Genomic DNA, 144,179 nt, shown 5'->3' with positions numbered 1-144,179 from the left:
AGCTTCGGCCGCCCACGTAAACACAACACTGTACGTTACCCGCTCATCCAAAGACACGTTTGGAGTAGAGACATTACCAGTGTCTGATGAGGTGTCCAGACCACTAACATCCCCCAGTCCACCTGTCCTGTCGTCTTGGGACTGACACTCACATGTCAGTGGGTCTTCTGAACCCTCCCAATACTCCTTATCACCCATTCCCTGATAATCAGGGTTGTCATGAGCTGTGCCCGGCTCGTTGAAGTTTACCTCCCCATGCAGCATCAAAAGCGGTGTCTGCCACACAGTTCCCACACCAGAGCCGTATAGTGTGTGGTATCGGGGACAGCACCACCCGAGGACGGCGCCAAGGGTGACACCTGGGGGACTGTTGCCGGTGAGGTTGTGAGGTGAACCAGCGAGGACCAGGATCACCAATTGGATCCTGTCTGTCCCAGCGGGGCCGGGACGAAGGCGCCGCCAGCGTCAGAGCCAAAGCGAGTGACGGCGTCGGGGGCAAAGCACCAGACCCGCTAGTGCCCCCAGACGGGTCTGCTGGGCCCTAAGCCGCGGCGTAGGCCATCGGGGGAGTGAGGGACATCATGGCCATGAGGAAGCGCACTTAGTCCTCCTGCGTCGCATGCTGGCCAGGGACCGGAGGTCGTGGTGCAGGCTACAACGGCAGAAAATCTGACGGAGCCGCGTGGGCGGTGTCACCCAAATCCCATGCAGCATTGCACGTGCATTGTGGTGAGTTTGAATTGCGATGACGTCTCTTTGACTTCTTGTGGTTACCGGACGACTTTGCCCTGGAGGACTGATGTCAAATCCCGGGGCTCTGACGTCTCAACACCCACGCCCAGGCACTTGACCTCCGTCCAGACCATGAGCTATTGCGGTGCAGGGCTAACTGCTGGAGTCCGAGCGGCTTGTGGGACCACTCACACCTAGCTTCATATGTCTGGTCCCGGCAGTCGGAGCAGCTCTTGTTGTCGTGCTTGACGTCAAAACATTGGAGACACCGACGGTGAGGGTCAGTCACTGACATGAGTCGGTCGCAATCCTCACAGGCTTGGAAATGGCCATCCCTATTGGCACCGTCCTGAGTCGGACAATCCAAGTTAAATGGTCAGAAGTGATCGTACTATGATTTGAAAAAGAAAAATAAGTACGGTTACACTTATACGGGAACAGAGCTGGTGGTGTGAAAAAAGAGGACCTGACGTGAGCACGCAGAGGCGACGTATGAGTACTCAGACAACGTCATCACGGTGCACACAACGCCAACGACACACGAAGAGCCGCAGGAGATGCCTACCGACGCACAAGTGTACTGCTAAGCGGAAATTGCCATATCCAGGATGACACTTGGGGATATTCTAAGGTGAGGAATATAAAACTGACCTGTTTATTTCATATGCAAACAGCATGCACAATGTCGCACAGGGCACACACATGACGTGGTCACACAGGGTCATGCTGTGCGGCAATTCGACCTCTGTGACAGTGGGCATGTTGCTGTCATCATGTGACAGTTCCCTGTACTGAATGGTGTGCCATTCCAGTGTTGATGTGCATCACGATATGTTGCAGACGTTACTCAGGTGCGAAGTGTTGAATGTATGTAATACACATGCGCAAAATGATTACTGACATGTCTCAACAGCTCTTCACACATCAACGGAGCCACAAGGTCACAGTCCCTGTGCTTCTTCAATGTCTGCCACACCTGGGGCATGCTGAAGTAAGGATGCCATGCTGATGTATGCATCCACATTGTCAACATGAGTGTAGACTACATCCCTGCAATGTGATTTACTGGAGTCACTCTCCCAATGGTGACATGAAGGAGGCCAGGAACACAGCCTACACAAGCGTTCACTTGAGCATGTCTGACGCACTGTACCCCAATGGTATGTGCGTGTGTACGCCTCGTTTCGCTATTGAATTTTAGCCATACGCGAGCACAGCGTACCCCAATGGTACTTGCGTGTGTACGCCTCGTTTCACTATTGCATTTTAGCCATACGCGAGTACAGCATACCCCAATGGTACGTTCGTGTGTACGCCTCGTTTCCCTATTGAATTTTAGTCATACGCGAGCACAGCGTACCCCAATGGTACGTGCGTGTGTACGCCTCATTTCGCTATTGCATTTTAGCCATACGCGAGCACAGCATACCCCAATGGTACATGTGTGTGTGTACGCCTCGTTTCGCTATTGCATTTTAGCCATACGCGAGCACAGCGTACCCCAATGGTACTTGCGTGTGTACGCCTCGTTTCGCTATTGAATTTTAGCCATACGCGAGCACAGCGTACCCCAATGGTACGTGCGTGTGTACGCCTCGTTACAGCATTGGATGCGTTGCATTTGCAATGGCAATGGCACAGTACTTGTGTGGGTATTCAAATAAATACATAGGGAACATCTAGGGGAACAGTGGAATTATCAGAATGCAACCAGGTTGTCATGGATACAGAGAGTTTTGAGCCTCCTACAGGTGTCCTAGAAAATTCAGTTGGGGAAAAGTATACAATGTTGCAAAAGTTGTTGTTCATCTCTGGCTCAGTTTTCAAACCATGCATATGTGTGTCATGGCCTTATATGTGATGTGATTGGATGAAACATAGGATGCAGACTATGGTGGCCTATCACGCACTACTCCTTGGACTCACAGACCCTCTGCAGCACAAATATAAGGCAGCATGTGGCTGTGGGAGGGCACTTGCCTGCACAACATTGTAGTAGTAACAACAGCTGCTGTCTCTGTATCCTCTGGATCCTGATTAGCTGAGAATGGAGAGGGCACCGGCATTCACTGATGGTGAGAACAAGGCCCTGCTGGATGCCCTCCTGCCAAACTACAGCAAGCTGTATGGGAGACCAGAGGAGCAGGTGAGTGATGTGTGCAATACCTTGGAGTGTGCACCTGTTGTGTGTGTGTGTCATTATAGCCACTGTGTATGTATAGTGGATAGATGCTATGTTGTTGGGAGTGAGTGCCAGGGTGTACAGTGTTGTTTCAAGAGAGTTCTTTGTTGTAGTGGGGTGTGTGACAGCATGTCACGTGCTGCAGTGCACCCAGATGTAACATATATTGCTCAGTGAGTGCCATGCTCAAAGAGTGGTTTGCCCCCCTCATGTCATCTGTAGCCTTTAAATGACATGTAATGCAGTTGTGTTTTCTCACAGGCCACATACTCCTGGACAATGATGCAAATGTGTGGACCTTCCAATGCCCTGTTGTCCTAAAGTATTTTGTGCTCATATCTGTGTCATTGAAACATGGACCAGGTGTACTGATGTTCTTTTACTTTACATTTGTGACAGGTATCTGCCTATGAGAAGGGTGAAATCTGGGTGGCCATCGCCAGGGCTGTCAGGAGTGAGGGGGGGCCTCGCAGGAGGCTCAGAAACATCAAGAAGAGGTGGCAGGACATCCGGTGCTGGACCCGCCGCATCGCCAGAGTACAGCTGAAGCTGGAAGCTCCACGCCGGCATGACGGCACCCGCCACCTCACCCCCCACATGCTCCGGGTCCTGGAAGTGGTGTTCCCTGACCTCCATAGGCAGTTGCAGCAGGGACAGCAGCAAGAAGGGGGTAGGTACATGTCTGTTTGTTGTCATGTGTGTCACATGCTATCTGCAGTGCTCCGAGGCATGGTAACACTCCCATAGTTTGAGTGGTGTGGTCAGACAGGCACTCAATGCATTGGCATGAGAATGTCCCAGTTTCATCAGCTGCTTCTTTACATGCCTTGCCCTATTCCACATTTGACCAGCGCTTTGGCTAATGATTGTTTTTCACATGTACTCCTATCGTGCAATGTCTTAGTATGCATCTTCCTTTGCACATCATCATGTTGGAGGGGGGTCTGTGACACCTGTTGGTACCTTACACGTAGCTCCACATGTGCACTGTGTCAGCCCTTCTTCATATTTTGGCACTGATCTTGAGTCTCAACATGTGTTTTCAGCACGAGTCAGCCTCAGTGGCCTTTCTCCATGATACATTTTCTAACTGTCATGTGTTAGCTACAGGTGCCCACTGTACAAGTGCACTAAATTTGGCTTGTGCATACTCACACTGGGCAGTGCGTGTGTGCATATTCTCTAAATATGTTGCTTGTAGTTTGTAAATAATATTGATGGTCAGCCACACAATGTGGCTTTGGGTGTAGACAGCTGTGATGCCAGTGTGAGGTGTTGGGACACTTGGTTCAGGTCCCAGGATGGCATCACATGGCAGTTCAGGCAGGACTTTTCCCATGTGGCACAAGGTCAAAGCAAAACAAACATGACCAGGTCTGGCTTTGGGTGGCAGGGTGGGCAAATGAACTGTGATGCATCATCAGCTATCCTGTTGTCAGGCAGTGGCTCATCATTGTGTCTCTCATACAAGTTTTTGCCTTGCCTGTTGCTTGTATCCTACTATACATTGAGCGTTGTCTCTCTTACAATTGGCCAAAACTAGACTTAGCATTGTGCAGAGTTCTGTGGCATGAGACTCATGATGCATGCCATGTTTATAATTGTGCCCAAAGCTGACATGTCTGATGTGTACAGGTGACTGATATGTTTTTCTTTTTCCCCTTGCCAACAGCATCATCATCTGAATCTGGAGGAGACACAGGCGCGGACCAGGCAGAGGGACCCACCGACAGTGCCACCTGCTTTGAGGAGTCAGAGGGAGGCAGTGGCACGGAGGGTGAGGAGAGTCTGCAGGCCGGACGACATGTGACTGACACATCCTACCATGCGGACGGCTCCGAATCAGACTCTCCGGAGGAGGGGGAATATGCAGCAATGGTCACTTCTTCATCTTTGTCTGGCCTCCCCTCCTCCAGTACCATCTCCACCCTCCCAGTTGTTAGTGTCCCTAGGGTCCGTGCTAGCCTCCGTGTCTCCTTTGTTCCCGGCACCGCAGCCCCTGCCCCTGTGTCCCCTGCTGCCCTCAGTGCTGAGTCTGTGGACCTACTCCGGCAGCTTGTAGTAGGTCAGACATCAATGTTGACTGTCCTCCATGGACATACACGACTCATTACACAGTTGGTGTCGTTCATGGAGGGCATGTCATCTGCCATGTCTGATCTACGTCGGAGTGTGGCTGCCATGGAGTCAACACTGACGGCAGCTCTGTACACCCAGCAGCATCTGTCCCCCCCCATCCTTCAGACCCATCCACCTCTGCCTCTCCCATACCTACCCAACATACACGCAGACGCCACAGGTCAGACACAACACCAGACACACCCAGCACACCCACACGGCAGAAGAAGATCAAAGCTCCACGCACCCAATCTCAAGGGGATGTAGGCACACCCACAGGGAGAGGGGACACAGCTCACACACACATCCACAGACCCAGAAGAACAGACTCACAGCCCTCTACCTCCACCCCCAATGTGTCCCCGGGTTCAGGTGGTAGTTTTTCCGAACTGGCTGAAGTGTGCAGCCAAGTTTTTCTTGCTACTTTCAGCGATGCACCGTCCAGTGTGGATAAATCCACAACACCTGAACCCACTCCACCTGTCCTTCCCTCTCCTGTCCATGCGGTGCCAGATGATTCCACAGATGATGCCCCCAGAGTTACCACAGCAGATTGAACTACATGTGCTGGCAAGTTTGGGTGTGAGCACATCTATGAAGGCACAAACTGTTATTCTGACTTGTTTGGACTGGCCATTGGCCTTTTATGAGCAAGGACTCTTATTTGCGTTTTCAATTTTGAACAAGCTGAATAAACCTATTTATTTCAGTTTCTGAACTTTAGTTTGTCTGATGATGTCTGTGACTGCTATGTGCCTGGGAGCTGGTGTGATGTTCAAATTTGGGTATGTTAACATGTGTCTATCTCCTGATGGTAATGAGGTTAACAATGGTATGTTTTTGATTTAACGGCTGGGCACTGCTGGGCACTGGTGGGGGTCTTAGCCACACACACACTCTGATGCTGGGCACTGGTGGGCACTGGTGGGGGTCTTAGCCAAACACACACTCTGATGCTGGGCACTGGTGGGGGTCTTAGCCACACACACACTCTGAGGCTGGACACTGGTGGGTACTGGTGGGGGTCTTAGCCACACACACACTCTGATGCTGGGCACTGGTGGGGGTCTTAGCCACACACACACTCTGATGCTGGGCACTGATGGGCACTGGTGGGGGTCTTAGCCACACACACACTCTGATGCTGGGCACTGGTGGGGGTCTTAGCCACACACACACTCTGAAGCTGGGCACTGGTGGGCACTGGTGGGGGTCTTAGCCACACACACACTCTGAGGCTGGGCACTGGTGGGCACTGTTGGGGGTCTTAGCCACACACACACTCTGAGGCTGGGCACTGGTGGGGGTCTTAGCCACACACACACTCTGATGCTGGGCACTGGTGGGGGTCTTAGCCACACACACACTCTGAAGCTGGGCACTGGTGGGGGTCTTAGCCACACACACACTCTGAGGCTGGGCACTGGTGGGCACTGGTGGGGGTCTTAGCCACACACACACTCTGATGCTGGGCACTGGTGGGCACTGTTGGGGGTCTTAGCCACACACACACTCTGAGGCTGGGCACTGGTGGGGGTCTTAGCCACACACACACTCTGATGCTGGGCACTGGTGGGCACTGGTGGGGGTCTTAGCCACACACACACTCTGATGCTGGGCACTGGTGGGCACTGGTGGGGGTCTTAGCCACACACACACTCTGATGCTGGGCACTGGTGGGGGTCTTAGCCACACACACACACTCTGAAGCTGGGCACTGGTGGGCACTGGTGGGGGTCTTAGCCACACACACACTCTGATGCTGGGCACTGGTGGGGGTCTTAGCCACACACACACTCTGATGCTGGGCACTGGTGGGCACTGGTGGGGGTCTTAGCCACACACACACTCTGATGCTGGGCACTGGTGGGCACTGGTGGGGGTCTTAGCCACACACACACTCTGATGCTGGGCACTGGTGGGCACTGGTGGGGGTCTTAGCCACACACACATTCTAATGCTGGGCACTGCTGGGTGTGTTTTCTACACACCTCTTACACTTACACTGACATGGCAGACGTATGTCCCACACGTCTCCGTATTACACTGGTGATGTGCGGTGACGTGCCGTACCCCGAGGTCGATGACGTAGGTGCGGCACGTCTCCATATTACACTGGTCATGTGCGGTGATGTACCGTACCCCGAGGTCGATGACGTAGGTGCGGCACGTCTCCGTATTACACTGGTGATGTGCGGTGACGTACCGTACCCCGCGGTCGATGACGTAGGTGCGGCACGTCTCCGTATTACACTGGTGATGTGCGGTGACGTACCGTACCCCGAGGTCGATGACGTAGGTGCGGCACGTCTCCGTATTACACTGGTGATGCGCGGTGGCGTACCGTACCCCAAGGTCGATGACGTAGGTGCGGCACGTCTCCGTATTACACTGGTGATGTGCGGTGACGTACCTTACCCCGAGGTCGATGACGTAGGTGCGGCACGTCTCCGTATTACACTGGTGATGTGTGGTGGCATACCGTACCCCGCGGTCGATGACGTAGGTGCGGCACGTCTCCGTATTACACTGGTGATGTGCGGTGGCGTATCGTACCCCGCGGTCGATGAGGTAGGTGCGGCACGTCTCCATATTACACTGGTGATATGCGGTGACGTACCGTACCCCGAGGTCGATGACGTAGGTGCGGCACGTCTCTGTATTACACTGGTGATGTGCGGTGGGGTACCGTACCCCGAGGTCTATGACGTAGGTGCGGCACGTCTCCGTATTACACTGGTGATGTGCGGGAGTGTGTGGCGCAACTTACCCAGACATTACAGTCGTGCAATGGAGATGTGCGCGTGTGGCACCACGTACAGGTATGTTGGACTTCGTTGTACTCATCGTCTGCGCCGTCGTCGGTTTCTATGTACGAGGTGGTGGCCGTACAGGATTGGGATGAGACGGACGATGGCGTTCATGTCTTGTTTGTCGCGTACCGTGGTGCGGTTGTGCCGGAGTCTGGTTTTACGGTAGTTTTCAGCTCTCATAGAAAAAGAGCCGTACGGAGTGTGTTCTACACGGATCGTACTTCCTGGTTCAGGAGATGCGGTCTATTTACGTTCGGACGTAGCGTGGAGCATCATCTGACTTCAATTCGTATGGACTTTTGATTTGTGCGGAGTTTTTTACGAGGCGTACGGAGTGACGCTTTTGGTTGGGATCGTACTTGCTGGTTCGTACGGGGACGCATACGGGTACGATTCGAACGGGGAAAAACGTTCCGAACGGCAATTTGGAGCGCTTTTTACCGGATCGGAATCGACGCCCATATGTTGAGGGCAAAGTGCATTATCTGCAATTCTTTCATTCTGTGGCAGCTAACCAGCGTGCTGGTACCGCACATGTTTATTAAGAATGTTGCCTGTATTTTTTTGGGATAATGCATTGCTTACATCATGTACATGCCTGCTAGTGGGAGTGGTTTGACTTCGTCATGTGCATATTTTATAGTGTTTGCCTTCTTGATTTTGGGGCAAGGTTTCAAAGCTTTGACCTGTACCTAGCCCCTTACATTCACTGAAGTTCCTATGTCTAGAAGTGCAATTACATCGGCTGTAGAGGTTTATTGTGCATTTTCGTTGAGATCTCTTCAATGGTGGCTGTCTCTTAACAAACGAAATCAGAGAGATTCCCTCATCTTCACTGCTTCCTAGATCAAGCAGAACAGTATGATTGAATGCTTTGCTCCAGTCACTTTCTGCGTTTGCCATCATCATATTTTACTTGCTGGTGGGCAGTATTTCTCATTTACTTGACTATCTGCCATGTGTGGCACGGCAAGCATGTGCAAAGTGATTTTCATGTTTATGGGACATGCACTTCTTCCCTTGCATGGGGTGTGTTCCATTGGAGTGTGCTTCGTCCCACAGTTATTACATATTCCTCATCTTTGCAGCACCCGTATTTGGACTGCCCACAGCATGTGCATTTTCAAGCCACTTCACCATGTCCTAGTCATCATCAGTTGGCCCTTGTTTATTTGCCATGTGTGCCAATGAAAATTCCGGTAAAGTAGCTCAAGGGACAGGTTTTGAGCCAGAATCTGCCAGGCTTACCCAGTGACCCTGTAAAATGACAATACAACAAAATAATAAATATAAATAATAAAAACAAATAATTTGCAACCGTGTATATTCTGAGCTTTAACTTCTTAACCATCATCTGTGAAGGTGCTGAGAAGACCTTGCAGTTGCAGGTGAAATATGTCCAGGCTCATCCCTTTGTTACACTTTGCAGTACTATAATCTATTTATAGTTGGGTTTAATTTGCGAATTAAATGAACATCCAATACAGTCCCTGCTTTTTAATAGTCGTTGCCATCTCTTGTGTCTAGGGTGCGCTGAAAGACACACTAGGTTTCTACTCCTGCATAGTGGAGGAGTATGAATATTTTCACTGCCACATCAGTCTCACTTAATGTTTTGCATTAATTATTATGTCTTACTTTCAACATTTTCTATCTTTGGGCCACATGTAGAAAACAATTTTGCATTGGTAAATTGTGCAAATTGGTAATTTTGCCCGTTTATGAATGGAAAATAGCCTTCCAAGATGTATGAAAGGCTTTGTAGTCACAAAAATTGCGCTTCCCTAAAATTGCGACAACAAATAGGGAATTGCAATCTGCAATTCCCTTAGCACATTAACCAAGCATTTTCTAAATGCAAACTGTGCATTTAGGAAATGCTATTATCATCAACTCCAAGTCGATGGTAACCATTTGCAAATTTTGAAAACTGCACAAAGATGCATTTTTTAAAGTGTTGTGTAGTGCACACATACCCTAAAATGTGCACATTTATTTCGGGGTGATTCAGGAGGCCTTAGGAACCTTGGCACCCTTGGTATTGAATTACCTAATTTGTGATTATCAATTAGGTAATCACAAATTAGGTAATGCAAAACCATTTGCACCTTTGGGCCTTCAGCCCCACAATAACAAATGGATTACTATTACCTAATAGTGATTATCTAATTGTGATTGCGAATTTTTAGGTATTGCTATTAGGTAATCGCTATTTTCTTACATAACATTTTGCATTCCTTAAATAGTGATTACGTAAAATTCGCAATTTAAGGAATGCAATTTTTTTTATACATGTGGCTCTATGTGTAGCTGAGGAGGTTAGGCCTCTCTGGTTTCTTAGGTCCATGCGTAATGCAGCTCATTCAGTTAATGGTTTCGTTTTGCATTCTGGGGGTTATACTCCTAATGGTATGATGAGATCAACAAGATAACATATCCCACCGAGCAAAGGAAACCAAGTGGACTGAATGAGCTACTCACATGTAGGTAGGAAATAGAGGTAATTGATTATCCTATTTTTAACTATATACTTCTTTTAAACAAATATGGGTCTGTATTCCTTTTTTAAATGAAGTGTGTAATGTTTTTATTTAAATTTTTGTCAAGATTCCCCCCCACCCCCAGTCTTTCATTATTATAATTTTGCACAAAGGGGTTATTTCGATAAAAAAATAAACAGTTATTATTAAAGAGAACTCCCAATCACGGAGTAAGATGTTGAATTCTGAGTTTGTTGCTTCTCCAGATCAAGTACTCATAAGCCATACTGTCTATCAGTATGGATGACCTGTCACTCACTACACCTTGTAGTTCTCTGTCTTAAGTAACATTCCTATACACTGATTTACACATTTTGAATGAGTGTATGTGTGTGATGTAAAGGGCTCTAATACCCTACACTGGTATAAGTGGCGCTATAAACCTAGTTAAATGCATCCGAGCTAGAGTGGTTATCGAGAATTGAGGGGACTGTTAAAGGGGTGGTAGTAAGGGAATCCGCAGCAAAGGTGGTCCTTGGGGGTCCAGTAAAGAAACAAGCCGGCCCTGGTTATAATAATATACGTACAGCTGACAACAAGGTGAGTGCTCTTCTGCAATGGCCAAAGTCATACAACTGAATTGAATTACCACCTATCTTAGTGACTCCAATGTTGATTGAGCGTTCGTCCATTATTAACAGGCTGGAGAGCAGCAATGAGCCTGGCTAACTGTAACTTATGTGTGCCTCAGTCTCACTCTCCTGAGGCTTGCCTTATGCGGAGAGTCTTTGACCGCTGACCGAACAGGTTACAAGGGCACTAGGTTTTGCCCTTCAATTTCTGGTGCTTTGCAGATATATTTTAAGATCGTTTTAGGAGTTTCTCGTTGCTCAAATGGGTGTCATTTCTGATAATTGTTGTTTAAATGTCACTCACAATTACACTGAAATTATGAAAATGTCACACATAGCAACCTGAAACCTTGGCAGCTATGGAGATGCAGCCTGCTCATAGTCACGTCACACTTTCTCTCGACCAAAAATCATGCAATGAAGACGAGAGAAACTTCTTAACATCAGAAATTACAGCCATTTGAGCAACAAGAAACTCCAAGAAGTTCTTGAAACTGCTGCAGAGCACCAGAAATGGAAGGGCGCTAACCCTAGTGCTCCCTTCTGACAGATGAGAGAGAGCCCTCCTGGCAAAAGAAAACACCACCATGACCACGGGCACCGGCGCACCGTAAGTCACACCAGATCAAATGTGTGAGTCACTCAGTGACTCACACATTTTGGATCTGGTGGGACAGTGCGTGAACCTCTGTGTGACAGACAAGAGACACCACCACGCAGCCACACATAGTCGCTGAAATGTCACTCATAATTTAACTGAAATTATTAAAATGTCACACATGCCAATCTGAAACCTTGGCAGCTATGTTTATGGTATTTTACCGAAATAAAGAGTTTTCGTATTGGAATCGGCTAGGGAACTTGAGAGCTCTGAGAAAGAGCCACTAGTTAGCTCAATATTGCGGTGTGCTTTTGAAAAGAGATCCGTCTTGGAGACATCTTGTCCCCGTTCATGTTGTTTCTCTGTCAGCCATGCTTGGCTGATGCATATTGCGTTGTGCTTCTGGTGGGTGACCTCGGGCATGGGATCCATCTCTCATTACTAGTTTTCAGTCACGTTTTGGTGCCCGAAGAGGTGTCGGCCTTTCCACGGGGCAGCAGACCTCGCAAACAGAAACACATAAAGTTGGTGGAGAACTAGAACTGGCAATCGGGTCCTTTGATCGCCTCGTGCAGGCTGAGCCCAGCTGCAATGGTGGTGCATGCATGTGACAGACTCTGGCACATGTTGGCAGACATCTGGGATGCGTTCTTGTACAGAAGCTGCGTTCTTGTACAGAAGACGAGGAGCCTCCTAGCAGCTCAGCGTTTTTGATTTTCAGGTGTAGATAATGCTCATTCTGGTACTGTAGTATCATGGGGGCTGATGATAACTGTGGGGGTAAATCTTTTTGAATTTGGCCTTCTCATTTCACATATCCTTCCTGTCATAACATCATTCTTGGATACAGTGTTTGGAGCAGGTAAGGGAGGGCATCATTTGTTGGAAATGCACATTTGAAGTTATTTTGCAGCAGAAACGTTTCAACTGGGAGTAAACTAAAAGCCATATAAATAAGAGCAGCAGGCTGAGGAGACCAAACCTGCAAGTGGCAGCAACTGGTTAAACCATTGTGAGTTTCACAAACGCCCTGGTAAATCAGCAAACAGAGAGCACACTACAAGCACAATGGGGATCATCCTAAATCTTATATTTTTGAGTAACTGCAACTTCCATTGCACTGCATTTTCCATCAATGGCAAATAAAGTGGACTAAGAAGCATACTATAATTTATTAGGAACCGTTCAGAAATATCTGCAGGCTTGTCCGGCAATTAAAGCGTTTGTTCTACATCTTATAAGGAGCAACGCAAGACACATCCCATTTTTGCTTCTCTTCTGTGTGGAGAAGAATGCAGACTTAGAGACTTGTAAAACCCAATAAAGACACCTCACGGGGGAAGGTGAGGCAGATTGGAAGCTCAAGCAGCTCAACATGTCCCAGAGCTGCGCTCAGGAGCATGTGGTGGGCCAGCATTTGTTTACATACAGTAGTAACTGCTTAGGAGGAGCTATAACTAAAGCTAAAGTAACACATTTACCCGTTTACTTTTACATATGCTAATATACAGAAATGCAAGCACCTACAGTGAAGCAGCCATGAACCCGAAGGGAAGGAGCCCCGAATGAGTAGGCAACTGTCCTAATCTAATGCCTTTACATTACCCAGATTGTGTTAACTGGGAGCAACACCCGCAGACTAAATTTCACAAGACCTCCCTCCTCACTTTAGAACAGACGAATATGTTTGACAAATTTTACAGTCTAAAAAAGGAAAATATAACTCAGTCTCTTTACAAATGTGAATAATGTATTTTCTACTGCACTGGGATGTTTTGATGCTTATTGTAGCTACACAGCTTTATTGTGACATAACATAAGAATACAAAAAGCGCTTTAGAACAAATAGCCTGATGTGTTTTATTAATTAGGGACATTAGCAGGCAAGATGGTCATTGTTTTCATGTATCCCCAAATTTACTATGAGTATTTCATGAAATCACAACTGTGTCTGAATGAACACCACTCCAACTGTCATAACCAATCCTGTTTTGAAGTTCTCACTTAAAAGCAAATATAATGACAAAGTCACAAAAGAGGGCATTTGGACAAGATCAAAGAATTTGGTCAAGTATGAGAATCAAGATTGCAATGCTGTACTGCTGGTTTGAGGAACATAACTTTCCCAGTATTCCACATATCAGTGAATAGCATGAGACTGGGAGCAATATCACCCAGATAATATTCATTATGTATTGAGTTGCAGACCAGCTCTCTTATCAAGCAAATACTATCAGCATTTAGCCTGATTTCAAGTGTTTCCAATGTTGGCAAAAAACTAGACTAGGGGAATATAGTTTAAAAATGTTGCACGGGAGTGCACAATATGGTTGCCAGGGGAACCGGGATTAACAGCCATATCTTCAGTTTACGTTATTTTATTGCCCCCAAACCACAAATAGGGTGAGGATGATTCTGCACACCTGATAACCCTTGACTCTAAACTGCAGGTGAAACCAGATGTTTTAGAGGTTGATCCTATTATGGTGAATTAAGAATAAACTGCTTTGGGGGGCGTGGCCAGGCGCCGACGACAATAGCCGCCTAAAACCCGGGCTCCGCCGGGGCTGACACTGTCCCTGTGATATCCGGCGAAAATCCTCACCGGGGCGCTTTCCCATCTGTGCCACGGCACCCTTTTGCGGAGTGCTCCCGATCGATACTGGCGGCGGAGCCGGAGGTCGCACGGTGCCAGAGTCGCGGCCCTTTCTGTCTCCGCGGCTGCGGGGGTGGTGCTGCCGGGAGCCCTTGGGCCGGGTGCCGACAGACCTGAGGCCCCGGCTTGAGGCCTAGTCGCTTGGCTCACGCACTGAAGCGTCTGGCCTGGGGGCCAGTTTCCTGAGAGACGCCTGGGCTGAGGCTCACTAGACCACCAAGGGGGCCCTGAATCCGGCGGAGAGGGGTTGCAATCGGATCTCCCGGGAGTGTAGAGGACCGGGTCCAGTGAGGCAGCGGCGCCATTTTAGCCGCTATTCCTCGGAGCCCGGGTCTACAGAGCGGAGCTGTGGAACACGCACCGGGGGCCCAAAGGTCAGCGCGGGGCCCCTGATGTGGGAGTGGGCCCACGTCACTGGTGAAGGGCCGAATTACAACCTCAACAGATAAGTGGCCCCCCGCAGTGGAACCCCGGGGGGCCTGGGCCCCCGCACAGCAGAATCCTGGGCTGCAGGCCCCGGGCATTCACGTCTTTGGCAGGAAGAGAGGAGGGGTGAGCCTGGTGGGGTGCTGGAGATCACCGGGTTAGGAACTCGGAGCCAGAGAGTCGCGAGAGGCCTGAGAAGTGCGACTTGATCTACCCACACTGGTGGCCTTGTTGCTGGGCCCTGAGGGCCGAAACGTGCGGTGCGAGGCTGCTGCTGTGGTGGACTGAGCTGGTGGCAGATGCGTTGAGGTGACCCAGAGCGTAGCGGATGGCGATTGGATAGGCTGGGCCTGGCAGAGGTGACCACACAGCCACAGGTCCGAGTGGGTGCGGCTGAGGGAGAGGGCAGGCTCGGCGGGGTGAGGACGATCACGCCGGTGCCCCACACGGCCCTCGAGCGGTCCTTCATCTGCGTGCGGTCAGCCGGGTGGAACACAAGAGAGACAACTCTTTTACCATGAGGCCTAAAGGGGTAGCCAACACCCAGACCAATAAGCTGGACAAATATGCTGTGCCGCTGAGCCAAGGTCACCCAGGTGTGGCGGCTGAGGACCAGGTGGGCCAAAAGGAGCCATCCCTCACTTCCATAATGGCCGCCATCCAGACTCTGGGCACCAACCTAGAGACAAAAATGGATAAGATCTCCATTGAAGTCAATCTACTAAGAACAGATCTGGGTAAAACCACGGAGAGATCTAAAGCTAATCCGACGGACGTCAAAGCACTGCAAGCTGCGGAGAAGCGACTCAAAGGTCGGATCAACGACCTTGTGCACCAGCACCGCCAAATGGCCCTCCGGCTCGAGGATCAGGAAGGGAGGGCCCGGCGAAGCAACATTCCCGTGGTGGGTGTGCCGGAGGAAACGGAGGGGCACAGCGTGGAACTTTTCCTAGAGGACCTGATCCTTCAGCACCTGCAGCCAAAAAGGCTGTCCAAGATCTTCACAATCGAGAGAGCTCATCGTGCTCCAGTCCCCAGGCCCAAGCCGGGGGCGCCAACCAGGACAATCATTGCGAAAATATTGAACTATAGAGACCGCGATGCCATCCTCCAGGCGGCAAGGCAGCGGCGAGATCTACAGTATGAAGGAGCCACAATCCGTTTTTTCCCTGACTTCACATTGCATGTCCAGCAGGAAAGACATTCCTTTCTGGGAGTCAAGGCGGCGCTCGGAGAGAGAGGTATAAAATATATGATGTCCTTCCCTGCCAAGCTGAAGGTCATCGCGGGGGGCAAGTCCCTGTTCTTCACATCGCCAGCGGAGGTCCAAACTTGGCTTGATACATCAGCCCCGGCCGAACGGGCACAGCAAGAACACGGCTCATGGAGGGAGAACCGGGCGGCGTCCCCTGGGTCCTCGGCGGACAGATCGAAGGGAGACACGCGGAGCCAGCGTTCATGGCGTTCAAGATCGGCCAGTCCCCGGGGGGACCCTCCCCGCGAGTCGGCCGTACGCTGAGGACTTGATCTATGAGACCAGACCCTGCTGAACTGTAATGTATAATATTCATGTGTTGTTTTCAAACCTTGTTTGATACAGGGGCGGTCTGTACCTTTGCCCGGTGGCTCTGCGGCTTCGTTGCCATGCTGGGGGTGCTCCGAGACTAAGGGGAATATACTGCTGTGGGGCAGTGCCGGTGTGACGGCTGGAGTTTGGGCCGGTACAAGTTTCCCTGAAGGAGTTCCTCGGGAGGGGGCGGTTTCCTCACTCCTGGGCCGGGGTTGGGCGAAAGGCGCTCTGCTAATTGGGGCAGTGGGTAGTTTGAAACCTATAGAGCAGGGAGCAGGGTGGGGGTGCTGTTGTGGGGGGGGGAGATGAGTCCAGCTGGGCTAGGTTGGGGAGATGAGGGTTGGTACAAGGGTCTGACGGGGTGGGGGATGGGGCTGGAGGGGGGAGGACGGGGTGGGGAGTTATGGGGAGTTATGGGGAGTTGGGGAGGAATTGGAGTTGGTCTTTTGGTCGCACCTGGAAGGATTAGAGGGGGTTGTGTGGCGTGCAGAGGTCCCATGGTCGGAATTGAAAATGACATTTGAAAATGGATAAGAAATGGGACAAAAGCCTCAAACTGCTAAGCTGGAATGTTAACGGGCTGGGGGACAAACTAAAACGCACCATGGTACTTCAATTCATCAAGCAACACACACCCGATGTTGTGATGCTACAAGAAACCCACTTGCTACGAAACACGTGCCACGCCCTAAACAGGTGTGGGTATTCTTTGACAGTCCACTCAGGCTTCACCACGGGGTCCAGGGGGTGGGCATCCTTCTCCGCCATGGCTTTCCCTTCCTACATGACCACACTGATACTGATCCACAGGGTCGATTTGCCACAATCTCGGGGAAGTGGGAGGGGCGCAGGCTTACACTGGTCTCCGCATACATCCCACCGGGTCTCCAAACACAGGCTTACAAAGACCTTGGTACACTCTTCCTTTCTCTCCCTGACGGACAGTTGTTCATAGGGGGCGACTTTAACGCAGTAGTCTCCGGTACATTGGACAGGCATCCGCCACGGGACATGCCTCCGGGGCAAAGTTGGCTTGGGGACGACACAGTACACTTTCTTTTCAGGGCCACACCACACTTTTTTACGCCAGGACTATATCCTTACTCCTTTACATCGTGACACAGAAGTCCGTACCGCAACACACCTGGCCCGGGGTATCTCCGACCACTCACTGGTTATGGCCCATCGTAGCGTCGGAAATAGACGGGAGGGATGCGTAGCACCCATCAATGCCTGGCACCTCCGCAGTGAGGACCTCCATAAGATACTCACCCTCTCAATAGTGAATTATTTCAATAGTAACGACGGCTCCGTGGACTCGGCGGTTACACTATGGGAGGCCTTTAAGGCGGTCCTACGAGGGGAGGCCTTCTCGGCGATTGCTGGCTGCCGTAAGGAAAGAGAGGCACAGCTTGCTGTGGTCGAGGCTGACCTCGGGTCTCTGGAGGAGATAGCGCGAAGGGAGGACGCGCCAGGGGCGTGCCATCGGCTGTCCCTGAAAACCGCTGAGTACCAGGCACTGGTCACAGAGGCAGCAAAGAAGTTGGCTGCCACAAGGGAGGGCAGAATCTATGACCAAGGAGATAAGGCGGGCAAGCTCCTGGCCTGGCTCGATAAGAAGCACCAAGCTAGTAAAGTGGTAGCTGAGATTCACACAGCGGATGGCACCATACTTATGGACATAGCCGCTGAATTTGCCCGTCATTACAAGACAGTATACAAACGGGGGTCTGATCGTCCGGAGGAGGACTCGGTGGCACTCTTGATGGACATCAGGATGCCGACCCTCTCCGACGCAGAACATGACCTCCTGGAGGTGCCACTCACCACGACAGAGGTTGAGCGCGCTATAGGGGATCTCCGTCCCGGCAAGGCGCTTGGGCGTAACGGTCTTCCGATTGAGCTCTACAAGCTCAAACCCGACGGGGTCAGCCTCTATCTTAAAAGAATGTTTGATGAAAGTAAGTCCAAAGGGATACTGCTTCGCGACCAAAGATTGGCTACGATCGTAGCAATTCCTAAAGAGGGTAAGCCCAGGGAGTTTTTTGCGTCGTATAGGCCCATCTCCCTGCTAAATGCTGAACCAAAGATATTAGCAAAAATCCTGGGAAATAGACTCAAGCCGGTCCTCGCCACACTGGTCCACCCGGATCAATCTGGATTCATGCCCCACCGCAACACGGCACTGAATCTCCGTCGACTCAACGGTGTGTTGGGGAGGGTCCATACGTTACGCGAGGACGCGGCTGTTGTATCTCTCGATGCAGCGATGGCCTTCGACACCCTCGAATGGCCGTACTTGATGGCAGTTCTCCACAAACTGGGGTTCGGACCCAGTTTCATTTCTTGGGTGCGGCTCCTTTATGCGCACCCACTTGCCCAGGTAGTCGTGAATAACAAGGTCTCGGAGGCTTTCTCGCTCGAGAGAGAGGGACACGCCAAGGGTGCCCTCTCTCACCGCTCCTATTTGCTCTTGCCCTTGAGCCATTGGCCGCCTGGATCAGAGAGGATGTATTCCTAAAGGGGCTTCGATGGGCGGACGGTTGGGAGGACAAGATCTCATTGTACGCTGACGATATCCTCCTTTACCTCACCCGGCCCCAGAGGTCTTTGATCGGAGCACTTGACATTTTTACTAATTTCGGGAAGAACTCCAGATATAGCATCAACTGGAGTGAGTCCCTCCTTTACGTACTGCATGGTAGCCCCCCTCTGCTTACATGCGGCTGTCCCATTAAGGTGGTCACCGAGGGCTTCACATACATGGGCCTCTTTATATCCGGGGACAAGGCAGTGATGTACGATAGGAATTTACTCCCGCCCCTTCAATTACTTAAACGTGACGCCAGCACCTGGAAGAAGCTCCCGGTCTCCCTGTTGGGCCGGCCGGCTCTGTTTAAAATGATGGCGCTACCCCGGTTCCTTTACGCCTTGCAGAACTACCCGAATCTTGTGCCGTCTTCCTACTTCGCGGCTATTGAGGCGGCGCAGAGGGACCTTCTCTGGTCTGGTGCTCCACGCATTGCACTGCAGAAATTGACGCTGGGATGGTACGACGGGGGGATAGCCTTACCAGATATCCGTAGATACTACTGGGCCGCGCATCTCTCGGCTATCAACCAAGGTACCTACTGTGATGGTAATGATCCGGGGTATGGTATGGACAGGTGGCTCTTGCCGGGGGGAAATTACGAAGCAGCACTGTATTCCAGGCCTGCCAGACGTGCACTTACAGGGCCGACCCTTCACTTGGTACAAATATGGCACGCTGTCCAACGCAACATGGGCTGGCACAACACCCTCACCATGGCCACCCCGCTCTGGGTCTCTGAACGTCTAGGCTTTTTAGGCCGCACCAAGGGGTTCCGAAACTGGGACCTCATTGGTATCTCTCAGGCAAAGGACCTCTGGGACGCTAAAGGGGTAGAATCCTTCGCATACTTACAAAACACATTTGAACTCGCGACCACGGAGTACTTTAGGTATCTGCAAGTCCGGCACTCACTGCAAAAGAACATTCCACATGGCACAGTGCCCCCTCGGGTCTCCCCCCTGGAGGACAGGCTACTAGACGGTCATATACAGGAACACGCAATCTCACTCACATACAAGAAGCTCATCAATAACCTACCTGACTTACTTCTGGGCTTGAAAGGGAGGTGGGAGGCCGATGGTCTGGAGATTGACGAGGAGGAGTGGAGGTGTGCGCTAGCCTCCCCAAAAGAGGTAGCAATCTCGTCCAGACTGAGGCTGATCCAACTTAAAATACTACACAGGGCATACATTTCCATCACCAGGCTAAAGAGGATGGGTAGGAGCGAGGACGACGGGTGTCGGAGGGGATGCGGAATGGCTGGCTCCTTCTTCCACATGATATGGGAATGTCCGATACTACAGTCATAATGGGTAAAAGTGGTCCGGTGTATGCAGGGTGTTTGGGAAGTGGAACTGCGTCCAGAGGCGAAACGATGCATATTGAACATATGGGAGCCAACGGATCTATCGGCAAGAGGGAAGCTTTGGGTGACACTTGGTCAGATGGTGGCTAAGCGCAACATTGCAAGACACTGGGGAGCAGTTGCGCCTCCAAGACTTACCGAGTGGAAACGGGACATGGACTGGTGCATGCTCCAAGAGAGGACTGTGTACATTGCCCGGGGATGCCCTAAAAAATAGGGGGCGGTATGGAATAAATGGAACGAATACAGAGGTGACATCTGTGAACCGCCCCAGCCCTGCAGCTCGCAACTAGAGGCAGGAACCTGAGAGAGATATAAACTGTGATGTAAATGTCATGTATTGATTCAATGTTATATTCCCTGTGCGACCCACTGTGCGCCATGTAAATCCAGGTGCGAATCTGTAAGACCACTGTTTTTGGTTTCTTGCTTCAATAAAAAGAATTAAAAAAATTAAAAAAGAAATATAGGAAGAATAAACTGCTTTTGGAAGGGATGTATGCTTGCAAACAGGGCGACCCTACTAAAGACTTTGGAAGGTTTTTGTTTGTCAGAAGGGTGAATATTATGAATATTACCGAAAAGGGTGGGTATGTGGCACAGCACTACAGGAACTCTGCACATACCCACACAAGTTACCCATGTGTTACAATTTAATTTATTGATTACAAAACAGAAAGAGTGGTGCACCTATCATAGGTTTCTCTTGATGTGCTTCGAAAGGATCTTTCTTCTATATTTAGTTTTAGTCATTAACAGAGAATAACAACTTTAATAGTGCTATAAAATGTCCTACCATTTGGCCATATATTTGAAACAATATAAATTAACTAAACAAAAAGAATTAAAATTAACACTCAAGCGATAGAATCAAAACATTTTATTTAAGGTCTAGCTGTCATCTTACATGAAAACATAAAGTTCACAGATTTTCCAAATGGCTGCCAACTTCTTTTGTCTAGCTCAAACCAACAGTTGAGCTTCATTAATGAATGGTTTTCATACTTTGAAACCCTTTATTCTTCAAAACGATTACAGAGTTCTGTGTCAGAATCGCATCAACTATCAGCCAACATGTTTCGAGAACAAGTCACTTTCTCTGGTTTAATAATCTTCCTACACCATGTTCTAATTTGAAATATAGTTTAAAATAGTTTTGGCTGCACATTATGAATTTCTTTTCACAATGGAAGTATTAGTCTGTTGTGTACGCATTTGAGTAGTGTCATACAAAATCAAAATATCCAACATTCAAGGGGGTGATTATGAAAAGGAAGACCATAATACTGCTCTAATCTTAAAGCGAATAACATGCTGTAGCACACATCTGTGGATACATATCAACATTTTAGAAAAGGAAACTGGAAGATTTTTTTTTTAAGTAATCGGGAGAATGTATTTCACCCACTGACTTCTATTGAAGCAGAAGCAATTTCAGGTGGAAGACAGTAAAAATGAAGCCCTTTTTGTCCATACAAATCTGGAGTCTTCCACCTGAATCCAGTCTATTGGCATGTATAATTAAAAATTTGCTAACATTCGTGCCAAGAATTTTCAATTCTATTAAGGACAGGAGGCGAGGATTATGCTTTCTCATTTCTTTACTGGCAAAATACAGCAGCCAATAATAACACAGTAAAGAAACAAAAAACTACATTTCCCATGAGTACCACTGATGACCATAGAGGCTACACACTATAAAAGGTACCATAGAGGACAACACTTCCTCTTTCTTTGTCCATAAACAGTTCAACAATGAGAGTAAAGTCCCAATTGAAACAAAAGGATCCATGAAGGAGATCACGAAGAACAGACCACCTGCAGAACGAAGAAACTGAAGCCGAAGATCTTCTGTGCAAAGCACGAGCCTCAGGCAATGGGGAACACGAAGGCAGAACCTCATTTAGGGTTTGAACCTGAAAGGTAAAACAGAGCCGTAATACACTACACCCACAAAGGTATAAATGCATAGAAAACGAAAATTAGGGAGGGAAAAAGACAATGCATAGAACAATATGAAACATAGCATAATACAGTTGCATACAAAGCAAATGGCAATGAATAATAGAAATGCAGATATAAAACAAGGGTGGGATAATCCTCTCCTCCTGTCCTTAATAGAATTGAAAATTCTTGGCACGAATGTTAGCAAATTTTTAATTCTATGGCAGGACGGAGGCTCCGATTATGCTTGTTCAAAGCTTAGCCACCACAACTGAAGCAACATCCATAATAGCTTTGAAATAAAAGGTTTTAAACACAGACTCCGAAGACCAATCAGCGGCCTTCATGATATCATGGAGACTGACACCCAAAGAAAAAGCTTTAGAGGCTATAGCCCCCGTGCAGAATGTGCACCAAAGAGGGAAACGTCAATGCCAGCCTCCAGCATGAGCCAACGCACCCATCTCGCCAACGTAGCAGGAGTCACAGGCTTGAAAGGTTTTTGCAAAGCAATTAACAGTTGATCATGTAAATCATGTCGAAAAGGTGCAGTACTCACCTCGTAATCTTTGATGCATTGAACCACACATAGTTGTGAATTATGTGGAAAAGAAGGGTAAGTCACAGAAGACGTGTTACATTTAGTACGCCGAGAAATAACAAAAGACACACCTTCAGGCGAGAACGTTCGACCAGCAAGGTCCAAAGCTCGGGCATCTGAAACACGTTTGCAGGAAAGCAGGCACAACAACATAGTCAGTTTAGCAGATAGTTGTTTGTGTGTCAATAAGGAATTGGAAGGCCAGGATTCCAAGAAACGCAGAACAATGGACACATCCCATAAAGCTACATACTTAGGACAAGGAGGCCTTACCATCCGAATGCCTCTGAGTAATTTGGAAATCAAAGGATGTTCCCCAACCGGCATACCATCGACAGAAACATGCCCCGCTGAAATGGCAGAACGAAAATTATTAACAGTTCTATACGCCAAACCAGACGAAGCCAAGGACGCAAGAAAATTCAGAACCAAAGTTACATCCGCAGAAGCGGGATCCACTTTCCGTTGTGAACACCAATCACACTATCGTTTCCAAGCTGACGCATAACGTTTGTGTGTGTTGGGGGCCCAAGCCTCACCGATAAATCTGGCAGAGTCGCTAGATAGGCCTGGGATTTGCCAGCGACCCCCGAAATCCTCCACGCCACCAGACGGAGATGACCCAATAGAACGAGGGGGTGAGGTTCTAGAAGAGGGTCCAGCAACAGGTTCCATCTGTGGGGAAGAAGGAGCGGCGTCGAGCAGCTCATCTCCAGAAGAACTGGAAACCATGCCTGGGCTCTCCATAGAGGAGTGATGAGAATGAGCTCCAATAGAAAGTGCCTCGTGCGGGCCAGGACCCTGGGAATCATCACAAAAGGTGGAAATGCATAACACAGGAGAGGAGGCCAAGACTGGAGAAATGCATCCGTGGCCAAGGCCTCCGGATCCGGACACCAACTGTAAAACCGGGGAAGCTGTTTGCTGAGGCGAGAGGCAAACAGGTTGAGGTGACAACGTCTCCAAATCCGGGACAATGTCCGAAATACCCGAGGGTGAAGCCTCCAATCGCTGTAATCCCGCAGTTGGCGAGAGTTCCATTCTGCTATTTGATTGTCGCGACCGGGAAGGTACTCTGCAATAACAGTGATCTGTCATTGCAGACAAAGATGCCAAAAGTCTTTCGCAATCTCCGCCAGGAGCCTGGACCTGGTTCCCCCCAGTTTCTTGACATACTGCACCTCTGAGATATTGTCCATGCGGAGGAGTATGCAACAATTCGACGCCTGAGGGGTTAGACAACGAATTGCAAAGGAGCCCGCTAGAAGCTCCAAGCAATTGATGTGAAGGGTCAATTCCTCCTGAGACCAACGGACCCCCGTCGCAGCGGGCTCCCCAACCCCAAAGACTCGCATCCGATTCTATTACCACATCTGGGGTCTTCCCGAACAGTGCACGGCCGTTCCAAGACTCCATGTGTTCTAGCCACCATATCATCTCCCAACGTGCATCCTCTGACAGAGGAATGAGATCTTAATAACGAAGACCCTTCTGAAGATGCTTGATCTTGAGACGCTGAAGAGCACGATAGTGCAACGGACCTGGGAAGATCGCTTGGATCAAAGAGGACAACAGACCTACAATTCGAGCCACCGATCTCAACGAGACCATCTGTTTGGACAGAACCATCCTCAATTCCCTCTTGATGGCTCTGATTTTCTGACCGGGCAAGAGGAGGTGACATGAAACCGAGTCGATCCGAAAACCGAGGAAGTCCATTGACTGAGAGGGAAGGAAGTTGGACTTCTGAGGATTCACAAGAAAACCGAGTGATTGTAAGAGTTCTATGGACCATTGTAAATGAGTCATCAACAGAAGAGGGCATTGTGCCATGATTAGAATATCGTCGAGATATACTATCAGGCGAACCCCACGGGCTCGCAAAGACTCCACTACTGGGCGCAGATGCTTTATGAAACACCACGGAGCTGATGAGAGACCGAATGGGAGGACAGTGTACTCGAACCACTTCCAGAGCCACTGGAATTGAAGGAAGCGTTGATGAGGACCGTAAATTGGAACCGACAGATAGGCGTCTTTCAGGTCGAGGCGGACCATCCAGTCCCCTTCCTGAAGAAGGTCCCTTAGAAGATGAATGCCCTCCATCTTGAAATGACGGTATACCACTCCACCGTTGAAGTCCTTTAGATTGAGGACCAAGCGCGCACCGCCTCCCTTTTTCTCCACCAGAAAAACATTGCTGACTAAGCCGTTGGGATGCAGAGAAGTGGGAACAATGGCCCCTTTGGCCAGAAGAGACACAATTTCCTCGGAGATGAACTCCTGATCTTGTTGGGAAAAAACAAGGGGCAGAGGAGGGAGGTGTTGGTGAGGATGTTCGTAGAACTCTATTCTGTATCCCTGCACCGTCTCCAACACCCAAGCATCGTTTGAGATTAATTGCCAATTGTGGAGGAAAAACCTCAACCTGCCCCCCAAAACAACCTCTGAAGCCAGAATCAAGCTCACCTGAGTTAGAGGAATCGTGACGTCCACCTTGGGTCCTGCCGTAACCTCCTTTCTTAAACTGCCCTCTCCCTTTGCGGGAGGGGTAGAAGTTTGATTTGTTCGAACCGTTGGAGTCTTGTCCTCCACCTCTCTGGGACTGGGCACCGCGTTGATTTTGCTGGTTGTAACCTCGGCACGAGCGTCCCCGTCATACGGCCCTTTCAAAAACCGGGCGGAATGCCCGACGTAGATTAGATTGAGCCTTGTCCAGGCCCCTGAATGTAGCCACAAATTTTGTGAGTTCCTATAGGAAAGGATGTCCAAAAAGCAAACATTGGGCCAGTGAACCAGACTCAGAAGGAGCCAAATCCGTGAGTTTTGGGTCCAGCTTAAGGAGGATAGAGCGAAGGCGCTCACATGAAATGGCGCATTTTGCGTTGCCTAACATACAGATAGCCCTCTGTGACCAACCCACCAGCTCATCCGGATCGATGAGAGCATCAGACTGCTTGGCCCTGAAGGCCAAATCAAGAATTTTTGTCAGAGGACCGAGAAGGTCCAACATCTTGTCCTGACAGGACCTCCAAGACCTGTCCAAACCCTTCTTGAGATCCTTAGAGTACTTCTTCATGTAGGTTACCATGGTTGGGTCTACGTCAGGCGTATCTGCCAACTTATCCGAGAGATCGGGACGCGGACACTCCGATCGCAATCGGGCCCGAACATCTTTGTCAAAGGGACGGCGAATATGTGTTTGTACATAATCTGCCACTTCAGGAGAGGGAAGCCAGGAAGTGGAGTTCGGATGGACAATATCCGACGGATCAAAGGTGAGAACTTGGGGATTAGAAGGGGCGTCAACAAAATGATCCTTACGAGCCTTCTTTTTAGGTGGAGGAACCACAGGGCCAGAGGACGATGAATCAGAAGAGGAAGAGCCAGCATCAGAAGTGCAGACTTCGAGGATTTTTTGGAAGGCTGTGCAGATGACAGTGTCTTTGCCAATTTAGCAAAATCCGAATGATGCGGATTTTTTGGAGTCTTTTTAGAATGGCCAGAAGACGGAGGCAACCAACCCTGCTGCGCGGCATATTCCGATAAATGCCGCTTCAATGGGGCAATGGCGTGGAACAATGCTTTTGACCCATCAAGTCGCTGTCCACAGAGCCCGAGGGCTCCTCTTCATCATCGTAATACTCCTCATCCTCATAGTAGTCTCCCATTTTGACAACTGCAAGTTGGTAATATGCCCACGCGAGGAGAAACAACAATATCAACAGCCCAAAGGCCAATTCAGTGGGAGGGGAACCCCAAAGCAAGCCAAAAGAAATGACAGGTAAACCTGACAGCACAAACAGAATTTAAGTGTGTAGGGAGGGCCTGATTTTAAACCAAAGCCACTCTAGGCAAAGCCTATGCTCAATTTTACAACCCCCAAACTATACTGAAAAGGGGCGTAGGGGGAGGCAAGTCGAACAGGCTAATGGGCACACGCTGAGGAAGCAGCTCTGAATATCGTCTCCTGAGGAGAAACGCCGGCAAAGAATGCTTGCTGATGGCAACAGGATCAAAAGGTAAAACAAACGCTCTTGCGCATGCGCGAGAAAAAGCTGCCCGCCGATGGAGAGACGCGTGAGCTATGAGCGCGTCTCTCAGCCTCCAAACTCCACAAAGAGAAAACAGGCACGGACAACGCGCGCCTGCAACGGGGAGGTGACACACGCTCCCGGTAATTAACGCCGAGACACAGCAAGCGGGAGAAACGCAAACTTGAAAAAACGGCAAAAAACAAGCCGACAAGCGGTGAAACAGCAATTATAAATAGCGCACAGGCAATATTAACATGCACAAGAGAACAGTAACAATAAGAGATAAAGTGCACTTAACTGGCTGCGAAGCAGCAAAGAAAGAGGAAGTGTTGTCCTCTTTGGTACCTTTTATAGTGTGTAGCCTCTATGGTCATCAGTGGTACTCATGGGAAATGTATTTTTTTGTTTCTTTACTGTGTTCTTATTGGCTGCTGTATTTTGCCAGTAAAGAAATGAGAAAGCATAATCGGAGCCTCCGTCCTGCCATAGAATAAGGGTGCCATATGACAAGTTTTTAAAGGCCTGCCTATTATTAACATGTCACACAAGAGGTAAAAAAAATCTGTAAAATCATTCAAATACAGTATTTTTCACCCTTGAAATATAAACTTAAAGCAGCGAGCATAATATTATTTTTAAACAGTAATATTTGTATTTGCTTTAGAAATATTTTAGACAGCATTAATTTTCTTATGGAGTGTTTTCATCTAGAAGATTTCACACAATCAAGCGACAGCTGCAGTCTTGTCCTTCAGGCACCCTAAACAAGCAGTCTATAGTTTTCTCTGAGAAACATGACAATCCTATAAGTGATACTGTTACCACCTGGCCTTTTTTACTGACATGGCCTATATTGTTAATTCAAAGCAGGTCAAAATTTGTGAATATATGCGAAATAAGGTATTTTTTCCTTGTGAAACATAAACGTAAAATAACAAACACATAAAGAAATCAGTTTAAAAGTATCTGAGTGCTCTAAACGTTTTAGAATGATTAATCGATCGAACAAATGTGGAAATGCAAGATTACAAAATATTTCTGACAATTAAAAAAATACACTTTCTTGGGTATTCCACAACAACAAAAAATAAACAAATGTCCGGTATGGTTTTTTAGGTCTCGTGACCTACAATGCGCGCAAGCGCATTGAGGGAGCGAGAATTCAAGTGCTCGAAATCCTCGTCAAACCAAGGGCTTCTTGCGCTGCGGTTTTCTTAGAGTTCACATGAATCACGTGAACAAACAAGCACGCACATTCACGGCCGCACAGCACATCAAAGGGCTTCGCCCAGCGTGCGCTCTGCGGCTTCTCCTCCCCTAATTGAATCATGGCTGGCCGGCCGTACTTTCAGTTTCCCGGCCGGCCGCTCTTAACGCTTATTTTATTAAGCGGAAGTAAAAGCGAACGCTTTCTCTGCCGCTGACTTCTTGTTAAAACTTGAGGCATGCTTCAGGATAGAGTATGGCGGCTGCGCATTTCTTTTGTAATGCCTGGTTCACCGAAATCTATCAAAGCATGTGAACAATGGAGCCCGTTGGTTGCAGCCCCTCATCCCTATCCCACCCCCGAGCGCCACGCTTTACACTTGAGCACGGTGCCCGCTTTCAGATTAACAACAGCGGTGCCGCTTTCAGATTAAGAACACGGGCGCCCGCTTTCAAAATTAACAACACCCCCAGGCCGTGTTCCCTCCCACCTTTCCTCCTCCGCAAACTTGATTAACAGGAGGCCATGCTAATCACTGCCTTCTCCCAATGACCTGCAGTTTCCACCCCCTCCCCAATCACCCACAGCAATGCCTATATGCTCGGCTAGTTGGTGACTCTGCTTTCATGTTTAGCGAGCGTCATGTGAAGATCCTGACTACGCAGTTGCCGAAGATTTCCAGTTCTTCTAAACAGCGTTAGACTGCGGTTAGACAACAGAGCCGCTTCAGAGTCCATCCTTGTTTAGGTTTAGCAGAGTGATGCGTGTTACATTTCGGTTACGCCACTGGCACATAACGCATCTCATTCAGCATAGCGCCGATCGCGGTTTGGACACCACTTCGATGCGCTAGAACTAATACAACAGGAAGAAGCACTGTATACTGAAGAGCAGATACTATTAAGATTATTCAGTTGTTTGAAAGGCAGTGAGTGAGGCAGGGTCGAGTCGATTCGCCGTAGATGAACCACCTGCTGTTACAATTAGCGTTTTGCAACAGGCGCTGAACCTAAGGAGCTATACTAAGTAACTGACTTGGTGCGTGCTGATTGTTGGAGATCCAGAGGGGGCTCGGCACCTTTGCTGCCTCAGCTCCTGCCCCGACCCTGGACCAGAAGTGCCCCCTGCACCCTCGCTACGAGGATGAGGGTCCCCAGGCACTCGGCCAGCGTCTGCCTCATCAGCCGCCCTGGGCCAGAGGCGCCCCCTCACTCACCCCGAGGATGAGGGTCCCCAGGCACTCGGCCAGCGCCTGCCTCATCAGCCGCCCTGGGCCAGAGGCGCCCCCTGCACCACCACCACTGCATTCACCACCACCACCACATCCACCATCACCACATCCACCGCATCCACCACCACCACATCCACCGCATCCACCACCACATCCACCACCACATCCACCAACACCACCACATCCACCACCACCTCCAAATTCACCTCCACATGCACCACCACATCCACCACCACATCCACCGCCACATCCACCGCCACAGCCACATCCACAGCCACATCCACCACCACATCCACCACACCCACCACCACCACATCCACCACACCAACCACCACCACATTCACCACACCCACCACCACTACATCCATCACCCCATCCACCACCACCACCACCCCATCCACCACCACCACTGCATCCACCACCACCACCGCATCCACCACCACCACCGCATCCACCACCACATCCACCATCACCACCACATCCACCACCACATCCACCATCACCTCCACATCCACCATGACATCCACCGCATCCACCACCACCACATCCACCACCACATCCACCACCACACCCACCACATCCACCACCACATCCACCACCACATCCAACACATCCACCACCACTTCCACCACCACCGCATCCACCACCACCACATCCACCACCGCATCCACCACCACCACATCCACCACCACCACCGCATCCACCACTACCACATCAACCACCACCACCACATCCACCACCGCATCCACCACCACTTTCACCACATCCACCACCACCACATCCACCACCACCACATCCACCACCTCCACAACATCCACCACCACCACATCCACCACCTCCACAACCACCACATCCACCACCACCACCACATCCACCCCCACATCCACCATCATCACCACCACATCCACCATCACCACCACCACCACATCCACCACAACCATATCCCCCAGATCCACCACCACCACATCTATATGTGTGTGTGTGTGTGACCACACCCACCACCACTACATCCATCACCACCACCACCCCATCCACCACCACCACCTCATCCACCACCACCACCGCATCCACCACCACCACCGCATCCACCACCACATCCACCACCACATCCACCATCACCTCCACATCCACCATGACATCCACCACCACATCCACCACATCCACATCCACCGCATCCCCCACCGCCAATAGGTCTCGCAGTAGGAAAGTTGGAGCTATTGGTTTTGTAAATGACAAAGCCCTTTATGTATTTAAAATGAAAACAAAAATAAAAGGCATTGTTATTTGCAATTGTAATAGCTCCAACTTTCCTACTGCGAGACCTATTGGCAACGCCAGTGCTTGTCTAAGAAAGATGCACCCCTTTAAACGTGATAATGGAAATGCTGCCACTTGTTATGGTATCTTACGGTCAATTAGCCTTAAAGCTAATTGTAAATATTACATGTGTCACTTTCGTGCTACAGATAAACAGTATCGTCAGTGTTATGTCTATTTTGAAAGAATCAAATACTTTTGTTGTATTGGTAAAACCTCGACATCTGACTACAGAAAAGTCCTCTCGCCACAAGTTAAAGATGGCCGCTGCGCTGAAAGACGAACGGTACTAGAAACATTTCTGAGCCTAACAATCAGAAACCGGACAGGCGATAATGGCTGCCTCAAATGGGAATTGGTAGAGTATAATAAAAATCGACGCATTTAATGTAAAACACAATACAGTTCGTATTACCAGCTTGCTGCAGCTAGTTGTGATAAACGATTCAAAAAATGTGATACCACTGTTAAGCAACAATTGTTTGTCAGCATTCTAACATGTACCACGTTTAAGGCACATGAACAGTTGCTGAGAATATTCAGTATAACATGAATTTTCTTTACGTTTCTAACACATGTACGAAAGTGCGAAGATGGCCACCAGACTTTATTAGTACTGAAGGTGGCTTCGGTTATGCTTCTGTCACGCGAGTCCTTCTTTACTTTCAATGCTAGGGGATGTCCATGCTGGCAGCAGCAACAGCCTGAGCTTCAGGAACAATAGTGAGGAAGCGGCAGCTACAGCAGTGGGCAGCTGTGCCCGAAGAGAGGGATGTAACAAAGAGCACCGTAGGACCAGCGGCCTCATAACAACACATGTAGGTTTTTTGTATGTAATTACCTCTCGGCACTTTTGTTGTATTAGCTGTTCTCTCTATATTTTCCGCCCCTGGCTGACATTTCTACATGTGGTACCCCCACTGTTCCTTTCCCTAAAACGGAGATGTAAACATTCCCTCGTTCCCTGTGGGTTTTTTCAAGACCCGGACAGCTCCTGCGAGATTGATGTTTTGCCCCCTAAACGCGCTTCTTAAAACGAGCCCTGAAGCCCGAGCTGTGGTGGATGCCAGGGGGCAGCCAGTCGCCCAAGCAGAAGTGTTTAACAAACGAAGGGGGCAGCGCAGCGGCTCCCACACACACTCACTGGCCTCGATCTATGGACCGACACGATAGCAGGCCCATCCAGGTCAGCGGCTGTATTAGAGATGTGCTAGGTTTGTCTGTAGTGTGTTTTTTATTCACCGATATGTCTATCCTGTCCCGACTGTTCCTGTCTGATATTAATGAATCTGACCCTGATCTTCCATGATTTGAGATCAGGGCGCCAATTGCCGCTGTTATTAAGTCTGATCTGCGCTAGTGATCTTTCCAGCTAGGGTTTCCACATTATACAGATCGAGGTCCTGCTGTGGTTAATGCCATTGATCCTCTGGGCCAGAGTCTCGCTGTCTGCTGTCCTTGTCCTATTCTGGAATGTTTGTTTTTGCTACCCCCATTCTCCCTGACTGTTTATGTATTTGAGCGCTGATCCAGGCCAAAGGTTTTGTGCGTTCTGGTCCAGAATAGCAAGCTGGCAGACAACCAACTCGACATTGAAAGTAAAGGACATCGTTTGGGTGTAACGGTAGCTACCCCTGTTTTGACCTTTGATACCCCTGACATCATCTGTCACTACTCAAGACACCCCTGGTCTTAGGGGGACATGAACTAAGTCTTAGAAAATGACGTTTTTTCATAGTTTTCAATGCTTGCCCTTACCATTGTTCATCAGCGGCAAATAGTAGACTGTGGCTAGGTTAAGGTGACAACAAACTGCTGTTGTTAATGACTGAAACATATTTGACATCATTTATGCTATTTCATTTTGGCAAATGTCTGTCCATGGTTAAAGTAAAGAGGCAAGAAGTGGATGACAATAGGCCACATTTCAGGAGTTTCAGTGATAGGAGTGTGGTAATTAATTGGACTTAGAAGAGTCTTGAACATATATTTTCCGAGCATTTTTAGAAGATCTTAAGTTTTGATTTATTCTCGTATGGAATTGTCAATGTGTGACAAGTGAAGGCCTGTTTGGTTGCTTTGGCGTTTTACCAAAATATTTTGTACCTGGAGGTGTAATTTGCTTTTCATGTTTTAGTCGTTTTCGCAACAGGCAGTCTAGCCTGTAGCTGGGCAGATGTCTTTACGAAGAGAACTTTCTTTGTGATGGAATAGCTTTTAAATTAAAACAAAACACATGAGTGCCAGAATAGGCTAATTTAGATGAAAAGTAAACTGGTGGATGACTTTTAACTTGAGAAATTACTATAGCTTTTCTTTTTGGGCAAAATACCATGGGTGATTTTGGCTTTTTAATGGTGAAGGTCATACTTATGCCCCCTAAACTACATCTTGTTTTCCCCTAATATTTTTACCTAACACATTTCCACCCAATTCCTTTCCTCTGTTGGTTTTTCTCAATTCCTTCACCTCATCCACCCCTGGCCTTCACTAATCCTGTGCCTGTTTTGATTTGTGCTGTTTTCCTCTAATCTAGTTCAGTTCCTCACTTACTTCATGTCCTTGTTTGGGTTGCGGTAGTCAATACTGATGGACTACTCCAACCTTTTTTTAAAACAAAAATTAATTGTTTATATTTCTTAATGTCTTATGAATTACTAATATTTTTTGGGGCGTCTTTCCTTCTGGTATTGGGATCCAGTGATGGGTCTGTATATTTTAATTTGACAGGAATTGTTTGATATTTCTCAAATATCACCAACTTTAGAAGTTATTGCATAGAGTGATGCCTTTACTGGATGAGCGGGCAATTTTGTTGTACACATGTATGATATTTCTGTGGAGAACTGAAAATGGCTAATGTGCCTGTCTGATTATGTGTATTTTTAAGTTGAAACTGGAATGTAGTACAGACCTATAGACCTTTCTTTGGGAGCAAGGGAGCTTGTGGTTCACATGATTATCAATTGTTCTTTCAGTTTTGCATTATGGTGTGAAAATATTGTTATGAAGGATTCATTTTAGAGGGATTTAACTTGAGATTAGGCCATTTTAGTTTGAAGACTAAATCACTCCAACTTGTTGGTGCACGGGGAAGATAATTCAAGTGTAACTAACTGGGTGCAAGTAATTTACAGTCCCTCTACATGATGTTTTTGTCCTTGGATACTTCTTGTTTTAGTTGAGCAGGTAACTTACGGCACCTGGTAAGTCATTGCAAGAGATCTGGAGAATATGAATTGGACTGTACATGAAAGAAAGGAGATAAACCTTAGAAGCACAGGCCACGTAACTCCCCCGGCCCCCCCACGTAAGTAGCTGGAATGTTGTGCAGCTTCTTGTGGTTAATATTATCAATGCTGTTGGTGAAGCACTAGCAAAAGACTGGCTTGTCTTTCATTCAGAATTTAAGTTACTGAAATGCTTGTCCAGGTTTGATGGTGCTCAGTAAGCATATACACTACAGATAAATAGTTGATTTTTCATAAATCCCCAGTGTTTTTCTTTTCTATTTTTTTTCTTGCTCTCTTTCATGAGCAGGCAAGGACAGTGTCTGCAAGGACTCTTTAGAACACAGCTGCTGCGCTTTCTCGGGCTACTTAAGATTTACCTTTTTGAAGCGTCTTAACAGGTCGGGTGACCTGTAGTATCAAGGGCACTTTCAGAGAGAAAGCGACTAGTCTGCTCATAACTATGCAGGATTGCCTTACAACATTTATTAGTTAGTAGGTAGACAATTGGCACTCTGGATCAAATCTGCCATTTAATTTCTCATTGGTGTTGCCACAATACCAGTCTTAAGCCGTCTGCCAAATCACAGTTCCACGTCTTTATCTACAGCATGTCCCGTTTTTGCTTTAACATTCTGGTCACCCTAGTGTCTGATATGTCTGTCCTCCCTGCTCTCCCCTGAGCCAACTTCTATATGTTTTGCCCTTTTCCTTTATGATCTGAAATGTTGAGCTCCCTGGTTTTCCCTTGTGCTGTGCAGGACAAGATAGTTTGATCAGAGCTGTGTACTTAAGCCTTCCCAGCGATGTATCCTTATTGATCTGTACTCTTGTGTTTTTTATACACTTATATGTCTTTGTTGGATGCTCATACGACAGTCTACTAACGTTTCTGCATGTGAAAAAGCAGGCCGGTCAGAATTAATACAACGCTTGTAGTTTACAGACGTAAGTCTGTCTTGTGTCACTCACTAGCCAATACTTAACTCCTGAAGGATGCGGTCACTTGCTGAATGTTACACAGTATTTAGACCGTCATGGCTGTCAAACGCTTACATTCTTTAACATGGCCTGCAGCACAGCATTCCGTAAAGTCGTGACAGTGAACCTGGTGATGCAGTGAGTTGTGAGGGATTTAATCAACGTTCACCCACCCGCAGCATTTCTCAGGAGAAACCTTTCCAGACTAGAAGTCACCAGGAGAATGACAGACATAGTGTGTGAATTGCATGGCCTCAGCGTGATGGGGGAGGTGCAGCTGCTTTTAAGAAGTCGCAGGTTTTCGCCCGTCCGAGTGTGTAATACGAGAAGATCAAACACTGCGTTTTAGTGGCTTTAGAAAGGGGGTGGAGACGCATCGCCTGGGTTATGGGAGTTTTACTTTATTTCGCTTGAGAGGCATTTCCACCCTTTGTTAGATGATTATAGCACACATTTGTTTAAAGAGCCTTCCTGCTTCAAGACACGGAATATCCCCTCCCCAGGGTCTTTCTTGTTCCGTTTTTGTAAGGCTTTGAATTGAGAGTTTTTTCACAGAGAGGTTTTGCGTTTGGACTAATTGACAGAGCCGTGTTATTTCTAGCACAGCTAAGATGTTTGCATGTGCGCTTTGCCTCATGAGCTGGTTGGCTTTAAATAGCCCTTCTTTTGGCTTGACGTGTACTTGTGTTTGCTCTCTCTGTCTATCTGCTGACTCGAATTCTAAATGATTCTCCGGTAATCGTGCATGCTTTTTTGTGATTTGTTACGCGGCGCGTGCAAAAGGCCTGTTTTTTGTATTAGGATACTCTGCAGCGGGGTTGCAACTATTTTTCTTTTTCATGGGCACACACATTGAGTAAATAGTTTTAACTTGGGGTGTGCGAAATCTCTGTAATTTGCGCTTGCATAATTACGCAAAGTTATGAGGAAAACTGGCATTTTGAGCATATTTTTCTGCACAAAAAAACATGCTACTCATATTCTGGTCTTCCTCGTTGACCTTTTGTTAAAATGATTCTGTGATGTGGCATAAATACGCCACATAGAATAATGGTGTATTTGTGGACATTTTGTGTAAGGTTCCTCTGCATATACTATACCAAAGCAGGTAGTGTGCACCAAGTTCAGTGGATCCCCTGAGGCATAACGGAGGCTAAATTAGACAAACACGAACAGCTTTATTTGAGGTAGTGTGGTCGGGCAGTTAGGCTTATCAGGAGGGCGTGTTAAGCATGCATTTTTTTCCACTCATGCCACTTGCCAGAAAAGCGCATCAACACCCTTCAGGGGTAACAAGCGCTATATGAATGCAAACCTTTTTTCTACCATTCTGCTATCCTTCCGAATCCAAATAACTGACTAACCTATCCACCACTTAAAATTTACTTGCATGTTTCGCTATACTAATTCAACACTAATCCTCTATGGGTCCCGGATTAGCGTGCTACTCGCCGAAAAAAAACCTTCAACGCCTCGTCAGGAGTAGTAAGCGCTATACAAATGCTCAATCAAGACTAATGGCACACACTCAGAGAACGAATCCAAACCAATTGGGTAAGTATAAAAGGTATTCTTATATTTTATTTCTAGAACTAAGCAGGACTTGGCACAGGTAAGTAGGATACACTTTCAAATGCAAAACTTTACAAGAAAATGCAATTGTGGTTGAAATTGAAATCGTTAAAGGTTTGTTTGTATTTGTTTTTAAAACAGTACAGAATACATAGAAATTACGTTGGAGTACTTTGGATTGCTTTGTAGTTACTTTTACTACTCTGGGTGATATGCCTAGATATCACACTGTGGGTCTTAAAAAAACACAAGTAAGTACGGCAGTTTTTGGTTCAAGGAAAGTTGCTTTGGTTCTCATACAAAAAGTCAGTTCAACACTTTGGGACAAAAATCATAACACTGGTTCCTGTGGAAGAAAAGAAGGTTATCAGTTTGCAGGTAAGTAAACAACCTGCAAGGATCGCTTTAGGGGTTTAGAACCAAGGCTCAATTAGGCACACAAATTGCACCACAAGGGGCACTAGCACGGCTGGGTGCAGAGTTCCAATGTTAGACAATGGGGCAAGGGGCAAGGGGGCTGTCGGTTGGGAGCTGCTTACGAGCAGGCCACTCGGTTGTGGGAGCAAAGCTCCTCTGGGTTAGGATCAGCACTGCAGGGGCCAACAATCCGCACAGGTGCTGTACCACCAGCGGCACGGAGGCGGCCGGATGCGGAGTGCCAAGGAGACATCGGGAGCCCTGTGGTTTTCAATGGAGATCTCTAGTTCGAAGAAAGTGCTGCAGGCTCGGTCATGAAGGTTCCTGAGGGTGACCACTGGCAGGAGAGGTAAGTTGGGTTCTTGGGGGATGCCTGGACACTGTCGCTCGAGCCACCCAAGGCTGTGGAGCGTCGATGCAGGGGTGTCTTTAGGCGTCGGACCTTCTTACCAGCTCCGGTCGAAGTCTGGGAACCCCTCGGGTTGAGGCTTCAGTGCTGGGCTAAAGCTTGATGTAGCCCCAGATCTGAGGTCAGGATCGCTGGGGAGACCTCCTCGTGGTGTTGGGCCACTCGATCTCGGGCCGTGGGCATTGGGTGCAGAGTGTTGCAGAACAGCGGAGCCGTCTGGATCCGGGTCTGTGTTGGAGTCTTTGGTTGAGCAAATCCAGTGCTCACGGGAGACAGCCTTTTAGATGAAGGCAGAGCAGGTCCTCCGGGTTCTAGATGGCAACTGGACATGCCAGGCTTTCACTGTGAGCAGGTCTGAGTCGGGACAGGCTGGTAGGGCTGGGGACAAAACAGTTGGTGTCCTCTCCTTCCTGAGTCAGCACGGCTCTTTGGTCCTTCTTCTTTCTTCCTCGAATCTAAGGAGGCAAGGTTCAGGGTTGCCCCTAAATTTAGTATTTTGGGGCGACTCTGAACCTTGCCTTCTCTCTTCCTCACTTGGTTTTCCCACTGATTCTCCAGCCTAAAGTGGGGGTCAGAACCAGTGGGAGCCACTTACTGGGGCTGCAAAAAGCAGGGTCCGCTCACAAAGGTGGCACACCTTTGAAGCTTTCCCTTTGTCGACCCAGCCCATCCTGTGGAAGGAGGCATGACACCTCTGCCCATGATGGGCTTTGTTTCGGGACCCAGAGAGCGGAGACCCTTTACCCAGGGGTCCAGAAACCTGTCTGGTGGTGGCAAATGGCGGGTAGCCGTTCAGGAACCACACCAGGGCTCTAAGATGCCCTCTCAGTGCATTTTATATTAATACCCACATGGGCTTTGCCAATGCTTGTTTATTTTTGTTTCCCATACTCTTATTGAAATTGGTTACACTAATTTTCCATTATGAATATTTTTGGGAAATGCTAGCATGCATCAACACGTTACTAAATGATGCTGCTAATAAATGGCACCTGAAATTTTACAGTAGTTTAGCTTAATGGTTTTTTTTCCTGCTTTCATTTTTTTATGATCACTTTATTTTGAAAACAAGGAATCGTCAATAATGCTTTCAAGCTTCTGCAAATATTTGCATCAAATCAGAGAGCATGCTGTGAGCATTACACATAGCCTCATATTGCTAAACTTTGAAAACGTGTATACACATTTTCATACTGGAACCACTGTTAGTAGTGCAGTCAGAGCTTACATTTACTTAGAGAGTTCACCCTAATAATAAAGACTTCCAATTAATGAACCATAAATACAAGTTTGAACAGCATTAACATATGGACAAAATTATTACCTTAACTGCAGACAGCGCCCTTCCCTGATCCATAATGTGGTACTGCAAACTGGCAGCCAAAGTGTTTGTGCTGCAGGGGGTTGGGCCTACTTGTCCCAAGGACAAAATACACTTGAAAACTTGTTGCCCTTGACCCCCAAACAATATGTCCTTGACGTGGGGCTAAAGGAATTTAACATCACTGTGTATGTAACATGAGGATACTCTACAACTGCTGTAACATGCTGCATTTGAATACTGCTGGGTTTTCTTGTTTAACATCAATACAATTGATTATTAAAATAACCACACTGATCTCTTTCCAATTGATCTACTTCTGGCCCTGGATGCCAATATTATACTAGCAGAACAGAAAAACACAAAATATTTCTCTTTGGATACCGTTTGGGCATGGCGCTCTTTTCCGAGATAGAGTGATAATCTGCTCTAAACAAAAAGCCACTTGATACACTCCTTCACATATCTCTGGAATAAAACTGACCTCTACCTGCAGAAGAATAAACCACCATAGTCAATTCATGAGTCCATGCTTTGTGAACTAAATATAAAATAACCATACACAGGGGTTCTCCCCTGTCTATGTCGCTCTGCTTTGCTCTCAAACCCCTAATGTAGTGTTTACACAAACCCTCATACATGCAAAGCCCAGAGTCGACATCCAACCAGTCCCTTATTGTTAGAAATTGGGTCTCAAGTTGGCAAAGGTATGCACCCTGTCAAAATAAGGACCACGATCCTTGTCAGGGTAAGTCAGAAACACACCATAAATTAACCTGTGCTTACCCTCTGGTAGTTTGCCACAGAGCAGGCAGGCTTAACTTGAGAGGCAATGTGTGAAGTATATGTGCAACACTTCAAGCAGTAAAACAGTGAAAACACTACACAAAAAGAATCCACACCAGATGAACCACCGAAGCACTCTTCACTGAGGAACAAGGAAGAAAGATATGAGATGACAAGGATCACGTTTGAAGTGGCATTTTATTTGTTATGTCTTAAGTACATCAGAAAAGGCATTTATTAATTAATTAGCATGAGCAAGAAAACGTTGAAAGTCTGACTTCAATCCGTCAGGAATAAAAACGCAAGTTCACATTTATTATGTGCAAGAGCCTAGAAGACAGGCTGGAATTAGGACTTGTAAAACGGTATAATTGAAATCAGCAAGAGGTTCAAAAGGCACAGAATACATTCTATGAAAACATAGCGCCTAAAAATGTGCTTTTCTGAAGAGAATTATCCATGCACGTTTAACATTCTAAAGAGACCCAAGGTGCAAAAGGACTAGGATCTTTTAAAAGGCACAATTGAAATTAGTTAGAGAATACAGAACACATTCTATAAAAATCAAGTACCTAGAGCCAACCTAACTAGGGAAGCTAGCCACACAAGGTCTAATCATTTAAAGAGACCGTGCAGCAGCTCCAGCCGTGCTGGTGCGCGAGAATGGGCGAGAAAGGAGGTGGGGAATCTGAAAATACCACGAGTGACTTCCTCTTTCTGTGTCTTCGCAGAACGAGGTGACAAGGTAGCAGCTGACAAAGCCCGTCAGTAAAGCAGACTAAAAAGTGGAACTGAAGAATAGATAATGACACCCAAACCTTGCAAGAAAATATCGTGAGGAGAAGAAATTTAATTAACAAAACAAGACCAAAAATTCAATAAGTAGTACAGGTGTGATAATGAATATCTGCAAATATAGTGCTTTAAAGCAAAAAAGCGTCAACCAGGGCTATCTGATCACCCTTGACCAAGTCAAATCCAAAAGTTCAGGCCGACCGCAATGGGGCACGGGTCGGATATAGGGTCTAAACTTGCCCCGCTGAAAAAGTATCTCGGTTGAAGGATGCGTCAACGTCGAGAGTAAGGTAAGAGGAGCAGGGAGGTGATGCACCAGTTCCGACCCTTAAGATTCGCAGGCGATGTGCCGTCATCGAGCTGCACACTCTGGAATGCATAGTCGACGAGCCGCACTGCCGGCAGTGTGAAGTCTTCGAAGGGGCGATGTGTCGGCGCCGAACGGGAGGTGTCTGTTCCAACTGGCGCAACGACGGCTTGTGTGGATTTTTTAGTTGCCACTCAGGAAACACAGGGCTGGATTCAAGGTGGCAGAGTCCTGGTGCTGTTGCTGGAAGTCTTTGATGTTCCTGAGACCTCGGAACAGGAGGAAAGCAGACCAGCTTGGACGGAGTCTTGGCATCTCACATCAAGCACTTGCCCTCCTGTCCTCATTTTTGGAAGGGAGATCCCAAAGGGTGAATTTTAAATCCTTTCACTCCGACTCCTATGTTCTACCTTGTGGAGTCCCACAGGGATCCTCTCTGAGCCCTACTCTGTTCAATCTGTATGTGGCACCCCTTGCAACTGTGGTCCATTCCTTTGGATTGGAGGTGATGTCATATGCAGATGATACACAGTTATGGTTACCATCCCCAAAAGACAGGGCTCATTGTCAGAAAATGTCATTGGATATATGACTAGAGTGGCTGACTGGATGTCTGCTAACTTTTTGAAACTTAATGGGGAGAAAACCAAACTGATGATATTTGGATCAGGGCTATCCAAGTGGAATACTAGCTGCTGGCCTCATTCGTTGGGATGCTGTCCTGCCCGAGCAAAAAGGCAAAGAACCTTGGAGTTTTGAAGGATATTGAACTCCGTTTCAATATCCAAGTGAATTCAACCATTTCTACATGCTCCTGGCTCATAAGGATGTGCAAAAAAAATCTTCCCTTTTATCACACGACCAGCTAGGATACAGGTAGCACTGGCCTTTGTAATGTCCAGACTTGGTAACTGTAATGCTCTGTACCTGGCTGCTAATAAGAGCGTGCAGGAACAAACTTCATGGGACTGCAGAACGCTCTGGCAAGACTCATTCTGAACCTTCCCAGAAAACAATCTGCCAGGAAGGGGCTAGAACTCCTGCACTTGCTTACCATTGAACAACGCATTAGTTTTAAATCTCTCTCTATGGTTCATAAATCATTGTATGCTCTCTACCCTTCAAGGCTGAAGACTGTTCATTTGGCACTCTCCCAGCAGACCATTATGTTCCTCGCTAAAAATGCAACTGTCAGTACCAAGAACCAAGAAGAAGTGGGGGGACAGGGCATTCTCGGTGGCAGCAAGCAAACTCTGGAATTCCCTGCCCCTTGCTCTCAGATCTGTCCCACTTCTGCTCCCCTTCAGAAAAGCCCTCAATACCTGGCTGTTCACACTCTAGCGGTAAGCTGGATATATCTTTCTTTTCTACTCTCCGGGGTATGTAGGCTGGTCTCTAGTGCCTTGATGCCTTCGGGTGAATGCTGCGCTTTATAAATATCAAATCAAAACGAGACCTAAGAGTCACTGAGTTAAAGTGGTGTAGGTCTAGTCCTTCTCAACCAGGCAGAGCGGGCAGCAGGCAGGGCAGCACAGCTGAAAAGCAGTTCTTCCAGAGTAGCAATCCAGCACAGTGGCAGTCCTTCAGCAGCACAGCAGTCCTTCTTCCTGGCAGAGTATCCACAGGTCCAGAAGTGTACTGATTTGGTAGGGTCAAAAGTCCAGTTTTTATACCCAGTGGTGCCTTTGAAGTGGGGGCGAATTCAAAGAGGGGCTTTGAAGTGCACAGAGATCCTCCTTCTTCACTACAGAGGGTTAAGTAGCCCTTTGTGTGGGAGCAGGACACAGCGCATTCAGGTGTGTCAGCTCCTCACTCCTTCCTGCCCAAGAAGACCCATCAGGATGTGAGTGCTTCACCAGAACACCTAAGCTTCCTTTGTGTGTGGTTGTCTAGAGGAAATGCACAAGGCCCAGCGGTCACCCACCCCAGACGTGTATTGGAGATAGGCAGCAGCCAAATGGAGCTTAAGAACAGAAAAATACCAAACTTACTAAAAGTGGCATTTTTAAAGTTATAATCATTAATCCAACTTTACCATGAGAGCGGATTTATTATTACAAGTCCATAGGTACCAAATATGACTGTTCTACTCTTTCTCAATCAGAAATTACTCGTAGTAAATGTAACGAGGAATTCCCAATGTTAACCTATGAGAGGGGTAGACCTCACAGTAGTAAAAATTAATTTGGGAGTTTTTCTCTAATAAGACATGTAAAACGAAAAAGTGTATGTCCTGCATTTTACTTACACTGCATCATGCCTGATGGGCTAATTTGGGTCTACCTCAGGGGTGACTTAAGTTTAAGAAAAGGGGAGTTTAAGGCTTGGCATGGGGCTTTAAATGGCAAGTCGACACGGCAGTTAAACAGCACATACAGGGTTTGCAGTAGCAGGCCTGAGACATGTTGAATGGGCTACCTAAATGGGTTGCACAATCAATGCTGTAGGCCAACGAATAAATAGCGTTTAATTTACTTTACAGGCGCTGGGTACATATAGTGCACTTTATTAGGGACTTGGAGGTAAATTAAATATGCCAATTGTGGATGAACTAATGTCACCATGTTTCAGGGGAGCGAACACATGCACTTTAACACTGGTTAGCAGTAGTAAAGTGCCCAGAGTCCTGAGGCCAAACAAAACAGATCAGCAAAAAGTAAGGCAAACTTGGCAAAACATTTGGGGGAAGACCACCCCAAGGCTAACTCTCAGTACCTCGTGGACATGCTGTACCACTAAAAGTTCTAGATTGGAGTTTAGAAAAACTATGAAGGTTTATTATAACATTCCAAGAAATACAATACGGAAATAGCCCTGCCAAGTATCACGCATCAGGCGTGACGCCAAGTTATTTTAGTGCTGGTGTCCGCATCACCGTACTAAATGCATTAGTCACGCATAATTTGGGACCCCCACCCACCTCCAGGCATGCTGTGACAAGGAGCTGCAACAGCGAGTTCACTGTGCTATAGAAAGCGTGCCTGTGTCGGACTGGAAATGGTGAACTATGCATGGGGCATTGTTTCATTTTTCTTTTTCGTTTTCAACGAAAGGGGATATTACCAAAGTCTTTTCATCATTTAAATTTTGAATTGAGATTGTGAGGGTTCTGCATCATCAGGCTTAAGGTCATAATTTATTGTTAATTTAGGCAGCAATTACTGTCACTCATATTCGTTGAAATGTCACTCATAATTACACAGAAATTATTAAAATGTCACACACAGCAATCTGAAACCTTGCAGCTATGCGGAAATAGTAAAAAGCTGATGCAGTAAATCTCAGTTAAATGAATAAAAGCATTGCCAAGCAGGCTCTCTGCAATAGAGAATAATAGGCAAAATCAGAAATAGACTAAGTCTCAAATGTGCAGCAAAGTTAATAAGCAATCAAGCAGGATCCCTATTAGCCTCTTCCATGCTAATGACGGCTCCCGGCTGTCATGAGTCACGGTGGGCGTGTGCTCATGACGGCCGGGAGCCATTATGACCACGCCCACGATTGGAATGTCCAGCACTGCGGCGGATGTCGCGCCGGAGTGACGAGGTTAGAGACCAAAAAGATTAGCTTAACCACAAATTCAAGACCATTTACTCTAATTGTCACCCTATCACTTTAGCACAAACGCCCCCCCCCCCACATGAATATTAATTCAACTTTTCTGACCTAAAGCCGACTGGAGGCTTCAGAACAAACCAGTTACATAACAGTTAACCATTGTGAATGAGTACAATACTGTGTGCAAGCAGAAGGTCCTTGAAAACATGTAGCAAAGCTACAAAGCTTCAAGCCCTCTTTGAAAACGGTGTCCTTCAGAGATAAACAAATCCACATTTTGCTGCACGTATTATCAGGCACAACTATAAACGGTGAAATTTAATGACACAGCATCATTTTTGGACAAGAAGGCGTTGAGGCCCAACTGAAGGAAGCCTAGTTAGCCTAAGCCAGGAAAACACACTTTACTAGGTCATAGTAAATTTGTTTCCATGTCAGTTTATACACCAGCATTCAGGTGTAGATTAATTGCTCTGTACACTATTAATAATGCACATTTTGATTTACACTCACAAAACCACTAATTCCCCCTTCAATGCATACACATGTTAAATAAACCTTTAGATATCTGTAGCTCCCCTTTCCTATATTTCACAACTAATTCTTCTCTCTTCATCCCTGCTTAAACTCATTCTCCCTACTATTTCCCACATGTTTCTTTATTAGAATAAAGTCTCTCATTCATGCATGTTTTCACCCATTCTGCTTTTATACTTACCGTGCTTCCACACTCCGACTAACCAGAACGATGGTACACATAAACACTGGTTTTATTGTTGTGCTTGAATATGCATTTTCAAACATAAAAGATTGTGCCCTAGTGAAAGCTTGTTGTCCATATGTCTAGACCTTGTTATTCTGTTGCAATCTATATGGATGGAAGGTGTGCTAGTGGTGATTGGCTAATAAGAAACATGTTTTGTTCTGTTCTACTCAGCTTACACTGATGACATTAAATTGGTGCCACTTTTAATATACTTCTTTATTTTTAGGGGCACAATGATTGAAGAAGAGCAGTTTGTAAATATTGATTTGAATGATGAGAATGTTTGCAGTATTTGTAAACTTGGAACCGATGTTGAAACACTGTCATTCTGCCACATCTGCTTTGAGTTGAATTTAGAAGGTAAGCTTAATAGTATATTTTGGTCTTTTTACCAAAAAATTAAATTCATTAGGTACCGTGTTTAAGTGCATTATGAAGCCCTATTTGATTTATTTCTTTGAGATTTCCTTTTTTCTTGATGTATGTCCATTTTCCTTGAACCTGTTAATCTGTTTGTGTACTATAAAAAAGCAACACCATAATTGAACTTGAGAATTTCCCCCTCCGAAGCAAAAAAGTAACCCGGTTTGAATCCTCTTTAAGTAGTTTGAATCCTTCAACGATTAGTTCTTTGTGCAAAACTATTATTGCATGCCACTATTTCCTAGTGATTTAAAGCATGTTAAACAAAAGTAAGGTATACTGTTTTTATACTTCTGTAACTATTATGAAAGCTGATATATGAAATGAAGCGTTTTTATTGGAGGGAGTACACCCATTTGTTTCATTATATGATGTGTATTCTTCCGTTCCTCATTCAGGAAACTACTTTTTAATTCCGGACTTCCATGAGATAACATTTGTTTTCTTACTGGCTCCTTCGTGTGCTGCTTTCACCCTCAAATATCTGCCCCGCTCAGTTAGTGTTGTTCCGCCTCTCAGCTTGTCTATGAAAACATGACAACACACACATTTTTGCCATGGTATGAATAAAGAGCACACTTTAAGGGTTGTTTTTAGGGCTCTCCCCTCGCGATGTCCGGGGTTTGAAATCGGACCCTGGAATCGCACACGCTTTTCCTTTTGGGTTCCGCTATTGGGCTTTGTGAGCGTTTGTTTTTTTAACAGAGCACGCAATAGGCCAAAGGCAGGCGCATTGCTCCGCCCATGGCATATTGGTGTCTGTTACGCACACCAAAGCCCATATATTTTCAATTATCATGCCCAGACACGGGCGCGATAATTGAAAACATATGCCTCGCAGTGGCGTGCGCGCGCACCCCTCGCAGGTGTTTTTTTTTTTATGCGCTTTTTTAAAATTGTTTCTTGTCGAGTCTGCCCTGTCTTATCAAAGGCATTAATCCTTCCATAATAACGGCTGTTTCAGCCCTTGTGAGACTCCGCATCCATTCCATGTGCTTTATTCTGCCGTGATTGTTCAGTTTTCTCTTCTTATGCCGTGTTGTTGCTAAAGCTGTTTATTTGTAGTTTGTGAATTGTCCCTGGTAGTACTTTCGAAGCGTTTAGGAAAAAAAGAACATTTATTTTGCAAGGCTTGCTTGTATGGACGGTGAATGTGATAAATATTATGTTTACCTGTGATTCCTCTATTGTATGTCTTAGTTTGTTTCTTGCACAGTCTGCCTCGCCTTATCGGACCATCAGAAGCACAATCGATTACATGTGATTTATTGCGTCTCCTGCATGTTCCGTTTACTTCTTATTTCGTGTTACTAAAGCTTTTATTAGTTTCTTTCAGGGTAGTTGGTGATACCTTCGTACTTTTATTTTGCAAAAAATGTACATTATTTGTTTTGCACGGCTTGTCTGTGTTGATAGTGAATATTATAAACATTGGGTTTCCAATGTTTTATTCCTTCGCTTGTTTGTTGCTTGCCCGGTTAACCCAGAGAGAAGACCCGTCCCGCTCCCAGTTGACTGAGTTTTATCCGATTTACCGCCTCTACCAGACGCCGCCTGCCTCCATCCCAGCATTTCTGGCTGAGCAGAAGCTGCGGTTTATATACGTGCCTGCCTTAGAAGTGCTGGCTTCGATTCCAGCCCTTCTGTGGTGTCTTCCATTCGAGGGGAAGCCCCTTTCCTGTGGTCGAAGCTGGATGTAAAAGTGGCCACAGAGGACAAGGCCTCTGACCCTCACTTGTGACAGGCAGACAGCGCTGTATATCAACATCCCACCCTCTGAAACAGAGCACAGACCATAGCAACCAAAGTTCAAACACAGCTTATTCCATGACTCAGCTACATACCCATGCAATAACATAGCAACCAATATTACAACTAATGGATTGTGGTGAAAGTTTTTAAAAATCGAAAAGGCCATTTGTGCATAGTAGAAAGGGGCAAAGGTCAACAGGGGCCTGAAGGGAAATATTTTATTGAGGCTTGTGAGCTCGGATCATATCAGGTTCCCACCTGGTCAGACACTATGCGGCCTGGATGTATGCCACAACCCGAGCATAGATAAATGACGTCTCCAACTGTTTGCTTCTGTCAGCGGCTTCCGCTCCATGCTGTTTGAGTGGTGGGATCACACTCTGCCTCGTGGGGTTCTTGTCCGTGCACAGAAGTGCATAACATGGGACCGGAAGCGCCAGTATAATTTCACTTTGCTGTTTCTAGCAGCAAAATCAATTTGTTTCAAGGCATATAACATGGAAGGATCATTTTAACATGAGGGTTAGCTGTGCTGAGTGCCAGTGACGGCACTAGCCATGCACAAGGCAGGGGGCAGTGTAATCATTTCTGCAGAGCAGCAAACTGCACACTTCCAATTTTTCCATTATTGATATCTGTGCTTGTTATTACTGTAACATGCTTCTTTTTTTAGGTCTTGCTGAGTCAGCACGCATGCGCTGCTCGTAGAGACTTTAGTTGGTGAGTTTTCAAAGTGCTGCTGGCTGGCGACAAGCTTGCGTTCACCCGCAAACCGCCAGCCTTCTGCGCCATCTGTCTTTCCTCTTGCTTTCTCCCTTCTGCCGCCCCTCCCCCCGCCTTTGCGCTTACAAGCCTTGGGGATTCTCCCACACACACACACACACAACCACAACCATACCCAACCACACACACACAACCACACACACACAACCCCACACAACCACACACACAACCACGCACACACACAATCACCGCACACACACAACCACACATACACAACCACACACAACCACGCACACACACAACCCCACACACAACCCCACACACAACCCCACACACAACCCCACACACAACCCCACACACAACCCCACACACCACCCCACACACCACCCCACACACCACCCCACACACCACCCCACACACAACTACAACCACACACAACTACAACTACAACCACACACAACTACAACCACACACACACAACCCCACACACACAACCCCGCACACACAACCCCGCGCACACAACCCCGCACACACAACCCCACACACAACCACACACAGGGCTCGACAAATTCACTCGACCGCTCGCATTTGCGAGTGAGATTGATTAAGGACGAGCTGTTTTTAGGTCCTACTCGCCCTTTCTGGCGAGTAGGAATACAAACTTGACACTTGACCTCTGCCTCTGAAAGCAGAGGAAATGTGACAAGACAGGAAGATTTAAAGGCATCTTTATTGCTCACAAAGTAAATGAACAATAAAAATGCTTTTAAATCTTGTTAACTTGTCACATGCTCAGTTTTCAGAGTTTGAGGTCAAGTTCATTTGTTAGGTCGAGAAGATTTTGTAGTTTACTAGACCTGCAGGTCTAGAGCATTTTTTATGATTCGTCGAGCCCTGACACACACAACCCCACACACAACCCCACACACAACCCCACACACAACCACCAGACACACAACCACCACACACACAACCACCACACACACAACCACCACACACACAACCACCACACACACAACCACCACCACACACACACAACCACCACACACACACACACACACCCACACACACAACCACACACACACACACAACCACACACACACACACGACACCGATACACCCACACACACAACTACACACCCAACCACAGTTCGGTGCTATATAACCCTATATAAAAAAAAAATTCCAATGCAATATGTCTCACATTACTGTATATTTGAGCTGCTAGTGTTGCATTATTATTAGCAATGCCAACAGCTCAAACTTTTATAATGTGAGACCTATTACATTGCAAATGCTTGTTTGATTTATCACTTGTATTTTACATGTTGCATGAAAACACAGTCCCTGTGGCAGGGTCTGAATGCTGTACTCATTCAGGTGGCATTTAGGCACAGGTAAACTTAGCATGGTAGAAAAGAGATGTCTCTTGCTCTGGAGGCTGAAAATCTGCTCCCTAGGTCACTGCTGAGGACCAAATAGCTGTAGAATATATTTAGGTTCCGAACATAAATCATGCATTGGCAAGAAATTAATTTAAATTCTGACACTACTTTTTTCTTTTTAAATACTGTTTACTCTTTCCCGAATAAAAGTGTTTGAAAAATAAACTATGCCATTTCCAAAGGTAGAAAACATAGAATTCATGTACAGTTTTGAGATACATTAACATATACATTTCCTATTCTTCAAGTGTTTTGAAGTTTTCTTTTTTCCATTATTTTAAAACAATGCTTTATAAACAACCTTCTGCAAAGTCAATAGTCTGGCACTTACATTGTAAAGGTTAAATCTGTTGGCTTTGCCAATGCTTGTTTATATTTTCTTTATAAAGTGGTATGAAAAAGTAACTTTTAAGCATGTAAGTACTGGAGTCATAGGTGTGATAAAAAAAACTGGGTCTGCTGTGCTCCTATCTGGAAATGAAACATTTCCTAGCTATCGTAATGGAAAGTTTAAATTCTTTTAAGGACTCTGAGGCGAGGATTATGCTCTACTTTCTTCGTTTAATCAAATGGCAGCCACAATACAATATCCGCAGTCAACCAAAAAGAAACTTTGTTTCCCATAACCTCAGGGAAAACAGTGAAGTTTGAAAAGAACAGTCCATGTCCAATCAGGTGCCGTAGGCCTCAGTAAAAGGTGTTATTCCTCCTCTATTGTCCTTTTTCTTCCTGCTACCAAGTCGAACGTGGAAGACGTCACTCCTGTTGGGAGGACTCCGTCACTGTAATTTAGAAAGCAGTTATCAACCTGGGGAAGTATTTCACCAAACTATATCAACAGTATAGCCACAGAGAAGGAAATTACTTGTACCATCAAGATACATCACCTAAAAAGGAAGTCCAGTGAAAGGAAAAAACCTTACATATATCAATAAGCAGATCCCCTGACTCCGGTGGGACATGATTTATCAGAGGGTGGGCTAATCCTTTCCTCCGAGTCCTTAATAGAATTTAAACTTTCCATTAAGATAGCTAGGAAATTTTTCATTCTATGGTAGGACCTGGAGAAGAGTAATATGCTAGTTTAAAGCTTGTCCACCACTAGAGCCGCAATGGAGGAGACTGGCTGAAACAAAACCTCTTGAATGTTGAATCCGAGGACCATTCCACTTCGTTTAGAATATCCTCCAAGCGGGCTCCCAAAGCAAAGGCTTTTGAAGCCATTGTGCCTTGAGCGGAGTGTGCATGAAATACTTGGTATCCCCCCAACCCTTCCTGCATTATCCCCGCACCCATCTAGTGATGGTTGGAGAGGAGACTGGTTGGAAAGATTTCCTTAAAGTGATCAACAGTTGCTTCTCCCCATGAGGTTGAAGCTCTGCAGTCATAGTCCCATAGGCCTTGATTCATCTTACAACACACAACTTGGGTGCCCCAGGAACAGTTGTGTAAGAAATCACCCAGGAATGTGATTAGCCCCCCCACAGGACCCAAACTCAGTTGCAGACACCAACCCATCCATTGAGACCAGCTCGATCAATACCTCTTGACTGTACCATCCGCCCAAGCTCCAGCTGATGTACCAGGGAAGCTGATGATCGAGTCGGGACGCAAACAGGTCGATCATGAACAGGCCCCATATGGAGAAAAGAGCTTTGAACATTGCTGGGAGAAGTCTCCAGAGGCTCAAATCTCAGAGGTGGCGGGCCTGCAAATCCGGCACCTGGTTTTGCCTACCCTGCTAGATGTTCCGTCATGACCGAAACATGATGCTACAGGCAGTATTCCCAAAAGTTCTTGGCCAGGTCCGAGAGGGCTCTGGACTGCTTATCCCCAATTTGTTGATATAGTGGACCACCGCCATGTTGTCCATTTTCAAAAGGACACACATTTGCACCTGAGTCTGGTCCAACATTTGACTGCAAAGGAACCTGTCATCGGCTCCAGGCAGTTGGTATGGAGGGACTGTTCTGCGGCCAACCAGTGGCGAACTCTCCACAGCGAACTCCTTAGCCTGAACTGCTGGCATCAGACTCAATCACAAGATCCTGGTGTGAGACAAAAGTGGCATGACCATTTCACGCCTCCAAATGGGAGATCCACCATTCAAGCTCTTTTTGGAGTCTTTGGACAAAGGAACTTACTTGGAGTAAGTGAGACCGCGGCAAAGGTGAGATGCTTTCTGGCATTGGAGGGGCCGAAAGTGTAGTGGCACCAGGAAGATAACGGGAATGGAGGATGACAACAGGCCTACCATTCTGGCTATGCGACAGAAGGAGGTCCAAGGTTTTGCTAGCATCCACTTCACCTTATGTCGGATGTTGGCCATTTTCCTGATGAGAAGGCTCAGAGTAGTCTTCACCAAATCGATCACAAACCCCAGAAAGGTGATTGAGCTTGAAGGGGAGAATCCTGACTTCGCTTGATTGATCACAAACCCATGGACTGTTGTAGATCCACTACCATCTGCAGATGACGGGACAGAGCATGCAGGCATTGGTCCATAAGCAGCATGTTGTCTAGGTACATTTTCATTCATGCACCGGACACCCTCAAGCATTCTATCGCCAGCTTCAGAACCTTGGTGAAACATCAAGGGACCGACGGCAGGCTAAAAGGTAGAGAGGTGAACACAAAAGTATGTCCCTGCCATTGGAATTGAAGAAACCGGCGATGAGGAGGAAAAAAATTAGGACTGTGAGGTAAGCATCCTTGATGTCCATCCAGTCGTTGGGCTGGAGCGGGTCACGAAGGAGGTGTACACCCTCTATCTTGAAACCAACCACTTATTAAATTCCCAGAGATTGATCACGGGGCGCTGACCACCATCCTGGTTTCGGGCCAGAAATTGATTGCTTAGAAATCCAGAGGAATGAGGATTTGAACGACAAATTGCCCCTTTGGTGATGAGTTCCTGAACCTTCCGCTGAATAAGAGGTACATGATAAAAGGATGGGATGAGGGTGTAGAGGTTGAAAGGGGGACCTGTAGAACACCTGTACTGATAGAAGCACCCAGGTGTGTGAAGTGAGAGCGCACAAATTGTCTATAAATTGTGTCAGTTGACCTCCAAACGACTGCAGAAAGTTAGTGAAAGACTCACCATGAGAATTGGAGTTGGATCCTCTACCTTGGAGTCTGTTGTGGTAGCCTCTGTGACACGACCGTCCTCTGATGGGGTCAAATCCCCCGAAGCGCGAGGAGTCCTGCCATTGATCTCGCTGGGAAGGTTGGCCTTTGCCACAGGCAGAGTAATGGGAACGGCCAGCTGACCGCCCCTACCACAGCCGACCCAGGTGAAAACACTCACTTTGAAAATGCGCTTGACAGTTGATTGGGCCTTATCAAGTGAAGGTAGACACAAATTTGTTGAGCTCTTTGATGAACAGTTCGCCAAAGAACCCACCTTATACCACCTCACCTGCCTTTGACATTGCAAACTTCCCTAGCTGGGGGTCAATTTTAATGAGCAAGGACCTGCACCTCTCTGTAGAGATGGCACAGTTGTTGTTGAAGAGAAAAATAATCGCCTGTTGTACCAAGCTGAACGATACCTTAGTGTAGATCAAAGCTCTGGATGCCTTGGCGTCTTCCGCCATATCGCTTATCTTTACTAAAGGGCCCGTTAAGTCCAGGAACATGTCTGGCACGACCGCCAGGAGCGATCGAGACCTTTCTTTGAATCTCTGATGTATTTGGCCAGGAAAGGGGCCATACGTGCATCTATCTGAGGCGTAACAACCACTTTACCATCCAAAGACTACCTGGGAGATTCTGCCTGAAGGCGATTTCTGACCTCCAGCTCTAGGGGTTTCCTGAACCTCCCAGCCACAAATTTGGCAACTTTGTCACCTGGCGCCCGTTCTGAGGAGAGAGGATGCATCAGTTCCTCGTGTTCCAAGAGATCTTACTGGGATTCACCATGATCTTCCGCAGTGGGGATTGGAGGAGAGTCTCCAGGACTGGTCGTAGTCTGACTCCCTCCAAACCTGTAGGTCACCCATACGAAGCAGGGGTAGATAAATTTGCCACGGTCTCACTCGTTGCAAGTGGTTTGTTGGGTCAGGGAGCGAAGAGGGTTGGCGCCCAAGAACCCCTTCTTTAACCTAGCAAACACAAGGAGATGATGGACGGAGCTCTGAAACTTGTCAGACACTCACCCCCAGTCACAGATCTGTGTTGAATCCATCATCGTTCTTTAGCTCACCTCGCCACCTCAGTTCTGACCCAGCCATATGCAAATCAGTCTTCACCCTGTGCCTCATGGGAGCAGGACAGCCCGAACTACCAAGCCAGGCCTTCGCTGAACTTTGTGTGTTGTTTGCTCCCTTTTTAACCTGGCAAACATGTCCAGGTCCAAACTTGAGCATTGCAGGCATTTACTTGGAATCTCCAGGAGAGGGGGCAGGGGGGCAAAGGCCTGCTCTGGAGGTTTTGGCCCAGGAAGGACTTTCTTCAGTGCAAGGGTCTATAGGCACCGCTGTGCCATATCCATGAGTCTCTTCTCCAGAGAGGCCATCGCGTCGAAGACCGCCTCAATTGCGAAGCTGTCCACCTCGTAGCAGAACCCGTCTGTGACCTGGAAATACGGCACTTCTTCTTCCTCTTCATAATAGTCCCCATAATCCTCCATGAATTTAGAGGTAAATATACCTGACAAGTAAATTAGTACGTGTACTTATGGTGCAGTGGCCAACCACCAGGTAAGGGGGATCAGATTGCATGGTGGGGTATGCCCCAGTAATGTGCTGTCGCCTGAAATAGACTTTGTGAGGTCTATAGTAATGAGGGTGTTCACAAGACACAGGCCGTGGGTGTAGGCGCTGAGCGATATCGGTAACTGGTGCCTGCTCCGCGGCACGAGCCAGCAAGCGTCTGAAAATAGACGCAAGGAGGGTGCGTGCCCTCTAGCAGTCAGCGGACCGCTGCGCTCCCTGGCCCCAAAGCCTTCCGATGAGGGAAATTGAAGGCGTGGCTGCCAAGAAGCAGTGCAGCATTCTCGCGGCCGCTTGTATCCGAGATGCGAGCAACTCGATGAGCAACCTAAAAGTCAAACAATCAAACAAATATTGTGGCAACAAAGGTTACGAGCAATGCGTGAAGAGAAATTGGAAGGGAACTGGAGTTCCAGCAGTAAACTAACATGGCTGCTAGCAGTGAAGAAAGAGGACGATAGAAGAGGGACAGCACTTTTTACTGAGGCTAAGGGTGCTTGATTGGCATGAACTCTTCTTTTTAGGTCTCGGCCTATTTTTATTCTGCAGGAATGGAATAGGATGAGTCTATAGCAGTGAAACCAAGAGTTTCACCATGAGCCCAAAAAAGAGGTTTTTCACAAGTGCATGTGCTCTCGTGCACGAGCTTGCCCGAGCCTTCTGCCTGCCTCCTGCCTTGAAGCCAATCTGCTTCTCCGCCCCCTGCTGTTCCCTCCCACTCGCTCGCACATCAAAGGCTGCTCACTGAAACACCATATGCCTGCTCCCCACCCCCGCCCCCACCAGACTTCATTGGAATGTGCTACGTGCATTCTCCCCTCCCTTTCAGCCCTTTTAGCCTCTTTCCCAGCTCCCAGCCGGACCCTCCTTTCGTCTATCTCGTTATCTTCACTTCACGGCCGCCAGGCAGTGTCCCTGTCGCCTTAATCTCCCTGTGACTCCCCCCTCACCTCTCCCACTCCACTGCTTCAGGCCCCCACCATTTGATCAGGACATTGCTTGTTGTTGTTTTCCTCGCAGCACTGACCTTTCAGTTTAACGGAGGATTAAATCACATTATTATTGTTGCGTTTTGTCCCCATGAAACAGTCATTTAGTGTGCTGTCTGTAGCGTGTCCTCTCAGTTTGGTATCACTGCACAAAAAAAGACATCCAGCCCTTCCTGAGTTGTACTATTTTTCAAATGCATTGTGCTAATCTCCAGCCTGTGTCTGTTAAACGCCGTGTAGCCGGCTCTTCCTGCCCACTGAAGTCTGTTTTGCTCGTTCTGCTATCATTTGTATACTACACTCACAGTGCAGATCAAATACTATTAATAGAATGGGACGATTGTGTCCGTAGTTATTCTATTTGCACTTCTATATTATACGGTTATGTACCAAGACGTCTTAACATGCGCCCTCTTGGGGCACGACCCTAGTGTGAGTAACGTTACTAGTCGTCTCTACTTATTGATGTAGGTTTTAAAATGCCTTGGAATAATGAGTATATCTGTTTGGGACATGCCGCTTTACGTGTGTTTTTGGTGTTACGTACACCGGCCAAAGGAATGAGTTAATAGATTACTCGGTCGGGTTTTCCACCGTCCACCATGAAGTTGATGTGTGGTTCAAATAATTGTTTTAGTATGTCCTCTTTTTATACATAATCCCATTGTTTCTAAAAGGCAAACGTTATTGTCCGTTTCAGTTCCTCCCGGAAAGCTCATTACATTGGCAGACTTGAAATGTTTGCGGCCGTCTTTTTGTCATGACACTTTAAGATTTGTTTATTGAATATGTTTGGGGGTGCATGGTAACAATGCTTCTCAGACATTGTTGGTAAGTGTGTGTGACTTTCTTTTCTCCCGGGCCATGTGTTTATTTGTGATCGTAATTTGCATATACTTAACAAATGGTAAGCCATGCCGAGGCACGAACACTGGCCTCCCAGGTCTCACGTCCGCAGCTCTAACAGCTAAACCACCGCTTCTCCTTCTTGTGATAGCATCTTAGAAATGGGCGAACTGATTACGTGTTTTATTTTAATGCCAGGTTTACTTACTTTGTTACAATGGGGCACCCGCGCGGGTGCCCCAACAAAAGTAAATAAATAAATAAAAGGAAAAAACGTCTGCCATCCACTTTTTCCCCTCTTTGTTTACTTTTGGTTTCAATTACGGTAGCAGTGCTTTAGCTTGAAAGATCTGAAGCTAAAGCACGAGTGCCGGGGTTACTTTAAAAGTAAAGAGAGAAAAAAAGGCACATTTTATTTTTCCTTACTTTTGAAGCAATCCTGGCACTCGTGCTTTAACTTCAGATGTTTAAAGCCAAAAGTGTGCATGCCACAATCAGCATTAGGATGTGGGGTGCTGTGTAATGCTTGTTAAAAACATGCTTTCACTCCAAATTGTGCATGCCATCTTGTTTCATTTACGTTAGGCACTCCGTGAGAGTGCGTGCGTTTTGCACCGTTGACCCTCCGCTGCTACTTCCCCACTGAAATCCCTGCCCCCACACCAGATGCTTTTAAAAATTTTTTTTAGGTATGTCTTTTGTAAAAATAAAATAATATTAACAATTTACCCTCGTGCCAATTTACCGAGGCCAGGCTGTTGCTGATCTACGTGCGTTTTACTTCCCTATTCAGTAGAGTCTGCTGGGGCTCAGTGCATGCAGCTCTGCAATAAAAGTCCACAAGCAATTTAGAGACAGGCAAAGGCAATAGGGCTCAGATCTCACAGAGGGGCGGGAAGCACATTCTAAAGGACGACTGCAGGTGACGGTGAGAATGTTGACCATTCCTTGCACATTGATTTCTTTTTCTAAATCCTGAATGTGCCTTGCTTAGTGAGCGCATACCTCCGACTCAGCAATGGGCCAGCAACGCAGTCCGCGACCTGCTCTACCCTCCAACACCTTAACGTGAAAAACAGCTTCCTGTGACAGCGCTTCTCCAACAGCCACATTTATGAGAGATATTTCTGTAGCTACGTGTTCTAGGGTCGTTTTATTAGCTCTACTTAATTGCCTAGGGACACACCAACTTGAGCATCACAAGGCACAGACTGGATCCACTAGAAACAGAGTTGTACACTTGGCCTCAAATGAGCTAGGATTCCTTTAACGAAACGGATCTGAAGATTCCCGAGGTAGATATGCTGCTTAGGAGAGCATGAAAGCAGGAGGTCTACTTAACCGAAAAACTGTACATCTACTCTGTGATGCAATCAGATTTTTTATCTTGTCCCGTTCTAAAGCATCCAAAATGGCCTTTTCCCTTCTCAGAATTTCTATCATCACAAGCAGCAGTGACTGGCAATAGAAATGTTTAATACATGATAATAAACTTATCACACGGTAGTTCCTTAATCTCCCCCTAGCAGAGACCTTTACAAAAGAGGTGGCATTCAAACAAGGCACTATTACCTGGCTTCTCTAAAGCCATGCTTCTTGTGTGGCTGGCTGAGACATGGGGCAGCAGGGCACACTGCTCCACAGCATGCCAGCAGCGCTTTCCCTTAAGTAGTTTGCCAAGTGATTACCTTGTAGTGTTGATGCCTAATCCTACAGATGCCTTTCTCAAGGCGTCTTACAATTCCATACAGAATTAGTTCTGCTTAGCAACTTAAACAGTTGCATGTAGACTATTCCAAGTAATCTGCAGTCCACAGCATTAGAAGAAACCATCGGCTGAACGCTAAAGTTGGCAGGGGTCCTGGCTTCTATGGTGGTCAAACTTTAAGCAGTTGTACTCATTTCATAGAAGGATGACAACAGATTTAAAATTGCGTACATTTCCATGCAAATCACTCAAATACATGGGAATGTGCACTTTTCTTAATAACAAGCTCTTGCTTCTTCAAGTTACTGGACCACCACGCATGTAAGACTTTTAAAATTAAACATTTTACCTGAGTTGGGGGCATGATGTGCACATCATTAGCGTCTGCTGCCATCAACTTTTGCCTTAAACAATCTCTTTGACGTCATTATAGTTAATAATGCTCCATTTAGCACCACGAAATGCTGGGTATATGCTTTACTTCATACAATAAGGCACAGCAGAAGATTCAGATATTTCGACGCGTAGCTTAAGAAGCATTTGAAATGCAATAGGTCTCGCGTAGCTGTTCTCCAAACTCTATTTCCAGTTCGCAACAAACGTCTGCCACGCTCTGTTGTGACCCTTTTGATGCACGGCGTGGGTGGAAAACATGAGCTTTTTAGGTCTCGTGACCTTAAATGCGCGCAAGCGCATTGAGGAACGAGAATTCAAGTGCTCAAAATGCTCATGAAACCACCAGCTTTTTGCTGGCGTTTTCATGCAGTTCATGTGAACCACGTGTTCAAACATGAACGCGCATCAGCCTCCCTCCATTTGCCGCACAGCACATCAAAGGGCTTCGCCCAGCGTGCGCTCTGCGGCTTCTCTGCTTCTCCTCCCCTAACTTCCTTGCATTTCTCCTCCCCCTCCCCAGCCAGCTTCCCCCAGGCCGTGTTCCCTCATCCCTCGCACCCCCTCCTCCTTCAGCTTATCACATTCTTCAAACTAAAAATGCGTCCCCGCTTGTAGCATGCAGGGGCCTAAAGTGATTGCATTAACCAAACTAGTTTTCCTACCCAATTTTTTTTCCCCGACAGATAAAGGTAAGTTGCATTTATATTTTCCATTTAAGGTATGTGCGTTGTATTGTGTATGTCTGTACGTAAACATCTACCAAAATCCCCCAGGATCAGAGTTCACTTACTTTTATTTATGCACTTTGACTGCTGCCCAGATCAGTGATCAGTGATGAGTGCTTGGCAAAGAATAAATAGTAATAATAAAATACATTTTCATGCAGATTTTAATAATGCTAATCAGTAAGTGGCCACATCAAAGGCTCTGTGCCACTTTCACCCACACAGCAACACTTACAGACACGCAACGCCACTCACACCCACGCAAGCCCGCTATCATCCACGCAACACCACACTCACCCACGCAACGCCACTCACCCAAACAACACCACTCACACACGCAACTCATCCACGCAACCCCACTCATCCACGCAACCCCACTCATCCACGCAACCCCACTCATCCACGCAACGCCACTCATCCACGCAACGCCACTCATCCACGCAACCCCACTCATCCACGCAACGCCACTCATCCACGCAACGCCACTCATCCACGCAACGCCACTCATCCACGCAACGCCACTCATCCACGCAACGCCACTCACACACGCAACGCCACTCACACACGCAACGCCACTCACACACGCAACGCCACTCACACACGCAACGCCACTCACACACGCAACGCCACTCACACACGCAACGCCACTCACACACGCAACGCCACTTACACACGCAACGCAACTCACTCAAAGCCACTCACACACACGCAGTGCCACTTTCACCCACACTGTGCAGTGCACAATAGGTCTCGCAGTAGGAAAGTTGGAACTATTGGTTTTGTAAATGACCAAGCCCTTTATGTTTTTAAAATGAAAACAAAAATAAAAGGCATTGTTATTTGCAATTGTAATAGCTCCAACTTTCCTACTGCGAGACCAATTGGCAACGCCAGTGCTTGATAGATGAGCGTCAGCTTTTTTCTTAGTCTTCAATAAATTCGAAATAAATCAACGTGTGAAATACACTCAGGTTATTTACACTTTGTGTGCGAGCTAGTCCTACGCACCAGCTTTAGCTTTACAATAAATTGTGAAAACAAATCCAGTGTCCATATAAAAGCCAAGAGGAACAAGCATTGGCATGGCCAATAGGTCTTGCATTTGGCACCTTATAAGTATTTAGTTATGCAGCACAATATCCCTGGTGCAACAACATCAACTGTTGCGTTGCTAAACACTTATAAGGTCCCAGACACGAGACCTATTGGCTATGCTAATGCTTGTTATTGTTATTTTCACGTTGTACGTTTTAACAGACACAGTTCGAGGCTGTTCTTGGCATGATGTCGGTGTTCTCCTCTTTCATCTTTCAAAAGTTATTATTTGGTGACTTTGCTAGGGAAGTTATATTATGAAAGCAATCTACAAATATATGTAATACAAGAAGTGTGCAAACTTTTTTATTATCCCACACACCCTTTGTAAGCACTTGTCTAATAATCTTTAACAGAGTTATAAGTATGTGCTCAGACCCCCCTAAGCTAACCATCACAGGAGGATATTAAGTTTATTTATTTCTTGAATAGTAAACATAGCAAAAAATGTTTTTAGCGCACACACCCTTTGTAAGCACTGCTTTAATTATCTTTAAAACTGCAAATAAAAAAATAAAAAAAACGCACTCTCCTTGTAAGCACTGCTTTTATGACGTTTAAAATCGCACAAATATCCCTGAACGCCAACGCCATTTGATGCAGGATTATGTTGACATGAGTACAACACACAGTGGCAATGGCAGTATATTCGAACCATTTTCACAATGAAAGTTGAGCTTTAGAGTACTCACCCTACTTGCAAATGCCTTGCATTAATGGCTGACTCACTCTCACTATCACACTCTCACTGACACTCTCACAGACTCTCACTCTCTCACTGACACTCTCACAGACTCTCACTCTCTCACTGACACTCTCACTAACTCACTCACACTGACTCACTCACACTGACTCACTCACACTGACTCTCTCACTCACTCTCACTCACACTGACTCTCACTCACACTGACTCTCCCTCACACTGACTCTCCCTCACACTGACTCTCCCTCACACTGACTCTCCCTCACACTGACTCTCCCTCACACTGACTCTCCCTCACACTGACTCTCCCTCACACTGACTCTCCCTCACACTGACTCTCCCTCACACTGACTCTCCCTCACACTGACACTCTCCCTCACACTGACACTCTCCCTCACACTGACACTCTCCCTCACACTGACACTCTCCCTCACACTGACACTCTCCCTCACACTGACACTCTCCCTCACACTGACACTCTCCCTCACACTGACACTCTCCCTCACACTGACACTCTCCCTCACACTGACACTCTCCCTCACACTGACACTCTCCCTCACACTGACTCTCTCCCTCACACTGACACTCTCCCTCACACTGACTCTCTCCCTCACACTGACTCTCTCACTCACACTGTCTCTCTCACTCACACTGTCTCTCTCACTCACACTGACTCTCTCACTCACACTGACTCTCTCACTCACACTGACTCACTCACACTGACTCTCTCACTCACACTGACTCTCTCACTCACACTGACTCTCTCACTCACACTGACTCTCTCACTCACACTGACTCTCTCACTCACACTGACTCTCTCACTCACACTGACTCTCTCACTCACACTGACTCTCTCACTCACACTGACTCTCTCACTCACACTGACTCTCTCACTCACACTGACTCTCTCACTCACACTGACTCTCTCACTCACACTGGCTCTCTCACTCACACTGACAGACTCTCTCACTCACACTGGCTCACTGACAGACTCTCCCTCTCTCACACACTCACTCACTGTCACTAACAGACTCTCACTGACCGACTCGCCCACTCTCTCTCACTGACTGACTCACTCACTCACTCTCAACACATATTGTATTACAAATGCAATAGGTGTCACATTTGCGAAAGTTTAAGCTATTGGCATTGTAAATGACAATTCTATTAATGTATCTATTTTCAAAAGCAACACATAAATAAAAAAATTGTCATTTACAATGCCAATAGCTCAAACTTTCCTAATGCGAGACCTATTGCATTGCAAATGCTTGTTAAACTTCATTGTTTTCCCTTGAGTTATAGGAAATGACGTGTGTTTTACTTTTTTCTTGGTTGACTGCTGATATTGCATTGTGACTGCTATTTGATTAAACAAAGAAAGTAGAGCATAATCCTTGCCTCCGGGTCCTGCCATAAAATTCACAGATTGTTAACACTTCACCAGTAATTCCCTGCACCCTGCTATTTGTGAAAAAAACACCCTATGGGTTAACCAACCAGTAGCAGTCACAATGGCGCCTACCTGTTTGTAGGATTACAAGACAGGCTTCACTAGGTAAACCTGCGGCCAGTAGCTGATTGGTTGCCTGTAGCATAATCTGCTTTTCATGTTTTTATGGCGCAGACATAAACCGACTAGGTGCCTAATTGTCAGACTGGTTACCATGTGTGCTGTACCAGGGCACAACATGCAGGAAATTGCAGGGCTTGTGAAGTGAAGTGAATTTCCAGTAGCCGTGCAGGCCATTGAAACAGTGACTGGGTAGCAGAAGTTATTGATCCCATGTGCCGCTTTGTGAAAAGCTCTTCTTTGGTTTGGGCATTCGCGCAAAGCCCTTAGATGACAGTGCTTATTGGTGACAATTTCCAAAGTCAAAACATAGAAAATGCAAACAATGAAATTCCTACAGAGAATTCACTGAAAAGTGTCCAGACTCTTGGTGTTAATGAATTCTTCAACTGTTGTAGGTAAAACGTTCCAGTCAACCACTGGAACATCCTCTTTGTATTTCTTGAGTAAAATATTTTGGCCTTGGATTTGATTATAACTTGAGAAAGCATTTCCATGATTGTCCTTAGGCAATTGTCGAAATAAACTACTTGAGAAGGGGGCTTTAGTGCATGACTACTTAAAGCCCAGTTGAAAGAGAGGCCATTCTTATTGTTTAGAAGGAAGGACACGTGACTCCTCAAAATATTAGCTTTCTTAGGGCTAGTTGAAAAATGCTGTAATAGAAAACCTTTATTATGTATTATTACATGGGTCGACATGTATGATTTGATCATGTAAATCCAACATGGAGGAAGATTTACAGTCCTCTATTTCATATTTGACTTCTATGCTGGATAAATTAATGAGAACTATACAGCAAGTTGTATCTCTGTATATTATTTGAGTTTATTATTCAGCTATTGAACAATAATCTGTGCATAATTGGTAGTTTGACTAAGTTGCTGATTATTAGTAATACTCATTGAAAAAGAAATATATACTAAATACATGCCTCCATTAAGGGGTATTGTGATCCAGTATCACCTTTTTAGGTCTCGCAGAGAGACCTATTGCCACCCATCCACAAAGCTGACTTTTATGATCCGGATTTGTAGAAGTGCACGTGCTCGTGACCGAGCTTCTATCCCCCTGCCTTGCTCTTCAAAGGCTCCCCTTACCATTTGCTTGATGGCCGGGACTCTCTTCAGGCTGCTCAAGGAGGATTCCCAACAGTTCACGAGCTCGTGGACGAGCTTGCCTGATCCTTCCCCTGCCAGCAGCATTTGGCACATCAAAGGCTTCGCTGCCCCGCCCCCCGCCGTCTCTTATTCACGGTCGCAGGCCGTGCCTCCCTGTGCGTCACTTATTCACGGCCACAGGCCGTGCCTCCCTTCTACTTCCCCTGCTCTCTTCCCCCAGTGCTTGTTTGGTAAATGTTCCTCTTGCTCTGGTCCTGAGTTGCGTTTATGCTCCGTCTGCTATAAAGCATGCATGCACTCTGCGCTGCCTGTCATTAGAGATACTTGGAAACCTGTCACCGCTCATTTCGGTAGATTGCCCTCGATTGAGCCAGCCAGCCAGTCCTGCTAAAATAGAGCTATGCGCTCTTTCTATCTGTTCTGGATCTTCCCAAACTCAGACTAGTGATCTTTGCTCTCCAACTAAAACGGATGTGCGTATATTGATCCCTTTACTCTTCAGCGATTACCCTGAATCGCCTTGCAGCCCGTTCTGCTCATAGCTTCTTTTGTGTGCAGATTTTATAGAACGCGAACTCGACCCGCAGGTATTGGAGCGCTTCACATGAGCACCAGTTATGTTACACAAGGACACTTTCATTGTGTGGTAGGCGCAGGGAGATAAAGTGATTTGATCAGAATCACAGGATGCTGAGCCCACGCCGAGGCTTTAACTCGGTTCCCCAGCAGAATTTGGCACATCAAAGGCTTCGCTGCCCCGCCCCCCCTGCCGTCACTTATTCACGGCCGCAGGCCTGCCCTCCTCTTGCTGTCTGTAGTTCCTTTCACCCCCGCCGTCGTCCTGCTGTCCGTGGTAACTCTCACTCATTGCTTCTGTTGCATATGTTTAAACTTGCTGTTATATCGGCCCTTGTGTAGCACAAGCAACGGACTCCAACCTCTCATCGTGAAAATTAGTACAGAAGGAAAGATAGCTCAGAAGAGGAACGTTGACAACCGAGAAGTCACAGACTCAACTCAGCTGTTCACCCTCATGAGTATGATGAAAGGAGTACCCATGGTTATTTTCATAGCTTTCAAGATGTCATGTTTTGATGCCATGCCACATACCACTCACTTGAAATCATTTGCAATTTCTGCCAGGTATTGGAGCGCTTCACATGAGCACCAGTTATGTTACACAAGGACACTTTTATTGTGTGGTAGGCGCAGGGAGATAAAGTGATTTGATCAGAATCACAGGATGCCCGCCACCCTGCCGTCACTTATTCACGGCCGCAGGCCGTGCCTCCCTTCTACTTCCCCTGCTCTCTTCCCCCCAGTGCTTGTTTGGTAAATGTTCCTCTTGCTCTGGTCCTGAGTTGCGCTTATGCTCCGTCTGCTATAAAGAATGCATGCACTCTGCGATGCCTGTCATTAGAGATACTTGGAAACATGTCACCGCTTATTTCGGTATATTGCCCTCGATTGAGCCAGCCAGTCAGTCCTGCTAAAATAGAGCTATGCGCTCTTTCTATCTGTTCTGGATCTTCCCAAACTCAGACTAGTGACCTTTGCTCTCCAACTAAAACGGATGTGCGTATATTGATCCCTTTACTCTTCAGCGATTACCCTGAATCGCCTTGCAGCCCGTTCTGCTCATAGCTTCTTTTGTGTGCAGATTTTATATAACGCGAACTCGACCCGCAGGTATTGGAGCGCTTCACATGAGCACCAGCCATCTGTTCCACAGCCTTACTCGGATTTCTCCTCCCCCTCCCCAGCCAGCTTCCCCCAGGCCGTGTTCCTCCCACCTTTCCTCCTCTGTCCCTCTCTTGCATGTAATATATATGAGACAAGTTTGATGCTTTTGTTAATTTTAATTATTTTTTAGCTTTACTGCGCGCAAACACGCCGACTACAACTTCTCTGTCAGTCAGCTGCACGTTTTTTATTCCCCCCCTCCCCCCCCCCCTCACTCTCATGGTCAGTGACTCTCATCTGTATCCGTTATTGCATGTAATATATCTGAGACCAGTTTGATGCTTTTGTTAATTTTAATTATTTAGCTTTACTGCGCGCAAACACGCCGACTACAGCTTCTCTGTCAGTCAGCTGCACGTTTTGTATTCCATCCCACCCCCCCTCACTCTCATGGGCCGTGACTCGCATTTCTTTGTACCATCTACCTTCTTGGTGCTCGCCTCAGTTTTTACCAGACACTCTCGCGTCACCCCCTGTTTTCGTACGGCCTCTTTCATTCCCTCTTATCCACGATTTTCTTCTCGGCCACCACCACAGCATCACTCAGCACCACCACAGCATCACTCAGCACCACCGCAGCATCACTCAGCACCACCGCAGCATCACTCAGCACCACCGCAGCATCACTCAGCACCACCGCAGCATCACTCAGCACCACCACAGCATCACTCAGGGCCTCCACAGCATCACTCAGGGCCTCCACAGCATCACTCAGGGCCTCCACAGCATCACTCAGGGCCTCCACAGCATCACTCAGGGCCTCCACAGCATCACTCGGGACCACCACTATCGGCCTCCCTCTATCTATCACCCTCCCTCTATCTATCTATCGCATCACTCCGCACCACCACAGCATCAATCTGTGCAACCATTCAACAACAACTGGTTCAAATATGTTCTCTCAATGTTTCAAGCTTTATTACAAATGTCACAAAAAGATGTTAATATTTCACTTCTGTTCTTGGATTTTTGTCACAATAAAATACACTGAACATAATCTTCACAAAAGTCATTTACAAAAGTTTAAGCTATTGCCATTATAAATTACAATCATTTTCATTTAAGTATTAATTATTTAAAAAAATTAAAAGCCATTGTTGTTTGTAATATCAATACATCTAAGTCACGTCAATACAACACATATTGCAGTACAAATGCTATAGGTGTCACATTTGCGAAAGTTAAAACAATTGGCATTGTCAATGACAAAGCTATTAATTTAGCTATTTTCAAAACCAACACAATAATTAAAAAATTGTCATTTACAATACCAATAGCTCAAACTTTCCTAATGCGAGACCTATTGCATTGCAAATGCTTGTTCTGTGTAAGGTGATGGCTCGGTTGTTTTCTCCATCGTCTTGAGGTTTACATGGCCATCTAAGTAGTACGGTTTCAATTTTACCATAAACATGCCAAGCCCTTGTCATGATCATGAAGGAGGCGGAGGAAGGGGAAGCTAATCTAGCCTTATAACCTCTCATATCAAGAAATAGCCACCATTGAAGCCCCTATCCATAACAATCGAACATAACTTTATTGGCCGGTATAGCCTAGCACGGAAGGCTATTAGAACATTCTGCCTCATGAGGGTGGAATGCCCTAATTAAGAAAGGTAGTCTTCTGGGAGACTCTAGATTTACAACCCCTCTCGCCTCCGAAACTTAAGTGTCTTTCAGAGCTCCTGCTGTGTGCACGTGATAGTTCTCAGCACACGCACAGAGGAGCAGTGAATGTGTCTAGCAGCCAGCCCCTGGATTTTCTTGGGCCCTGCCAAACTGTTTTGCAGAGCCGAAGGTGACCGGAGATGAGCAGAATTTTTCCCTCCCTGCTTCTGAGGCACCAGTGACAGAGCGCAATGAGAGGGGTGTCGGGTTAGAGTTCACTATGTGCCCTCGCCCACAACCTCTTTGGCTCCCTCATTCTACTGCCCAATCCATTTAGCCTGTGGAGGGGCACACGAGAAGGAGAGTCAGCAGTTGTTTATTAGGACATTGAAACCTTGACAGCAGCAGGTTTATACCAGTGTTTATAGCCTGCTGTTGCTTCATTGTCTTCACTGGAGCTGTCAATATTCCAGTGTTGTATATGGTAATTCACCATTCAAAACATAATAATTGAAGTGTTCATTCTACTTGACCACCTCACCTGTCCTGTACAATATAATAGTTACTGAGCTTTGAGAGCATTTTTTGGGGAGAGTGCTACCAGCATTTTGCATATGATGTTAAGCTAGTGTTAGACTTTTACATAAATTTTAGGACTGACTTGTACCTAGAGATATCCTTTTTTTTTTAATTCTTCAAAGTGCAAATTGATAGATTCTGAAACCTTTTTAAGCTGAACAGGGAAAAAGCTGTTTACCTTTTACCAAGCACTGGTAAGTGCGATAGGTTTTGCCTATGTGAAAGTAATAATACGTTTATTGTTGTAAGTTGTAGCTTGGTGAGGAGTTGGTCAAAATAAGTTACTGAAAATCCATAAAAGTGTTTATGATATGTATATTGAGAGACCCGATATATTGTGCAGTAACTGGCGGTAATATAATGCGGCGATATTAGGTGACGGGCGGAGGTCAATGGAAAAAACCACATGCAGTGGACAAGCACACTGACGCTTTTGGGCGTGTGCCACTGCACCTGCTGCACCATTCAAATCATGGCCTAGGTGCTTACAAGGTAACTGCGCTTGTGGCTGCTTGTTTAGTTGCAACATATAGCAATAATCTGTGTTCAGTGGGCTTCCTGGAGCTTTAGGACCATGTGCCACTCCACTGCACCTGCTGCACCATTTAAATCATAGCTCTTGTGCCTGCAAGGTAACTGAGCTTGTGGCTGCTTGTTTAGTAGTAAAATACAGCAATAATCGTGTTATGACCTTTTGGCCCCTGTGCCATTGCACCTGCAGCACCATCCAAATCATGGTCCTGGAGATTTTGGCCCCTGTGCCACTACACCTGCTGAACCATGCAACAGGGTTGTCCAGGGAGGCTGCCTAGACGATGGTCCATGGAGATGAAACCGAAGTTGATCCACTTGCAATGAATGGTGTTCTGCAGCACGGCTCCTGTGCCTTATTTTCTGGCTTGCTGAGAACGAGACCCCTCTAGCAGCCAGAGACTAAGAGGCGGGCCACATTGAGGGCGGTTTGCGAGGAGCAGCGGCTAAGTGATCCAGCTCCTATTGCTGAAGGAAGAGAAGGCCCCACGGAGATGTTTCTGCAGTGCGACTGCCTGTACCTTCTCAGAGGAGAACAAGACACGTTGAAATGTAATATTGAACAGGTTTGTGAGGCACTTAAACAAAAGTTTTTTTTTTTTTTTTTAAATATTTTTATTGAAGAAAAAAAATGCCCTCATTTTTTTTCACCTCCCTCCCCCCCAGATTACATGGACAGGGCACAATGAAATACATAAAGAAATCATAGAAAAATGGAAAAAAAATATTACAGTAAACTTAATACATACGGGTTCAATCTATGCATATACAAACAGAATCATAAATATCAACATTCAAAAATACTTATTCTTCACATTACATTATTCAGTTCCAGACTTCCACTGAATCAGAGGTCCCCAAATTTGCATCCCCAGTTTTTTACCCTTTCTGCCCTTCCTGGCATAAATAGCTGCTTCTAATTTTTGTATTGATAATGTTTTGCCTAGCCATTGATGATACGTTGGAGGATTTGGATCAAGCCAAGCTGAAGCCACTAATAATCTAAATATCGCCATTGCTACAAACATAAAGTATTTACAATTTATTTGCCCATTGGGGTATACCCCCAGCAGAATGGTCACCGGATTTAACTCAATTGTTGTTTCTAAAGCATTTCGAAAAAAATTCCCAATATCATTTTTTAACTTGTCTAGGTGCGGACAGGTAGAAAAAATATGTATCAAATTAGCCTCCATACTGCCACACCTAAAACAAGTAGTACCGGATAAACCCCCCCACTGAGCAATTTTCCATGGCGTATAATACAAATGATACAGAGTCTTGTAATGCTGGGCCTGAAGGGACGATGAGCACAGTAATTTACTTCCCATCTCAAGTGATTCAGAAAAAATATCCCTTTCTCTATCTAAGTCTAAATCTGAAGACCATTTGACTATCCATTTCTCAAGATCATCCTTCTTTAACTTTGTCATTTCTGAATAGAATCTCTTTATGGTACAGTCATGGCCATTTTGTATAAGATCCATCATTATGTTCCTCCTAAAGCCTAGTGAACCCCCTTTTTTATTTAGTATACAACTCCTTATTTGAAGATATTTAAAGAAATGATTTGTATTTAGCATATACTTATTTTTCAAATCTATAAACTGCATCATACCATTATCATCCAACATGTCACCAATTTTACCTATCCCTCGTCTTTCCCATTCTTGATATACCATTCCTGAAAACACTGCATTAGGTAATGAAGGGTTATTTTTAAATCTTGTATATGCATTGTATTTCCCTATTCCAACCTTTTTAGAAAATCCTTTCCATATATTATAAGCAGCAATAATTGTCTTAAATCGTGTTCTTTTAAAATAACTTCCATCTGTAAATCTCAAAAAAATATTTTCAGCATTTGTACCCAAAACTATGCCATAAATAGCAAGCGAGCCTATCTTATCCCAGCCATCCTTCTCTGCCCCTCCAATTAGTCCCACCATTCCTTGTAGTGCTGCAGCCCAATAATAAACCTTTAGGTCCGGTAATGACCACCCTCCTTTCTCCTTGGGAAGCGACATGTACCTTAATGCCCTCCGGGTTTTACCTCTTGCCCAAATAAACCGATTGATCATGTGTTCACAGATTTTAAACCACCTATTGTCAATTAAAAGTGGTATTGCCCTAAAGAGGTATAAAAATTTAGGTAAGATCAACATTTTAATAATATTGACTCGTCCTACTAATGACAAATGCAAATTCTCGTAACGATCCAAGTCTTTTCTTACTTTATCGATTACTGGGGCAATATTATTTTCCACCAGATTATCTAAATTAGACGTAATATTAATTCCCAGATACTTCCCTGTTGAAACCACTCGTCTATCATCACAGGTTACCCACAAATTTTTAATAATTTGAGTTTTGGATGCATTCAATGAATACCCTGAGACTTGTCCGAATCTTATTGCCTCTTCCTCTACCAATGTAGTTGCTTCCGTAGGGCATGGTGTTATTACCGCTACATCATCAGCATAGGCTAGTATCTTACATGGCCCTAGAGTTGTGCAAAGTGGGGTCATCTCTGATGATAATTCTATCTTACGTATTAGTGGATCCATATACATGGCGAATAGCAGGGGAGAGCATGGGCAACCCTGCCGAGTTCCTCTCTTGATCTTAAATTGTCCTGTAATACCCCCGTTTATTCTCAATGCTGCAACTGGTTCCTTATACAGAGTCTGAAGTGCTTTCAGATAACCACCCTTGATCCCAGCTCTGACTAAAATCTGCCACAAATAATACCAGGAGACCCGATCGAATGCCTTTTCCGCATCCAAAAGCATTACTGCCATCGGGTCTCCTGTTACCTCGGCAGAGTTGAATAGGGTTATAACTTTCCTGATATTGTGAGTTGTCCCCCTTCCAGGAATAAAACCATGTTGTTTATCACTAACCAGAGTGCTTATTATTCTAGCGAATCTTACAGCCAATGCTTTTGAGTATATTTTGGTGTCATTATTCATCAAAGTTATTGGGCGATACGACCCTGGTTCAGTCGGAGATTTCTCTTTTTTTTAAATTAACACTATATCCGCACCACCCCAGGATTTGGGAACAAACTCGCCAGTCTGTGCAGCTTGAAACGTCTGAGTTAAATCATGTCCTAAACATCCCCACAAAGTTTTATAAAATTCAATGGGAATCTGATCGGGACCAGCAGCCTTTCCCGAGGGTAAAGCAGACATAGCCTCTTTGATCTCAATACCATCCAACAAAATCTCTAATTCATCTGCGTCTTCAGAAGAAATAGTTTTGAACTCAATATTCTGGAGATATTCTTTTATCCTTTCAGTACTACTGGGATTTTGCTCATCATATAATGACTGATAAAACGTCCTAAAAACTTCCCGAATTTCTTCTGGATCTGAATGTAATAGTCCCCTTTCACCCCTAATCTCCTTAATCGTCCCTGCCGCCGCTATCTGCCGAGTACGTATAGCGAGAACCCGACCTACTTTCTCACTATACTCATAACATCTCTCCCTTCTGACTGTATATTGCTTTGCTGCTCTATTTGCAAGTTCCTCCTCTGCTTCACTTTTCACTTTCATTAAATCTATTATGAATTGTTCAGTCGGTTCTCCCCTTATTACACATTTATTAAGCTGTTCTTCTTCTGCATCCAATACTTTTTCCTCTCTCTCGCTATATCGCAATCGTTCTGTTTTCCTTTTATAGGCACTATAACTACATGTTTCACCGCGGACTCCCGCCTTAAAGGCATCCCATATTATGCCCACCGCTGCGCTTCCTCTATTATGTTCAAAGAATTCATTAATCCATTTAGTCATATGTTTTATATAACCATCATCTGAAAGAAGTCCCCTTTCGAATGTCCACTCCCTCCCTATTTTGGTTCCCTCTCCTTGCACTATTGTTAAGATTAGGGGATTATGGTCGCTGAGTATCCGGGGTAGTCTATCAATTTTTACTGTGTTCACTAAGTCATTGGATATCAAAAAATAATCCAATCTAACGCAAATATGATGCGGTGCGGAGTAATATGTATAACCTACTTGCTCTGGTCTAGTTGTCCCCCAAACATCTCTCATTGTATTATTTTCTAGAAGATCTATAAGGGCCTTATGAACCTTTTTCTTCCTACCGTTATACTGCCTTGTTGTACCCAATCCCAAACCTTCCGCCCCGTTAATATTTAGATCTCCTCCTATAATAACCCGAGGGGCCCAGACTGCCAACTCAGAATCCAGGAACTGTAAAATTTCTGGATCGTCGTGGGTAGAGCCATACACCGAAACCAATGTTGTCCATACTCCTTCTATTAGAATCTCGGCCATGGCCCACCTCCCCCATTTATCTTCTAATTTTCTCCTTATAACTACATTTTTACTCCTTGAAAGAATAGCTACCCCTCTTTGTTTTACTCCTTGTTTAGAACTGACTATTAAGTGAAACCCCAACTGATTGAGACATAACTCCTGAGTACTCATTATATGTGTCTCTTGGAGAAATACAAAATCTACATTCATCTGTCGTAACCGTATTCCTATCTTCTGTCTTTTTTGAACATCATTTAGGCCACATACATTCCATGTCACTAATCTAAGAGACATATTTTTTCCCTGGGGTACTATCGGCTGTCTGCTTGCTTTTATTTATCACTCCAGAAAATTTATACATCACTGGTCCTAGCGTACTAACTAAATAAATTTCCATATTTGTATCCATACTCTCTTCAATACAATCATTACACTCATACATTTTTTTCAAATTATGCTCATCAGATTCCAATAAGTTTCTAGCTCCCTTGTGCCCTGTCCTTTTCCCTACCCACCCCCACCCCAGGCTGCCCGCCCACAGGTTCCCTCCCCCCCTACAGGCAAATAGGTCCAAGGGACCTATGTCTGGCCGTCTATTGCCCACAGGATGTCGCACCCGTCGACCCCCCTGATTTTCCTTCCCCGCTCCATGTGCTCAGTATATACCCAACATATTCCCCCCCGTATTTTATGCCCAAGCTCTACCACTAATCTTGATATGCTAATACCAACAATTTATTAAACAAGCCACACATCTACCAAATACACTACGAAGAAAAGAGAAAAGAAAAAGAAAAGAATTCATGTACATAAGAGAAAACATTTTTAACTCTTGCTTTAGGTAAATCCTTATATCTTACTTTTCACCCCCAAGTGTTAAAAATTATCAATCTATCTTTTCCGTTTTATATTTATCTTTGTTTCTTACGGAGGATATCCCTTATGGCAACTGTACGGTCATCATGTTCTACATGTTCTACATTCTCCTTATGACATGTTTTTTGTGGACCCCTGGTTTTTTGAAGATGGTTAAGATATTCTTGAGCAAGGATTTCCGAATAAAAAATTTTAAAATCCCCATTTAAACCAATCTTCAAACGTGCTGGAAACATGAGGTATGCCTCACAACCTATGTTTTGGAAGGGAGAGATGAGCTGCCTCATTCGCCACCTTCTTTCCACAGTGGTGTGGCAGAAATCGGGGCGAGCAAAAAATTCAACCCCATTATACTTACATTTGGATTGAGGCTTTGCTTTACTAATTATCTCTTCCCGCAGTAGGAAGTTCCCAACGTAAAACAATATTGCACGGGGCTTATCCTGTGTTCCCTTCCGTGTCATAGGAAAGCGATGTGCCCTTTGTACCTCGTGATCCAGATCCCATGCAGACAACTCTGGAAGGGCACCCTTTAAAAGATCAACAACATAGCCCCGAACATCACTCCCCTCTTTCCCTTCCTGTATTCCAATCAAACGTACATTATTACGTCTTTGTCTATTTTCAAAATCCTCTAATTTCCATAACATATCGGCAGTAGTCTTGTCTTGATCTTTCCTAGAATCCTGTACTTTAACCATATCATCTTCCAGTTTCCCCGTTCTGGTCTCTACTTCGGAAACTCTCCCAGCCATATCTTCATATAGTTTGCTAATTTTGTGCAAGGAAGATTGCATTTTTTTGTTCGCATGTTTAGCCCTCCTCTTTGCCCTTTGACTCTCGATGCGAGCCTCACTTTGCATTTGTTTTAGAGTTGTAAATAAAACTTCAAAATTAGAGGCACCTCCATCTATTTCCTGAGATATAACATCGTGAGAACCTGCTTCACCATTTACAAGCTCCCCCATAGGTGGTACAGAATTCTCCGTCGAATTGTCCATATCAAGTCTTTTTGCCACTGATTTCGTATTACCTCTGCGTTCCTTTGACAGTTTCTTTTGTCTAGATTTAATGTTCTGCTTATTCGATTTGTTTTTACTCTTAAATTTGACATTTTCCGCAGTTTTGATACTACCTGTGACATTTATTTTAGACCTTATGTGCGCATTCTTTTGGACTGTTTCCTGCGCTGACTCCATAAGTTCTATATCGCTGTAAGTAGAGACTGAGGTAGTTTCGGAATCAGTCCCAGATTCAATCTCTTTACTTTCCATATCAGTACTCACTGTTTCATCCACTGTACTTTCCGATTCTGTATCTGTCACTGTTTCCAGACTACAGTTCTCACTTTCCTCGTCATCTGCCTCATCATTGCCAGTAAAAAAAACATCATCAGTAGGAGAGGCTGGGTGTACATCGAGTAAATTGTTTGTGCTTAGATTCGCCTTTTCAGGTAAGTCTGTATTTATATATACTTTATCCCCTGTTTCCGTCTCTGTTAAATTAATTACTCCCTTAGGATTGATTCTTTCCGTTTCTGTAACCATCGTGAAGTTTTGACACGTGCTTGTCCCTTTAACTTCAGGGGCTCCAGAAACAGCATGATTAATGACATTCTCCTTTAAGCGGTTAGTCCCGCCCTCTTCTACCGCCGTAGAAAAGATCTCCGTCTCTATAAGTTCTGTAACTTCAATCTGCAGCTGTGCCTCCAGTGTGCCGGTCGCCTTTCCACCAGCTCCCGTCTGCTCGAGATCAAGCGACTTCCTCTCAAAACCAGGCTGTTTCGCTCTACACAAATATGCCAACGTCGGGATTTCAGTCCCCCGCGACAAATCCAACTGCGGAATTGTTTGAGCAGGCGGTGCATATACCACTGCGGGTGAAAACGTCTCCACTATTGTCATCTGCCGAAGCGCTATCTCCTTCCCTGAAACAAAAGTTAAGGTATATGAGAGCTATAAACTGCAACAAAAGATTCAATAGTTTCTCTTCTTATACACAATTTTCACCCTTGGGCAAAACATTCCTTGGATTCGTGGTATTTCATTTATTGTTACTGATTACAGAAGAAAAGCAGAGTCATGATGACATGTAAATGTAAATGTAAATGTGCTGGACTTGTAAAGCGCACAGCTGCCCGTAAGCGTCCCGGCGCTTGCTTAGGGAACCCGTCCTGGTATTCCCCTGTGAGAAACCCCGGCAGGGTGTCCACAAGGTGAAAGCCAGGCATCCCGCCGCGAGGGGCCGTAGTGGAGATTAAGCAAGCTATTGCCCAGAGTCGCAGAGTGTGACCCCGTGAGTTGAGTAGGCACCAGAGCGAGAATTGTCGAGTCCGTGGAATTTTGAGCCCGAGACCCGCCGAGGCGGGGAATCGAACCCTGGTCCACGGTTGATCTCAGCTTCCGGGTCTGCCGCCTCTAACCACTGAGCCACGCTTCTCCACATATTTCACGTCGTGCTGCTCATAACAAATCATCCGGCAAGGCCCAACATTTCATCAGATATCGCTGGACCCCTAATAAAAGTGGTCACCTCCCCATCATAAAATAAGTGAGGAAAAGGAGTGGAGAAAGATGTGAGCGAGATATGGCAGGTGTGCGCGCTGAAATGGCTTTATGGCCGGTTGGGCCTAGATGCTATCTTGCTCGGCCACTGGGAGGGAACTCACCTAACGAGTTCGGCCTGGGGCAATGGTTCTAACTTGTACTGAGGTCAGGGAGAAGTCGATTAAGGAGTATGTGTCCTTGTGGAATCAAATTCAACTGGATTAAGGCCTATGTAGAGGGCAACATGCAGCTAAGGGTTTAGAAGGTAAATGACGATTTCGAGGTGAGATCGTCACTCGAATATGCCGAAAATACATGTACTTGATGTACTCGTCATTCTCGGTCTTTTGATACCAAATTCGTCCTATTTCGACGAAGTTTTTATTCTCGAGTCCAATACTATAATATGAATCCAGATTTTTCAGAACCACAGCCCCTCCTTTTGCCCTTACATAGGCAATTAATCTATCCTCATGTCAATCTGAGTCCAGATCTATATTCCTAAAGTCATTGAGATGTTGCTGCAACATCATTCTAGTGCTGAGCTCATGTCTTGACACAGGCTTCCTTACACATGATGTAACACAGAGGCCACATATTGCAGGAGCACACTGCATGCATAGACAGAACAGAAGAGGAATGGCTAAGACCATCCCAATGACCATCAGAATTTTCCATCCCCAGGCAGATATCAGTCCCCAGAACCATCCCATTAATGACCAATCTCCTTTATCCACATGAATAGATTCGGAAATCTTATGTAGTTTAGAGATGGCCCCGTACGCTGTTGGAGCATTATCTGGAATAAAAATGCAACAACTGGACTGGATCAATTTGCATACTCCACCTCGGTCCGCAAGTATTACATCCAAAGCGACCCGGTTCTGAAGGGTCATCAGTCGATCCGACTGGAGCTCAGCAGTCAGGTTACTAAGGGCACCAGCAGTTTCAATCACGGTGGATTCAACTACCCTTGTTAATTGCCTTATGTTTCTGCTGTTAACCATGGCTCCCCAGAACGGCAGAACACCCATTGCAAAGTCACCAAATTCTTGACCTGCAGTGTCTTCTTTACTCAAAACACCTCTAACTACCCTTGTCCGATGGTAATCCGCCGCTGCTGTGTAGGTGGGAGGTAACAGGAATGAAACAAAACATGAGCCCGAGAAGTCAGGGGGCAACCATGTATAGGCTCTATCATGACAGATGAAATAAGTACCCTTAGCGGCTAAAAAGGCAGGGGAAGTCTGAGATCCAAAAACGTACGTTTCTGTGCAGACACTCTTCCCTAGCTGAGCTCTGGGATTCTTACCAATACCTTGCAGACACAGGTGACCTTGATGGGGTACGATCCAGATAGGGGACGATCTCTTGGCTTGCTGTTTTTCACTTAATGTAGTGCCATATCCGGTCACATTCCAACCTACATATGCAAGTATCTCATCATCCGGGGTATCTTCGTAAGAAGTTACTTCTTTGATCATGTCAACTATACCCTTGACTAGGGCGCTAGTCTTGAGGTTGTCTTTTACAGAACGTAGGGGTTGGATTTCTCGTGCATATATGAACATTGTCCTATATGCCCATACTGACCCATTGTGACTAAATGGCAGGACCAAATAGGGGATACCTCTATCCGTGGTGTGGGGCATGAGACCACACACCCAACAGTTGGTTGTGTTCATTACAAGTTGGTGTTGGTGTAATAGCTGAACGAAGGAGTTATTAATGAACTCTAATCTCCTATTTGATTCGTGGTCAGGCAAAGGGAGGAAAGAATGAGAGGAAACAGTAGGAGGAGGTATGGGTGATGTAGTGGGCGCAAATGTCACATGAAAATAAAATAAAACATAGCTTATCAAAAAGACCATTACGCTAAGTAGCATAAAAATACACATTATTATAAAAAATTTCTTTTTCATTGTTTTCAAAAGTCTCTGCTTAAAGTTCATTTGTTTGGCAGTTCTCTCCACATCAGGAAACTCCATCCTCTCTAAGGTGCTGCCCGCGGCGGTAGGTTGTTTCTGCTAAAGGATGCTTCCGTCAGTCTAGGGTGACTCCCTTGGACCAACTGGAACCAGCGACCTATTGTCGTCAGCTGCACCCAAAAGTCTTTAATCAACCGCGACCCTAGCAGCGGAACCCGGATGGCGGTTCAAGAAAAACAAAAATAAGCAAGTTACCTAGATGGGAGAATCTGCACTTTCAAAAATAGGATTTTGGGGAAAAAAACGTATTTTATTAGTCCACAGGTTTTTCTCTCGGATCATAAAATAGATCACTTTTACTTTTAGTCTGTTTTTCTTGGTCGCAAATTGTAGCGTCTTTTCCCGGGTACTGTCTGGTCCAGAAATAGTAGCTCAGGTTCCACAGAGTTCAATTGTTCTGATGGCGGCGTAGTTTCTTGAAAAATGTTCCCACTCTTACAATCACGTTTAGCTTCTTTTACACGTTCATCAGTTGTGCGCTCTGAGTCAGTGCCTCCTTTTCGGACCCCTTGGTCATGTGGCAGAGGGAAGGGTATCTTCTTACAATGGATCCCGTGGACCCAATTGGCCTTCCCCTCCACTTTAACAGTCGACCTTGTGGACAGGAGGACGAGGTGAGGCCCGGTCCATCTGGGCTGGTCGTTTCTTGTCCTCTGGAAATTGCGGACCAATACCCAGGAGCCGGGGTCAATGGAGTGACCCGGTGTCTCAGAGACCGGAGGCAAGGTGTTGTGGACCTGTTGATATAAAACACGCAATTTAGCCGTCAATTCATACAAATAGTCAAGCAAAATGGGGTGTTGCAGCTCGCTAAACTTCATGGGCCTAGGCACTCCCCATATGTTGGCTGGCCGACCAAAGATTATCTCATAGGGGCTGAGCTTCATTCGCGAATGCACAGTCATTCTGGTGGATAGGAGTGCTAAGGGTAGAGCGTCGGCCCATTTAAGACCCGTGCTCGCTTGGATTTTGGCCAATTTAAGTTTAAGCGTGCCATTGTAACATTCCACTAATCCAGCTGATTGGGGGTGATTTGCAGCGTGGAACTTCTGCCTAATGCCTAGCCCTTCACACACTCTTTTCATCACACAACCCACAAATTCACTTCCGTTGTCCGACCAGACCATTCTAGGCATTCCGAACCTGGGGAAGAACTCTTTCACAAGGGCTTTCGCTGTGGACAAGGCAGTATTGTCCCTTAGGGGATAAGCTTCTACCCATCTTGAGAAGGCACAAACAACCACGAGCACATATTTTAAGTTGTTGCACCTCTCCATGTGTATGAAATCTAGCTGCAAAACCTCGAACGGATACGTAGGAGGTGCAAAATGACCAGCTGGAGTTGGGGTCCCCCTACCAGGATTGTGCTTCAGACATACCATGCAATTCTTGACAACATTCTCTGCACACTTGGGAATCCCTGAATTCTTCCACACTGGGGCCAACGACTCGCAAATCCCTTTCGCGCTGATATGGGCCATCCCATGAGCCATTGTAACCACTGCAAGCACATATGCATCGGGTAACAACCATCTCCGTTGCTCTGTCGATTCAATCCAACAACCATTTGCATCCATTCTCCCTGTACTTTCTCTCCACATGCTTAACTCTTTCTCCGTGGCCTCAGCTTGGATGGACTTCACACTTTCTATCGTGTCTTCACATATTCCAACATCACCAGTCCATCTTTCTGGGCTCGCAACATACATTCGGCTCATCATATTCTTTGCCGTATCCTTAGCAGTTTCATCAGCGAATGCATTTCCACGACCAACATCATCAATCACTTTCTTGTGTGCACTACACTTCACGATCGCTACTTTCAGGGGCAACGTCAGTGATTCAAGAAGCTCATTCACCAACTGACCATGCTGAATCTTAGCTCCATGCGAAGTCAGGAACCCACGTTCTCTCCACAATCGTCCAAAACTGTGAGCCACTCCAAAAGCATACTGACTGTCGGTATAGATAGTCACTTTCATTCCTTTGGATAACACACATGCTCTCGTTAGTGCCACGAGTTCAGCGGCTTGAGCTGAACCATGTGGTATTCGCGCAGTTTCAACGATTGTGTGCAAAGTTGTGACAGCATACGCTGTAGTCACGTTACCATTTGGGAGTTTAAAGCAGGAACCATCCACCCATAATGTACCATCACATTCAGCAAGAGGAGTGTCGAATAAATCAACTCTCCCTTTTGTCTCTTCCTCTGTTCTGAGGAAACAATCGTGCTGTTCTGAAGCATCCGATTCCTCAGTAATTGGTAACAATGTGGCTATGTTCAAGGTACTGCATCTTTTGATGTGCACATGGCTCGCTAGTAGCGTCAATTCATAACTGGACAGTCGAGCACTAGTTAAATGCTGTGTCTTGGTCCTATTTAGCAATGTGTCTACTGCATGTGGGACCATCACGATTAGTGTATTATTCATTACTAGACCTGCAGACTGTCGAATAGAAACAGCTGCTGCTGCTGTGGCCCTTAAACAACTTGGCAATGCTCGTGCTACCGGATCCAAAGTTGACGAAAAATAGGCGCATGGCCGCTGTCTATCTCCGTATAACTGAGTCAGCACGGACAATGCACAGCCCTCCTTCTCGTGGACATATAATGTGAAAGGCTTACTGTAGTTAGGGTTACCTAACACAGGGGCCGAACATAATGCTGTGCGTAATTCGAGAAAACTTTTCTGACACTCATCGGACCAAGGAATGGGATTGGGTGTATTCGCACACGTTAGTGCCAATAAGGGTTTGGCTAATAACGAAAAATTTGGAATCCACTGTCTACAGTACGATGTAATGCCCAAGAAAGCGCGTACTTCTCTCTGCGTTCTTGGCACATTCAATTTAGCTATTGCCTGAATTCTTTCTGGGGTCAGTTTCCTTCCCTCCTTCGATAAGAGATGACCTAAGTAGGTCACTTCTTGTCGGCAATATTGGAGCTTGGAAAGTGACACCTTGTGATGTAGATCACATAGATGACGCAGTAATTCCAACGTGGCCATTTTACATATTTTCTCAGTGTCCGCAGCTATGAGCAAATCGTCCACGTACTGTACGAGAGTGGAACCTTTGGGCAAAATCATTGTGTCAAGCTGACTTTTCAGGGCTTGACTGTATATTGAGGGGCTTTCACAGTAGCCTTGAGGAGCGCGTTTGAAGCGGAAGCTGCGACCACCTAAACTAAAGGAAAAAATATCCCTGCTTTCCTCAGCAATCGGGATACTGAAGAAAGCATTCTTCAGGTCAATCACCGAAAACCAGGATGCGGATGCTGGAATCATAGTCAATAATGTTGTAATGTCGGGGACAACTGGGAATTGTGGCACCACTATCTTATTTACTTCCCTAAGATCAATCACAAATCTATACACAGGTGGCTGAGAAGTGTCAGTTCGTTTTAAAACAGGCAGAGCAGGACTATTGCAAACATTGCCTCGTGTTTCTTCAATTACGTCTTTCTCGATTAACTCGTAAACAATCGCTAGCAAAGCTTTTTCACCCTCATTAGATATTCTGTATTGGGGAATTCGTGGCATTTTGACATTCGACTTCAATGTTACAACATATGGTGGAATTTCTAAAAGACCTACATCATTCGGACCAGTAGCCCAAAGAATATCTGGAAGAAGTGCCAATTCTGCTGGAAGCGTATTTCTCGACAAATACATGGGAGAAACCACTTTCTTACCTAAAGTAAGTTGTACTCCTGAGGGAGAACAGTACAAAGTCGCATACAATCTTTTTAGCAAATCTAATCCTAGCAAATTTTCACCACAACCTGTTGTCAAAATAAGGGGTGCTTTGAATTCACAAGGACCAACAGAAAGAGATAAAGGGTCAGAAATCGGATTTCTAACCGGGGCGCCAGAAAAACCTACGGATGTGATACACGTTGGTTTACTGATCCACCTGTACACCTCTGTAGTGGGATCAATGACCTGTGCTGTCCTATATTACTTCCTTACCTGATTGTATATGGATTGGTTTTATGTATGTTTTTATTAACCATGTTATTACCATGTTATTGACTATTATACTGTTTCCCATTATCTCTGTTGACTCCTACTGCCCCTACCCTGTCTCTGTGAAGCGCTCTGATATCTGTAAGGATCCTGTTCGCGCTATATAAAACTTTGAATAAATAAATAAATAAATAAATAGGGGTTATCTGTAACAACAGCAGTGGATTGGAGGGGAGCAGTCGGAACATGAGCCGTAGACTGTGAAGGGGGGGGGGGGCGCGTTAAGAGAGTTTTGCGAGGAGTTGTGGTGAAATGACCTAGCCACGATTACCAAACAGAAGTACCTAAAATAGAAGAGAAGGGGCAGGAAAGAAGATGTGGCATAATGGCCAGAACCAACTGCCTTGGAGCCGGCGAGCCAGGTTCGAATCTCAGCCCCGGCTCAGCATCCTGTACACGCACGCTTAAGAGAGCAGCCTCACAAAGAAGTTCAGCAGATAAAAAGGAGGACTTGGGCCTGATAAGAGTAAACACACATGGAACAAAAGGAAATAGTATGTAACCGCCAATAGAAACTGAGTAAAAGTAAGTGGCAAGTACACGAACCAATAAAAAATAAGGGCGGGATGTAAGCCCCCTTATAAGACTTCAATTAAACACAGTAGATTTCGCAAACGCTGTGCAGGCAAAACCTAAAAAGAAAATCATTATCTCATTGCAAGGAGTAAACTCTCGACTCTGAACAAGGACTTGGATAGTGATTAGGCACCTCTTTAACTCCTGGCCACAAACCATAGATGTTTGAGTTATCTTGGTTTCCTATGATGACAACCAGAGCAAAACTTTGCTGACAGCAGATCTGGGCACTCACAAATTGAACACTAAGTTTGAATCACAAAAGTGCCTTTTAAGAAGGCAGGTATATACTTCCTGAAGCTTATATCTAAAATGTAGTACGTTTTCGATTTAGAGGAATTCTCTAAGACTCCCAGTGCCTTCCAAGTGAGCTACAATTGTAAGATGTTCCGAGAATTACTTTTATGCGTATCCATTTTTGCACACATAAGTTCCCGAACTTACATTTCTGCACGTATAGGTAGGATGCTAAAGTGTAACTTTTTTTTGTGGGTTAAAGGGGGTATCTTTGCCCCATCAAAGAAAAAGGTTTTCTTCCCAGAAATCGATTTTACTCCTGTCTTTGACCGTAATATACATACAATCATTTTCTGGGTGGGAATGTGCATGCTAAAAGTTTAAGAATACCGATAGACCAGTCTTTTAGTGAGTGTTCACCAACCTTTACAGGTAAACCCACTAGAATGTCCACAGACCTGTTCCCCGGTGAAAACGTGCTTAGTAATTCGTCCATGCTGTCTGGACATCCATGCGGGTAAATACCATTACAGAGAGCGAAATCACACCGAGCTGGAGTATGTGAATTGGAACCCTGATGTGTTTTTTTTGCTCCTATGCAACTTTATTTGTGGCTCTAATTTAAGTTCTTTTAAAAAGGAAGATACCAGAAAGTTGGGATCTGATTCTCAAAGTAGTAACTGAAAAGTATTTAAATGGATACCCAGAACCACATACTTAGGTCTATTTCTAATTAGGCATTAGCCCTAGAAGATTCTGCAATCCCTTCTTGTGGTGTAATTTATTTAGAGTACCGTACTTTCCCATGTGCAAATGAAACACTTATGCTTTTTTAAAAGATATGAGAGAGTTGCATGTTCCATAGTGTCAGAGGTCCACACCATGTACCACTACTGGAGCAAGTCTTGACTGCTCACCCTTGCTATCCTTGCAGAGAGTATAAAGGGGACTACTTAAATAAGTTCGTTGGAGAGCAATAGTACCCGAGTCCTTGGAACACTTCGTAAATGTCAGTGCCCACCACTTATAATGCTCCTCGACTTGGAGAAAAGGAGTCTGTTATTTATGCAACTGCTCACTGCGATACTAGTCTGGTGATTGCGTTTTTTCTTTATAATTTGATTATCTCTGTAATTGTAACATACAGAAATACAGTATGTTTACTGCATTTTCTTGTCGGATAAAGTAGGTGGTGAAGTTTTGTAAATCAATGGATGTTTTCCTTGACTATTCACTTAAGGTTAGGAATGTTCTAATGGTATATAACTTACCTTTATATTGATATGTTTTGCTAATAGTTTATACTAGTAGGTATTTACACATGGAGCTATGACTGAGTTCACACAGAATGGAGATTTACTGCCAGAAGACTTTTCTTTTCTCGATCTGTAGGGTGCACTGATGTACCTCTGCTCCTGTCGGTGTATTAGCATGGAATTTTAAATAATAAATGTCTTGCGTGTTCGCACCATTATGAACTGCTTTGTAGAATAATTGCTTATTTTACAGACTAGTCACTTTCTCTTATACTTTAAAAACATTTTTAGATAACGGATTGAAGATGATGTAACCATCCATTATCTTCCAACGTGCATGTAGTGTTGATGCAACATAGTCCCCATAAGGTTTGAAGGGGCAGAGTTCTCTTTTATATCTATAAGATACTCTTGTTTTTGTAAGATTTATGTAGCTGCAACTCCTTTTGCTCTGTTCGGCGTTCCTGATACCTATGTGTAATAATGAATGTCGCGCACACAAAAGCTGGGTGTAACTTGCTCTTTATTCCGGAGCGCCGGGAGAATCTCACTATCTCTTAGCGGTCGGCGCCAACAAACAATATGGCCGCCTTCCACTTCCTGTGCTCCCACATCCTGTTCCTGCATCGGAACACTAGAACGCTACCACATATCTCCCCCCTTTATGCAACAACCAAACAGTATACAAAAGTCTTACTTCCAGTCCATTTCATAGTCCTTGAATCTCTCCGGTACCTTTACCCTTCTTCCTGCTCGGGTCTCCACTCTCTCATCACTTCTCTCTCTTTCTGTCGCCTTTTTCTCCGTCCGTTCTCTCGCTCCTTCTTCTTCTCTGTCCTTCGCACTTATAACACTTCCTTCCTGACTTCTACCTCTTTCCTCCGTAGTCTCTCTCTCCTCTCTTTCTCCACTTGCTGCCTGTTTCTCCGCTCCATTTACTTCCTCTCCTCGCCTTTCACGTCCTTCACTTCCTCCTTCCTTGAATACTTGCTCTGTTCCATCCTCTACTTCCTCTTCCCACTTCACTATTTTGCTGCACTTCGCCATTCGGCCCATAGACCATACCTTTCCATCACTCAGGAGTGCTGACCGGGCATAGGGTTCTACCACCTTGAGGGGTGGTGAAAACTTGCTTTCCCCCTTTCTCTTCATGATGGCTTGCTTTACCCTAACCCAATCGCCTTTCTCAGCTCTGCATCTCGGGTGTTGCGTCTCTTGTTGTAATGTGCAGTGTAGACTGCTTGGGCTCTCTCCAGATTCTTTCTGACCACCGCTGGTGACCACTTGCTCTGTACCACCAACTTCCTCCATGCTGAGTTGTCTTTCGTGAACACTTCTCTACCTCTTAAAACCTTGAAGGGGCTGTAGCCTGTGCTCCCAGGTGTGATGCGGTAGGCCCAAATCATCTTCTCCAACTCCTTCTCCCAGTCCAGACCATCCTCTATGGCCGCTTGAATGGTGCCCATAATCACCCGATTGAAACGCTCTACTTGGCCATTTCCAGCGGGGTGATAGATGGGCGTGTGCTTCACTTCGATACCGTTTCTGGTGGTAAATGCAGTCCACTTCGCCGATGTGAATTGGGGGCCATTGTCACACGTGATGATCTTCGGAATGCCCTCTCTGACGAACGTGGCCCGCAGGAAGCGAATCACAGCTTCGGTATCTGCATGTTCCAAGATTTCTAATTCTGGCCATTTTGAGTACTTGTCGATGATTACCACTGCGTACTTCTGAGTTCCTTCTTTATCCAGGACTGGACCCATTATGTCCACCGATATCATCTCCCACGGACCATCCGGGATGGGAAATTTTCCTAATGGCGGTCTCAGCATACTCTGAGTTTTGTCAGCCTTAGCACATGATTCGCACATGCGCACATGCCGTTCCACCTGTGCATCTATGGCCGGCCACCAGTACGCTGTCCTGGCCAAGGCTTTCGTTTTCGTGATCCCTTGGTGCCCTTCATGGAGTAAAGACATCAGATGATCTAGAATGTTCTGTGGCGGGACCACTTTGTCGCCTCGGAGTAGGAACACGGGGTTCTCCGCCAACGACAGTTCATCTCTGACCTCCCAATACCTTTTCAATTCTTCTTTCAGGTGTCTCTTTTCTGGCCATCCATGGACAACGTAACCTTTCACGGCCTCCAGATCCGTGTCTTCCTCGTATGCCTTTTCCCAGTCCTGGGCACTTATAACTCCTTCAGTGTCCTGGATGGTGGCCACTACGTAATCCTTCCAGTCCTGCCTCCTTTCATTCTCTGCCTCGTCCATGGCCGCCGCCCTACTCGGGAAGTCCGCTACTTTGTTCTGCGGTCCCGGTATGTGTTCCACCTCATAGACGAAGTCCAATAGTCTGAGGGTCATTTTGGCGATTCTGGGCGTAGCGTGATCATGACCGCTTGATGTCAGGACGCGGACTAACGGCTTGTGGTCTGTCTTCACCAAGAACTTGGCTCCCCACAAATATTGTCTAAATTTCTCCATCGCCCAGACCACAGCCAGCATTTCTTTCTCCACCACGCTGAACTTCTCTTCATTGGGGGCCAACGAGCGGGAGGCCAAACTGATAGTCGACAACTCCCCGGACTCCTCCCGCTGCATCAGTACTGCCCCTAGGCCGCGGTCACTGGCATCAGTGGTGAGGATGGACTTTGCTTGCGGGTCGAATCCCTTGAGGGGAATGGCCTTGCTCATCTCTTGTTTGAGCGCTTCGAACTCCTTCTGTTCTTCCTGTCCCCACTGAAATCTGTTCTTTTCTTTGAGTAGTTGCCGAATGAAATGCGTTTTTGTAGCAAAATGGGGAATGAACTTGCTGTAGTACTCGGCCATCCCCAGGAATGACCGAACATCTTCCTTCTTTCCCGGAGTGGGTGCCTCCAAAATGGCCTTCATGTTCGTCTTCTTGGGAGTAATGCCTTGACCACTCACCTCGTGACCAAGGTATGTGACGGATTGGACTCCCAACTTGCATTTGGAACACTCAGCTGTCAGTCCATTGTCTTGCAGCCTCTGTAATACTTTGTGGAGCTTCGCATTGTGGTCATGCTTTGACTTCCCCATTATGAGAATGTCGTCCTGAAAGAAAAGGACATCTTTCAAGTCTTTCAAAAGTTTGTGCATAATCTTTTGGAAAACCGCTGCGGCCGAAGCCAGGCCAAAGGGCATCCTCACAAACTCGTAACACCCAAACGGTGTGATAAATGACGTGAGGTGGCTGCATGATGGATGGAGCTTTACTTGATGATAGGCCGACGACAAGTCGACCGTGGAGAACCATTGGACGTCCTTTGTCTTTGCCAACATTTCATTGATGCGCGGCAAGGGGAATTTGTCTATGATGATGTTTTTGTTTAACTCTTCGAGGTCCACACAGAGACGTACCTTGCCGTTGGGCTTTTGGGCGACAACTAGGGGCGAAAGCCACTCTGCGCTCTCAATAGCTTTGATGACACCCTCCTTTTCCAATCTGTCCAGTTCAGTTTGTACTGCCTCTCTGCTGCGGAACGGGATATTCCTCACTTTGTGCACCACCGGCACGGCTCCCTCCTTCAGCTTTATGAGGTGCGTGTATTTGCCCAGTTCTCCAATCTGGCCATTGAACACTTTGGGATACGCCGTCTGCCACAACGCCACATCTTCTTTGGTCTCCATGTCCATTAGCAAGATCTTTTCGATACCACCCGGGTTAAGCTGGATTCCTAACGCTCCTTGGTCCTTCCAACTCAGCACGGACGGGCCTCTCTCCGCGACGTATAGCTTGCACTGCGCGTGACGGCCTCTGAATTCAAACATGAGAGGACAGTACCCCAACATGGGAATCTTTTGCCCAGTGTACGTGACCGGCCTCACGTCCATGGGAAGGAGAGTCTCTTTGATTCGTGACGCAAAGTTGTCATCCCAAACCTGTCTTTGAACGATGGAAATGGGCGCCCCACTGTCTGCGATCATCTCTAAAGGTATACCTCCAATGTGCATGTCGAGTCGGGGTCTATCTTAGGTTGAACTATCCATTTCCAGTATTTGGACATCGATATACAGGAATTCCTCTTCTTCCACTGTGTCTTCCTGGTCGCTGTCCCCATCCCGCTGTTCTTGGTCTATTAATCGGACCATGGCGTTCTTGGGTTTCCTGCGACATACCTTCTCGTAGTGTCCGAAAATGTTGCAGTAAGAGCATTTGGCTCTAAAGGCGGGGCACGCTTTGTCGTTTCCCAGATGGGCATTGCTACCACACCTGTAACATTGGGGTTTTCCTCCTTTGTTGGACCTGCCGTCCGACTGGTGTCTGGTGGAGTTGTCAGGTCTACCGCCTCCTTGGTTTCTCCGTGTCTCGTTCTGCCTCGAACGGTCATTTCTACTTGGCGTCATAACCTTGCACACGGTTTGTGACTCCTGGGCATCTTTCTTCGCTGCTTGAGCGCACCTTCTTGATAACTCTGCTTTCTTGACCATCGCCCAAATTTCTTTGAGTGGGGCGTCGCCATTCACCCACAATTTTTCTTGTATGTGAGAGCTTGATGTGTGCATGATAATTTGGTCCCTGATGAGTTCATCATGCAGTCCCCCAAATTTGCACGTGAGGGCAAACTTCCTCAATGCCACGACGTACTCGTCCACCGTCTCGCCGCTTTTTTGCTTCCTCTGAAAGAAGTTGAATCTGTCGATGGCGACGCACACCACGGGTCTGTAATGCGCATCTAGGTCAGCAGTGGCGTGATCAAATACCTCTGCGTCTCCGGCGTCTCTCTCAGCCTTGACAATGGTGTCATATACCCTGAGCCCTTCTGGGCCTAAATTATGTAGCAATATCTGCTTTTTTCTTTTGCTCGAAAATTGGGCGTCACTTTCCTCTTCTAGGGCCTCCAGATAGTTAAGGAAGTACCTCTTCCAGTCTTCCCACTTCCTTTCCGGTTCGCCACTCCTCGTCAGGAATGGTACTAGTTGGGTGAGGGATGTACCCTGGGCTGCCATCCCTGGAGCGTTCCTCCTGTTCCCTGCTGTAGTGACCGTCCGTCTGGGTGGACTCCCTGGAGCGTCTTGTCCCTCTCCGTCTTCTTCCCTGTACTCTTCGTCACTTCTCTCCCCTTGTCCTCTCTTTGTGGGGTCTAATGCAGCCTGTGGACCGCCACCTGTACCTGGGTGCGAGGAGCCTGATGCTGCCGCCAGAGTCCGCTGATCTGCCAGGGTGCCTGGTCACTATGTCGGGACCACGGTGTTCTTATGGTCTGGGTACCTTATTTCACTTGGTCTGGGTGCTCTCAGTTGCTGCGCCTTGCTCCCTGTGCACTTTGGAGGGTGCTGGTTGAGGAAATGGCTTTCTTCTCTGCACCAGGCGTGTGCTTGGGCTCTGCGATGGCCTCAGGGGTAGCTGGTAGCTTTGCGTGCCAATTCTAGCCTCTCGGCAGCTCCTCTGCCGCGCTCCGGGTCTCTGTGCTGTTCCCACGCGAAATGCGTGCGCTCGCGATGACGTCGCGTGTGTGTTCGGGATTAAATCCCCCAACTCGTCGCCATTATAATAATGAATGTCGCGCACACAAAAGCTGGGTGTAACTTGCTCTTTATTCCGGAGCGCCGGGAGAATCTCACTATCTCTTAGCGGTCGGCGCCAACAAACAATATGGCCGCCTTCCGCTTCCTGTGCTCCCACATCCTGTTCCTGCATCGGAACACTAGAACGCTACCACACTATGGGTCATTTTCGCGCGTTATAAAACTCTGAAAGTAAAGATAAATAAATTACAGATGTAATTTGATTACCTGTTTCACGTGCAGTCCCCAGCGCACTGCTAAGCGCGGAGCCCTAGACTGCGTAAAAGCCCCTCTCGGGTCTCGCATGCATGACATTAAAATGCTTGCCACATAGGATTACAATTTACACAGCACTCTGCCCGCCACACATTCCCCCACAGTGAGCCTATTAACCTTCTGACAACGCGCTTAAGACACATAAACGCGGCGTGGAGTGCTACTATATACATGTTACAATACAGTAAAGAAAAAACCCACTTCAAATTCTCAGACACTTAATTGTTCACACATGCCAGCCCTTATGTTTACAAATAACTAGTTACCGCTGTTTACCACACACAGTGCTTTAAGTCAGTAATGTATAGCTAATTATTTCAGACTTGTTTTATTTCTACCACCTTTTGTTTGTGAAATGTGTTTACAAACTGCCTAACGCACTGTAGATTTTTTATTAGGATTGTGCCCATTTTCGTACTTGTCCATTTGGAAGAAAGAGCAGCCATGCTTTTTTCTGTTTACATTGTCTAGTGTTCTTGTCTTCGCTGTATCCTTTCAGAACCGTCGTCCGTGTAGTTCGAAGAAAAGAATGCAAGCGTGACTATTCCTGTTGTAACATGTTAGGGCTGTATGCTGTTTTCGAGGGTTGCCAGGTGGTTCTCCCGTGGTTTCCTTACACTCGGGTGAATCAATAGTCTGCCTTGGGTGAAAATGTTTAACCATAAATCAAGTGGTCGCAGCGGCTGGTTCGTTAAATGTTAGAGTTAAATAGCATACCACACATTTGAGACTTTTCTTTAGCTTCATCAAATGCAACATGCCTTTGTAAATGAAGCTTATCATATGGGACTACGATGAAGGAGGCAGAAGAGCTTGGATCAGATTGTATTTGTTTTTAAAATGTTTTATTAGTAATAGATGGTTATTTATTGACATATTCCACATCAGGAACATAACTTCACAGCGCCACCTTCCTCAGCATCTGCACTGTTGTAAGTATCCTTTTATACACTGGGTCAGCCAATGACATGTTCCCCACATCATGTGCTTTTGACTCAGCCCATAATTGTGTGGTGGGTAAAAAAGTCCGCGCCCTTAGCGGAAGTAATAACACTGCATCTAATGTCACAATGCATCAATGGCTGCAGGTTTTTTTCAAGACAATAGCCCAAGATACAGCCATGTCCTCCTAGTCTGCTTTTCCTTCATAAAAGATGCTTCACTTAACTTCATTGTGGACTGTGCTTTTTCAACCATTAAACCTTTCCTTATGAAACCACAGCATGTAGCTTCGCCTTTAACCGCCCACACTTGCCCTTCCTCTTTTCTGATGTCCATAACGGAAGGAACAACTTTGAAATGGAAGTAAGCGTAATAAGCTGTACTAAGCACGAGATTCACTTGTGGTTCAATATGCATTAGTTATATATAAATATTTTACTAAACCAAAGGTTTAAACTTTACATAGAAGCTTAATTTTTGCTTGCGCCTGTTATTCTCACGTACAAGCAGTAGAGTTTGTCCGGTGGTATGAAAAATGCTGTGTTTTCGCCAGAAAGTGTTGTTTCTGATTGGAAACAAATGCTGAAAATGCAGTTTTTGCTTTTGGTCTTGTTAAATTGTTAAAGATTTTTGTATCGCGCATGAATCACCCAGGGGCATCTCAGCGCTTACCTGAAAGGGAGAACTGCGGTCGGAAGTTTTTCAGAACAACCAAGATTTTAATTGTTTCCTAAAGGTGGATTTCCGCAGCGTCGCTGGAAGAGAGTTCCAGTATTTTGGTGCTACAAACGAGAATGCTCTGCCGCCTGTGCGGGTTAGACGAATCCGGGGGATGTTGAGAAGGGCTAGGGAGTTAGATCTCAGGTTACATTCGCTGGAATGCCTAGAAAGTTTATCTCCGAGATAGGCCGGTCCCTCACCTTTGAGAGCTTTGAAGATCAGACAGCAGATCTTAAACATAGTTCTCATTTGGATCGGTAACCAGTGTAATTGTTTGAGCAGAGGAAGAGATGGCGTTCCAGGAGGGCGATTCAGAACCATTCTGGCTGCAGTGTTCTGTATTACTTGAAGCTTTGATAAGACAGTAGCTCCTACCTCTGCCAATAGGGCGTTGCCGTAATCCAGTCTACTCCCTATCATTGCGTGCACTACGGTTCTGCGGTGCTCTAAAGGTAGGTATGGAATAATTCTACGCAGTAGACGCAGATTGTAGTAGCACGAACCTGCGATGTTTCTCACATTGTCCTTCATGTCCAGCTTGGCGTCCAGTTGGATTCCCAGGCTTTTTACTGAGATGGATGGTTTAGGTGCTTCACCCAGTTGGGGGGGCCACCAGTCAGCCAACCAAAGATGTGCGGATTTCCCTAGGAGCATTAGCTCTGTTTTTCCTGGATTGAGTTGTAAGCACTGCTCCCTCATCCAATTTGCGATCGCCAGCATACCGTCCATGAAACGCTGTTTCTCATCAGTGATGTTATTCCCAATTTGGAACAGTAGCTGCGTATCGTCGGCAAACGAGATAATCTCGAAACCGAAGGATTGGATAAGCTTGGCTAGGGGGGCTAGGTAAATATTAAATAGGGTGGGGCTGAGACAGGATCCCTGTGGCACCCCCTTATCCAGCAGAAATTTCCTTTTGGAGACGAATGGTCCAAGCATAGTGGTTTGCCATCTGTCCCTTAGGAAATCAATCAGCCATTGAAAATTATACATGTCAAGGTCCCCAATAGCCCCTTTGCCCCACCTATTATTTTTTTTAATGGTTTTATTTGCTTTGTTTTCTCAACATACAAATGTCTCAATGTATTAGTTGTTTATTTTATCTTAATATTCCAATGTATCAAAACAATACAATTGTTTTGTTTTCTTCTACATCTTTAAGCATATCTTAAGAAATCCAAGGGTATGAGTATATCCTCGGGGTACCTGTTGTCTTGTTTGCACCTTGGCCCCACCTTAAATGGCAACAGTTACAAGAAATGCACTCTGCATGCCTACCACTCAAAGGTCTGGATTTCTGGAAAGGCAAATCATTGAAGTTTATTCATGTTGCTGTGTTTGATAAATTAGTGCTTCTTACTTTAGGTAATTGTAGTACCTTCAGAACTGTGATAGAAAATGCTACAGGTATGTATGACTTTTTGGGGGGTGTAGGGGAACAGAAGGAAGACATTTTGGTCATGAGGATTTTTAGGCACAAACTGATGCTTCCAGGATATGTTTAAACACATACCTGTTGCTATTTCATTTACTGATTTAAAAGTCTCTTCATTTTGATATAAAGGTGTTATGTGAATTGCAATTGTGAGGCATTTTCCCAAGGTTTGAGTGTCCAGTGACTATAACATATGTGTAGCTTCCAGCAGTGCCTACCCAGAAACGGGGGTACAAAAGGGGGTGGTGATGGACAGAGCATCTGAACCAATCAAACACACACACACACAGTCAAAAGATCTGGGTTTAATCCATCACCGTTCTTTAGCCCACTCTGCCACCCCAGTTCAGACATGGCTATATGCAAATCAGTCTGACCCTGTGCCTCATGGGAACAGTCCAGCCCGAACTGTAATGTAAAATGTAATGTAAAAATTACTTATAAAGCGCGGCATTCACCGGACGGTTTCTTGGCGCTGGTCACTTTGTTTGGTGAGAGGCAGAGGGCGGGGAGAGGAAGGCTTATGTGTAGATGCGACGGAAGAGGTGAGTTTTTAGGAGAGACCTAAAGTGAAGGTAGGAGGGAGAGAGTCTCAGTTCCAGCGGGAGAGAGTTCCAGAATGAAGGTGCCAAAAAAGAGAATCTGAGACCTCCGTGTTTTTTGCGTCTGAAATGGGGAGTCTGAAGGAGCGCAAGATGAGAGGAACGGAGGTGTCTAGAGGGAGCATAAGGATGCAAGAGAGAGGAGATGAAGGAGGGACCAATGCCGGCCAAAGATTTATGAGTCAGGCAGCCCAGTTTGAACTTACTCTGAAACTGGAAGCCAGTGGAGGGCTTTAAGGAGGGGACGGACGTGGTGGTGTTTTGGTTGGTGATAAATCAGGCGAGCTGCCTGATTCTGTATCAGTTGTAATCTATTAATTTGGTATTGTGGGATGCCAGCGTACAGAGCGTTGGCGTAGTCGATCCGAGAGATGACTAATGCCAACCGTGCTAAGGTGAGGGCTTCAGTGGTCAGGAAGTGGGCTATTTTCCGAATCTTCCTAAGCTGGAAAAAGCAGGAGGACACAGTGGCACTGACCTGGTGCTTCATTGAGAGGTCCTGGGAGATGTAAACCCCCAGGCTTTTCACTTTGTCAGCAGGGAGGGGGGGGGACCGAGGGAATGGGGCCAGAAAGTGGAGTTCCAGGGATTGGATGGGCCTCCGACAAGAACAAGCTCCGTCTTGTCGGGATTAAGTTTGAGATGATGAACGCCCATCCAATTACTGATATGGCAAAGGGTGGACTGGAAATCTTGAGCCGCTTCATCCGAGGAGTCGAGATTGAAGACGAGCTGAATGTCATCTGCATAATTAAATGCAGTGACATTCCTGCCACGGAGGGAGCGGATCAAGGGGGTAAGGTACAGGTTAAAAAGAAGGGGTGACAGGGATGAACCCTGTGGAACGCCACAGGTGACCCTCGTCCTACCTGCCGTAAACTGGGAAAGACGGACCGATTGGTGGCGGTCCGCCAGGAAGGAACGAACCCAGTTAAGGGCCGTCCCACTGATGCCCGCCTCTTTGACACGGTCGACTAACATGGTGTGGTCGACCGTGTCAAAGGCCGCCGACAGATCTAAGAGCACCAAGGCTTGACTGGTGTTAGAGTCAGTGCCTCTACGGAGTTCCTCCATGACAGAGAGAATAACCGCCTCTGTCGAATGGGCAGGTCTAAACCCGGCTTGCTGGGAGTCTAGAAAGTTGGAGTCCTCAATGAAGGAGCTGAGGACGCTGGTCACATGTGTCTCAAGTACCTTACTCAGGTAAGGAAGAAGGGAGATGGGACGGAAGTTGCCCAATACCGAGGGGTCGGCGTTGGTTTTTTTTAATATGGGGACCACTTCGGCATACTTGAACTGACTGGGGACCACACCAAGCAGGAGAGAGTTGTTCAAGAGGGCTAGTGGAGGGGCAGGGCAGGCCGAAAAAGCGACCCGGAGAATCGCCGGGGGGCAGCAGTCTGTGGGGGAACCAGATGAGACTTTGTTTAGAATGGAGAGGAAGTCTTCTTCGGGTATAGAAGGGAGCTGGGTCAAGGAAAGGGAATTAAGAAAGGGGGCAGCCTCCGGGAGGGGCAACGCCGGGGGACCAGAGGAGATACTGTTTTTGATTTTGCTGATTTTGTCTATAAAGAAACAGTTAAGGGAGTCGCAAAGTACCTGAGATGGGAGGGGTTTGATGGTCACCCTGTCCGGGTGTGAGAGCTCCTCCACAATAGAAAAAATGTCCTTGGATTTTTGCGCGGAGTTGAGAATTTTTGTGGAGAAGTAGGCAGTTTTGGCAGCTGAAATTGCCTGTTTATATTCTCCGGATAATTTTAGGAAGTGAGATTTTTCTGAAGGGTCGTAGTTTCTACGCCAGCGACGCTCGGCTTGGCGAAGTCCTAGCTTTAAGGTTTTAAGGCTATATCTGAAAACCAGCGATGTGCGTTGTGAGGGCGCTTAGTTCTAATTGACTTAAGAGGGACGATCTTGTTGCTGGCGGACTCCAGCCATTTGGTGAGTGCGGCTTCCTGGGAATCTAGAGAACCTGGGCTGGACGGAACCGAAGATGTTAGAGAGGAAAGAAAAAGGTCGAGGTCTGCTTTATTCCAATTGCGGGCCAGAAGGCTAGGGCCTTGGCTGCGAAGGGGCGACGGGGGGACCGGGAGAAGAAAAGAGATTAGGAAATGGTCCGACCAATGGCAGGGAAGGATCGTGAGTGATTTGATTTCGAGGTTGTAGGTCCACACCTGATGTAGGGTGTGGCCTTTGGAATGAGTGGCTGTGTGGACATGTTGAAGGCCATTGAGCCCACTTAATAGATCAGTGAAAGCCAAGGAATGGGAGCTTTCATGTGGGTCCGACGGCCAGTAATTGAAGTCTCCTAAAACCAGGAGTTTAGAGTTGTTAATTGTGAGCTGAGATAGTAGATCGCAAAAGAGGGAGGGGTAATTGGGCATGGGTTGAGGGGGGCGGTATACCAAAACGCAAATAAGAGGGGACACCGAGGATTCGAGTCTAATAACCAGGCAATCAGCCTGGGGGATGGTGAGTAGAGAGAGGGAGGTGAATCTGATGGAGAGTTTGATAATAGCGGCTACGCCACCTCCGGATTTACCAGCTGGTCGATTGGCTTGGAGAATGTAATACCCCGGAGGAATGGCTGCCAAGATATCAGGGGAGGAGTCCTCGTTCAGCTAGGTCTCAGTTAGGAGTAGGATATCAGGTCGATCTGAGTCCAAGAGGTGGCAAATGTCATGTTGGTGACTGACTAGCGACCGGGTGTTAAGGTATGTGATAGCTAGTTCCATGTTAGCCGGTGACTGAACAGGCCGGATTATGGGAGGTGGGAAGGAAGCAGTGTGCTCGGAGGTGGAGGAGGATGGGAGGGCCCTGAGCTCTGGGAAAACACTACGGGCGTTGAAAACACCAAGTTGGCGTAATTTTGAGTAGCTGGTGGATTCCAACGGCCAGAGGGAGTGTAATGCGATCAGGTCCCTAGGGGCATAGGATGTAATTTGGGCAGAATGACGGCCGCAGACGGGCTTGCCTTAGGCCCGCTGCGCTCGTCCGCTGCACTTCCGGTGGTGACACATGTTAAATACCAGTGATAGAGAGGGGTGGAAGGGGGCGTGGCCTGCGCGAGTGGGCGTGGCTTAATGCTCGCGACGAATGGCGGCAATAAGGATTCAAACACCTCGCCCGCTGCAGCGATAGCTCCGCTGTGCGGGGGGTGTCAGTGCCAAAAGGTGGTGATAGCCCAGGGGTAGGTAGAGTGAAACAATTTTAAAAAACACAAGTAAACCAATTTTTAAAAAGAGCGTAGAGCGCTGCTCCCGGCTGTGCCTCAGGAGAGCAAAGTGATTCTGAACTGCCAAGCCATGCCTTCCCTGGACCGGAAGCAAGCTTCCGAGGACCGGTTTCTGGCATTACAGCCTACTTCAGCCCGGCTTGCTTGAATCCAGTGGCAAAGTGAGCAAAGGACTCACGTCTGAGCATACCCTGCCACACTTATGGCGGCCAAAAGCGGTACAAAAGGGGGTGGTGATGGACAGAGCATCTGAACCAATCAAACACTCGCACCCAGTCAAAAGATCTGGGTTTAATCCATCACCGTTCTTTAGCCCACTCTGCCACCCCAGTTCAGACATGGCTTTATGCAAATCAGTCTGACCCTGTGCCTCATGGGAACAGTCCAGCCCGAACTGCCAAGCCATGCCTTCCCTGGACCGGAAACAAGCTTCCGAGGACCGGTTTCTGGCATTACAGCCTTCTTCAGCCCGGCTTAAAAACGGGTACATAAAAATGGATTCAAAACCATATGCTTAACACTGGAAAAACTTTTTCTTTCCTCATTCCTTTTCTCTTCCCCCGCAAAAACAAGTTTAAAGTACCTTTATTGGCTTTAAGATTGATACAAATATTGCCAAACGTATTGGCTCCAGAAAGCCGGAATATAACCTAATAATGCACTTTTTCAATCATGCTGCCCATGCACCCTCAATTGAATATGCACATTCTCCATTACGTATATACATTCTATTCTGCGTGCAGACGTGGAAGGCATTACAATTCTTGTGATTCTAGTGGCTATCATCTCTCAATTTATTCTCCAGCGTTTCTTTGTGAAATTCACATATTTTCTGTGCTCCTTTTAACCCATTGCATGCAGTGCGAATTTTCGCACTGTGCGGTTGATTTAAATAGTGGGCGGGATTCGGACGGCCCCCGGCCGTCCTCCGCACACGCCCACCGTGACGCATGACGGCCGGGGGCAGTCATGAGTATGCAAGGGGTTAAAAACTCTTATCCTTTCTAGTGTTTGTTTCTCTCATGTCCTGTTTTCTTTGACCGTGCATGAGAAATTGCCTCTTTTCCCAGAGACTAGCTTGTATTTCTTTTCAAGTACCTGTTTTATGATTCGTTTTGTGGTCGTTAATGGCATACAGGGTGAGGCTCTTTGTGGTGTATTCCTGACAAAGATGGGTAATCCTTCAGGTTTTTGTGTTTACTATTCTAGAACATTTAAGCTTGGCGATGGTGTTCTTCTTACCTTCCTAGTGGATTGTGTATTGGCTTTCCTAAGCTTATTTATTTTCTTTGGTTCATCCCTGGTCTGCTATGGTGGCGGCGCAGTAGTCCTGTCGGTGGTTGTTCCCATTGCCTGACACCTTCTTTGCAGGATTCTACGTTTCTGTTACAGGAGTGCTTCATGGCAAAGTTAGCTGTAAATGATGAAACGTCTCATTGTTCGAAGCCAGGACATACAGGCATGTTTAGCAGCTTCCTGTCTGTGAGAGCAATGCCGGCTCCCGAGCAGAAGGAGGCAAATTAATGGTCAGAAGTGAGTTAAAAAAGGCAGAAAACTATGGTTTGGGCGGTGAACTCCGCTCTGCCGGTTAAGTTTGCAGAAACCATTAGCGATAACACGAGTCGTTTTATGAACAAGATTAAAAACTAACGCAGAGCTGTGACTGTTCTGTACAGCAAACGTATGAACATGACTGTTTAAATGACAGTAATCCAAAACTATGCGTTATGAACCGTCCGGTTTCAATATCGGAAAAAGAGGATTGTTCATGGAAGAAACACACGGTTCAATCACACCCTGGTAGTCCAACTGGGTAAGAATTTAACTAACGGAAGCTTTAGCTTCACGTTTAATCGGGTATTGTGATTGGGGCTGTGGCATAGAGTGCAAACAAATGTCATTTTCAGGGGAATCCTTATTTCAACCAACCTGATTATGATAAACTGCTGGAGCAAGGGCCAATGGCCACTCAGATGCATGCGCAAGTTTAACCTCCTCAGAGACATAACTGGAAAAACACGGGAGAATAACATCTTCGCCTTTTAGAAGAGGCCAGAACAAATGGGAGAGGCCAATCAACCTCATCTAATAAAATATCATAAGAAGAAGTAAGATTACTTAGAGGACACCGCACGCTGCAATGCTTTCATCTCACTTCGCAACCACGACTGTTGCCCCGACCGACTCACATCGGCGCGTTGGCCACAACAAGAAAGGTACTGTCTCCGAGTCTGTTGATGTTTTAGCTAACCCCTACCGACGCGGTTGGCTGGAATTGTTAGACTCTGTCATGTTCAGTATCGCGGTAGCCCCAAAAGTATCTCCCGAGGCTGAGAAACTGTGTTTTCACGTTATTCCTGCAATTTAAAGGTTATTTTTCACAGTAACTATTTTTACAAGTATTGTATGTTGGATTTTTTTCATTTTTGGTCTTGTTGGTTTAGATTTTGATTATTTTTAGGTCTCGCGACCTGTCAATGCGCATGCGCATTGAGCAGAGCGAGACTATAGGGGCTTAAACAGACTTTAACTAACTGGCGATTTGATGCTGTGCCCGTGCACTTTTAGGTCAATGCGCAAGCGCATTGACCTAAAATGCGCGTGCACAGCATCAAATCGCCAGCCATCTGTTCCCCAGCAGCTCTTCCCGCTCCACCCCACAAGCTTCCCCCAGCGTGCGCTCTGGCTCAGCCGAGCCGCACTCCTCCCACACCTTTGAAGTGAAGCTTCACTTCAAAGGCCCCTGCTGCTTCACACTATATCCAGGCGTGTCTCATTTCTCCTCCCCCTTCCCCACAGCAATGCTGGCAGTACTTTCACTTTGACGGCCGCAGGCCGTCTCTCGTGTTTCTCCTCCCCCCTCCCAGTGTTTTTTTTTTTAAACTTGTTTTACTTGCCATCATGCATCCTAATCCAAACTTCTGCAGTTGACTGACGTTGTGTGATTCTGTGTAAAGGACTTTATTTCACTATGGCTTCAAGTGTAAAACAACCGTTGAAAATGCAATAGGCCTCGCCTTTTATTAAGTTAAAGCCATTTGCTTTGCTAAACAATACCATTAGCTAAGCAAATGACTTTAACTTAATCAAAGGCGAGACCTATTGCATTTTCAATGCTTGTTCTAAACTGGTGTGTCCATTTGTAGTGTTTTCCCTGTTACTGTATGCATGCACAAATGCTTTCCACACTGCCTCTGAGATAAGCCTGTTTGCTAGTACCAGGCTACCAAGGTGATGCGCAGGGGTTATTTTAGAAGTGTATACCCCTTACCCTGACTAGGAAGAAGGGTCCCTACTTGGACAAAGGAACCTAAAGCTGCCAACTAGAGACACCCATTTATAACACTATCCAAAAAATACTCATTTGTGTCTTTCACTTTATCTAGGTGAAGATTACAATCACGTACAACTGTGCAATTTGTGTGTGAAAAGTGATAGCTAGACCTCCACCTGCAAGCTCAGTTGGTCAAAGGGGCACTTGAGAGGATGCCAGCCTTTGCAGTAGGGACAGATTGCTATTCCCACTATTTCCTCGTGCTGAAGTAGGACGGAGGCCTTTGTCCCATTTTGAATCTTTGCCTTCTTCAGGCTTTCCTCCAGAGAGGAAAGTTCAAAATGCTCACTTTGGCCAAAGTTTTGCTTGGCCTGGATCCTGGCAATTGGATGGTCACCTTGGACTTGCCGGATGTGTAGTCTTCTGTGCCTATTCTGCAGTCCCATAGATATTACCTGCAGTTCATGGTTGAAAAGGAGCATTTTTAGTTTGATGTGCTCCACTTTGACCTTACCAGTGTCCCTGGAATATTCGCAAAAGTGATGCTGGCAGTCGATGTCCACTTTCGGATGTTGGTGACACCAGTTCCCCTACCTTGATCGCTTTTGAAGATGGGATCACCATAGGCCATCATAGACCACCTTCAGATGACAGTGAACCTCCAGACATAATTGGGTTCTCAATCAACAAGCTGCAGTCACATTTGACTCCTTGGCAGTGGTGTTCTTTTAAAGGAGCTGTACTGGGCATGGTGCTGTTCATATGGTCTTTCATCTATTGCAACAAGTCCTAAACATTCAGGGTTTCATCCTGATGTTTCAGCCTCCATCCTTGATCTTGTTAAGAGCAGCGCTGAGACATCTTATCCTGCTTGCCCACTTTGCCAAGTGGCATATTCACTCTTTGCAATATGATCTGAAGTTTGCTGGCCCAGCTCCAAGGAAATCTGTTGGATGTCCTCCAGGTTTCAGGGGGGGGGGTGGTCAGGGGGGGGGAACTGCGCGAGATCTGCAGTGGTGGGTACTCAACTGCATCCTGACCAGTGGCAGAACCCTCCCCCAACCAGAGCTGATGGGGGTGACAGATGCACTCCTTTTGGGATGGGGTAGTCCTCTGTAAGCAGTAGACTCCGGTTTTTGGCAGCAGTCTGGCTCTATATAAATCTGTTAGAGCTGCGGGCCCTTTGCCTAGCGTGTAAGGCGTTCCTGTCGTCCATCAAGCAAAGGCTGGTTCAGGTTCTCATGTACAACATCACCGCCATATGGTACTGCAACATGCAAAGCCAAGAGATATAGTCCTCAAGTTGGCTAGAGTGTCAGGCCATTTCCCAAATGATGAAACAGCTGGCAGGCTCTTTGGATGCCAGGGTGGTAAAGCTCAGCCGATGGTGCCTGGTGTATCACCAATGACGGTTGTACACCGAGGTGTCAGTGGGGTGAGCCTTGGCTGGATCTTTTTGGTGCTGTCAAAAACACACAGTATAAAAACTACTGCTTGATGAAGTTCCCAAGAACTCTGTCTCTTGGAGACCTATTCAGGCTGTAGTGGAGCACTGCACTCTTATAGGGTTTTCTACCACTGCCTCTCCTGAGTTATGAAGAAGATCAGGAACGACTGGGCCCAATCCATCTTAGGGGCCCCCCATTGGGCCCAGAGAATGTCATACCCGGAACAACTGGGCATGAACATTTGTCCTCCGATGGGGCTACAGTTGCCAACGGCTCTTTTGCTGCAGAAGCTAGTCAGGGTTCTGCACCTGAACCTATGCAGTCCACACCTCCAATGTGGACATTGAGTGGTAGCAGTTGGCTGTATTTAGTCTTCCACATGGGGTTGTTGATGTCATTCTCCCTTTCAGGTGTCCTCATACAAAGTCCATCTACACTGCATGCTAGGACAAATTTGTGGCATTGTGTGAAGTCAATAACTCAGTAAAACATTAGTCTGGCATGTAAGGGCTCTATTTGATTTGTCTTTGGCCCAGCAAGGCCTTGGAGGGGGCACTCTTAAACCTCACTTGTCTGCCCCTTTTTTTTCCTTCTTGCGTTTTTCAGGTCATCTGTCCTTTAAGTCACCTGTTGTTGGTTTTATTGAAGGTTTGACGCGCATTGTCCCTCCCAAACTGTTTGTGATGCCACAGTGGGATCTCGATTTGGTCCTGACTTTCCTTATGTGTACCTCTTTCAAACGGGTGCTGAGCTGCTCGCTGCACCACTTGTATTTCAAAACTGTCTTTCTCTGTCACTTCAGCTTGTTGCACGAGTGAGCTTCAGGCTCTGTATATGCACCTTTTTCCCAGACAGGTTTTGGTTGTGGACAAGGCCACCTTCCTGCCGAAAGTCATGACTTTGTTTCAAATTGTGCACCCTAACATCTTTTTCCTCCACTCCACCCCCCGAAGGAAGAGGAGAGACTTTATTGATCTGATCCCAGAATAGGTTTTGCTTTTATATTGAATGAACCAAAGATCCTCTGGTGGAGGATCAGTTCTTTGTTGGATTCTCCAAATTAAAGAAAGGCAAGGCATTACAGGAAAAGAATATCTAGCAAGAAGCCACCTCCTGAAGGGCTGTGATCTCATTCCACCAGGGCAAAAACTGGTGCCTGTTCTTGGCATCTGTCAGGCCACGACATGGGCATCACTGCACTCTTTCATTAAGCACTTCTTCTTTGACAGCCAAGTCTGACGGGAAAAGCATTTTGCCTGTTTAGTCCTGCTGGACTTTTTGGTCTGAGCTCGCACCACAGATCCTCCACTGTGGAGAGGTACTGCTTTGGTATCTATTCTAAAGGTGAGGAATCTGTAGTTCGAAGTACCCATCAGAAGAGCAAGTTACTTACCTTTGGTAAGTCTCTTTCTGGTGGATATTCTAACTGTAGATTGTTCACTGTCCTCCCTACTCTCCCTTCTGTGTAGTGGTCTCTTTTCGTCATCTAAAATCTTACCAAACTATAGATCCGCACCATGATTCCCCCGATTGTTTTAAGCGCCACATCCGAGCGAGCAGACCGACTCAACCAAGAAACTCCAGGTGTGACACTTTTATGCCCCTCCGATACATGACTTTTGGGGTGGAACAAGGCTTACGCATAGCTGCACAAGGCCACCTAGCAGCACTCCGAAGCTCTGCTTGAAAACCTTTGCAACCAGTCTGGCACCTGGGTAATAGTCTAAAGGTGAGGAATCCACCTCTCTTTAGATAGATTATCCATCAGAAAGAGCATTACTGAGGGTAAGTAATTGATTCTTCTTGATCTTGCTTTTGAAAACCTTTGGATAAAATTGATTGGATCAGGAACCTCGTTAATGTTTGTATTAAAGTGTTAATGCTTTTTCATTGTCATATAAGATTAAATCAGAAAATACCTCATTTTTGTATCTATTTCTAGGGGTGTCGAGATCCAGCCTTTTACATACCAGATCATTAAGGGGACACAAAGATTGTTTTGAGAAATATCATCTAATTGCCAACCAAGACTGTCCACGATCTAAACTCTCCAAAAGCACCTATGAAGGAGTTAAAACTATTTTAAGCAAAAAAATCAATTGGATTGTTCAATATGCACAGAATAAGGATTTATATGCAGAGACTGAATACTCAAAAACCTCACAAAACCAGCTTTACAATTACAAGCATCAAGGTGATAGGACGTTGTTGCCACAGTTTGATTCCGAAGTACCTCGGTATACTTCAAAGTGGATTGATGGAAGTGCCGGAACCTTCTCACAATGTTCACAAAGTATTTTGAACCAGAGAGAATCCACAGGATTTGGACTAGATATGTTGCAGAATGCAGGGGCCACTTTCTGCCACAGTAGTGTTTTATGGTCAAACCCATCCAAGGGAGAAGGAACTGAAAAATCTACACATGACCCAAAAACCAGCAACCAAAGAAGACAACCTCATTTCAACAGAGAGGAGTGTAAGTCTTTGTGATCAGTGCTATACCATATGTATAATTGTAATTGTTCAAGATAAGTAAATTCACAAGCATTTCATTTTCGTGTTAATTCGTGAATTTAAATACTGTCAAGGTAAATTAAGGTAAATTAAATCCAGAAGCCATACTGATGTCCCCACAAAAGCTGCTGGCTGAGAACGTCATATGATCATTACCCAAAAGATTTAATTACAAACATGAACGATGCATGGGGCACTCACATTGCAGCTTTAAGACCACTACCAGAAAGAGTCCGCATAAAATTACAAGGCACATATGTAACACATGTATATATAAACGACGCTGGAGCGGTGGAAATATCCACATATACTATAGGGTTGTATGGTGCAAAGGAATATGTAGTTCAAATTCAAATCCTCTTTATTCGACTGTAATGCAGCCATAAAAGTACAAATTAAAAAACACATAAAACAACACACAAAAACTGATACAGATTGTAAAATGCCCATATTTTCACAGTTGTGGTAATCTTATGCAACCTAATAAGATTTAAAGAAAGATGCCTAATTGACGTGCTATATGCTTCAAATCACTGCTACTGTGCATTACAATGACCGTATGCCGTTAACATTTTAAAGTTTACAACAATACTTGTTTAAACAAGAAAAAAATAATATGTAATCAGGGCACATTGATAATCTATACTATACAGCAGCCCTTAAACATAGGCTCACTAGAAACCTATTTCATCAACATAAAGTTGTTTTAAAAAACGTAATGACTGAATACAATGTGTCAAGTTTCTGGATTTGATCAAAGGCATTAAAAACATGTTAGTCTATTATGAACACCACAAGAGATGGTAAAGTGCAACATTGACTGATTGAGAGTATTATTGCAAGGGCACACAAGTGATTCAAGGTTGTGTTGAAAACCTAGGAGAAAACAAAGTAAATATTTTTTGTGTCTGCCCGGAAACGAAACCTCAGAGAGCATTTCCATCAAGCTCTCCTTCCACCCAAATAATCACTCGGGGTATTGTCATGATTCAGATGAACGGAAGCCGAAATTGAGATCATTGGTAATTCTGTACCTAACCTTTTCTCCCGGGCATGGTTTAACAGTAAGGATCGAACTTGCTTTCTGCACAATGTTAGGCAAGTGTCGGCATCTGTGAATGCTTGGTGAGACCATTGGCAGTAAAATATGTTTCTACAAATGCTAGCCACGGGAAATCGAGTCCTTTGTCACAAGCTAAGCAATCCTTTTAAATATTTCTTGCTAACATCGCTTCTTAATTTTTTTCCAAGTTGAGCCATATCAAGGGGGACAGATTTGGACTAGATTGCAAATATAGCTTAATTCCAACTCATTATGGCAAATTAAGTTTGATGTGGAAGGAGGGACGGATAGGGGCTTATGACAGATGTGATTTTCTTCTGTTTGAACCACTGATATGTCCCTAGCGCCCAAAACCCATGCCCCATAGGTGGCAACCAGTAAACATTGTATAGACTAGAGTTGTAGCATAGGGGCAAACACTTGACCGCCTGGAGGAGACAGTAAGCTAAAAAGAGAACTAATTACCTTGGATAAATTGTATCTCCGCTCAGTTATGTTTGGCGGCCAAGAACCATTAGAGCTAAATACCACCCCCAAGTAAGAAAATGTGTTGGTACTAACTAGGCGGTTTGATCAAAGCAAAATACTAGGATGGGATTGCTTTTCGGGCTACAAGCCATAATTAAAGATTTTGCAAAGTTGGTCAACAAGTCGAGGGATCCCTTAAATTCACAAATTATTTGACCAGTGCTCTCAGGGCTCTTGAAGTGCATGCCATCAACACTGCATCATCCACATATAACAAAACAGAGCATTGGGTGCCCAGGACCATCAAAACGTATGGGGGGCTTGATGCTAAATGAGTGCCAAGTTTGTATATATATAGGATAAACTGTAAAGGAGCAAGGACACACCCCTGATGAACCCCTCACCCAATGTGAATTACTCCCGTAAGCTCACCCCTTGACCAAACCTCTCAATGGCCCAAACCTCACTCTTGGGCACTGCAGATTCTTGAGCAGGACCATAGGCACGAGTGTGGCCCTTCACAGGCAATCCTGGATTAGGTCCATGGGCTTCTCCAGCGACACCACCTTGTTATGCCGTAGAAACTCCCCATCATCTGAGCCATTCTGGAAATAGTGTAGTCCCCTCCCCCGTCTCTTCCAGAAAAGAGTACAGGGCATTTGGGCTATGGTCGTTGATATTTTTTTCTCTGTCATGGGTCTCAGTGAGGATGACTCTGAGGTTGCTGGGACTGAGGGCCTCCTGCAACCTGCTGGTGAAGCGCACCAGGTGGCATATGTGTGCTCTGCAGTGGAATGTGAGTCCCAGTGGGCACAATATAAAGGGAGGCAGGGAGATTTCTCAGATCAGATCCAGATTTCCGAGGAGATTGTGAAAGATCAGCAGTGATGGCTGCTGGACCACGATTTGGTCAGTGACAGACCTCTCTCCCTACTCCACCCTGAGTGGACAGTGGTGACCAATGCTTAGCTTCTGAGTTGGGAAGGCCACTTGGGAGAGATGGAGATCAGACGCATCTGGTCTTCGGCGGAGGCTTGGCTTCACATCAACCTTTTTAGAGTTGCGGGTTATTCTTAGCCGTCCTACTATCCATAAGGTAGACTGGTACAGGTATTCTCAGACAACACAACCGCCATGTGGTACTGCAGGATGAGTGGGGTCTTGTGCCCTGTACCTCTGGGAGTGACTGAAACGCCCAGGGATTTTTCTGGTGGTGCATCACCTTGTGGAATCTCTGAACACCAGGGGTGACTAATTCATCCATTGATGCCTCGCGGGTCACAAATTGCTGTTACACCTGGAGGAGGTGCAGTGTCTCTTCTGTGATTTCTCGATCTTTTTACCACTGCTAAGAATGTGCAATGTCAGCACTTTTGCATGTTGGAGTTTACAAAGCGTCTCACTCTCTGAGAGACTCATTCTGCCTAGAGTCGAACTCTCAACTCCTGTACGCGTTTCCCCCTGATACCTCTCCTGCCCCATGTTCTGAATAGGAGGTGGAGTTTTCCAGGGCCAAGTCCTCCTTGAGGCTTCAGATTGGGCAAGCAAAGCGTGGTATCCCGAACTTCTGGGCTTGAACATCTGCCCTCTGATCAGGCTGCCTCTTGTGGTCAATCTCCTCTCTCAGAGGGAGGGCAGGGTCCTGCACCAGAACCTTTCTGAAGTGTTGTTTTTAAGTTGATGTCTGCCAGACAGCACAGCAGTCTGGTTTGATAACAGATTTTTGTGGGCATTCTGAAAGCTTCCCTAGGAATGTATTCTGCCCATTTCTGAGCATGGGCTTTGTGGATTGTAACTCACATTTGCTTGCTTTCTATTTGCCTGCTTTATTTGCTTTAGTCTGCTCAGCTTGAGTTGGTCCATCTGGTTCATCCCTTGTTTACTGTATCCTTCCCAGTGCTTGTTTTCTGTAACCAAGCCTTTAAAGCTTGTGCCTTTGTAAATCTTGCTCTTGTGACAGTCTTGCAGTGAAGCAGAAAGACTTTTTTTCTAGCACACAACAGCAATGAACTGTGCTGATATTTCAGAATATATCAGATTTAGGAAAGTATTTTGTAGTGCGGTGGAAACAAATATTTGATGACAATCAAGACAATCAAAACATCAATACAATAGGTGATGACATTTCCACACATCGTTTGTACGCAGTAAAACTGCATGTCTGTGCAAATGTAATGGTCATTTCAATTGAAAATGTGTTGTCTGTAATGGTAGTACGCTACCACACCATACATACTCCACACTATGCTACTCCACTCTACACCACACTAATCCCCTCCATCACCACTTACCCCATTACAATCTACCCCGCTCCACTCCAATCTACACCACTCTACCCCACTCCACTCTACACCAATCTACTCTAGTCTACCGCAATCTACCTCAATCCACCCCCTCCAATCCACCTCCTCCAATCGACCCCTACTCCAATCTACCCGACTCCAATCTAATCTACTCCACTCAACTCTAATCTACCCCACTCAACCTAATCTACCCCGCTACCATATCTACTCCACTCCAGTGTACCCCACTCCTCTCAACCCAAACATGTACCATTCCACTGTACCGCAATCTACCCCACACCAATCCAACCTACCCCACTGCAAACTACCCATTCTATCCGGCTCTATCCAATCTATCCCACTCCACTCTCCTCAATCTGCCCCACTCCCGTCTAATCCACCAGACTCCAATGTACCCCACCCCACTGTATCCCAATCTACCACACTCCATTGTACCACAATCTACCCCACTCTAGCCTACCACAATCTACCCCACTCCAATCTACCCCAATGCAATCCAGGCAGTTTACCCCAATTAACCCCACTCCAATCTAATCCACCCCACTCCAATTCAATGTACCCCACTCCAGTCTACCCTAATCTGCCCCACTGCTGTCTACCACACTCAACTCCCCCTGTCTAGCCCACTCAACCCCAATCTACCCCACCCTACCCTAATCTACCGCACCCCACCTCACTCTATCCCACTCCACTGTACCCCACTCCACTGTACCCCACTCCAGTCCAGTCTACCCCTTCACTCTTATCCAACCACTCAACTCTAATCTGCCCCACCCCACTCTACCTCGATCTATTCCTCTCTACCTCGATCTATTCCACCCCACCCCGATCTATCCCTCTCCACCCGATCTATCCCTCTCCACCCGATCTATCCCTCTCCACCCGATCTTTCCCTCTCCCCCGATCTATCCCTCTCCACCCCGATCTATCCCTCTCCACCCCGATCTATCCCTCTCCACCCCGATCTATCCCTCTCCACCCCGATCTATCCCTCTCCACCCCGATCTATCCCTCTCCACCCCGATCTATCCCTCTCCGCCCCGATCTATCCCTCTCCGCCCCGATCTATCCCTCTCCTCCCCGATCTATCCCTCTCCACCCCGATCTATCCCTCTCCACCCCGATCTATCCCTCTCCACCCCGATCTATCCCTCTCCACCCCGATCTATCCCTCTCCACCCCGATCCATCCCTCTCCGCCCAGATCCATCCCTCTCCGCCCAGATCCATCCCTCTCCGCCCCGATCCATCCCTCTCCGCCCCGATCTATCCCACTCCGCCCCGATCTATCCCACTCCGCCCCGATCTATCCCACTTGACTCCATTACACTCCAATTGCTCCCAATAGACTCCACTACACTTCAGTCTATCCCACTTGACTCCACTACAATCTATCCCACTCTAATCTACCACAGTCTCCCCCACTCCATCACAATCTACCAGACTCCAATCCCCTCTAGTCTACCCCATTCATCTCCAATCTACCCCACTCCACACCAATCCACCCTACTCAAATCTACTTCACTCCTATCTATCTCACTTCAATCTACCCTACTCCATTCCAATCTACCCAATACACTCCAATATACCCCACCCTAATCTACCAGAATCCGCTCTAGTATACTCCACTCTATCCCACTCCTCTCTACCCCAATCTAATCTTCGCCAGCCCACTCCATATACCCAAGTCCACTCCAATCCACCCCACAACACAGCCCCACTCCACTCTAACCCAATCCCATCTACTCCACTGTAATCTACCCCACTCCACTCTACCACAATCTATCCCACTTCACGCTATCCCACTTCACGCTATCTCACTTCACGCTATCCCACTTCACGCTATCCCACTCCACGCTATCCCACTCCACGCTATCCCACTCCACGCTATCCCACTCCACGCTATCCCACTCCACGCTATCCCACTCCACGCTATCCCACTCCACGCTATCCCACTCCACGCTATCCCACTCCACGCTATCCCACTCCACTGCATTCTACCCCAGTCCATTCCAATCTACCACACTCCAATCCACCCCAGTCTACCCCACTCCACCCCAGGCTACCCTACCTCAGCCTACCCTACTCCACTTCAGTATAGCCCACTCCACTCCAGTCTATCCCACTCCAATCTATCCCACTTCACTCTACCCCAATTCATCTCACTTCAATTTACCCCACTCAAATCTTCCCCATCCCACTTCATATACCCAGCCCACACCAATCCAACCCCACTCCACTCTACCCCAATCCAGTCTACCCTACTCCACTGCAATCTACCCCAATCTACCCCACCCTACTCCATTTCACCCCACTCAAATCTACACCACTCCAATCTACCCCTCACAACTACAATCTACCCCACTCTACTCCATTCAAATCTACCCCACTCTACACCACTCCAATCTACCCCTCACAACTACAATCTACCCCACTCTACTCCATTCAAATCTACCCCACTCTACTCCATTCCAATCTATCTCACACTATCTTACTCTACTCTACCACAATCTAGCCCACTCCAGTCTATCCTAATCTAACTCACTCCAACCCAACCCATGGCACTAACGTTTAGCCATTCTAAACAGCAGCAACACTAGTGTACAACATGGCTAAAACACATTGCATAGGCAAGACCTATTGGCTTTGTCAATGCTTGTTTGTGTTGTCCTTAGCTTGGCACTGCTTTGCTTTGGGCACAGTTAAAGGTACATATTTGGTCTTTTGCTTTTTTGAAGTTGCCGGATCCAATTTCTTTGTTTCGTTCCCCTCATTGCAGATATATGTAGGGCGGCTACGTGGAAATCTGTCCATACCTTTGCTAAGCATTACTGCCTGGATTCCGATGCCAGGACAGATGCGCAAGTTGGGCAGGCTTCGCTGAGGAATTTATTTTCTCAGTAAGGATTTTTCTTCTAGGTTTCTTCCACCGCTGGGTTGGTTGTTTGGGATGGGCTTGCCATTCTATTCACAGATTATGACTATACACAGAGATCCCCTACTACAAAATGAGTAGTTTCTTACCTGTAACTCCAGTTCTGTAGTAGGGGTATCTCTGTGATAGTCATAAGCGACCATCATAATAGCAGCCCTCCAAGTTTACGTCCGCTAGCGCTGGGGCAGCTGCGCGCTATTCAAAACTTACAACATAACCTAACATAATAAGTTTCAAAGTTAGATTTTGACACATTGTCACCTTCAGTTTGTTTGAAGTGCTATTGCACCTGAGGGCATGGAAGGAAAAGGTTTACAAAACTTACGTGAGCGCCCAGAGTTGGTGCTTATATGCAGCTCTGCTCGTCACTTCTGAGACAGTGAGAAGTCAGCATGGAGCTATAGGGCGCCATCTACTAGTGCACAAGGAGCATTTCTGGAAAAATTTCCCAATCCATTCTAGTATCTGGAAATATTCTAAAAATGAAGAATATATAGTTAGAGTATCCACCGGAAACCTCATTGCCAAAGATAAGTAATTGGTTATTTTGAAAGTCAGTCCCACTGCACAGGATTATTATTGTGTAAGTTGACTCGCAGAAAAATCACTCTTGGCCCCTTTGAATAAAATGCACTTGATACAATTGTATATATAAGTAGTAATTGTTGTGTGAGAGGTGGTGTAGTTTTGGTGAAACAATTAGAATATTTTGTATGGTACTTTAAAAATAGGTTTTGAATCTAGTACATGTTCAGGATGTTCCTAATTTCCTGTGCCTATTGTGTTGAGTGATGAATATGCCTTTCCTTTTCAGTGGATTCCATGAGTAACAAAGATTTAGAGCAGCTGAATGGAAAACTCCTGCAACAAATCCAGGGTAAGTAGGAAAATGCATTTTACTAAAAAGAATCTGTAGAGTGGCTTCATTACCAATCAAGATTTGTAAATAAAATGTAGGGAATCTTAAAGATAAACATTACGATAAACAGAGTACGCTCAAGAGTAGAGGCTGTTAGATATGGTAACATACCTCTTGTATGGATTAGTAACCACCTTAATCTGTAGAATTTGTAGAATGTGATCTAAAAATATGATCGGAAGGCTTTTTGTTAAAAATGTCATTTGTTCCTGAAATAAGCACTTAATGATTGTGTGGAAGTACACCTTTGATGTCTAGTATCGGTCTCTTGGTTACTCTAACATATCATTCATATACTGCACACTTACCACAGAAGAACTAACTACTAATATCAGTAGAAGTCAGAAATAATTGTTATGTGGCAATAAGTTAAGAACGCCCTAGCATTATAGTTTCTATCCTTCCACCTTGTAAAAAGTGCAGCTTTCTTTCCCCAGCATTGACTATTCTTTGGTGTAAAAGGCCTATTTCAGTACCTTTTACAATGGTGAAAGTAATTTTGGAGCATTTTACAGTATTGTTTATATGCATAAACCTCAACGTTTCACCATTTTCTTTGTGTTTTCAGTTCTCAAAATATTCTAACTAGTACACCCTGCTTAAGCCATGCTTATTATTATTCTTTTCAAGAAGAATCCTTATCTACATTTTGTTTCCAACTATATAAAGAAAACAGATGTTTTTAGGTTTTGCCTTCGGATTACCAAACACTTTTTGTGGGCTTACCAAAAAAGTTAAGTTTAGCTTACAGCCCGTGCATTCCGCTTGCTTTCTGCGTTTGCCTCTCACCTGGAGTATTATTGCCTCTTCATCATCCTTTTGACTGGATGACTTATATTCTTCCACTGTTCCCATACAAGGAACTATCTTTCTTTTTTTTTGCATTTAATTACAGTGCATATGTTTTCCAGCTCTCTCCCTCATGTGCTTTTATCTGCCAAATACCCGCCCCCCCATGTCCCATGTTGCTCTAACCCTCCTATGATGCTCTCTCTCTCTCTCGTGTGCTTTTCCCCCCCGACACCTTCTCTGTCTTTGCACTTTATTACGGTCTCCCTCGTGGGTGTGTACCCTCTATTGCTCTGTCCCTCTTCTCCACTGCCTCTTGTTTTTCTTTATCTTTTTTTTTTTTTACCGATGCTGCACAACAAATAGCATTGGCAAGGCCAACAGGGGAGACCTTTTGGCTATGCCAATGCTTTTTTTATTTTAACTACTGAAGCTTTTATTTTTTACTTTTTAGTCAGAACTCCAAATGAATGCCGCATATATTGCTTGTTTAGAGATTAGTTTGGATTTGTTGAGTCCCGGGGGCATCACTGATGTGGTTCTGAATCCTGGACTATATAGACTCCATGATTGTTCCTGGCTCATATAAAAAAAACATGCTGCTGGACAGTGAGAAATCCAGGCTTAGGGGTTGTCAATAATTGCCTTATTCATACTTGTGATTGTCTACTAGCTTATGCCCTTTGCTTAATTACCCTTGCTTAGTTAGCCTTTTTGAGGTGCCACAAAGTCCTTTATTGCAAGTAAATCCATTCCACAATTGCCAAAAGCCTAAAAAAATAAATGTACTTTTTCTGCTAATCTCATTTTTGTCAGGGTCGCTTTTTAGGTCGAGCCTAGACAGCGCATGCGATTCTAGGCATGCTGTTATGTACACTGTGGGTTGAAGTCCCTCTTCTTTTTTTCATTTGGTCCCTTTCATGCCTTTTATAAATGCATGCTTCTGGTTGGTCAGCATGTCTAATTATTCCCATTTTTTGTTGTTTTAGATCCTCCCTGCGGGCTGCCCCTGGTACATGTGGTTTTCCACCTGCTTTAATTCATGAGTATTTGTGCACACTGCTTTTTTCTTTGGGCGATGGCTTGTAGTGCGAACCTGACCGGAAGGTTTTGGAGTGCTTTACATAGCCCCCAGTTCTCCAGTTCCAAAGTCGTAGCTCGACACGCTAACATTTTGTAACGAGGACAGGTGACGGCATTAGGTTTACTCCTTGGCTCAGTTGCTGAAAAACATGACTTCAACAAACGGCTCTTACCCTCCCTTTCCTTTATTTATTTATTTATTTATTTATTTATTTTATAGGCTTGTATAGCGCTAGACTCCCGAAGGAGTATCTCTGCGCTTAGTTCAACCATCAGACCAACAAAAAGGGAGACGCTATATTTAAAACAGAAAGGTCTTCAACAATTTTCTAAAAGCTAGATGATTAGTGCATGACCTAAGAGTAGCAGGCAGTCTGTTCCAGAGACTGGGGCCCAGAAATGAGAGAGCTCTTCCGCCCAGTCTCGCCCTTCTAATAGGCGGAACCTGTAAGAGATGTTGGTTGCTGGAGCGGAGGGTACGTACAGGATTGTAAGGAACAAACTTCTCAGCCAGATACAAAGGGCCTGAGCCATAGATACTCTTATGGCTAATGCAGCAAGTTTTAAATTTGACCCGTTGTTGAATAGGTAGCCAATGAAGCTTTTCCAAAAGCGGACGGGAGGGGGTTCTGGGCGGAGCATTAAGAACTAACCTTGCAGCGGTGTTCTGAGCCACCTGGAGCCTACCTAGCAAGTTGTCATTTGCTGATATTAGTAGCCCATTGCAGTAGTCCAGGCGGCTAAGCACTAGAGCCTGGACAAGGGTCTTTCTAGAAGCGTCTGGCAGTAGAGGAAACACACGTCTAAGGAGTCCAATAACATGAAAACAGGACCCAGTTGTTTGGTTGACATGTTCCTTTAAAGACAGCCCTTGGTCCAAACGAACACCCATGTTCTTTACTGTCTGCTTAGGACTGGCCTCCTCTAACAACATGACCTCAGTTTTCCCTACATTACATTGTAGGAAATTCGAGGCCATCCATCGAGACACAGCCCTCATACCCTCAGAAAAGGAGTGCTTAACTGCAGCAGTCAGGGTCTGAAAAGGGAAGAGCAGCTGAGTGTCGTCAGCGTATGACACAGGAATAAATCCATACGATCTCATAAGATCAGCCAAGGGGGCCACATACACATTAAAAAGTGTAGGACTCAAACACGAGCACTGTGGCACCCCCTTGGTAAGCTCCACAGGTGCCGAGCGAAAAGAGCCCAAACTGACACTCTGCGAGCGGCCCGATAGAAAACTCTTCAGCCAGGACAGAGCCAAACCTCTCACCCCAACCTCCTGCAAGCGACTGAGCAAGATTTCATGCGATATCGTGTCGAAGGCTGCGGACAGGTCCAATAGCACCAAAATCACAGAGCTCCCCTTATCCTGTGACATTCTGATGGTATCAGTCACAGAGAGGAGCGCCGATTCCGTGCTATAGTTGGGCCTGAATCCGGACTGGGATTGATCTAAACCTCCAATCAGCTCGATGAAATTCGACAGATGGGTGTTAATATGCTTTTCTGTAATCTTGCTCAGGTGTGGGAGAAGAGATATGGGGCGGAGGTTGGATAAATCCGTCCAGGGAAGAGCAGAATTCTTATGGATAGGATTTACAAGAGCTTTCTTCCATTCCTGTGGTACCTGGCCCGCGGCAAGAGAGAGATTCACCAGAGTCTGAATCATAGGACAAAGAGAATTGCCTAATGAGGAAACAATTCTGGCAGGGATGAGATCTAAAGGGGACCCTTTCTTAATTTGACCTATTAGTGTCTCAATATCGCTCTGACTGACTGCTGGGAAGGCAGTGAGCGTGACAGTATCAATGGTCTGGGAGTGATAAAGGGGTGTAGGGGTGGCAATCCCTAAGGTTTGTAGTCTTGGTGATTTTATCATATATCAACTCTATTTTATTTCTAAAAAAGAGGGAGATGTCATCACATAGTGATTGTGAGGATACATCCAGACTTTCGCAAGCCATAGGTTTAGTGAAGGCTTGTAGAATCCGATATAGTACCTTGGAGGAATTGCCAGCCTCTGTTAATTGCGAGGCAATATGTTTTTTTCGGGCCAGTCTAATGTTTTTGTGATATATAGACAAGGTAGTATAGTAACTCTTTTTATCTTCCTCAGAATGCGTTTTTCTCCAGGCTTTTTCTAACATTCTACAAGCCTGTTTATCTGACCTTAATTGATCAGTATACCACGCCTCCTGACAGGATGTGGGGGGCGCTGTTTACATAATTTCATGGGGGCCGAAGAGTCAACCGCAGTTAATATAGCAGAGTTGAACTTAGATAGGGCCGATTCAATATTGTCAGAGGCTGTAATAAGGGGCTCAACTAATGCCTTCTGAAAATCATCTAATGTCACTTTATGCCATTGTCTATGCCAAAAGGAAGGAGGGGGGCCGTTTGCTAGGTTTATCCAAACCCAATAAGGAAAATTTAATTATAAAATGGTCTGACAAATTCACCTGAATGGAAGGTCGACATGCGACCTTGGAGGAATTAGAAAATATCATATCCAATGTATGACCTGCTAAGTGAGTAGGGACTTTGTTGTGTTGTGAGTCCTAATAAAGATAGGTCCGCCAAACAAGATAAGGTCTCTGGGTTTTTGGGGAGGTCCCCATGTACATTAAAGTCTCCTAGAAGTAAAAAATAATTTCCAACTTTAAAATACGGGGCCAATACTTCAACTAGGGAGAGTGCAAAGTTGGCACTCGGCCCTGGAGGACGATAGATCAATGCCCCCTTCCAGTGAGTTTTAGACTGAGTATTGATCCTAAAGATCATAACTTCCATCGAGGGATTACTCATTTGTTCCAGTATAGAGACATTGATCCCCTCCTTATGAATGATGGCAATGCCACCACCCATTTTGACAGGTCGATCCAGCCTTATCATTTTATATCCTGCAGGGATGCCCAGGGTAATAGCAGGGACCGTATGAGGTTTCAGCCAAGTCTCGGTCAAAAAACATAACTCAGGCTGTGAGGTGGAAATGAGATCCCAAATTTCAGTATGATGTTTCGGTAGGGAGCGGGTGTTGCATAATAGGCTCTTCCAACCAGTCAACAAATGTGATTCCCCCCTATAGCACCCAACCGAGGTAAATAGGTGGGAAGCCTGAAACCGACAGTATATGCACGAAATGGGACCCTCCAGACATGGCCAGGAGTCTCGGGCGCAGCCTTGTAAGGGGGCTGACTGAAATTTCAATAATTCCTGGGCTGATAGCTGATGCGACTAACTACAGCAGGATCTACACTGACCTGGACGGAGTCCATGGCCCCTGGCCGCGTCCAGTCGCGGATGGGCGCAGACGGGCTACTCTTTGGCTACTCTTCTGCGCTTCCCTGCGCGCGAACCCTGCGCGCTCGAAGTCAGACGAAGGCTAAATAGCCCTGGAGTTCCAGAGCGCTTACCGCTCCAGTGGTAGGGCGGAAGTGCCTGGCTCTCCCTGACCCGCCCTCCGCGCAACTGTACTGTCTACCGCGTTGGACCAGGGCGGGCAGGAGTGATGACTGAGCCCAGGCTTCCTCGAGTTATCCGGTGAGTGCCAAGCCCCCCTTACGATTCCCCAAAATGGCACAGATAGCGTTTTTTTAATAAAAATGCAATCAGAGTTGCAGTCAGAGCACAATTACAAATTTAAAATGCACGTTTTCCATGATTTGCTCCCCCGTGAAATTGATTAGAAAAAAGAAAGATACACTTTGGCTGCAAATGTCGTCTTTTTCTGACATTTTTCTATTTCATAGTTCCTCGGAACGGAGAGAAAAATAAAATGTTCAAACTACGAAAAGTGCACATATTGGTTTTATTCACAACCAAACACATTAGCACCACTTTACAAAGTTTGCCAGTGAAGCTCTACTTTAGTTTTCTCTTCTTTCTTTGAGCGATAGTTTACAATTCTCCTGCTCTGCTGCTGCCCCTCCATTTTTTCCTCTTCCTCCTCCTGCTGTCTCTCGCTCCTCCTCACTTGCTGAAAACTATGACTTCAAAAAATGGCTCTTACCCCCTCTTTCCTTTCCTTTATTTGTTTCCCTGTGAAATGGACCAAAAAATAAAAAATAAACTTGGGCTGAAAATGTCTTTTTCAGACATTTTTCTATTCGAAAGTACTGCTTTGGGACGGAGAGAAAAAAGATTCAAAATATAAAAATATAAAAAAATAAATAAATAAGCTAGAGTGGCCAACCCCTTTCTTTCTTCCTCTTATTCCCTCTTTCTCACTTCTCCTCACTTGCTAAAACCAGGACTTCAACAAACAGCTCTTACCCTCTCTTTCCTCTCGTTTCCTTTATTTGTTCCCCTGTGAAATGGATTCAAAAATGAAAGAAGCTGCTTGTCTGCAAATGTCGTCTTTTTCTGACATTTTTCTATTCCAAAAAGCAGCCTCGGGACTGAGAGAAAAAAAGGTTCAAAATGCAAAACACCTAAATAGCTAAATAAAGCAATACAAAGTGGTCACAAAATGGCCAGATTTGTTTTTATTCACAACCTCACACATTAGCGCCACTATACAGAGTTTGCCAGTGAAGCCGCTACTTTCGTTTTTTCCTCTTTCTTTGAACAACATTGTTTTCCCCGCTTGGGGAAATGCACCATTCTGGGAGGTTCTGCAATACCTGGCTAATGCGTAAAGTGGAAAGCCTTTAATGTGATTCTTTATTTTTTATTTTTACGGAATTTTATATAGCGCAAACTTGACCCGGTATCGGGTATCAGAGCGCTTTACATAGCACCAGTTGCGTTATATGAGGACACATTCATTTTTGTTAGGAACAGGGAGATTAAGTGATTTGCCCAGAATCACAGGATGTTCAGGGTCATTGCCTAGACTCGAACCTGGTTCCCCAGATTCGAGACCGACCGCCCTAGCCGTTAGGCCAACTCCTCTCCCCTGCTTATCAGCAGTTTTCCTTAGTTTAGTTTATAAAGTATGTACCGGGTGTGTTCAAGGTTGTGGTCTTTTTAAACTATACTGCTTGCGTTTTGTAAGGATATAAGTAATGGACATTGAAACCGGTCCATTACGTCCCTATAGTCATGTTTTTAACTTTGGAGGCAAAAATTCTCATCATATCTGAATAATAAGATTAAAAGCGTTAAGGTAACTGTGTTTCCTGCTTACATTTCACATGCTTTGCTTAATCTTGCATTCCTTAGGAGTGTTAGCTATCTCCAGGATGTTGTTACTTTTTTTTCAGCCAACTTATTACTTTTGTGTCCCCGCCCTCATAACCTATTTCTCATTTTCTGGTACTCCAGCACAGCGAGGTGATACAAATGGCAATAGTGCTATGCAAATATCACTCAACAAAAGTTAAAAACATTGTAATTTTCAATGCCAAGAGCTCTAACTTTCTCAAATGCAAAACCGACTGCATTGCAAATCCTTGTTTATTCATCCACTCCAAACCAAAACACATGGGTAAAAGACATGGTCATTTACAATCCCAATAGCTCTATCTCTCGCAAATGCGAGGCCTATTTCATTGCAAATGCTTGTTTTTTTTTCTTTTTCTAATGACATATGCATATATTGGGATTGATCAGCAGAGTGAAGGGAGCAAACGTTTCTAGATGCTGCTTGCAAGAGCCTCAGCCATCTCTTTGTGTATATCAGACTCCTTCTTAGGCAGCATGGCAGCAGTGAAGCTAGGAGGTAGTGTAGCTACTGCTTGCACCACAAAGAAACCTTGCAATGTAAAGAGAATAAGGAAAGGCACAGTATGTCTCCCAAAAGCAGATAAATGTGGAGCTTTTGAAGACCATTCTGTGGCGGCAAAGTGTAACCCTTTTACGGAGATTCTACAACCTTCCTCCTCAAATGCAGAGCCCTGGCTTCAATTCACTGAAGCTCTTTAGGATCCAGCTGCATCTGCATGGGAGAAACGCTTTCTAGGGCTGTCAGTCTACAGACTGACTGTCAGATGTTATCCTCTTGCTCCTGGGGATCCCCACTTTTATTTTTTTACTCGTATCCAGGAAGTTTTGTTGTCTAGTTATCTTCCCTGTAGCAGAATCTGAATGTCTCCTCTACATAGTCTCCTAGGATGGACCGTAAAGCCTTTACTTCTGGCAGCCTGTCCACCACCTGACTACTCCCTGGAGCTCTTCAAATAAATTGGAGCTATTGCTCGAGTGTTGGTCCGAGCGTGACAGTTCAAACAACAGTATCAGATATTTCATGGTGGCGCAGTCCCAGCAGCAGCAGACAAGGTCATCCTGAACCATTTCTTTCTGAAGCTGTACATTGGACAGGACAAATTCAAGGTGCTTTCCTTACACAAAGTGCTTCTGCCACTGAATGCAGGAGACTGGCTGGTGTCCATAGATCTTCAGCATTTTTATTTCCAGCTTCCTTCCCACAGGTTGTACCTGAGGGTCGTGGTGGGATCTCACAACTATCAGTTCATGGTTTTACCAAAATGACCTCTGAGAAAGGGTTACATATGTCATTTTGGCCCCAAGGAACCCACTACCAAATCCCTCTCAGCATGTCACTGAACTGAGTTTAAGTAGTGTGATTTGGAATACATCAACCTACTCAAATCTCTACTTTCCAGTGTCTTGCGATTTGCATTGGCCCTTTTGAAGCAGGGTTCAGTGGTAGCTAGAGTTGTTGGCTATGCGGCGGCCCTGTCTGACTCATGTGTATACCTGACCAACCGTCCCTGTATGAATCACCACTAGTAGTGCGTTCTTACAAATGTCTAATTCATTTGTTTACTACCACTCGATTTATTGTTCCTTAGTGGGATTTGAATCTCGCTATGAATTTGTGATGCTTCCCCATTTGAGCCCATGCACATTTGCACCGTTCAAGTTCTTACCCTGCAGACAGTTTTGTCTTTGGCATTAGCTATGATGCATATTGTCCAAGAACTTCAGGCTTTATCAGTGTGTCTACCGTTCACAGTTTTCTATCAGGATAATTTGGTTCTTTACTCTTGCTCATCCTTCTTACCCTAGCTGTTTCTTTATTTCATTTGGTAAAGTCCATTACTCTTCTTTCTTCCCTCTTCTCCATCCTACAAAGGCAGAGGAACAATAATATATGCTGCACCTCAGACATGCGGTGTCTTACTAAATCAATTGCACTTATCAGGACACAAGATGATCACTTGCTTGTAGGCAGTGCTAGAGCCAAACAGGGTAAGGTGGTGACTAAATGCACCGTTTCACATTGGGTCATCTTCTGTATCAAGATCTCCTAGCCTTTGCCAAGAGAGACCACCCCTGGAGGGCATTAGTTACCATCTACTAAAGCCATGGCAGCCTCCGCATTTCTCTCCATATTCGTCCCAGATGTTGACATCTACCCGGTGTTAAAGGTCATCTTTACATAATTTTGCTTTCACTTCTTCCTGACAGGCATGCAGTGACAGGTACTTTGCCCAAGCTGTGTTGCATGATTTTCTTGGTTAACCAGCACTCCATCCCACCTCCTGTGGAGCTAATATTTTGGGACTCCTTCAAATGGTGTGTAATCAGCAGTAAGATGTACATTAGAGGAAAGTTACTTACCATCCGAAACCAAATTTCTGGTGAATACCTAACCTTCCCACAGATCCCTCACATTGTCCTCATAAGACACAAGACATGCAAACTTAGTATGTTGTGTAGTTGCTACTGTTGTAACTTAAATTGTTCCTGTCCGCACAGATCAGGAACTGACCCCAGAGCACTGTTTGGCAATTGTGTACTCCAGTGCTCGCATGTCTAAAGAATGAGTGTCTACTGGAGTTGCATGGCATCACCTAGTGATGCTGGATAGCTATTGCTGAAGTAAAGCTTTTCCGGACTAGACTGAATCCAAGAATGATAATTCATAAGATAAGGAATCTGTGGGATGGATGAAAGGATAAATTATAAGGTGAGGATTCTGTGGGAAGATTCTTAACTTGAAGAATTTGCAGGGATATTAATTATCCACCAGAATGATTGTTTACAAAGGTTAGTAACTTTATCTTCTTGACTATTCAGATTGTTTAATAATAAATGAAAAACTGGGATAGTGGGGACCTAAAAATGGATAGCAGACAGATATGGGAATGTATAAAAAAAATCTGGAAAATGTTTAAATATAATAGAGAAATTCTAAAATAGTAATTTAATTTTTTACATTTTAGATGTATTTGACGACCTGACACGTGAAGTACAAGAGAAAGATTCTTTGTCCTCGGAGCTCCATGTACGCCACATTGCGATTGAGCAGCTGCTGAAAAACAGTTCTAAGCTTCCATGTCTTCAAATGGGACGAGCTGGAATGAAGACAAACTCCCCGATCAGTAACTGAACATAGATTTGCTTTAATCTGCTGTTTTGTGTCACACAGCTCTGCTCACGAACATAACATTTTTAGAACCTGTTTTGCGATTTTTAAACTTTTACACATTTATATTGTAAAACCAGGATTCAAGTAGTGTTTTTTTCCCCCCAGGAAACTGTTTTCTTTTTTTTTTACTGCATCAAAAGCCGTCCCTTTCAGTGAATGATTTTCAGCTTTGCCTGCCATTTCAAGTTCCCGTCTGTTTGGATGGGACAACCTACTGCAAGGAAATGGCTTGGTGAAGGAAATCTTCCCCCCCCCCCCTCCCCCCCCCCCCCCGACAAAGACAGGAAATGTCTTTCTTTGTTGATAGGGGCAAAGTTTCCGGTCTATTCCGGGGAATGGTTTCACTTCGTAAATCCCTAGCCAGCAGTTGTGGGGATTCAAATTCCCAGAGGTAGTAAGAATGTCACACTGGATAATCATGGCTGATTCAGTTGAACAGTTTGCTTTTCTCTGTAAAAAGTGTTGAGTGTTCAGTTGTAACCATACCCTTGTCCACTAGACAAAGGCACTATTTGAAAATTCATTTCAATGGAACAGCATCCTGTCACTGTTAAGAAGAAGAAAAAATGTGGACGTTGCAGACACTGTTGTTACTTCGTTAAGAAGTAAAGCACCTTTCTCAGATTTTAAAATCAATTTTGAGGACTCCTTACACAGAGAAAACAGTATTCAAAATACTTAGTACACATTTTCATATTTATTATGAGCAATATTTTACTATAAATTTTTTTTATACTTGAAAGAAAATATTTTTCCAGTTCTCATTAAAATAATGTGCTTGAATGACTGCTGTATCGTTTAAAGTCTTGAGTATTGTAAACAGTTTGTTTCCCCCTGAGGTTTAAGTACATTTTTGCCTTGAAAATGCTTTGTAAATTCAGATATTCGTTTTGAGAGACTATTGGGAAGCATAAATGGATATGTGTTTGTGTGAGTATTGGCAGTAAAGGAGGAGCACACAAGCCATTTTTGTTTTGCATAACTATGCACAGACAGATGTGAGGAAACATTAACCAAATAAGTATTAAATTGTGGGCTAGGTGAATTTGGGGGACCATCCTCGATGTCCCAAACACATGTTGAGTAAATGTCTTCTGTTATATTTATGATATTGCTTATCACGTTCTGGGCCTTATCCCAGGTGAGAGACGGCATGGGCTTAATTAACACTCTACCAGGCAATTCCTCATTACTGGTAGGACAAAAATATTCTTATAGGCCCGTTTCCTGAAGTTTTTATTTTTGTGTGACACTAGTGAAGCTTGCATCCCCAAAAACAGTATCGACTGGTGGAAATTCCTTGAATTTGACTCAGTAAAGTATTAGACCTGCACATCCGTTTTGCTACTGCAAGCAGTCTGCATGTTTTGCTGACTATCCGTTGGACCAAGTCTTCAATCATGAAAAGGACAAGGAATCATTCGTCCAGCAAAATGTTAGTGAACTCCCTCAAAACCTAAAATTTCTGGGAGCTCACAAACTTTTTAAAGGTGTTTAGTCACCTTGGAGACAGTAAAACTACTCCTTCAAAAAGCAGGAAAGCATTCGTTCCCAAAAGAAGGGGAACAACCCCATGTTCCATTGTTTTATGGGAGGAGTTCTCTGCAATAAAAGTCTTTTTACTGTGGAGAAAGACAAATTCATAGTAATAATAAGTGGTTTTGCACATTTCTGCCATTCATACAGGCCTTGGGTAAATTCTACATCTGACATAAGTGTTGGTAATTGAGACAGAGATTGTGGCAAAATGCGCTCATCCGTCAAATTGGCTGCTTTTTTGCTTTTAAGACCAGTAAAGACCTAATATTATTTTTGATGGTAAGTACTACCATTTTTTAGTCAGTCTTATTTCTTGTGCTGTTTCTTGTGCTGTGGCCGTGTGCTTGTAGCTGGAGCAAATTTTTACCAGTGTCACATTTCCTGCTTATTAGACTTTTCAAAGTTATAATCTCAGCACTGACAGTATTTAGTGGTTTGATTACTGATGTGAGGTATAAGGCTGCTTGTTCGGATGGAGCAGTTAGTGATAATTTAGCATATTGGAGATTTACAATGTACATATCCAGTATGGCAGCTATAGTTATTAAGTAATAAAAGAAATAGTGTTGTTAGAATAATTATTATGAGAAAGGTACGAGTTCTATACAACAAAATGGTGCTTAAAAACTAAACATTAAGATAATGTTGTGAGATCAATAATGTTTAAACCAAGTATTGTACTTTAGGGTTTGAGTTTGTAGTATGTGGCCATCAGGTATCAGTCATAGTTAGGATTGCATACTAGCAGTTTACAGCACTCATCCTTTTTTATGTTTCAGATATTAAGACAGGATTAAAAAGTGGAGAAAAACAATCATTAGTGTCTGACCAATTTCCACAGATTGCAAAACTGCCGGGCTTTGTTTTTTGAGTGCAATAAAATGTGTAAGAGCCCAGTCTTGTGAAAAAAAAGTTCCTTGTTCAGATATGATTTTTAGATTTTGACAGTGGCCCTGTACAGTATGTTTATGATTTGTTCAGGGTGGATGATTAATTGTTTGAACACTTGGTAGGCCTTGCATCACACCCTTCAGTTAAACTTTAAAGGAGCATTAAGATTTGGTTAGGCAAAATAGCCATGCATGTAAATGAAAGTGGATTCCTTGCTCTTAGATCTATTCCCTTCTATATGTAATGTAATTTAACTCATGAACAGCATCCTGTATTAATCGGCTCTTTTTCAAATTGAGTAAATGAACTACCAACACACTATTACCTATTTTCGCAGTTAATCTGCTGTTCTTCCTTCAGACCTATCCCACCTCTAAGCAGTGGGCTGCTTTTTAAATCTCAACCTTTTACTGTTCTTGGTCTGGCCTTGGATGTACCTGGGAAGGAAAGCCAAAGTTCACAAAGCTGCTGTTCTGCCTGAGCAGCCTCTTCCCCCCCCCCCCCCCCACATAGTACCCATCTTCACCAACTTTCTCATTAGTCCGCTTCACTCTCCAATTGGCCCACAGCTGTTTGGTCTGTTCTCAAATCTAATTTTGCCCCATTTACTTAATTCTTCTTCCATCGCAGTCCACCTTCTAACTCTTATTGACCCATTTGTTTTCCTTCTTATTCAGATAGTCTGATTTGAGCTCATTATCCTATAGCTGTGCAGGTGACTACTTGTCCAGTAAGTCTCTAATAAAATGGCTTTTGTATTCTTGAAGAACGGGGAAGGAGCGGGTAGATTAGGAAAGCAAATAATCATGCCAAAGTCAAAATTTCTTTCAGTTTTATTTCAACTGTGGTGTTTAAGTTTTCGTCAGTGAGTAAATGGATAAGATGTGTTTTTAAGCTGGTCTTGCATGATTTTGAATGCACATTTTCTTCCCTGTCCTCATTATGTGGTAACACCACTCCAAGATTAACGGTTTAGCACTGCGTTGACATTCAGACTAAACTACCTTGGAATTAAAAAAAATAAATCAAGCAGGTCCTGCGAGCTAAAGGTTTATTGTGCAATGTGGGCCCAGGCGCAAACCAAATGTGTTTTTTTTTTTTTTTAGTTTAGCATAATTGCTTTAAGCATGTATTTGTTTTTAATTTTGTGTTTCATTTGGCTATTGTTCATTTGGCTATTCTTAGATAGTTTTTTGCTTTCATTGTCATGTAAATATTATAATTTAGAGGGATTTTTAAGTTGTTAATGTGTATATATATATATATATTTATATATATATATATTTTTTTTTTAACCGTGAGTTCTGAGGACTTTACAGGACAGCCTAGAAATTATGAATAACTGTAATACATGTAAAAAAGAACTTGGTAATGAACCAGTAGTGAAAGAAGTCCGAGTTCATAACTACTGACATGGATGTAGACTGAATCTCTGACCGTTAAGACAAACAAGGTAATCATAAATTGTAATTGCTATTGTATAGTTACTTAGCATTATACACATTGACATTGTTAGTGCATATGAAAGGCCTTCATCTCCTTGAATGCGGGGAAGGGTGTTTATTCTATATGCCTTTACAAACTGAAATACACTTCCTAGTTGAAACCTTAGACTAAAACCGTGCAATGATTATGCCTAATATACGGCACTTTTGTAAAGCTCCTAGAATAAACCCTCCCTCTCCCCAGCCTTTTTGAATGCATGCTGAACATGCTGCTGCTGAGGCCAACAACAGTACCTTCATTTGCAAAGGTAGATCGTATATTATAGAATAACATCAGAAAAGGCTCATAAAGTGGTTGTGGCAAAAGCAAGCCAAGTTCAACAGGCCCAGGCTTTTACTCACAAAATGTAAATGTCAACAATTATTACAACCAGAGCCGAGAGATATCCTTTGAACGCTGCATTCTCTAGCAAATTGCTTTCTTTTCCTATTAACCTCGTGACTGCCCTTCACATATTTGTTTTCCTCCGATTTACATCCACGATGTATGCATGTATAATGCTTTAAGGCATAAGCCTGGATATACATTTCTACAATAGAACCCCCCTTATTTTTTATGTACTACACATATGATGGCATATGGGGAGTGTAAAGCTATTCAGTATTGTATATTTGCCCATAGATGAGCAATCTGACTGATTATTTTGTACCCTTATATTTCAGAAATGAACTGATAAAGTAGCGCCAGCCTTAAAAAAAACAGAAGTGAAACATTGAAACAGCCTATTTCTTGGTTTGCTTTGTAGAAATAGAATTTGCAAATTTTAACTACACATAAACTTAGCTCCCAGTGGATGATATTCTGCAAGGGTTAGACAAAAACGTATGCATATGAGTAATATGTATGAATTTTAAAGTTTCAATTTCCGTATGGTATAGATCTCTGATAACAGAGTTGCCACTGGCTGCAATATACCTTTATGGATCATCTTCCAAGGGGTATATTTAAAATTGTTCTAATATTTAAGCTTCTTTGCATTTAATAAAAGGTTAGCCACAGTATATGTAGTCCCAGAAAATTGGGGTAAGGTGAGGGAAAGGAGGAGCACAATACTGTGCGAATACAAGTTAGAGCAGCATTAATAATAAGTGGATATTTTGGTTAATACCTAGCTCTCCCAGATTTCAAACAATTTGGTGTTCAATTGTCTGGTATGTAACTTAAATTCTTTGGTTCCATGATGTTTCAGAATTGAATCAACTTTGATGTACAACAGTAACTGGGTGAAACAGCTGTTCAACAAATTTCGTGGGGTTCCCAATGATGTCTGCATCCTTCTAGTGTATCGGTGCACAAATATTTTTCAGCATAATGTGCAAGACTACTTCGCATTGTTTGGCTTTAAACTGAATTTTCTGTGTTTTTGTTAAGTTATCAATTCTGTTGAATAATGTGTAGCTTTAATTGGTGATTGGGAATTCTAGGACAAATATATCTATATTACTTTGTAAGATATTTAACTGTATAGAAAATGTGCTTTTGATGATTGTTTTATACAAATACATGTTACATTTTAATCCATGACAAAGAAACTAAAGTATATTCTTGAAAGTTTGAGAACCGTGATCATGGTCTACATTGGTCGCAATAATTTGTTAGCCCTGATATGCTTTTGGGCTGTGTGACAGTTTATGCTTTTTTTACATTTTCTACATTTTGCAATAAAGCACATATTTTATTAATATGTTTCCTTTTTCATTTATTAATATTTGCATATGTTTTTATAAGTTATACACACTAATATTGCAACTTATTTTAAAATGGTATGCTATGATTGAAAAATAGTCTTCATATTGCCGTAAGGCATACTTTATTTCGATTTTAAGGATTTACTGGAAACTTGATTCTTCTTTTTCTTAATTTAAATGGTAGTTTGGAATAGGTAGCCTTTCTTAATAGTTTAAATACTACGTCTGAACTTTTCTTCATATTTTGAGCTGTATCAACCCAAAATAATTGGATTCCCCACTCCCTTCCACACTGTTCACTCACAAGAGAGATGCTCTTGATTGGCTAAGCATCTTTCTCTTTTGGGGCACCATTCTGGGCTTACTTTGTTTTTTAAAAGACATCTATAACATACATCAGCCTAATCCTGTACCACATAAGACCCCATTGCCTTGGAGCAACACTCGCTAACTTGAAAAATCATGAATCCTTCTAATTTTGGATATCTACCAACACTGTTACTTTTAAGCCGCCACATAAGGGCATCTGAATAACTAGCATTATTTGTTTGAACCATCTCTGTTATGATAAGGTATACCAACCCTCCTCTTTTCCCAGCAGGTGAGATGTGTTGTTTTCACAAATTGTAGACTCTTTGCTGTAACAATCTTGAGACCTCTCCTCTCTTAGCTCCAGTTTGTTAATTTTTACTATTGTGCTACATGCCTAAGATGCTCTTTCTTTGAAGGTTGGCAGTGAGCAGCAGAGAAAGCCAGGTATCTAGGAACCGAATAACAACATTTGTGGACATGCTATGTATTGCACTGAACGCCCCAAATATTGTCATGTGCTTTTCATGTTCTAGGCCTCGATTTATAGTTTTTATTCTCTAACCTGATAGGCCATCAAGAGAGTAGGTAACAAGTGTTATATGTAAAGGCATATTGTGATGATTGCATTTAAACTCCTTTTATTTTATGAGTAGGCTTTCCGGTAATCTGTTAAAACAGACAATCCTCTGGAAAACCCTACCAATGATAAAATCAGCTGACCAGGTTTAAACAGTCACTGATTTTGTTTTACTGCTTTTTTTTAGGGAGCCAATGTTGAGCACAACTTCACAAGTATAGGCAGATGGGTGTGAGTTGTAAAGTAATTAATCAACACCCCCATTCAGTTAAAGAAACAAATTGGTGGGCGGGGTCAGGTCCCATTTAAATAGTTTTAGAGACTGTCCTTGACCACCCCACAAACGACTTGCAGACGATGCCCGCCAGTGCAGCTCTCTAAGCATCTTCAGCAGGTAAGTTTGCACACGGTATGATGCCAAGAGAAGGCTATGTGTCCCAAGGAGGTGTCAAGGTCCCAGTAGTCTGGAGCGCAAGGGTCAGGTAGCACTGGTACCTCACTACAGCACAGTCTGTTGTGGTGGCAGGTCGAAAGGGGGAGCTGTGGCTGAAGTGCCAGAGTCCGGGCATACATGGAAGTGGAAAGCAGGGAGTGCTACTTGGGGCCGCACCACTAACCACATTAATATAATTTGAAGGGTAGACTGATGAGTCTGGAAACATACAGCAGGCATTCAGTATTACTATACTGGGTATTCCAGCTTCACCTGTGTTAAGTTATGCCAGAATATGATCCTTTGAAATCGCTTTGGGTAGTAATTCCTCCCAGTCACAGCTCCTCCTATGCCTTTCCTGACAGTCTCAATATTAATGTGGCATGCTTCTATTACCAATAAAGATGTCGCTTTTGCTCACTAAAGAATCGCTCTTTATGGTGTACTATTCATTAGATGGCATCAAATTCAGGAGTATATGATATTACATATTTTTCTTATTCTTTGAGTAAGTCCACTCAAGGCTAGCCTCCCACACCTGCAAGTGAGCTAGGATAACCTCACAGGTGATCGGACACTATAAAAGTGCACATAACTTAACATATTCTGGGCAATTTTAAGAATCTAATGATGCAAATTAGACCTTCCTTAGCTGGACAGTGTGCTGAACATGGTGTTTGTCACATTTTCAGCAATTGTCTTTTCAAACCATGGTAATTCCCTTCAGTCTTCCTTGCACAGGAACTGAGACTTGCCAAGGCTATACTCTGATCAGAGGGCGCCACAGAAGTTTATCTTCGGATTCTTTTTCTCTGCTGTTGGGTCTGGAGCACGACGGAGGAGCTCTGACCAATGTTTGGAAAAATAAGGGCAGAAGTCAAAACATCAACAAAATTGGCAATGACGGTTCTAAAATTGAAAAACAGAGAAGGGGACACGACAAATAAGAACCACATGAGGAATAGCCTATAAACCTTCCAAGCTAACCTCAACCTGGTCCAAATCTGTGGCAGCCCGACGCACCACCTGGGTGCAACACTGGATCTTGTCAGTGCTAGGACAAACTCCATCAAAATTGTATCAATTGTCCCATGTGACCGGACAGACCACCACTGCATCACTTTCCTTATCACCGATCCAACGAAGACACACAAACCCAACTTAAGAAAACCAAACCATGGAAAAGGAACACTCTTGACATTAACCTCAACGATTTGGTAACCTTGCGCAACAACATACTACCGCAACCAGTGGATATGACAGATGTCCACGACCTCACAACCCATTATAAGAACTCCATGACTGGCATTCTTGACGCAGTTGCGCCCTTTTAGCTGAAAAGACTGCCCTCTAAGGACTCCAAAGCATTGTACAATGGGAGCCTAAATTAACAAACATGCAACCTCAGACTAGCTGACTGGGCATGGAGATCCTCACCATCCATAGAGGACCTTAAGCAACTGAGATCACGGAGGAGCACCTACAACAAACCCATTAGAATCTCAAAAGCACATTTCTTCAAACTTCAATTAATGCCAGAAATTGCCCAAGAAAACTGTTCGAACTTATCAAACATCAATCCTCTCACCGACACAACGCCTCCAAATTAGGTCCCAACTCACAACATATTTGACGCCTACTAAAAATCAAAAAAGATAATTACACGTACTGTACAAATCCGTAACCAACACGGACTCACCCTAAAAAATAAAGCATCACGCAACACTTACAAAACCTTTGACGAAAATGCCATTCTTAGGATCTGAACAACACTTAAACCATCAAATCACTTCTGTGATCCTCTTCCAGTCAACATCAGATCAAAACCTTTCTAATACCCCTCTGGACAAGGATAGTGAATGCTTCACTTCTGCAAGGATCCCTTCCAAAGTGCCTAAAAGCAAGGCCGGTAACCCCTAGTCTAAAAACCCACAGCTGACCACACAATCCCAAATAACTACCATCCAATATCCACTATTCCTGCTTCAGCAAAACTACTGGAAAAATGCGTCCATTCCCAACTATGCAGCCGCATACCTCAATTTCACCTTATTGACCGGGCCCAATCAGGCTTCCCTCAGGACCATAGCATGGAAACTGCCCTAACACACATTGTCGATTACGTGCTCAGAATACTAGATCAAAACTAATCCTACCTCCTAATTCTCCTAGACCTATCCTCAGCCTTCGATATGGTCAAACATATTAGTGTCCTGGACTTACTTGAACACAGAACGGGTTTATCGGGGGCTGTCCTAAAGTGGCTCACCTCTTTCTTAGACAACCAAACTCAGAGAACCAAGATTACCCAATCGCTGTCCACTCCCACTCCGGTCACCCTGGGAGTCCCTCAGGGTTTCTCCTTATACCCTCTTCAATCTATTCATAGAGCCCTTAACTGAAATTCTGGAACTCTCGAATGTTCATTACCACATACATGCGGATGATACCCAACTATACCTAAAAATATCATCCCTAGAATATATCAGTTTACTCAACACAACTCTGCAAAAACCCCACAACTGGCTGACCAGAAACCACGTCCAACTTAGCGCGCTCAAAACAGAATTCCTCCTAATTGCCCCACCACAAAGACACGGCGACATTGAAGACTGGATGAAACACTTAACAGCCTTCAGCTGCACACCACACATCCTAGATTCCACAAGATCACTGGGACTAACACTCAACACTAATCTCACCATACTGGAACACATCAATGCTGCCACTAGAGGAGCAAACTTTCATATGAAGATTCTTAGAAAACTAAAACCCTTTCTCCCCACTGACGACCTCAAATCAGCTGTGCAAGCTCTAGTGATACCCAGACTAGACCATGGGAATATAAGCTTATGTGGTTTGCTGAGATCCAGACTGGCACCACTAAGAGCTTCCCTCAACGCGGCTGCAAGATTCGTCACTGGCTCCAAAAAGAACAACCTCATCACTCCTGATCTAAAGGGATTGAACTGGCTCCCTTATGAGGCAAGAACACAGCTGAAAAATGCTTGAATGACACACAAAGCCTTGCACTTCAACACACCAAGTTATCTAGCTGACAAAATGAAACTATCAGGTGGTGACTGAATGTCAAGAAGCACCAGTACCTTGCTATTGAATCCTCAAAAATTTCAGAAAAGGAAAACATACAACTGTACTTTCTCTCCAGACTAGCACCTAGGATATGGAACGCCCGGCCTCGGAAATCAGAATGTAACCTTCAAGCACTTCTTCAAAGAAGAAGTCAGACTGCTTTCAATTAAATAACTTTACCCTGATCTCAACACTTGATTTAGCGTGGTACTAATCAGACACAGTTTGCCAACCAGGATCTGCACTTGACTCTTAAGTGCGAATGGCTAACGCACTTGAGTACCTTCCTCATCTACGACAAGTATTGACAACATTAATGTTTCCTGTTAGCTACTCATACATATGCTTCTAGTTTATTGCACTTTCTATTTGATGAAACATTTGTAAAGCTCTCTGATAGCCTTCCTGGGTCTAGTTTGCTCTATATAAAACTTTATAAATAAAATGGTTGGATAAAGAAGAGGGCAAAGGCAGAAAGGAGTCATGGAAAACACCCCTTTTACATTCTGCCCCAACTGCCATCACAAATTTGCACCAGAGACCCCCATGAAGTCTGCAACCTTTGTCTCCCTAAGGACCACAAGGGCAAAGACTGCAAGGCCTGTGCAGAGCTTAACCAATGACACCGATGGTACTACGTTAACAGTGGCTAGAGCACTACTCCATGGCCAGCACTAAGAAGACTCCGGAATCGCTCAAAGACCTTGGCTTATCTATCGACGAGGAGTAGTACGTCGAGGAGGCTGAGACAGCATGAGGAGAGTCGGACATCAAAATCAACGCAGCTGACGCCAAAAAGAGACACGCATCAAAAAATGCGCCGAAGTACGCAGAAAAGAAGGAAATGAAGGTCACTAAACCACCGAAAGGCAAGGTCACTAAGTACTCGAACACCATGTCCTCAGTGGTGGCTACGGCGTAGAAACATTAATCGACCAAAGGTCAGCAAAAACAAAGAGCCACACAAATCCTGACCAGTGGATACCAATAGGGCAAGACACCATTGAAAACCTCGACGCAACCATCCGCTTGAAAGGGAACGAGAGAGAAGGACAAGGCTTCGGAGACGGGAGATCCGTCAATGCTTAACAAAGAGCGCTCTAAGTCGAGCGAAAGAAAAGTCTCAAGGCCGACAATCGGCCCAACTGCAAAGGAAAAAGGACTTTGACGACTCCTTGAGGGAATTCCTCATCACTAGAAGACCTTCGATGGCTATAGAAGCCAGGGACGATTAGTCGTGCATGGAGGCCTGAGCAACCCCAGAGCCTCATGAAGAGGAGCAGATGTTCTACGAACTCGAGGAGGTCAAAGCCTTGACAGGATTTGACGACCAGAACCAGTTTGAGGAGACATGGCAGGATCTCAGCACAGGGGGTAGACTGCTATCCTTCAAGGCATCTCCACCAGGCGACCTATCCCTTTACAATAGCCTGATCAAGAGGACGAGGACTGTAGAGCAGAGGTCTTCAAACCTTTTGCCGCCGAGACCCCCTTGTTAAACTTTTTAAGGGGTAAGGACCCCCTTATTTCTAGAACTTGGTACTCCTCATCGACGACTATCAACAACCATAAACGCCCCAAATTCCTACAACAAATAATTTTTACGAAGGGGAAATATTAACCAGTGTTTAGCAAACCAAGGGTCAGTGAGCGTGGCGGTGTAGTCAAATGTGTAGAAAAAACAAAGGGCCTCATTTATGAGGAATTGGCGTAGGGCAGCGCTGCAAGTCTTTTTGCTGTGCTGCTCTATGCCAATGTGAAAGGGTTGGAATGCACCGTAGTTATGAAATACAGTGCATTCCTGTCCTTTTCCCTTGCGTTGGCACACAAATTATTGCGTAGCACCAACATAGGCAGGATTGCTTTTGTACAGGAAGGAGCACCTTCACAAAAACAAATCTGAAAGGAGTTTTCCTCTTTCTACGTGAGCTGCAGAATGAGGCACACATCGAAAGAGGAATGAAGGAGGAGAAATTAAAAAATTTCTACTCGTTATGCCTCCGCTGGGGAGGTGTCCGTTTACTTGATTTTATAAATATGGGGCAGCATCAAAATCCATGGGTGTTGCGTGGGAACCACACGCAAAGCCCATGGAACCACTCTTTGACTCAGAGTAAGGCAACGCAGTGACTTGCGCTGCTTTGTGTAACTTCATGTCTGAGGCCATGTAAAGCCATGCAGGGTGACTTTGCACCGCCTCATAGGTATGGTTGAGACGCTTGCACTGACGGAGAATCGAAAAAAGTAAGGCTCTGGCGATGCAAGCCTCATAAATAAGCCCCAAAATATTGTGTACGTTTTTTAGGTCTTTCACCGTCCGGTATTTATATATAAAATAATGGGCAGCATAAAGAAAAATAAATTTAAAAAGTTGTTACTCAGTGGGAAATGCACTGCAGAGCTCTATGTGTAACCAGAGAGCTACAGAATTAAATCTCAATTGGTGCAGTGGAGCAGTGGAAAATATAAAATGTATTGTTGGTGCTACAAAGTAACAGCCTGTGACAGAAAGCACTGTGAATATGCAAGTCATTATTTTATTCTTGCATTACACACGGTGTAAGATAGAGTGCTACAAAATGCGCAAATAGTTTTACAATAAAATAGTGCTTGCAAAATTTAGATTTTAGTAATACCAGAGCGCATGTAATGGCATTTTATTTCTACATAACTGTCCCTTTAACACCTCTTTAGGGGTACTAAGAGCTGTGTAAATGCAGTTAAAATTAAAAGCAAGCACTTCACAGTCCAGTTGTTATCTCTTTGCACTACCACTCAAAAAAACATCTTTGTCATCACGAAGCTTGGAGTGATATGATCAATTAAAGCCAGAACCAGCTCCCAAGAACCTTTTACCCTTGCAGATGAACTGATAAGCACATTTGCATTTAATTCAGGCAGTCAGACACCCTCACACCAAAGCTTTTCACAGTACTAGAGACTCAATTGCTAAAACTTCAACTGATAAAGATCTAAATGAGCTGTCCCAGGACGGCTGTCTTTTTCCAAAATGAAAGCTAATGTTTTGAATTCCAAGCACAAGTGAAGCTGGGTAATGCGTGACCCCCTTTCCAGGACTCCAGGGCCCCCCACAGATTGAAGACCTCCACTGTAGAGACATATGGGATGCAACTAGAGGAGTAGAAGAAGGAAACATGTTGCTCCTACTTAATGTTTTTAATAATTTAGTTTGTTCTCCGTTACCAAGCACATGGACAACCAGCATTATTGTCTCAATTTTTAACAAGCATTTGCAATGCAATAGGTGTCGCATTAGGAAAGTTTGAGCTATTGGTATTGTAAATTACACATTTTTTATTTATGTGTTGGTTTTGAAAATAGCGAAATTATAGCTTTGTCATTTACAATGGCAATAGTTTTAACTTTTGCAAACGTGACACCTATAGCATTTGTAATGCAATATGTGTTGTATTTACATGACTTAGATGTATTAATATTACAAATAGCAATGGCTTTTATTTTTTTAATAATGAATACTTAAATAAAAGTTACTGTAATTTATAATGGCAATAGCTTAAACTTTTGTAAATAACTTTTGGGAAGATTATGTTCAGTGTATTTTATTGTGATGAAAATCCAAGAACAGAAGTGAAATATTAACATTTTGTTGTGACATTTGTAATAAAGCTTGAAACGTTGAGAGAGCATATTAGACCCAGTTGTTGTTGAATGGTTGCACAGAGTGATGCTGTGGCCTTCAGTTGTGCTGAGTGATGCTGTGGCCTTCAGTGGTGCTGAGTGATGCTGTGGCCTTCAGTGGTGCTGAGTGATGCTGTGGCCTTCAGTGGTGCTGAGTGATGCTGTTGCCTTCAGTGGTGCTGAGTGATGCTGTTGCCTTCAGTGGTGCTGAGTGAAGCTGTGGCCTTCAGTGGTGCTGAGTGATGCTGTGGCATTCAGTTGCGTTGAGTGAGGCTGTGGCATTGAGTGATGCTGTGGCGTTGAGTAGTGCTGTGACGTTGAGTGGTGCTGTGGCCTTCAGTGGTGCTGTGGCGTTCAGTGGTGCTGTGGCGTTCAGTGGTACTGAGCGATGCTGTGGCGTTGAGCGATGCTGTGGCGTTGAGCGATGCTGTGGCGTTGAGCGATGCTGTGGCGTTGAGCGATGCTGTGTCGTTGAGCGATGCTGTGTCGTTGAGCGATGCTGTGTCGTTGAGGGATGCTGTGTCGTTGAGGGATGCTGTGTCGTTGAGGGATGCTGTGTCGTTGAGGGATGCTGTGTCGTTGAGCGATGCTGTGTCGTTGAGCGATGCTGTGTCGTTGAGCGATTGTGAGTGATGCTGTGGCGTTCAGTGGTGCCACAGATTCGCAAACACATCACGCAGATGCAGAAGTAGTGTGACCAACGGGAGCCAAGAGTCACAAAAACAACACAATTAAAAGGAAAACCGAGACAAAGCACCCTACCAGTAGAAAAACAAGCATTGGCAAAGTGTGGTGTTGGCTGCCAGACTTCTGACTTTGTCAATGCTTGTTTGGTTCCATTGGGAAAGCTACTGGGCCATCGTGAATTTAAAAGAAAATATTTTTTTTTAAATGGGGAAAAAAGGATAAGCGGATAAAGAGTGAAAACTAGCCGGCAGAGGAAAGGCAGCGCTGGGAGGGGGGCTGGGCAACCATGCCAGCATCCCGATTCACGAGCGATATCGAGGGTACGCGGAGGCAATATCCTTGTGTTTTTTTTTTACTAGTTGGGAAACTGCATCCATACTCTTGGGTGCAAGTGTATTTAAAAATAAAATTGTGCGCTATCTATCCCCGTTGAAAGGCATATCGGCTCCCCCTGCCTTAAATAAAATATGAAAAAATAATTCTACCCTATGAAGACGAATGATGTAAAAATCAGCTGCTGGCTTAAACGCCACTGCACAACCCTCATGCAGAAGAGCAAAACTCAGCATTGTACATAATCTCCAGTAAAGAAGTTTGCTACAAAGGACGGGGCCAGAAAGGTGTCCAGGTTGCCCCCGCGCGTAGAGAAATAAACTTGAAATGTGGAAAATGAATGTGAATGATCAGCGCGGCGGGCGTGAGATGGGTGCAGCGGTGAGCGAAATGAATGCCTGTAATGGGGGGGGGGGGTGAGCGAGTTACTGACCAGCGCAGCGACTGTGAGATGGGAGTTGCGCTGAGAAAAATAAACGCTTGAAATGTGGGAAAATTAATGTTACTGAGTGCGCGGCGGCCGTGCACTGAGCGAAATAAACGCCTGTAATGTGAAACGAGCATTGGCAAGGTCAGAAAGTTAAGCGGGCGCCTGCTGAAATATTAAGCATAGGGACCGTGTTATTGTTCATGTTGAAAGCATAGCGCGTGACGAGGAGCAGTAGGGAAATGAGGAGCAAGCTGCAATGCTAGGTAACTTTTTTTTAACAAGAAACACGAAACTGGCATTGCGCAGATGGGGGCGGGGGAGAGCATTCCTTTGAAGTCTGAAGCTCTCGCTGTGGCGGGTCTGAGGCGTGCGGCAAATGGTGGTTTGTGAGGTGGGGGGGAAGCGTAAGGGGTTCCTTGGGAGCAAATGCCACTGCACAACCCTTATGCAGAAGAGCAAAACGCAGCATTGTACATAATCTCCAGTAAAGAAGTTTGCTACAAAGGACGGGGCCAGATAGGTGTCCAGGTTGCCCCCGCACGTAGAGAAATAAACTTGAAATGTGGAAAATGAACGCTAATGATCAGCGCGGCGGCCGTGAGATGGGTGCAGCGGTGAGCGAAATGAATGCCTGTAATGGGGGGGGGGGGTGAGGGACTTACTGACCAGCGCGGCGACTGTGAAATGGGAGTCGCGCTGAGAAAAATAAATGTTTGAAATGTGTGAGGGAAGAGCCTGGTTAAAATGAAGCCTGGTAGCCGTGATCCGGGTGCCGCACTGGCTGTGAGCCGGGTGTCAGGCTGAGAGGGAAAAAATCGTCCAGAATATTTAAAAAAAGACGGGTGACACGCTGAGTGGGACATGCCCATTTATAATTGCAACCAAAAAAGCATATAACATAAAACAAAAGAGAAGCTTGTGAGGCATGGCATTGGTGAAGCCGGTATCGCGCTAATCAAGCCCAAAAAGCACAAACACTTGAGGGAAGAGCTTGGTTAAAATGAAGCCTGGTAGCCGTGATCCGGGTGGCGCACTCAGTGGGAACTGCACGTCCAAAATGTAAAACAAGCGATGCGCGCTCTGAGCTGGGGGAGGGCCATTAGCCTGTAAGAACTTGCGGCGGACATCAAAGGAAGGGTGGGAGGGACATTGGAGAGCGAGGGGGTATGCAGCCTGGTGAGTTGAAGCGCGCGCTGGCGAAGCGTCACGCTTCAATAGATCACATGCATTGGGAGGAATCCGCTTGGTCAAAGAGTTTGTTTCAACTCCTATACTCTTGTCTATTTATCACTGCGGGATAGTCGAGACCTAAAAAGGGTGACCGCTCCCAGTCAGGCTGCTATAGACCCATTTTTGTTGATGGATACTACACTGTGAATCCTAGGCAGGGTTCTATATAAACAGATCAAAATCTAAGTTGAGGAGAACTCTATTTTGCATCCCGCCTGTAGGAGAGTAGGATCTGCTTACTATGGTTACCCCCACTTTTTGCTGGTTTTCACTGTTTTTCAACTTTAGTCTGGCTTGGGCCCTGCTATTCAGGACCCCAGCCTAGCTGCTTCCTCTCTAAAATGATTGCACGTACTTTAGGTACCCTCCAGATTGCTTACTGGGTTACCCTTGTGAGTCCCTAGTATATGGTACCTTGGGTACTAAGGGCATAGGTACCCCACAGGCCTATCAGGGGCTGAAGCTTATATTATGCCACCCCTGGGAAGCCTTCCAAAATGGCACCACAGGACTGCTACTGCAGCCTGAGTACGGTGGTGCATACACCCCTTGCTAAGTTAAAAGTTACCTATAATCTACCTTTTAATCACTGACACATATAAACCTATAAGTCACGCCAATGGCAGGCCTTAATAATCCTGAAGGCAGGATGCTTGGTTTTGTGTGAGGGTGCCCATGCATGAGCAGGACCCCTCTGCAGCTTTCGGAATCTATTCGTGGGGCTGTTCTGTGATGCAGCCAGACCATATACTCAAGTACATTATAACCTTGCGGTAAGTGCTAACTTTGGGATGGCTGTATGGAAACATGTTGTGTTTGGTGTCAAACACTTTGGAATCTTACCCTTCGCCAGTCCTGGTGGCGGGGGTAGAATTCCACCCTTCTAGAGGGAGAGACATGTACACACTGGTCTAACCAGTAATAGTTTAAAAGAGCCCTGGCATCACAAAATGGATGCCACAGACACGGGTCTGACCTCCTGCGGCTGAACGAAACTCCGGCAGGGGAGGCCTGGACAATAGGTTTCCTGTCACAGTGAGGTGTAACCACCTCCCAGACAGGCTTTAGTGGACTGGGGCTGGGTGGGTGCATTCAGAGAATGCTTTTCAGACAGTGTTGGGGGCACACTTGGTGTCCCTGTGCATATCCCAGTTCAAACCACTGGCGTGAAACTGGACAAAGGGAAAGGGGTGTTACTACCCCTCTCCCCAGACCCTCCCATAGGTGGGTCCTCAGAGTATGTCCAACCCCCTATCTTAGTATAAGTATGGGACCCCAGTCCTTAGGACTTCAGATTACACCTGGACGAAACTCTGCAACATATATCCTGGAACTTCGGCATTCTACACGACTAGAAGACTGAATAATCTCCCTTGAGGTCAAGGAGTGACTCCCCTGTTCAAACAGGCACCATAGAAGCATCTTGCTGTCTGCATTTCCAAAGCTCCCATCGGACACCGAAGTATTTGCGACTCAGGACATAGACTTCCAGACTTCTCAGAGGCCGACACGAGATCCCAGCGAAGCGGAGACCTGCAGCCTTCACGAGTGACGTGGAACCAGAACTCCTGGACACCGTGCACATTTGCTAGTGCATTGACTTCCCGAGCTTTCCTGAAGTTGTGCTTTGGGTTATTTGTAGCCCAAGCCCCGAGCATCATCTGCACCAAAGATTGTGGGCCTACACTCCACGAGTGTTCCATGGGCATGCTTCTTGCATTTCTGCTCGAGGCTCCTTTGCGATCCCTAGTCCCTTGACTGGTGGGTCCCCTTGAAGGTAACTCTTCTGTTTCTTGGGCTCGCCTGGTTGCTCCAGACATGCCCTGACTCCCCACCAAGGGGTGAATCCCTCAGAACTTGCTGGTCTGCACCGAAGCCAATCGCTGCTTTCTGCGTGGGTTGCTGTTGCCAGGGCTTGTTGGGTCCAATCCGGAAATAGACACTGCATTACTCGACATCCTTCGTGGGACAGCTCGAATCCAGAACCTGGTCGTCGTCGACGCCTCCCGATCCTCGTGGCTGAAGAGTCAAGCTTCACCTTCTTCACCTGAAATCACCCGACATTGGTGGGCATCCTCTCATCACCTTCCTAGTCACTGTCAAGTGACCTTGACACTGTCCCTTCTGCTTTCAAGTTCTTCACATCTTCGATCCACCCGGACACTTTCCACTTGGACGCCAGCAGCCCTTTGCAGCAGATCACCATTGAAATCGACGACCAAACCCGACACGAAAAGACACCTATACACCCTGCTTCCCTGGGTGAGGTAACTTGAGTACTCCGGTGCTCCAAGTCCTCTTCTAAGTGTCCTTTATCTTTCAAATTACAACTGCGACTTTCCCCATAGAAGTTAATGGTGATTTGCAGCTGTGTTCAGATACTGCTCGCGTCCCCAGTAGGTCCCCTCTGTCACTACCTTGGGTGGTTCCTGGTGGCCCCAGCGGTTCTAAAGGTTCTAGGCCTTGTATCTGTCAGTCGTGGTTCTTATACCACTTTCTTAATATATGGTTTGGTACGCCCCTAGGGCTCAACGTACATTGTGCTAATTTACTGTGTGCTAAATAAGTTTACTGAATGTACTTTTGCCTCTAGCCTCATAAAGAGACTAGAAGGATGTGTTTAGAATAAAAACATATATTTTATATATATATATCTGGTGTGGTTCTCCTTTCATTTGGTCATTCATGAGATTATAGACTGGTAAAACAAGCTGCTTTACATTCCTTCAAGACTTAGCCTGAAGGCTGCTCTTCACAGCTACCACTAGGATAGTTTTCTATATAGGTTGTCTTTAAACCTACCATCAATAAGGGTAGTTTGGACTGGTGCAAGGTACCCACTAGAATAGTGGACAGCATATGCCAGGCCAACTTCTCACACCACCCAGTTTGGTTTTAGGAACAACGTGGGTACAATTGAACAATGCCTTAACCTTAACTTAATAAGTGGGAAATACACAATTGCCCAGCAGTCCCCAATATATCTGGCTTTTATGGACTTGACCTATGCCTTCGATTTTGTTAATCGAGCCAGACTTTGGTCTATCCTCTTAGTGAGGCGAATGGATGAGGCGTTAGTACACTTCCTAGCGTATCTACATAGAGATTTGAAAGCCAGGATCAGAATTAACACGCATGGGAAGGTTTCTAATGATATTGGTGTTTTTTTAGAGGTGTTAGGCAGGTGTGTGTCTTGACCCCATTGAGTCCTATTCTATATATTAATAATTTACACGTGTCTTCAACAATGCTCACTAAATGAGTTCAAAGAGTTAATGGCCATCTACTCCCAGCCCTGTTATACACTGATGATGCGGACCGAATGGGCTTCACACCCAATGCGCCTTTTAGTTTAAGGCTTAGTGGATTTTATGGCCTCGTTAGATTTATGTACTAACATGAAAACATCTTTTATAATGGCCTGTGGTCTGTGGAAGCACTCGTTAAATGGTATCTCTGTGGGCAATAAGAGTTTACAATGTACAAACACTTTTCCCTATTTGGGGCTGGTTTTGCTGCTAATGGCTTATGGACTGATCATACTGTTTACTGTAGGAACACGTTTTCTAAATCAATTAATTTGTGCTTTTTCTTCCCCCAACCCAGGAGAACGGGGCTATTTTATCTATTTTAAAAATCTTAAAATTCAGTGTACACCTATAGCAATTCACTAGGGCCATGGTATGGGGCATCTCCAAATGCAGTAATATTCAGCACAAGGAGAACCAGTGTTGTCAAAAGCCTTTGGGAGCACCTATCTCTTAATATGTCTGCCATAGTGAACTAAACTTACATTACATCAAAGATTATATTAGGGCCCATCCCGCTTTATTTTGGCAACCCATATGGAAAAACACTGCGGCATCCCGCAGTAAAGAAATCATAATAGATTGCCTTAATTGCGAAAAACGCATTGATATCCCATGGCTAGCTGAGGTGAGATCTAGTTTATGTGGGATTAATTATGAACATATTTTGATAGCCCACATGAGCTAAACACTGTAAACAAAAGGGATCTCCGGGCGGCCCTATACATGCATTATAAAAATGACCGATTTGATAGGGAGACAAGTAAATCTACTGTAGCCTCCTTTATGGTCATCGAGAATTACCAACACCTGGCCAGTTATCTGGCTAAACCTTTGAGTCGCTGAGAGTGGGCATGCGTTTTTGACTGAGGGCAGGCACTGGAGAAGCGTGGCTCAGTGGTTAGAGGCGGCAGACCCGGAAGCTGAGATCAGCCGTGGACCAGAGTTCGATTCCCCGCCTCGGCGGGTCTCGGGCACAAAAATTCCACAGACTCGACAATTCTCGCTCCGGTGCCTACTCGACTCACGGGGTCACACTCTGCGACTCTGGGCAATAGCTTGCTTAATCTCCACTACGGCCCCTCGCGGCGGGATGCCTGGCTTTCACCTTGTGAATACCCTGCCGGGGTATCTCACAGGGGAATACCAGGACGGGTTCCCTAAGCAAGCGCCTTGAGATCCCTGGGTGATTAGTGCGCTATATTAATCGAAACACACACTGTGACCTTGTGCCATGCCTATGTGATGGATGCGAAGGCCGAACTACATTACACTTTTTTATTTTTTTTATTTTATATACTATACACTAAACTGTTTTTACTTGCATATAGAACTCTTCTTAATTTAGAGGTTGATGAATTAGTATTTTGTGTGGGTGCTTTCTTGACAACTGTCTGCGCACGTAATACAATGAATACTGTATAATAGTATTTTTATTGTTCTGCACAGTATTGATTTTATATAGCGCCTTTTATGATTATTATGAATTTGTGTGAGTTTATGTATCATTGTGAGTTTGTCCTTTTATGTTTTATCTGAATAGAGTAATTGAACTGAACTGAAACATGAGTGCCCCCACAAAAGGGAAATCTATATCTGCCAATGCTCCCTAGCATCCTTAACCAAGGGAAGGATGCCTTCCACAAACCAGCTACTGCAAGGGCTGTAACATCAAGAGTGAAAAAGAAGTATAAGCATTCCACTCCGGATCCAAAATACATAAAGGGCAATGCTCCAGCAGCCTCAGTGAAAGTAGCCACTGCTAGGAAGAGAAACAACCCTCACGGAGTCAACGCCACAAAAGGAAAGCTTGGTGGGAAGAAAGATAAAGAGAGAAGCACCACCCAATGGAGGATTGCTAACACCAGTGCTCTCTTTAATTGCTTCTACGGCCATCCGCAATGGGATGAAATAGAGGGTCTTATGTAGTACCTCCCAGAGGAATACCACAAGAGAGCCAAGGCTGTAATACAGGAAGGCGAGAACATTGCCAATATCTGCCTCAAGTCTGCACTGGATGCAGCTGATACTGCCAGCAGGCAGATATGCATGGGGACAATACTAAGGAAACATGCCTGGCTCAGGGTATCAGACTTCAAACCGGAGGTACAAGCCATAATCTTCAGCATGCCATTCACAGGTGACGCCCTGTTCGGTCAAGCAGTGATTGATACCCTTCAACAATTAAATATGGATACCGAGACGGCAAAGGCAATGAGGGCACTTCAATTCAATGGTTCCTTCAGGAGAAGAGGAGTCGCAAAGAGAAGACCCACAGGCAGGGTGCCCTTCACATCTGGGCAGCAACACCAGCAGCCCCATTGCAGCACACATCAGGCCACACAGCAAACAACATATCGGCAAATGTAACATCTGGTGAGACACCCCTTTCAAGGAAGAGCAAGGGTAAGAGGTCAACCACCCATTGGGGGAGGACCAACAGGCAATTGACTCATTCAGAGTTCAAACCCACCACACCTGTGATGGGCAGGATATGGGATTCTCCAGGAGTCAGGGACAATTACATCAGACAATTGGGTTTTGAACATCATACGTCATGGATAATGCATAGAATTAATTCAAGAACCGCCACAAATCCCCTCAAAACCAAAGCACTCCGGGGGACAAGAAATCATACAATTCAGAAAGGTCAGAGAGTGGTTACGAAAGAGAGGCATAGAAAAGAAGCAAACGAGGAAATCTACTCCCTATACTTTCCTGTGCCAAAGCAAGATCTGACTCTGAGACTAATTCTTGTTCTCAGATTTCATCTGTACACAGCACCTCATGATGACAGCACTGCAAGGAGTAATATAAAGAGATTATAGGACCACCCTAGATCTAAAGGACACTTATCTACACATACCTATGAACCACAGGATCTAAAGGACACTTTTCTACACATACCTACTGTTAGAAATGGGGTAGCATGGTGCAGAGCTAGCGGGCTGGCCAAACTCCAGAGGACATGTGTGAAGCATCCACGTAGTACACATAGACGACACCCAAGGCACACCACAAAAAGACACCACACCAGATTAGGTGAAAAAGAATAACTTTTGTATTGGGTCAAATATGCAATAGTAAACACAGTAGTCACAATGCTGCGCCAACTGGCGCCAGGGCACTAAATACAAGGGTATTATTTACAGGGTAAATGGGAAAAAAAAGAAGGTCCAACAGTGTCACTATTGCAATTAAAACATAAGCATTAACATTTGGCATAGCCATGCTGTGGACCCAAATCATGAGACTTTGGACATAGATGATATTGAGGCACAGGAACACTAGGCCTAACCTAAAATCACCTAATAGGCTTCGCTCTAGCAGAAGCCACATTAACAGTGGGCATCACACTTATGGGAAAACATCAGGCACAATAGTGTAGGCAGAACACAGGGCCTAAAAACCTTATCAGCAAGCATTAACATAACCCAGGGCCTGAATCAAGGCCGGTTTCACATTGGGTACGTTCAGATTAGCAGGGGCATAGG

General features: G+C 45.4%; 1 protein-coding gene across 2 annotated transcripts; it reads left to right on the top strand.

Annotated features, from left to right (window-relative positions):
• The first annotated feature begins 31,171 nt into the window (after window positions 1-31,171).
• On the top strand, window positions 31,172-121,260 carry C8H21orf91 (chromosome 8 C21orf91 homolog). 2 transcript variants are annotated; one of them, XM_078658358.1, is made up of 5 exons: window positions 31,172-31,324; window positions 44,875-45,008; window positions 102,524-103,057; window positions 110,678-110,740; window positions 120,793-121,260. In XM_078658358.1, coding segments are annotated over exons 1-5 (900 nt in total). In that variant the 5' UTR covers window positions 31,172-31,322; the 3' UTR covers window positions 120,960-121,260. The 2 variants fall into 2 exon arrangements, with proteins under 2 accessions (XP_078514484.1, XP_078514485.1); XM_078658359.1 differs by lacking the exon at window positions 31,172-31,324 and adding an exon at window positions 36,154-36,271 and having other exon boundaries at window positions 120,793-121,096.
• The last annotated feature ends 22,919 nt before the right edge of the window (window positions 121,261-144,179 follow it).

The sequence above is a fragment of the Lissotriton helveticus genome, chromosome 8 (genome assembly GCF_964261635.1).
Source record: "Lissotriton helveticus chromosome 8, aLisHel1.1, whole genome shotgun sequence".
Taxonomy (NCBI): Eukaryota; Metazoa; Chordata; class Amphibia; order Caudata; family Salamandridae; genus Lissotriton; species Lissotriton helveticus.
This window is presented reverse-complemented; position numbering and strand designations above follow the sequence as displayed.

Bases quoted from the DNA above. Each gene is read 5' to 3' on its own strand.
- C8H21orf91 (XM_078658358.1), top strand. The intron at 45,009-102,523 runs GTAAGCTTAATA...ATCTATTTCTAG, and splicing joins CTTTGAGTTGAATTTAGAAG to GGGTGTCGAGATCCAGCCTT. The intron at 103,058-110,677 runs GTAAGTCTTTGT...TTTCCTTTTCAG, and splicing joins TCATTTCAACAGAGAGGAGT to TGGATTCCATGAGTAACAAA.